At 38.4% G+C, this 144,179-nt stretch overlaps 6 protein-coding genes and 2 non-coding genes across 15 annotated transcripts in view; 5 read left to right on the top strand and 3 right to left on the bottom strand.

Moving 5' to 3' along the window:
* The window catches only part of il1rapl1a (interleukin 1 receptor accessory protein-like 1a), a 126,095-nt gene extending 65,309 nt beyond the window's left edge, over positions 1-60,786 (top strand). For 2 of the 5 annotated variants that reach the window (XM_047815459.1, XM_047815460.1), the window contains 10 exons: positions 10,392-10,677; positions 14,103-14,289; positions 15,010-15,163; positions 25,473-25,547; positions 46,556-46,688; positions 51,208-51,353; positions 51,927-52,073; positions 53,262-53,432; positions 54,440-54,484; positions 58,859-60,786. In XM_047815459.1, the coding sequence (XP_047671415.1) occupies positions 10,392-10,677; positions 14,103-14,289; positions 15,010-15,163; positions 25,473-25,547; positions 46,556-46,688; positions 51,208-51,353; positions 51,927-52,073; positions 53,262-53,432; positions 54,440-54,484; positions 58,859-59,574 (2,060 nt within the window). In that variant the 3' untranslated portion in view covers positions 59,575-60,786. Of the gene's footprint in view, positions 1-10,391; positions 10,678-13,271; positions 13,439-13,499; positions 13,881-14,102; positions 14,290-15,009; positions 15,164-25,472; positions 25,548-46,555; positions 46,689-51,207; positions 51,354-51,926; positions 52,074-53,261; positions 53,433-54,439; positions 54,485-58,858 lie in introns of those variants that run through there. The other 3 variants (XM_047815462.1, XM_047815461.1, XM_027143614.2) reach the window with 3 other exon arrangements.
* A 4,440-nt stretch (positions 60,787-65,226) lies between these two features.
* On the top strand, positions 65,227-68,525 carry si:dkey-18p12.4 (SPRY_PRY_C-I_1 domain-containing protein). Of its 3 annotated transcripts, none has more exons than XM_027143600.2 (8): positions 65,227-65,384; positions 66,070-66,191; positions 66,331-66,372; positions 66,932-67,048; positions 67,178-67,211; positions 67,346-67,369; positions 67,477-67,503; positions 67,636-68,525. In XM_027143600.2, the coding sequence occupies exons 1-8, from the start codon at positions 65,366-65,368 to the stop codon at positions 68,172-68,174; spliced, it is 924 nt and encodes a 307-aa protein (XP_026999401.2). In that variant the 5' UTR covers positions 65,227-65,365; the 3' UTR covers positions 68,175-68,525. The 3 variants fall into 3 exon arrangements, with proteins under 3 accessions (XP_026999401.2, XP_047671041.1, XP_047671042.1); XM_047815085.1 differs by having other exon boundaries at positions 67,175-67,211; XM_047815086.1 differs by lacking the exon at positions 66,070-66,191 and having other exon boundaries at positions 65,274-65,384; positions 67,175-67,211.
* An 8,287-nt stretch (positions 68,526-76,812) lies between these two features.
* On the bottom strand, positions 76,813-76,885 carry trnav-uac. The gene has a single exon. It is a non-coding gene; the product is annotated as a tRNA-Val (tRNA).
* A 512-nt stretch (positions 76,886-77,397) lies between these two features.
* On the bottom strand, positions 77,398-77,470 carry trnav-uac. The gene has a single exon. It is a non-coding gene; the product is annotated as a tRNA-Val (tRNA).
* Positions 77,471-94,474: 17,004 nt separating this feature from the next.
* LOC125141466 (butyrophilin subfamily 3 member A1-like) lies at positions 94,475-101,727 on the top strand. The gene is made up of 7 exons (XM_047815087.1): positions 94,475-94,530; positions 97,658-97,779; positions 98,796-98,927; positions 99,057-99,090; positions 99,200-99,223; positions 99,328-99,354; positions 99,487-101,727. The coding sequence occupies exons 1-7, from the start codon at positions 94,500-94,502 to the stop codon at positions 100,023-100,025; spliced, it is 909 nt and encodes a 302-aa protein (XP_047671043.1). The 5' UTR covers positions 94,475-94,499; the 3' UTR covers positions 100,026-101,727.
* Positions 101,728-107,645: 5,918 nt separating this feature from the next.
* Positions 107,646-111,324, top strand: LOC113641025 (butyrophilin subfamily 3 member A1-like). 2 transcript variants are annotated; one of them, XM_027143602.2, is made up of 7 exons: positions 107,646-107,817; positions 108,484-108,605; positions 108,725-108,766; positions 109,141-109,174; positions 109,304-109,327; positions 109,435-109,461; positions 109,594-111,324. In XM_027143602.2, exons 1-7 carry the CDS (start codon positions 107,799-107,801, stop codon positions 110,130-110,132), a joined length of 807 nt encoding a protein of 268 aa, XP_026999403.2. In that variant the 5' UTR covers positions 107,646-107,798; the 3' UTR covers positions 110,133-111,324. The 2 variants fall into 2 exon arrangements, with proteins under 2 accessions (XP_026999403.2, XP_026999404.2); XM_027143603.2 differs by lacking the exon at positions 108,725-108,766 and having other exon boundaries at positions 107,647-107,817.
* A 5,298-nt stretch (positions 111,325-116,622) lies between these two features.
* gja8a (gap junction protein alpha 8 paralog a) lies at positions 116,623-121,523 on the bottom strand. Its single transcript, XM_027143545.2, has 2 exons — positions 120,963-121,523; positions 116,623-120,760 (listed from the first exon to the last, which is right to left on the bottom strand). Exon 2 carries the CDS (start codon positions 120,743-120,745, stop codon positions 117,593-117,595), a length of 3,153 nt encoding a protein of 1,050 aa, XP_026999346.1. The 5' UTR covers positions 120,746-120,760; positions 120,963-121,523; the 3' UTR covers positions 116,623-117,592.
* Positions 121,524-131,598: 10,075 nt separating this feature from the next.
* gja5a (gap junction protein, alpha 5a) lies at positions 131,599-142,652 on the top strand. The gene is made up of 2 exons (XM_027143661.2): positions 131,599-131,901; positions 139,932-142,652. The coding sequence occupies exon 2, from the start codon at positions 139,973-139,975 to the stop codon at positions 141,200-141,202; it is 1,230 nt and encodes a 409-aa protein (XP_026999462.1). The 5' UTR covers positions 131,599-131,901; positions 139,932-139,972; the 3' UTR covers positions 141,203-142,652.
* The last annotated feature ends 1,527 nt before the right edge of the window (positions 142,653-144,179 follow it).

Raw genomic sequence — 144,179 nt, 5'->3', positions numbered from 1 at the left:
AAAATGAGTGAGCAAGGACATTTATTAGGACGCAGAAAGCAAATGCTTGATTTCTTGACGTTTTGGAGTGTCATGCTTGTTCTAGCTAGTCAGCACACAAACTGAGGTTCAGCAGGTCTCAACGTCAACCTGAAGTTGTGTCTAGTTTTTCTCCTGAGAAAAAAAAACCTCCTGTAGCTATTAATAGTTTATATTCACACTACATTATCCAGTGCTGCAGAAATTAACTATTGTGTTGTTAAGACTAAAGACTAACTAAAGCCGAGTCTTGTTTTTACAACAACTATGCTACCTTGTACATTTATACTGCTTTTAGCACTTTATATTTGTATTTTTCCTATAGACGTTTTTACTATTCAAAAGTTTAGGATCCCCTTTAAATTTGCTTCTTTTTACTGGTGCATCGGGGCCTCGCGCTCCTTTTACTGTTCTGGCTACAAGCAGATTGTGCTGTTCTGTAAAAGGAGTAGTTCACAGCATGGCAATATAAGTTCTTACCATAAAATAAAAAAAAGTCATACAAAGCCAACTAACCTAAAAAAGGTGACTTTAATTGCTCCTTTAATCAGTACCAGGTTTTTTTTTATTATTTGTTTGTATTAAAGTGCTAACATGATTTAAATAGGGTTTTCTAATCATTTCTAATCAAATATTTGGACGCCCTAGGTATTTGGTTCAAGTCCCGTCACCTGGTGTGCACACTGCTGGGGATTGATCTGCCTGGAAATCCAGTGACTCATGGGATTGCTGTTGATGGGGCCGCCAAGAGACGGTCCCGCCTTCTTTGTTGCATCAGTCAACTTTATGGTCGGGTCTTCATCAGCGATCATTGAAGACATCGGTTGGCAGGAATTAGTGTTAAGTCTATAATGAACTCAGAATTGATGCTGACCTGTTAGTTCCTCGGGAGCTCTTAGTTGCTTAATTCCACTCAACTACAAACCTTTGTAGAAAGGACATTATTTACATTTACATTATTTACTATCCAGTGACTCCCAAATGACGATAAGGTTCCCTTTTGAGTCTGGTTCCTCTCAAAGTTCCTTCCTCATATCATCTCAGGGAGTTTTTTTTAAGGGGCAGTAAAGTAATTTTAAGTAATTAAGGGGCAGTCGTGGCCTAATGGTTAGAGAGAGTAACCCAAAAGGTTGTGGATTTGAGTCTCGGGCCGGCCACGACTGAGGTGCCCTTGAGCAAGGCACCGACCCCCCCCAACTGCTCCCCGGGCAGAACAAATTCTGAGTATGGCTCGCCGTATGTCACTTCACTTCACTTCACTTTTTCCTTGCCGCCGTCACCTCCGGCTTCGTTCGTTAGGGATAGATGTTAAAGAGATATGGTAACTTAATTAGAAACTTTTTTATTATATTTGTATATACTTATGCTAAAAAGCTTCTTTGAGACAATGTGAATTGTAAAAAGTGCTATACAAATAAATTGAATTAATAATCAGTTGGCCTGGATAAAATGATGAACTTGGATTAGCAAACATGACATGAGATAGAAACGGAGGACTGCTGGGTGCCGATAAACGGCTTCTGTGCTACAATGTACAGTTGATCTCTCTTTAAAAATCATCTGATTAATTCCATGTTTTTGAAATGGATTAAAACGGGTTTTTCTTTGCAAAGCGAGGAAATTGCCAAGTGATCCTAAACCTTTGAACAATAGTGTAATGAGAATGTAAGAACTTTTTCTTTGTCCTCTAGTGGAGTGTTTTTGAGCCTCTTGCTTGGAAACGACAGTACAAACGGCAATTTAAAATGAAATCTCAAAAACTACAAGGTGTATTTGAAAGATTCTAGTACTTAGAATGTCAGTAGGTCAGATTAAGAGAAGATGGGGTCGAGCAAAAAAAATAAAATTAATTGGTGGGAAATAAAAAAGTGTTTTTTCTTCTGGTTTTGTGAGTTTTGGTCACAGAGTGTCATCCTTATACCCTTTTTAATCTGCAGAATCTTGGTGCCGGAGTTGTGTTTTGTTTAGCTGGAAATTTTCCTTGTACTCTTATAGCTGAGCTTCTACACGTATTTCTGCTATGCTGCATGTGTAAGGATTTATTATTTCTGACCTGGCTCAGGGTGGATGGGGTTAAATACAGACTTCGGTTCCTGGAATTCAAAACCCACAGCAGAAAGTCAGTATCAATTTAATTCATTTAAAATACAGCATTAATTTAAGGTTTTAAAAATGGATAAAAAAAATTATATTGTATTTTTACTGTAATTCCAGGCTTATTATACTGTTTTCACTTAGTCAAATAATAATAATAATAATAATAATAATAATAATAATAATAATAATAATAATAATAATAATAATAAACATTTCTCTTCACCTCCTGCTATGAATGGTTGTGTATGTGACCTTTAGAATTCAAATTCAAATTTCAATTCAAATTTCCCTCCGTTTAATTTGATTTTGATGACAAAATGAAATAAATAGACAAAAAACGATTAGATTTCATTAACTTTCTGCTGTTTTTGTAATAGATCTGTTTGTCAGAAGAGTATACTAATAAGTACAGTATCTTATAACAAACAGCCAGATATCAACATTATACTTTGTAACATGACAAGTAAAAATCATTTCGGCTATTGAGACGGAAAAAAATGGCAAAATGGCAAGGGGAAGTAATAAGAACTTCACAGAATATCACAGAAAAACACAGGCTACTGAATCAATCTGTCATGATTTTATTAGATGTGCAACACAAGCAACCAAAACAGTGAAACAAGAACCATAATCGTAGACAATGCTTATAAAGCAAAAAACAGGCAGACTATGTACTGAATATGTTGGATGTATGACGTGGTCAGGTGATGTGCTGGGGCTGATGGGTAATGCAGGTGCAGGTTTTGGACAAATCATGACATAAACAATGCATATATGCTTAGTATCCCACTCTACTATGCTAGAACAGGTCTATAGACCATAGACTTAGACTATAGACTAGTTCTATAGACCATAGATGTAGACTATAAAACAATACAGAACAGTCCAACAAATGCCTAGAAAGGTCAGAGGCACAACAATGCTCATGTACTCCTCCATGGAGAACATCTTAAGGTCCCTCTATATTCAGATTGCTTCAGGTCAACTTTCTGCTTCAGTTTATACCTCAGTATTTTGTTTATACTGTACATTCACACCAGCATTAGAGCGGGTTCACACACTCACACGCTCTCACACACCTAGAGACAGTTAAGTGTAACCAGTTCACTTACCTGGGAGGTGGGTGGAAAACCAGAGAAGCCAGAAGAAGCCCACACAAGCATGAGGAACTCCACACAGAGAGTAACCCAAGCTCAGGATTACCCTGGAGCAACCCTGGAGATGTGAAGATGCAATCCTACACGTCTTAAATCAGATCTAGAGAAAGCAGTAGTCAATACTCAACATTAATTTTGTTGTTCTGGGTTCTTTCTTTTTTTAGTGCTCTATCTTTGGTCAAGTTTGAACCTCCTGGCAGAGCCAACCAGGTTTTGTGCTGAAATAGTCTGTACAGTATATTAGCAGAATTCATGATGTCCTCAATCTTCACCAAAAACAGCCTCTGGGCTTCACTAATCTTATTATTATTTTTTTTATAGCAGGTACTGTATCAGGTTCTTTTTTCTTTGTGTGCAGCCTTTTCGTATTGGCAGACGTGGTAATGGTGTACTTTTACTAAAAAGTTTGGTGATGCCAAATGTAGAGCTAATGATGCATAGTGAGGCTCAGGTGCCCGGTTTGATGAAACCTTCTTTCTTGCAATGCTTCCAAACAGCTTGTATTTTTGAAAGCTGCATTTAACCATCGAGTTTTAAACCAGCTAAGATTTGCCGTTCTAATACCTTCACTGTCATCTCCACAATGCACTGGTAAATTTTCTGTCTTTTTTATTGTCATGGCCCTTATTTCTGGTTAATGGTATTTTAACCTGTGTATGTTTTGTTTTGTTTATTATAGCTATTACTTGATTTGTGTTAACTGTTCTTTGGCTATTCCAGTGGTAATGGAAGGTTTTACATGTGTGTATTTATATCATGAAGAAAAAGGACTTGGTTAAATGGCAGCTATTTAGATTAGCAAATGGGGAATAATGTGCATTTTAAGAATGGCAATTTAGAATAATAAAAATATTCCTTAGGCCAAACAATAATTTATATCTACATAGTGCTAAAAAAAAAAGGTATTTCTACTTAGAGGATATGAATGCAGTGGAATTAAAAAAAAGAAAAGAAATTATTATAGTAATATTTATATTATGCAATCACTCTTGACCATCAGAATGCCAATAATTCTGGAGGGCAGTATATTTGAGTGACCATCATATTCTGCTTGACCGGTTCCATATGTTGTCATGAAACCATGTTTGTGGAATCTAACAGTACACGCACACACACACACACACACACACACACACACACACACACACACACACACACACACACACACACACACACACACACACACACACACACACAGACTACTAACACTGTGCTGGAAGAAATTCAATCCGAGAAGAAACTAGATGTAAAATGTCACAATATAGATAGGATGGATGGATAAATGGATGGATAGATAGATAGATAGATAGATAGATAGATAGATAGATAGATAGATAGATAGATAGATATATAGATAGATAGATAGATAGATAGATAGATAGATAGATAGATAGATAGATAGATAGATAGATAGATAGATAGATAGATAGATAGATTTGAGACTCTTGTGCTCATTTTATTGGGGATATTATTTTGGATCATTTTGGTAACAGTTTGAAAACAACAAAAGGATTCTTTGAGACATGTTTTGAAAGCGTCTCTCCAAGTAACGAGTAGTCTATAATTAAAAGTAGTCTTTAAAAAATAAAGAAGATAGGACATGGAGAGAGAGAGAGAGAGAGAGAGAGAGAGAGAGAGAGAGAGAGAGAGAGAGAGAGAGAGAGAGAGAGAGAGAGATGGATGGATGGATGGATGGATGGATGGATGGATGGATGGATGGATGGATGGATGGAGCCTCAAAGAGAGATATATAGATTGATAGAAATAGCTTTAGAGAGAGAGAGAGAGAGAGAGAGAGAGAGAGAGAGAGAGAGAGAGAGAGAGAGAAAACCAAGGTTAAAGCAGTGTGATGTGTCTAAATCCCCCATAGATAGATAGATAGATAGATAGATAGATAGATAGATAGATAGATAGATAGATAGATAGATAGATAGATAGATAGATAGACAGACAGACAGACAGACAGACAGACATCTGGGATAAAGGAATTGCCTCCTCACTATTCCCATCTCCACCCTGTCTTCATGGAGTTTGCATGTTGTCTCAGTGCTTTAGGGGTTTCCTTTGGGTACACCAGTTTTCTCCTCCAGTCCAAAGACACACTTTGTGCCCTCATTCCCAGATTGCCCACAGATAGGCTCCAGGCTCCCTGTGACCCTGTGCAGACAGACAGACAGACAGACAGACAGACAGACAGACAGACAGATAAAACTGAACTAATCCCCACCAAAGACTTGCTATTCTTCCTCTAACTGACTGGTCTGTATATCAGTATTGGTTAGTTGACAGAGCAGAGGTTATGGGATCATTTTAATGATGTATTCCAAAGAAATGAATTACACCACCTCCCTGTCACACTACTGGAATAGTCTTCCTGTAAGAGCGCTTTCTGTGTATTGGCCTGTCTTTGTGCACAGAATGCTCTGACAGCGAGTCTGTACTTAGTCAGCATGCCCTACATCAGTCTGCAATAGCAGTGTATTGTCTTAGGATTCATATAGTATTGTGTCTTGTTCTGTGTTCACATCTGAAGTCATATAATTAGTTGAGTCGTGCTGTGCTTGTGTCCAGCTAGTCCTGATTGAAAACTGAGTGAACAGAGAGTTAGGCTCTCTCTCTCTCTCTCTCTCTCTCTCTCTCTCTCTCTCTCTCTCTCTCTCTCTCTCTCTCTCTCTCTCTTCCTCTATTCTGTAAAGGTCATGAATCCCAGTCGATCTGGTTTGCCGTGTAAATTACACCTGACAGCCGAGCTCAAGGCTGCTCTTTGCTCCCAACCTGAAGAACCCCAAGGGAAATGTGCATGTGTGTATGTGTACCTGTTCTTTTCCTGCATATGTGTGTATGTGTGTGTGTCTGTGTAGACTGCAGGTGATAATGCATGGTCATATGAAGCAGTTTACTGGGTCAGTCCCCGGTGAGTAACATGTTTTTGCCGTTCCTTCTTCCTGCGTCTCTGCTTTAGATCCTCTCACCAATGAGCATCATGGACAGCAAATCAGTCTTGCCTCAGCACCACAGGGAGTTTTGTCATATCCTCACACTGGTGTCACATTTTAGACAAAAAAAATTGTAGTTTGTGTACACTGATGCAACTCTGGCGCAAGACAAGACAAAGGAGGAAGGATATGTCTGTGTCGGGATATGGGTGTGTGAGCGAGCGACAAACACAGGAAAGCCATGTAATTAACCACCATCTTAGACATCATTAATTTGACAGTGATGCTGTTGTTGGGAGGAGTGTGCTTTGTGGAAGGGTGAGCACATTACATGGTGTGTGTTTTTGCGAAGGAGCAGAAACATTAACACTTAAAGTAGTTCATGTTTTGCTGTCCCGCTTAAGCCCACTGTAGCCTGTCAATAATGTTTCATCTTTTCTGCGGTGTAGTATTTCCCCTTAAGCAGCAGTCTTTTGGAAGATTTACAGAATGGCTGTAGTGTAGATTAGACAAGCGTGCTCCATAAACCAGGAAAAGCCCACGCAGAGAGAGAGAAAAAAAAAACATATGTGAAAAGAGAGAGAGAAAGAGAAAGAGAGAGAGAGTGACATTTTGTCTTCTGCGGCAGAGGAAGCCGTGCTATAATCGGTTTCGCTTAATTTGAGCTCAATTGGAAAGTTATTAGAGAGCCCGATTTAGCCGTTTGTGAATTTGGTCAAGGGCACTGCAGCGGAGCCGGAGCTCAGAGCGCCGCTTGGAAACAGCGACGTGTGTCTGCTGGAGCAGAACCGCAGTGAGGAGGAGCTGCTGATATACACGATACACCCTGCACGCTCTCACCGAGCCTGATCAGAGCATCCCCACAAGGCGTTCTGCTCACACTGTGGTGAAGAATAAAGCGCTCTGTGTGTGCGTGTGTGTGTGTGTGTGTGTGTGTGTGTGTCTGGGTGGAGAGGTTGTTTGGTTCACATGGTGGTGTGTGTTTGTCTGTTTGCTTTGTGTTTTTTGAATTGCCTTTGGCAGAACTTGTTCTTATCAGCGCACATTTCAGGTGGCTTTGTGTGTTTTGCCAGTAGGTCGCTTTGGCAGACCTCTTCTGTTTGCTTTGGAGGTCATCTAACAAACATTTATTATTTATTTTTTTACAATGCAGGTGAAAGACAGTGAAATGAATCACTGTCATGTGTGTAAATGGCATAAAACTACACAAAGTCCATGCTTTTTCTTTGTGTGTGTGTGTGTGTGAGTGTGTGTGTGTGTGTGTGTGTGTGTGTGTGTGTGTGTGTGTGTGTGTGTGTGTGTGTGTGTTTGTGTGTGTGTGTGTGTGTGTGAGTGTGTGTGTGTGTGTTTTTGATCTCTCGACTGTTGTTCCAGGAAGGGCAAAAATGAATCAAGTAATTACAGGAAATATTTCACCAAATGATCATTAGGATAAAATATGCTCACAAACTAGCATTATTACTTCAGTTTTACTTCAGTTTTACATTCCAAACACATGAAGTTACTTAAAAGATAAAATGTTTTTTATTTAAATCATTAATCTGAGACAAACTCAGAAATACAACTGTTACATTCCAGCACATTAATCATTAATTGAAGTTAATAAGGCAAACCTTTTCAACCTTTTTTTCATTTTTAATGTTCTAACACGTGTAACTAAAAATATAAGCTCCAATTTTATGTGGTTAAACAGCACACGTGGTTCAGTGAACAAATTTCTTTCATTTCTAAAATCAAAACTAGAGCATAATATAAATGACTGTGCAGTAAGCCCCGCCTCCTGGGAATGACCATTGGTTCCTGTTCTCAACCAATCATAACCCAGAGCAAGCGATCTGTACTCGAAGTGAGTTTAGAGACAATTAGCTAAGCAGCAGCTGTGAGGCAATTCCAAATAATCAGAAGTCAATCTAAACAAAATCTTGGTATCAGTGAAAAATAATGCTCTTTTAAGCCCCCCAACACTCAGACTAAGCACTAAGCTGTACTCCAAACATAACACAATGCGTAATTGCGACAGCGCAGCGTAATTAGTTTGAGTTTAATTACCAGAAGGGGTTAACTCTTTTATTACTGGATTCAAAATGCACCGTGACTCATGCTGCCTTAATTTCTCACGATAATTATGATTACCCTTCATATTGATTAATTTCACGCTGTGTGCATTGCGTGCTTAAAGGGGAGGTTTGTCAAAAAATATTAATTAGCATTCTCTGAACTTCTGAGATGAGACATGTTACCGCCTCTGACCCGATAAGTGTTGCGCCTCGTGCAAATGACAGCATGTAAACATTGTGTTTACTTTCCGCCGCCCGCAAAATAGGTCTTCATTTGCTGAAACAACAAGTGAAGGTCAACATCAGATCAGCAGCTATCAGGCAACCGCTTGACATGCTAGTATTTTCTATTAACAGCGTGACCTTTACTTCATTCTGTCTGAGTGGGAGTCCAGTAAAACTGCACTTTTCTTTCTCGAACGTCAGTGCATCTCTCTTCCACCTTTTACATCACAACCTTTCTATCAAAACATGTGTTTTCCAGCATGAGCGGAGTTATTTTACTGAGCTAGTGTAGGGCAAGTATCAGGTACAGTACCTCTAGAGCTCCATCTCTCTCTCTCTCTCTCTCTCTCTCTCTCTCTCTCTCTCTCTCTCTCTCTCTCTCTTTCTGTCTCTCTCTCTCTCTCTCCCTCTCTCTCCCTGGCTCTCATTTCATGACAAATAATGCGTCATTTGTGTTGCTAAGCCTTATGTAACAAATTAGGAGCTGTATTTAGAGCTAAAGTGTGAGCAGTGAGGAGTTAATGGCAGAATTTCTGCTGAATTGTTTAGAAAGTTGTGCTTTTGTGCTCCGCAGTGTTCGCTTAGATGAGAGGCATGTTTCTGTCATCGATTTGCTCTGACTTTAAACTGTATTAGGCTTAGCTTCAGTTCTCCCAAACTCAGACACAGATTTTTTTTGAATGGGACAGTGATGAGACGAGTCTCTATTATTACTGAATCTGCAGTTTACTGATAATGTTATATCAAGGGCATCATAAGGACTATTCATGACCATCCATCTTACTGATATATATATATATATTTCTCTGCCTGTGATCTAATGTGTTGTGTCTTGTGTAAAAATACTGGTTTGGTTACTCTAACTTTAACCTTTTCAATCTTTCCCTTTTTATGCATTGCATTTTATTAGTAGAAACCTTTATGTTGCTTTTCCCTGTTTATTGTACACTATAGATTAAGTGTACCTCAATGTATTTTTATTTATTTATTTATTTATTGTTTTTGAATGAAGGCACTTTCGCTACCTTTAGCTACTCGGACCCCAAGCCAGCAGCAAAAGATTTCAACGTTTATGTTTTTATGGCATTTGGCTGGTGCACTTATCCACCACGACTTACAAAAATGCTTTTAAAGTCTCTGTCAATGAATACACACATCAACACTGTTCAGGATATCAAAACACTATTTGGAATACGAGTAATAAAAACACTACTTAGAATTCTACATGGAGTAGAACGTTCGGCTAAAAACCTTCAGGAGTTAGATATTTAACACAACACAATTTCCACACGTTGCTGTGAATGGTCTCATCTGAATAACCTGAATCTTCCACTTACTGAAGATTCACTGAAGATGTTTTGACCCAGTTCTCATCCACTATCCAGTGGATTTCTTCACTTGTCTGCTATGGATTTAAAGCTAAGAACTCAGACATGACGCTGATGCTCATACTGGAGAGGGTTTTCAACACACTCAGTGCTGTTTGACTTTATAGTGTTAAAGAGTCTCATAGACTCAGAATTTACACTTCCTGATGAGGATTAGATGAGGATGGGTTTTCTTTTCAGTCTGGTTTCTCTCAACGGTTTCTTCAGTATGCCGACTTAGAGAGTTTCACTGTCAACATGGCAGTGGTTGTGCAAGCAGGTAAGACTCTGGGTCGTTGATCTGATGATAAGGGTTCAAGCCCCAGCGCTGCCACTATTGGGCCCTTAAGTAAGACCCTTATCCCTCACTACTCCATGGGTGCTGTATAATGGATAACTCTGCATTCAGACCCTAACTGAAAAATAAACATTTAAAGCTTTCTCCAAGTATATTTTATAGATATTAATATTAACAAATTGCACCAATCGGATATAGCAATCTTTCTTTCTTTGTATTTGTGTGTGTGTGTGTAGTGGATGGCTGTACAGACTGGTCTGTGGACTATCTGAAGTACCGTGTGCTGCACGGAGAACCTGTGCGGATCAAGTGCGCTCTGTTTTACGGCTACATCCGGGCGAACTACTCACAGGCCCAGAGCTCAGGTCTCAGTCTGATGTGGTACCGCAGCTCAGGGCTCGGCCACGGTGACTTCGAGGAGCCCATCTCATTCAACGGCCTGCGCATGAGCAAAGAGGAGGACGCCATCTGGTTCAGACCTGCTGAACTGCAGGATGCCGGCCTCTACTCCTGCGTGCTGAGGTGAGACTGAATCACACACACACACACACACACACATATGTGCTCACATGGCTTTTTGATTATGTGCGTAGCATCTCATGCAACATGCATGTAAGCGCTCGGATGCTATAATGCTGACTGATCAAAGACGCATGGCTGAGAGAAATAATAAAAAAAATATACATGCGTGTGTGTGTGTGTGTGTGTGTGTGTGTGTGTGTGTGTGTGTGTGTGTGCGCGTGTGTTATGTAGTTTATGTATGTGCTATGTGTGTATTATGGCTATAATGTCTTCAAGCATTCATGCAAAAAATACAAATAAAAAATTGTCCATTATTTATTTGCTGCAAATAACGGACAAATGAAAAGAAAGAATGAGTCGTATTACATTGTTTATTATTCATAAACAAATAATGCTTTTTATCAAATAGACATTTTCAAAATCTTTGTCCCATAAGAGGAGAAAAAAGTTAGAATTATGCTTATCGGCGTGAGCATAAATCTGCCGTATATTTGCGTGTGTGAGTGAGTGTGTGTACTGTACTGTATGTTGGTGTTATTTAGTAAAGGAGTGACTGAGTGCGGTGAGACAGCAGAGGACAGAGGGAAGCTCAGTCACCCATCAATCACACGCTGATGCTCTGGCTCGGCTCAGGAGCTCTGAGGCCTCTCGCTGGCTCGGGTGTCCTTCTGCTTAAGCTTAAATCTGATAATCTGCTCATCATGACCACATTAGCATCATGGAATGTCACTTTCAATCTTGCGAGTGTGTGTGTGTGTGTGTGTGCGTGTGCATCTATCTGTCTGTCTGTCTGCATGTGTGTGTATGTGTGTGTCTGTCTGTGTGAATGTGTGTGTGTGTGTGTGTGTGTGTAGTGTGTGTATGTATGTATGTGTGTGTGTATGTGTGTGTGTCTGCATGTGTGTATGTGTGTGTGTCTGTCTATTTATGCAGGTAGGTATGTGAATAGATTTTTTTTTTAAAAACATCACTTTCATCATCATTTTCTTATCACATTAACATTGCAAGGGCAACCAGGAAGATCTACACTAGTTTTTCAGAGGATGACCATGTCAGGGAGCAAATAAAGAAATGGTAGCAAGATGTGGTAGGGAATTACAGCTTCGATCCTTTCAGTAAATACCTCTACCGGCTTGAGGAACGCTATCGATTTCATAATATGTTTCAGATAGCATAGTTACATATAGTATTCTATATAATACAACATATAGTTTTCTATATAATAGCATACTTAGCCAATCGATGTGCAGTTTGCATGCTAATTCATGTACATCCCCTGTGCTAATACATGATAATCTGGACAACATACACATCTATATTTAATAGAATACTTATTGTTTAATAGCCCCTATCCTCTAATGTGTCTATAATCTGTCTGCCTACCACAGAGTATATATACATGCTGTAAGATCACTGGAATTAGCAATATAAGCAATATAAAGAGTCATCAGTTAAACCAAAGCAGCTTTCCCTTTCTTTCACTGCGGGTGTTCATTTCAATCACTTGAGACTCTTGTGCTCATTTTATTGGGGATATTATTTTGACATCTTTTAGGCATTAAAGCACAAGGGATCATTTTGGTAACAGTTTGAAAACAACAAAAGGATTCTTTGAGACATGTTTTGAAAGCGTCTCTCCAAGTAACGAGTAGTCTATAATTAAAAGTAGTCTTTATAAAATAAAGAAGAAGGGACATAGAGAGAGAGAGAGAGAGAGAGAGAGAGAGAGAGAGAGAGAGAGATGGATGGATGGATGGATGGATAGAGCCTCAAAGAGAGATAGATAGATTGATAGAAAGAGCTTTAGAGAGAGAGGGGGATAGATAGATAGATAGATAGATAGATAGATAGATAGATAGATAGATAGATAGATAGATAGATAGATAGATAGATAGAGAGAGATGGATGGATGGATGGATGGATGGATGGATGGATGGATTGATGGATGGATGGATGGATGGATGGATGGATGGATGGAGACTCAAAGAGAGATAGATAGATTGATAGAAAGAGCTTTAGAGAGGGGGGGGATAGATAGATAGATAGATAGATAGATAGATAGATAGATAGATAGATAGATAGATAGATAGATAGATAGATAGATAGATAGATAGATAGATAGATAGAGCTTGCGAGAGAGAGAGATGGATGGATGGATGGAGCCTCAAAGAGAGATAGATAGATTGATAGAGAGAGAGAGAGAGAGAGAGAGAGATACTGTAGATAGATAGATAGATAGATAGATAGATAGATAGATAGATAGATAGATAGATAGATAGATAGATAGATAGATAGAGCCTCAGAGAGAGAGATAGATAGACTGATAGAAAGAGCTTTAAAGAGATAGATAGATAGACAGATAGATAGATAGATAGATAGATAGATAGATAGATAGATAGATAGATAGATAGATAGATAGATAGATAGATAGATAGATCGATCGATTCTCAGAGAGAAATAGAAGCGGTTAAAAGGTTAAAGCAGTGTGCTGTGTCTAAATCCCCCATTTTCAGTGCACAGTGTATTATATACAGTAGAAGTGTGCGTACACTTTTCCGGCCGGTGCTTGTGTGAGCTCTCCGTGGACACAGTAATGAGTGTGAGGTCATATTCATTCATTCATTCATTCATTTGCTACCGCTTATGCAAACTTCTCGGGTCAGGGGGAGCCTGTGTGTGAGGTCATATCTTTATCAAAATGATGTCACAAGCTACAGAAAGGATGAGGGCCTCCAACTGTGTGAAGTCTGCAAGGCAGCAGGTAACCGAATAAAATCATGTCATTTTAGCTTTCTGGAGCCATAGACTTGTTTTTTTTTAGTTACTGGAAATTTAGTTACTGTGAAGATTAAGGCTACATTTAGCTTTAATGGCACTGCAGTATGAATTAGCTGCATTAAAGATGACGTCAGTGGAAGATCCTCACACGGAAAGTAAGTCAAGAGAAGAGAAGAGAAAAGGGAACGAGTGCCAGGTTGCTGTATTAACATATAGAATTGCATTTCCTGTAACTTGAACCATGTGTTTAATGAAAGCAGCAGATTGGTCACATAAAAGCTAATAAACTGGAAGCCACCCGTGAGATGATTTGCATGATTCTTAGCGGGGGTAACTAGCTTTGCCTCGTTGTTAGCCATGCTAGCAAGCACAATTAGCATTTCTTTATTTAAGCACCGGTGCGGATTTTCTGCTCCCCGAGCGAGGTCAGGTTTAATCGGCTGAACTCAGCTGTGAACAAAAGTCCTTCAACGACTGGTTTTTAAATGCTCAATTATTTAATAACTGAGTAGAGTTTAAACTGCAGATTTAAGCCGGTTATCACACCAATTTAAAAAAAAATGTTCATCTATTCATGCAGTGGGAATCCTTATACGTGGAGCAGTGTGTGGTTGAGTGTGAAGTGTGTTTCATTCTGGCTTTAACAGGAACTCGACGTTCTGCATGAAGGTGTCCATGACTCTGCTGGTGGCTGATAATGACACAGCGGTCTGTTATAACTCCAAACTGCGCTACACAGAGAAGGCCGAGCTGGGCAAGAGCAAGGACATTTCCTGCCCTGATATCCAGGACTTCATCCAGCCTGGCCAGGAGCCACAGATAACGTGGTATAAGGTAGAGTAGAGTGTTGAGTGTGTTTGCCTTCTAGCTGTCATTGTTCTCGTTATGCTTGATAGGTTTATTGTATTCTCGTAGACTAGCTAGAGAGAAGAGAGAGAGAAGAGTGAGAGCGAGAGAGAAGAAAGAGAGAGAGAAGAGAGAGAAGAGAGAGAAGGAGAGAGAGAGAAGAGAGAGAGAAGAGAGAGACAGAGAGAGAGAAGAGAGAGCTAGAGAAGGAGAGAGAGAGAAGGAGAAGAGAGAGAGAAAGGAGAGAGGAGAAGAGGGAGAGAAGAGTTAGAGAGAGAGAAGAGAGAGGGGGAGAGAGGGAAGGGAGAGGAGAGAGAGGGAGAGAGAGAGGGAAAAAGAGAGAGAGAAGAGCGAGATGAGAAGGGAGAGGGGGAGAGAGTGAGGGGGAGAGAGGGAAGAGAGTGAGAGAGAGAGAGAGAGGAAAAAGAGAGGAGAGTAGGAGAGAGAGTAGAGAGATAAAAGAGGAGAAAGAGAGAGAGAAGAGAAGATAGAAGGGAGAGATAGATAGACAGAGAGCTGGTAAAAAAAGAGAGAGATACTACTCTATATTTTGTTATCTATCTCTCTCTCTCTCTCTCTCTCTCTCCACTCTCTCTCGTTCTCTCTCTCTCTTCTCTCTCTCTCTACTCTCTCTCTCTCACTCTATTTCTCTTCCCTCTCTCTCTACCCTCTCTCTCTTCTCTCTCTCTCTCTAATTCGGATGAACAGGAGTGCAGTGAGTGGCAGTGGAGGCCGAGTATACTGCAGTCTGGAGACACTCTCTCCATCCAGGAGGTGACGGAGGATGACATTGGGAACTACACCTGCGAGCTGCCCTTCGCCGGTTTCCTCGTGCGCCGAACAACTTACCTGAGTGTGACAGGTAATACTAAAAGTGTGTAATTTCCTGTACAGCACCACACTTTTTTTAGGTGAGTCACCTGATACATTCTGTAGTGGCATGATAGATGTAACAGGATAGTTAGCACTCATGAAGATGGCTACGGTGAGAACGGGGAAGAATGGGCTAGAACAGATTAATGTATGTATTTAATACGCTGTGCTTCTCCCCTCTTGAGGCTGTTTAATAAAGCGATTTCAGGGTGCTGTGTCTTCATAACGTTAACTGCAGTGATAAAGCACTTCATTATAGAGCTGTGACAGCACAGCAGACCCACTTTACTGCACTCGCATGCACACACACTTAACTTCCATTATTTCTGTGACCTTCCAGCTGCTCATGCGCACACACACACACACCCACACTTTTCTGCAGACGCATGCGCATGCTTCGCCTTATCTCTGTCATCCATTAAATCGAAATTCATGCCAGTAAGAACCGCACAATTAATTGGATATTAAATGGTCGGGTGCAATTAGCTAATCATGAAAGGCATTGGCCAGTGTATTCGGTTTGTAGTGTGTTCACTGCATCAGAATTAATCACGCCAGCATTACTCAGCAAATGATCTATAGAACAAACCACAGCCACTATTGATGAGCGTGCGGGGAGTCCAGTGACCAGCAGCAGATGTTCCTGTTGAGTGTTCTGATAAATCACAGCCATTCGCCTGGTCCATATTAGTCTTGTTTTGAGCAGTCTACTCAAATGTGCATAATCTGTTCACTGCAATCGCATTCAGTCAAAAAAAAAAAAAAATCGCACTTGGCAATTTGGGCTTAGCTGAGCAGTCAGTTATGGACTTAATCATTGCTGATATTATTGAAGTGTAATAGAGTTTGTAAAGGTCAAAAAAGTTTTCCATAAACATTGTGAGTTACTCAAAACACTAATCAGTTTCTTTACATACCAGCACTTTACAGGCATGGACCTGATTTTAATACGCTTTAAAAAATAATAAATAAATAAATAAATAAAATAAAATATTATAAAATAAACAAACAAATTAAATAAAAATAAATCAATTGAAATAAAATGAAATAAAATGACATTAAATAAATAAATACAATAAAATAAAAAAATATAAAAATAAAATAAAATGATGAGGACGATGAACTTAATGAAGAACAAATCCTGCTCGAATATTGTATACCTTTAATTGGTACACAGTTTTACGTACATCTCAGTTATCACCCACCTGGTCGGTCAAGGTCGGTTTAAATGGTAATCATGGTCACGTATACCCTTTTGTTTAGTGACGGTCCTTGATGTCCTGCTGCTGCTCCCATACTACCAGTTAATCAAGGTTATTCGTTTAGAGTTCTAAACGTATTGACTTTGATACTTAAGCCTTTTTGGGAATGAGCTCTTTCTGATGTGGAGTGGAATCTAGGTGCAAACAATCTGTTAATTCTTACACTTTTAACCAGATTGATCTCAGTAAGAAATGACGCATATGTTCTGGTTAATTACGGCACAGTTCTAAGCTTAGAGAGATAGAAGTTACTCAGCTGTGCAGTTAATCACCACTGACTTACTGTACAGTGGAAGAGAATTTGAGTTACAGAATGTATAAAGATCACAGCATACAGGTTTTTTATATGATTTAATTTACACAGAGGTGTCAGCATTTGATATTTACAGCATTTAGCAGACACCCTTATATCCAGAGCGACTTATATTATCTCATTTATATACAACTGCGCAATTGAAGGTTAAAGGCATTGCTCAGGGACTCAACAGTGGCAGCTTGGTGGACCTGGGATCGAACTCACAACCTTCTGATGGGTAGCCCAACACCATAATCACTAGGCTACCACAGATATATGTGTCATATAAAGTAAATACAAATACGACTACCCTGGATTCTACAGCTGGTCTAGCAAGCCTTCATTTCATGTCTACTCATTCTGGTTTTGACCCTCGTTTGTTTCCCGACCGTAGTCTCATCCTTGAAATACCTCTTTGTACATCGCCTGATCATTTATTATTTATTTATTATTTATCATCGCCTTATTCTGAATTCTGTCTTTAACATTGTGCTTCGGATTTGTTTGTGTGTGCCAGACTTTACTTTTAATCAAATTAAATTCACAGTAACTGTTATCATCTCTACCACCTGACAAGTAGAAGACAATATATCGGTGTTAAAAGTCTCTGTCTTGACACACACACAAAGACATACTGTATCATGTGATCTTTATGTGCTTTAAGAACCCCATATTCACCCAGTGAGCAGTGTATTAGCAATACTACACAAATACTTCAATTCTTCAAGGCCTGGATCCTACAAGATGTTTGAAAAATCCTTGTTGAGATGATTGTATTACACATTTCCTGTAGATTTTTTTAGGTCCTGTGAGTCTTCTGTTCTACCACATTCCTAATGTGATCTACTGGATTCAGATCCGGTGACTGGGAAGAACAATAAAGTACACTGAACTCATTGTCATGTTCATGAGACCAGTTTTAGATGGCTTTGGCTTTGACATCATCAAGGGGATGTGATAGCTTAGTCGTTAAGGCTTCGGCTAAGCGATCACAAGGTTGTGAGTTCAAATCCCAGTTCTACCAAACTACCACTGAGCAAGATCCTCAAATGATCAGTTGTATAAAATGTCATCATGCAGGAATTACAAGATGGTAAACTGTGGCCACGAAGAGATGTAACTGATCAGCAATAGTACTAAAAAATGCTTAAAGCACCCCTAAGAATTCAAATGTCTTGGCAGTAATTACGCTTGCCATATTTGGAGAAAGAAGGGATGTTAATATGATGGTATAAACATCGGAGCACTGCGATAGGAGCTCATTACTATTGGACTGTTGCTTTGTAGATGGAGTATTATGCTTCAGTGACAGAAACATGACTGGAGCAACATTATAGGACATATTAGAGGAGATTTTTTTTTTTTTTTCATCTGCCAAGAAACTGTATCTGAGGAAAAGATGAATGTTTTAACGAAACAACAAGCCCAAACACAGAGTCAAAATAATTCACTGATTTCAAAAATGAAGGTGAAACCAAACCCCTGCTTTTATTTATGGAGGATTTTGAAACCGCAAGTCCGTTAAAGGGACACTCGTATCCTTGGGGAATGGAAGACAATTTTCAAAGAGGAAAGGAGAAAAATTTTAACCACAATGCTCCATAAACCTAATTACTTCTTACCATAGATATCTTGAAGGCCAAATGCTTTTTTCCTATCAGCTTCTTCTTTTGTTTTTTTTTTTTAAACACACCCCCACTTGCTTACACCTACATACTTTTTTACTCATAATAATAGATTCTAAGTCAAAAGAAATGATGTGTAAGACTAAAGTAGATATATGAACTTGAAGCATATCAGTCTAAACTAACTAAATACCACCAAAACAACTCTGACCCATCACATGCACAAGAAATCAAGACGTTAGCTGCAGATACTTGGATCGAACTTCAGCACATCCCATAGATGCTCTGTCTGATTGAGATCTGGGGAATTTAGCGGCCAAGTCAACGCTTTGTCATGTTCCTCAAATCATACCTGAACATTGTTTGCGGTGTGCTTAGGGAACGCACTGTTGACATGAAGGGGTTTATTTATTCTGCGTCAATGTTTCGGTAGGTGAAACATGTCAAATTAATGCCAGGACCCAAAGTTTCCAAGCAAAACATGACCCTGAGCGTCAAATTGCCTCTGCCTGCTTGCCTTCTTCCCGTAGCGTATCCTGGCGCATTCCCTTCCTCAGAAAAGCGACCGACATGTGCCAAGTGGTGTGTGTGGTGTATAAAGACGGAACTAGAGTTTTAGACATGGGGTGGCCAGGGGGTGGTCAAGGCAACTTTATACAGTAACTAGCACAAATGTCAACGTGATGTATATTATGGCTAAACTGGGGAACGAACCGATCTGTTAATAGCGTCTAACGTCAATTTATATAGCGACGTAACTTTCAAAATATTTTTCTGGAAAACTAAATCCTGATGTTTAATCCCAAAACTTTGTGAAATTTGATGTTTTAGTATTCTTTAGTAGTAACTCTTTCTTGTCATTGATTGATGGATTTGAAATGTTGAGCGGCGCCACGACCAAACGTCAAACGGAGACTTCTTTTGATAGGTGAAATGAGATGTCAATCAGCATCAGACTTCCAATGCTATCAAATAAAAATTTGAAGTGGCACCTGGGGTGGCCAATGAGATGTCAGGGGTGTCTGGTGCCACCCCGGGACACCCCTCTGGCTCCGCCACTGTTCTTATACTCATTGTAGGGCCTTCCTGTAGTCTACAGGGGTCAGCATGGGCAGTCTAACCCGTCTGCGGATACACAGCAAGATGTGATGCACTGTGTGTTCTGACACTTTCTAGATCTGTTGGATCAGAACAGAAAGGCTAGCCTTCCCTCCCCATGCACTTAAACGAGACTTGGGCACTCATGACTCTCTGGTTGTTCTCTCACGAACCACTTTTGGTAGGTGCTAGCTTCTGCATCCAGAATACACACAACATGCTGTATTTAGATGCTCCACCCAGTCATCTAGCCATCACAGTTTGGTCCTTGCCAAAGTCTCACTTTTACGCTTGCCCCCCATTCTTCCTGCTTCTAACGCATCATATATCCCACCCCTTGACAGGTGGAATCGTAATGATATAATCAGGGTTATTTATTATGCATTTCACACATCGGTGGTTTTAATCTTACGGCTAATCAGCGTATTTCCTCTGAAGAAACTAATAGGAAATATTTAGTTTCGAGAGTTCAAAGGGATAAACGGGCTTTTAGACCGAATCGTTAAAGAAAATGAGAAAGAAAATGATCTTGTAATTAATGGTAAAATTCTAGATGTTAAATTCTGCTCTCCATTCCTACCTTGCTCTGCTGGACCCTGTGATGTAAATTTATGACTGTACAAATGTAACTAATAAACTACAGTCATCTGCCTTTCTGTGAGCCATTTACCATACTGATGAATTCTGAACACACTGATGAACACACAAGGGAATTCATCTCTCCACAACCAGAAACTGTGTAAGTTCATGCTCCAATGGTTTCGCTGCTTGTAATCAAACAGATGGTCTGTGATTAACAGCAATAATCAACAGGTCCTGCGATCACGTGATCGGTAATACTAGACCAGGCGGTACATACAGTACCGCCTGTGCTAGGATTGTGCAGTTTGTGCAGCCAGGCAGATTTTGTGGTAAGATCTGGATCACTGCAGCTTTATAAAGAGAGAAATTATGTTAGCATATGGCTGAGATTTGCTGAATTTAGCCTGGGTTTCAAATGAAGTTTATAATGTTCACAACGGAGTTATGTACACGCATCTGTCCGAGTGCTGGATCGTGGCTCACGTCCAGTTATCGGCCACCTTTAACAGCAGGCATGCTTGCAGTAATTGCTCCGGTGGTTGCTCAGTTGTTTTTTTTTTTCGTGTTTTTTTTTCCCTTGTAAAGTCTGATGGCCTTCAGCCTGAGAAAAGTAACAGCTCAGAGACACAAAATGGCTTTCTTGTTTTTGAGCACATGCTGACAATCTATTACTGCAAACATGATTTCAGACCTTCAGGCTTTGTGTGCGGGCGTGTCGGGTGTGTCGGGTGTATATGCAATGCATTACAAGAAATTCTAGAAATTCAAACTCAACATGTACCTACTTAATCTAGATGACAATAAGATATCTGAGTAAAGGGAATATATACACTATCGCACACGTATGCATGCTACACACACTCCACACACTACACACTGGTGGAGAGTGTACCGAAGAAAGTCAATCAGGGAGAAAACTGGATTAACATGTCACAATGAAGACAAAGATATCATGACTGCTTGTGTGTGTGTGTGTGTGTTAGTGTGCGAGTGCGTGTGTGGAGGGCACTGATATTATTAGGAGAGATAAATGTGAACAGAGATGACTGAGTATGATTGACTATCATTTCCAATCAAATTATACACACACACACACACACACACACACACACACACACACACACACACACACACACACACACACAGTCTCCTCACACACTCCTTCACTCACACAAACAACAAATGATCCATAATACTCTGAGGAGATTACAACAAATCATCTCCCATTACATTTGACACTTCTGTGAATCACTCGTTTTTTAATGTGGCATATGGTCCACTTAGGACTGAATTTTATAGAGTTGGTGATTTTTTATTTTTTTTCTAAATGAAAATAATCTAAAAAAAAAATAAATTCTACCCGACAGAAATAGCGAGCGGGACTGAGGACTGAAATACGAAAACTCCGGTACCGGACTCGAGAACATTGATTTGTTACTAATTAAGGGATCTGTAGTCCTACTTATCAACACAACACTGCTTTAGTCTCTGCCACAGTCGGAGTGTTAGGAGTCTAATTGCTTGTCTCTAAGCTTTACATGGGCGAAGATTCATGGAAACGGCACTTGCGAAGACGTGCGCTGATGTACTTACACATTTTTCTGTGTGAAAGCTATTTCAGATTACACAGTTTCCATGGCCACCTGTGTGGTGACCATGCCAACAGCAGATTGGGACTGGATGCTGTGCATGTGTATGGATGTGTGTGTGCACAAGAGGGGCCTGTGGAGGTGTGCCAAGGGTGATGCCAATCCTTTCTCTGATCCGCACACCTCAGCCCGACGGTGCCCACGCTACTGAATCACCATAGAAACAGGAAGCAAAGTGAAGACACTTTCACTCAACTTGGAGCTGTAGAAACTGCTCCGGTAGATATAAGCAGATATTCGAGAGAACGCTGGAGGTAAAGCAACACTAGGAAGAAATTCTCATTCTTTCGAGAGCAATCTTATTTTCATATAGTGCAGCATTAGAAATAACTATTCCTGCTCTGGATTTATAGTTCTGTAGGTCTGACGCTAGAGCACGACGTCCTCTTTCCTCTTCCTGCATGTTTAATGTCCTATTTGTCACGTGTACATATTTTCAGAATGGTGTTTGCTGTGTGCATGTGTGCTGATGAGTCAGGCCACTTTTCCTGATGTTGGTTTGAGCTCAAGCAGGCTTCCCATGGTGCACTGAGGTTGTGATCACACATACTTTACACATGCTCACAACACCTTGCATCTGTTAAGTCTAATCAGGCCAAGGTGTGTGTGTGTGTGTGTGTGTGTGTGTGTGTGTGTGTGTGTGTGTGTGTGTGTGTGTGTGTGTGTGTGTGTGTAAGAGAGATGAGAGAGAGAGAGAGAGAGAGAGAGAGAGAGAGAGAGAGTGTCCTTAATCAGGGTGGAGTGTTATGTAATCATAATTAATTAAGGCTTAATTACAGAAGCTGCTAAATTCTTGCTAAGTGTCTAGGCCCTTGAGCTCACACACACACACACGCACACACACACACACACACACACGCATGCACAGAGTGATGCTTGCACCATCAATTAATTTTTAATGTATCTCACTTGCGTGTCTCTCTTTCATCTTCTGATGTTTTTTTTTTTTCTCCAGTGTGTGTGTGTGTGTATGTGTGTTTGTCAAGAACGCATGCACACGAGTACCTCTGCACATAAAGATCTTGCTGTGACAGTAAAACAGCTCGGCAGGATCAGAACGCTTCTCTAAAGTGGAACATATGCACTTCTGTCGGCCACAGCGTACTCCCCAAATAGCTCCTCATGTCTTTTGAAGCATCAAATGTGCCCTATTTTCTCTAGTATGCAACACGGTTAAAGGAAGTGCACAGCTTGTAGTGTTCTGCTTGGCATCTCAGCAGTGGGCTCACACCTTAGTTAAGCGTACGGCCCGGCTGCTCTGCGGTGTGGATCGGAGTGTGTGATTATGTTTAAGGGGTGTATTTAATCGTGTGGAGGACGGCGGGGCGTGTAGCTGGAATGGGTGTGTATAGATCGGCTGATGGAGAAGCATTGTAACAGCTTCGAGGGTTTGTGGCGACTTAGAGTTCAGATCTATTATTCACGCTGCACAGCACACACACTTCAGGGAAGCGCGCGCAATCCACAGTAGAGACTGCGACTAAGAGACAGTTTATTTCGCCCTGGTGTGTGTGTATGTGTAGGGGAAAAAGAGCTGTGAATCTCACAAGGAGTCTGTACTATAACACTTCTCCTACTCTCAGTCTGTCAGTCACAAACCGTATGAACAGTCTGAGTGTGGGTATGCATGTGTGTGCATGTTATAAGGACAGCTCTCCCTCACTCTCTCTCTCTCTCACACACACACACACACACACACACACACACACACACACACACACACACACACACACACACACACACACACACACACACACACACAGGAGTAGAGGTTAAATAGAGGACCACTTTACTCCCCCCCCTCCCCTCCTTTTTTCTCGGTAGATTCCATCCTGCCGCGTCTAACCGCTCTCCCACAGTGCTGGCTCGCACTCCTCTATCTTCCTCTCCTCTACTTCTGCACGCCATCGCAGGCCCCCCCATCACACCCCTCCCTTGTTCCTGAGCCAGCCCACACTGCTTTTCCAGCTCTCTCACCAGGAATGACTGAGCGGACACATGAAAATCGTCTCGCTGTCCTCTCTCCCTTGGGGGATGGGGTTGTGCATTCATTATTAAGGCATTATGTTGATGAGAACATTTAGCATATGGGCTCCATGCTTTGAGGGAGTGCTTATTAAGGAAATATGGATGTGTTCGCCGTGCTAATGTATTAGTTCTCATTGGGTTGTAGCTACCGTTTCATTCGGAGATGCTCCGTGCTACTTCCTTTCCTTTCTTTTCCTTTCCTTTCCTTTCCTTTCCTTTCCTTTCCTTTCCTTTTCTTGTTACCGTAAAAAATATCCAGTTTCAAGTGTAAATGCAGGAGCGGGAATAAAAGCTTTAATTACGTAGCATAGTTGAAATCGGTGTGCTTTAGAATGCTCATTTTACTTGATCCCAATTTAAATGTAATATTTTCTATTTGACTGCACTACTTTACCCGAATTGTGTCCAATTACGGTTACGTCCCACGGGTGAGCCGCTGTGCATAATAACGATTCTGTATTTTCCAGCCGTCCTCAGATAGACGACGAATCCAAGCTGTTTAATTTAGACTATCCTGAGAGAATTGTCTCGTGTTTGACCTTTAAGACGTGAATATTGTTGCTTAAGTGTTTGTAATTTAACTAACATCATCTCAGGTTGTTTCTTGAAGGAGTGATTGAAGCGGTCGGACTGATTGAGAGAACACCGTCGCTGACGGGCGGCTCGAGGTAGCGTTGTAAATAAAAGCACGCCGATGACGTCTAAACCTGAGCAAGGCATGAGGTGTGTGTGTGTGTGTGAGAGCGTGTGTGTGTGTGTGTGTGTGTGTGTGTGTGTGTGTGTGTGTGTGTGTGTGTGTGTGAGAGCGTGCTGGATTGCGTTCTTCTTCCTGGAAAGTCTGTGCTGTGGGTCAGGGTTGTGATGAGAATATATTCCACCAGAGTAATTCATTAATTTGCTGCTTGCCAGCCGCCACTGGCCCAGACTAATCTGGCGGGAAGGGCCAGTGCGCTTTCTGCCGGCGAAGGAAAATTGGATTTTGGATGAGCGATCACACGGCTTAAAGCTCCACCAGTGCCCCCGTCTGTTAACCACACACCACATCACACACACTCTCAGCTCAGAGGCAGTCTGGAGATACGAACACGACCCATACACCGGTGCCTATAATACACCTGCTCTAATTTCCTCTCTCTTCTCCATCACGTTCGGTTCGTTCACACACGTACGCACACCTGCAATCCTCCGAACTCACACATCCCGTAACCTCCACAGATTTACAACAGGCACACAAGCGAATGCACAAGGAGTTAAGCATTTGGTCATATTTGCATGTGCTCGAATGACTGTAACTGAACAAATAAGACTGGAGACTGGAGTCTCGAGAGAGGGAGAAAGAGCGAGAGCGAGAGAGAGAGAGAGAGAGAGCAGGACACACACACATACACAGAGGAAGAGAGAGAGAGAAAGAGTGCTGAGCTGGGCTGGAGGGAATGACCTGTAATTTGCAGACTGCCTACGCAGCAAGAGAGATTCTAAAGCGATGATAGCGAGTGTGTGTGTGTGTGTGTGTGTGTGTGTGTGTGTGTGTGTGTGTGTGTGTGTGTGTGTGTGTGACAGCGTGTGTTAGAAATGGACAGAGAGAAGCACAGCATAAATATCTGTGGCATATTTACGTGTGATTTAGGTGCACTTGGTTATATAAAGGAGGCAGTACAATGTGATTGTGATGGCCAGTCTAACTCTCTCTGTGTGTGTGTGTGTGTGTGTGTGTGTGTGTGTGTGTGTGTGTGTGTGTGTGTGTGTGTATGTTTTACAGCCCCTCTGACTGAAGAACCTCCGAAGATCCTTTTCCCATCTGAAAACAAACTCATCACCATAGACATGCAGATAGGTAAGAGTGACTTACAGTATCTATCTATCTATCTATCTATCTATCTATCTATCTATCTATCTATCTATCTATCTATCTATCTATCTATCTATCTATCTATCTATCTATCTATCACAAACACTAGCGATGTACTGTAAGTAATTGTTTTTATGTAACAAGGTTAAAGTTAAACATAGGCATAACATTATATAGTGAGAGAGAGAGAGAGAGAGAGAGAGAGAGAGAGAGAGAGAGAGAGAGAGAGAGTATGATGAGCTAACCAAAGGTTAGACAGCTGTATTAATAGCCTAGTGTGGAGTGAGATTTCTGTTTGCCTTCACAGCAGCATTGTGTGTTCATGTGTAGGAGTGGGAATCTCTAGTGACCTCACAATCTGATGCGATTTTGATTCAGTGTCACAGTGTCTTTATAAATAGATTCTTTATGCATCTTAGTGCATCCTGATTTCTCATTTCTGTAGCCTACGTTCGGATTTTCGTTCAGTGTGCTGCATTTTAAACACCCTGCAAAATCGATTCTTCCATGCACACTATTTAGCAATTTTTAAAAGATTGTCCTAAATGATTGAATTGTCCAGGTTAAGAGAGAGAGAGAGAGAGAGAGAGAGAGAGAGAGAGAGAGAGAGAGAGAGAGAGAGAGAGAGAGCGAGCAAGCATTTACATCATTTCAGGTTTAAGGAGGTGTTAGAATATCATTAGATGTACAGTCAGGGGCTGATTGTTGGCAGTGCAGTTTGTAAAATCAGCCGGTTGGTGGATTTTTTTTTTGGCCCTTAACCCTCGCCGCTCCAGGGGTATGTATCATAGCTGCCCCTGTGCTCTGACCCCAACCTCCTAAGTTGAGATATGTGAAGAAAAGGATTCCACTGCGCTGTAATGTATATGTGGCAATAACAAAGGCTTCTAGGCTTCCAATTCATTTTTAGACGATGATGCAATAATTTGCAGTAAAAAAAAAAATAATGAAAATAAATAAATAAATAAAAATGTAAGAGTAAATCATTTAGATAATCCTTTTACAAATCACTTGTCTAAGGCTCAGGGTGGAGATTCTCTGTGTGTTTGGATATGTCCGTGTAACAGGAGAGGAACAACATCGTATTTAATTATTTTATCATCATCATCATCATCATCATCATCATTATCATCAAAGTTATTTGTATGTGGAAAAATTGTCAAATTTGATGTAGAAATTTGACCTGAAATATTACTTGATGTTAACTTCACACTTAGCTAAATCAAAGATTAATCATTTCAAGTCAAGTCAAGATGCTTTTATAGTCATTTCAAGAATATACTGTATATCTGACGCAGTACATAGTGAAATGAGATAACGTTTCTCCAGGACCTTGGTGTTACATAAAACAACACCGAGCTACAAAAAACTAAAAACAACATAGTGCTAAAGACAAAAAGCTAGTGCAAACTATATCAGGTATAAACAGTAAGAAGGTCGTAAATATAACTAGAACGTACATTTCCTGAAGAAAATGTGAATGGTGCTTGCACGTGGCAAATTCTCATCAAAGTGCTGAGTGTTTTGATATGCCACATGTCCATGTTGTGCTAAATTTTGATTTTCACGTGACATCACGTGACGTCACATGTCGTGACCAGAATACACGTGAGGCAGTTCCCTTCATTGTGCTGAATGTTTTGATATTGTTCACATTGTGCAAATTATTTATTTTTTTAACGTGAAATCACGTGGCATCGAGTGACTTCATCAAATTACACGTGAGGAAGTTCCCCTCATTGTTCTGAGTGTTTTGATATGTCACATGTCCATGTTGTAAAAAGTTTTTTGATTTTGCATATTTTGGGGGCGGGGCTGCGGCACAACCAGAAGGCCAGTCACCAATTTAAAAGTTTGTTCAGAGTATCACCCTAAAGGAGCTGGCCAAGTTTGGTGTAGACAGTTCAAAAGCTTGCCGAGTTATAAACTTCCAAAATTTAGAATAGGAGTCTATGGGGAAAAAAGGCCACTTTGAGACCCGGTACCGGAAGTACCGGTACTCAGATCGCTTAGAAAAGTCATAGCACACCTCTCCTCAATGAGCAAATCAATTTGACACCTCATTCATGGGTCTAGGACAAAAGCTGCGGGAGAAGTTACGTGCTGAAATTTATTTTTTGCAAGCACCATTAATTACGTCTGCAAAATACGTCTGTCTTGCGTCGACTTCTTGTGCATGTGTTCGACAGTTTTTCTCAATCACTTTGGCTTAATTTAGCATCTGAAACAATCGTAACTTTCTCTAAACTGTAAGTCTGATCGTCACAACTGTTTTTTTTGTTTGTTTTTTTTTGTCACACACCCAAAACATTTCGTTCACGCTTCAAAACCTAGTTATCGTGTCAGTAAAATGACCAGAGTCACTGGTCAGTACTGTAGTATACAGAAAGTATCCCCATTTGTGTCTGTAGTGTTGTATTGTTGTATCAGTGTGTTGGATTTGAAAGAGAAAATTCCCTCTGGCGTGTCTATTTTAACTACATTTTTGATATGTAGAGTCATATACAAGTGGATTTGCCAAAAACATTCCTCAGTGTGACAGATTTTGATAAGTGAATGGGTCGTTTAGCAAGCGATGGCTCAGACGATGAAAGATTGTTTAGAAGCGTATGACAATTTCACAGAGAGTCGACTCCCGGACGCTTTTGATCGGCGAGCCTTGTGCATTTAGTTATCGTGCAAATTCTAGACAGTTAAACTTACTCTTTTGCACGTTTGCCAAAACCGGTGCAGTTTGCATAAATGTGTGAGTAATTCAAATCTGGTGTGAAAGAAACGAACTGTTCAGAGATTTAAACTTGTTTTGAGAGAATTGAAGAGTCAAGCGATCGATTGAGCGATTGAAAAGCTAGATTGAAATCAAAAGTTCTTTATTTTACCTTCACACAAAAAAAGTGTGACCGAGGTCGGTCTAGAACGTATGGGCGGAGCTTCCAGGTTAATATCAAATATCAAGAGTTTTGATAACTGAGAAAAATATATTAAGATTTTTTCACTTGCTCTAGCAGTTAAGGCTCTGGGTTGTTGATCTGAGGATCAGGGTTCAACCTTCCAATGTTGGGCCCTTGAACAAGGCCATTAACCCTCTCAGCTCCAGGTGTGCTGTATCATGGCTGACCCTGTGCTCTGACCCCAACCTCCAATAGTTAAGATATGTAAAGAAATAATTTCATTGTTAATCCAGTGTTCAACTGTTCAGCGTTTATAATCACTAACATAAATCTATAGATACAGACCTCTTCTTAGCGTTTTGGGCTAAATGTCCCTGTTTTGATTGTGTCCATGTTCAGCATTAAATGTCTTTGTCTTGTCACACTCTACAGTGGTGATTACGGACTTAGACTCTCACGGCTTTCAGAAGATGTGGTGTTTTATAAGTGTTTCTGTTTTTACCTAGCTTACTAAGAGCGATATATACTGTATATTCATTCATTCACTCATTTTCTACCGCTTATCCGAACGGGGGGCCTGTACCTATCTCAGGGGTCATCGGGCATCAAGGCAGGATACACCCTGGACGGAGTGCCAACCCATCACAGGGCACACACACACTCTCATTCACTCACACACTACGGACAATTTTTCCAGAGATACCAATCAACCTACCATGCATGTCTTTGGACCGGGGGAGGAAACTCGGAGTACCCGGAGGAAACCCCCGAGGCACGGGGAGAACATGCAAACTCCACACACACAAGGCGGGAATCGAACCCCCGTCCCTGGAGGTGTGAGGCAAACGTGCTAACCACTAACTCACCGTGCCCCCGCGATATATATTATTATAGAAAATATTATAGAAAAGTTCCAAAAAAAGTTATTTTTTATTTATTTTTTTTCCCCATACAGTCACATTTCTGCTCTCTGAGATGCCCCAAAGTCCTTGATCAACCGCTTCGACCACTAAAACTTTGTGTTAGTTTATCCAACAGAGGGGAAAAACACACATCTCACACTCAAAGCCAACATTTCGAGTCCTGACTCGTTTTATATCAGACTTGCCGAGATAAAATAATGAAGTTACCCGATCAACACTCTGATAAGTCCATTTGTTATATTTATGGCACAAAGGAAACACCAGTGTGCTGATAAAAAGGTTTCGTCCTCAAATTTTAGTCTTGTTAATGTAGTAAAGGAATATGACCTGTGAGTGTCTCATTTCCAATACACGCTTACTGCAGTTCTGTTTTTTTCTTATATTACATGACATTTTACAGGACATACAGTGATCTACATAAATTCTAGTCCACCGTTATGTTAATATTCACTCTATAATGTTTCCCCGGTCTCCATAGGTTAAAAAAAAAATTGGGTTAGAAGTGAGAAATAAATCATTGCTGCATAAACCCCTGTTTGCAAAAAAAAAAAATAAATAATAATAATCTTTTTAATAGAGTATCGTGATCTGATGTTGCATGATTTGTTTTTTGCATTTCGCTATCTTCGTCTCTGTGTTTGTGTGAGCGAGGAGGTTTTATCTTGAGCCGAAATCATCACGTAGGGCCGCATTGTTGTAGCTTTGAAAGGAAGCCACACTTATAAATGCAAATCCTTTACTCTGAGTCCCCCAACAATATTGGCCTCAAACAGTGCCGAAATCTTTAGCAGGCTGATTCAGGATAGAGCATTGTGTGTGTGTCTGCGTGTGTCTGCGTCCATATGCGTGTGTGTGTGCATGTGTGTTGGACTGAGGCGCGTCTGTTTGTTTGGCCAGGAGTCAGCATGTGTGTGTGTTGCCTGTGAGAGCAGATTGGAGCATATTGCGCAGACTCTGGCCATGTTCTGTCTTCAAAGCGAGGGGAGAAAACAGGACAGCACGGAGACTCTGGAGCTATACACACGTGATGCCTCTGGCAATGCCAGCCTTTGGTCTGAATCTGAGCTGTGTGTGTGTGTGTGTGTGTGTGTGTGTGTGTGTGGTTCTGTCTGTCCCACCGTATGCCTGTCCACTTTCTGGCTTGGCTTGCCTCTCTCTCTCTCACACACACACACACACACAAACTCACCCTACCTCAGATAAGAATAGGTGTAAGCTCCCAGTGACATCTAATTACACAGAGCAATGGATTACAGGGAGAAAGAGGTTCGAAGAGACATTGGAGGGAAAAGAAGCACGACAGAATTAGCGAATAATTGGCGTGGCTCTGCGCTGACTCATACACCAGGACATTCAGAGTCTTATGAGAGAAGAGTGCTTCTTGTCAGCTGTATAATGCTGGTAAGAGCTCGCTCTCTCTCTCTCTCTCTCTCTCTCTCTCTCTCTCTCTCTCTCTCTCTCTTTCTCTCTCTTTCTCTCTCTCTCTCTGCCATATAACTCTCTGGTTAAAACCTGAACATTTATTGCTGTGTGGGTAATAGACTGGCATTATATAATAAACTTTGCACTCTGTGCCTTGGTGTTAAGGAATGAAAAATGAACGTTGGAGATAAGTCATTTTTGGAGTTGAATGATGGAGAGAATGAGCTTTGGCTGAACCCATCATAGCATTATTAGTGGCCGCCAGGGAGAGCTTGGTGTTGCGCGTGCATGCTCTCTCTCTCTCTCTCTCTCTCTCTCACACACACACGCACACACAGGTTTGTCAGTCAGTACAAATTATTAGCTACACGTTGTTTATAATAGAGACGTAACCCAAAACAAATACATCATCACGATTGAACAGATGAAGTGTTCTAAACGAATACAAATGCAGACGGGAACCAAAGGCACTATCATTATTTTCTTTTCGTATTTGTTTGTTTGTTTTTTAAAGCTTGGCTGTCTATTAAAGACTAGGTTTCACAGGGACAGGGTTCCTGTTGAGCGCAGCAGAAGGTTTGTGAGACAGAGGTTTTTACTTTTATATCACGTGGGCGCGAGACCGAAGGGTACGAGGGGTTCGGATAGGGCACGGGTTTTACCCTCACACGACGAAGACATTTTTTTAAAAATGAACACGACCCAATTAGCACCATTAGAAAAAATCACAGGCAGGTATAATATAAAATAAATAAGTGTCGCAGGTTTAAACCCACTCCAAACTGACACTGCTGTCGTTTCTCCTATTGTTTTATTTTCCCAGTGTTTCCATGGAGATAGGGTTGATCCAAAATTACTTCTGGCGAAGTCCACTCCCTCTTCAGACGCAGATATTCATCTGGGGCATGGCACAAATACCTATACTACACATAATATATAAATAGAAATATTAGATACAGTTTTAACACCACACACAGATTTAGGAAATGCTGACGGAGACATATAAAGATGGCGTCTCGGTAGAAATAAATCACGATCATAAATAAACAGCAATGTAGGCCAGAACGTTATGAAAAGCGCCACACGTTCCACTGGATAATGCAGAAGCTTTGATTGACAGGATGATTTACTTCTATTACATTTCATTACAATCGGAAAGGAAGAAACACAGACCACAAAAGGATCAGCATAGTTATTAGATCTGCAAAGCGCTATATGTTTAGAACTAAGGTGAATAGAATACAAGTAATAAAGGCACACAGCTGTTTAATGCTCGAATATGTTTGCATTATTCACTGCGCTGCTGGTTTATTTGGTGCTCCTACATCATCCCCAAACTCAATTGCTCTCTTATTAGGTAGACTTTATAGATATACGATCATTATACACCGTTTTATCTTTACCCCGTCCGTTAGTACACAGCAGCCAATACAGACCACCGCTGACCTGATATTATTTGTTTGGTGGATGATGAGGCTCTAATTCTATAGTGTGGTGAAGCAGTATTGTTCTGGAACGACACGGCAATTTAGTGTAAAGTCGTTTCATAAAGAAACCAAAATAACCCACGAAGAAATGCTAAATGTTTGCTTTCTTTAGCCTCCAGCCTGAACGTTTCTCTGCACACACACACACACACACACACACACACACACACACACACACACACACACACACACACACACACACACACATAAAAGTTGCACAAAAAATTTGTTGCCTATCAACACAAGTATATACAGTATGTGTGTATATATACACACACACAGTATACATGGATTGAGATTTTTCAAAATTGCTGCAGATTTCCTGTAGATTCGGGGTGAATGTGTTGTGTGATGTCATGTGTGATGGGGTGCAAAAAAAAAATCCTGTGCTTGTGATCTATTTCACCAATTCAGCTAGTTTTCTATAAACAATGAAAGCACAAAAGACTTTAAAGTTGGGAGCAATGTTAACTTCGTTCATTCATTCATTTTCTACCGCTTATCTGAACTACCTCGGGTCATGTGGGAGCCTGTGCCTATCTCAGGCGTCATCGGGCATCAAGGCAGGATACACCCTGGACGGAGTGCCAACCCATCGCAGGGCACACACACACTCTCATTCACTCACGCACTCACACACTACGGACAATTTTCCAGAGATGCCAATCAACCTACCATGCATATCTTTGGACCGGGGGAGGAAACCGGAGTACCCGGAGGAAACCCCCACCTGGAGGTGTGAGGAGAACATGCAAACTCCACACACACAAAATCGAACCCCCAACCCTACAGGGGTTCGATTCCCGCCTCCGCCTTGTGTGTGTGGAGTTTGCATGTTCTCCCCGTGCCTCGGGGGTTTCCTGTGGGTACTCCGGTTTCCTCCCCCGGTCCAAAGACATGCATGGTAGGTTGATTGGCATCTCTGGAAAATTGTCCATAGTGTGTGAGTGAATGAGTGTGTGTGTGCCCTGTGATGGGTTGGCACTCCGTCCAGGGTGTATCCTGCCTTGATGCCCGATGACACACAGGCACAGGCCCCCCGTGACCCGAGGTAGTTCAGATAAGCGGTAGAAAATGAGTGAGTGAGTGAGTGAGTGTAATGTATATGTGACAAAATAAAGGCGTCGATTAATTATGAAATTCATTAGATGAACCATTAAGTAATACAAACTGGAAAATCTGCCTAGGTTAGTGATTAGTGGTGATGGATAGCACTGTAAAGCTATACACTGCTTACTTGATTGAGAATTTAATTAAGCAAGACTCAACATATTTATGTGTAAAATGACCCAGTAGGCATGTGCCAGTAATTTGTGATATGATATATTGTGATAAACAAAATGCACAAGGTTACATTGGAACGGGAGCTCACTAAGGCCGTGTCTCCTTCAAAACGACTGAGGAAGACCTTTCCGATGTAAAGGTCAAGATAATTGTGAATATATAGTCAGTGATTTAGACAGAGGTCTGCTGAAGAAAACACAAAACACATGTATGTCTCTATTAGTCTCCCTGAAGACTAGTGAAAAAGTAGAGCTTTCTAAATTCAAGATGACTGACAGGCGAATAGAGACATCAGCTTGTCCTAATTGGTTGGACTGTTGTATTATTTTTCTCCTGAAAATAGAGCCTGGTGCTCCAAAGAGCTGCTTCTTACAGCCGATTTGAGAACTTCAGTGGATATATTATTTAAAAAAATGTCCGTAAAAACTTAAATATCCGTCGAATTGCAGTGTGAAACATACAGATTTCAATACAAATCTAAATGTATATAATCAAGGATATTTAAATGCAATATGAAAGACGTAGATTAAACATAATTATATATATATATATATATATGTGTGTGTGTGTGTGTGTGTGTGTGTGTGTGTAATTTTATTAATAATATTGAATGTATAATATTTATTATATTATTATTATTATTATAATATTTCACTAATTATATTTATATATGGAGGACACGGTGGCTTAGTGAATAGCACGTTAGCCTCACAATCCCAGGGTTGGGGGTTCGAATCCCGCCTCCGCCTTGTGTGTGTGGAGTTTGCATGTTCTCCCCATGCCTCGGGGGTTTCCTCCGGGTACTCCGGTTTCCTCCCCCGATCCAAAGACATGCATGGTAAGTTGATTGGCATCTCTGGGAAATTGTCTGTAGTGTGTGAGTGTGTGTGCCATGCGATGGGTTGGCACTCCGTCCAGGGTGTATCCTGCCAGGCTCCCCGTGACCGGAGGTAGTTCAGATGAAAATGAATGAATGAATGAATATTTATATATATTTTTTGTGCTGAATTTAGCTGAATAAAATGTTAGTGTGATTCAGCAGGATGAGATCTAACTCAATTTTTTTTTTTTTTGCTGTTAAGTTAGTTTTTTTTTGTTGACAGCTAGCTCAGAGATTAAAGTACACAATATAAATGTCAACTAACTCTTGGGAGACTTGTTTTTATCAACACCATGGACAGCCAGTGATATGGAACAGTTTAACAACACATAGTGAAGGAAAAAGTGAAAAAGAATTCAGCCAAATTGGAATAAAGTGGTATCTCTGTGGTTAAGGTTCTCTGCTCGATGTAAGTCCAAAATCCTAGTAAATCCAGACAGTCACTATTGGGCACTTGAGCAAGACCCTGAACCTTCAGCTACTGTATATGCTTGGATTGTGTTTGGATAAAAAACATCTGCCAAATGAATAAATGGAAATGTGAACATTTCAGCTCCATGTCAGCGAGTCTGTGGCTGATCTCCAATGCAGCTTCTTCCTGCTATCTTTCACATGTCAAGATCTATTCCACTATGAAACATTTATGATTTAAATGGGTTCTTAAAAGCGTGAGCAAGCTCTCAGTATGTGGAAGAGGATTTTATACATGCAGAATCAACAGAGTGTATCACATACTGCAACATGCCTGCAGCGCTATTCTGCTGAGAGAACCAGCGCTCCAATTCAGAACCGTGCAGAATCTATAGCAGGAAAGAGATAGCACCAAAAGAGAAGGAAAGAAAGACAGAAAGAAAGAAAAGAAGAGACATGCTTGAGGTCCAAAAAAAGAGAGAGAAATAGAAAAGGAACTCAAGCAGGAGCCATTTGCTGGCAGTGAAATGTGAGTCATGGTGAAGACGAGAGAGCAGAAGTAGACGAAATGAAAACAGGAGAGTGGAGGAGGGAGGTCACAGGAAACTCTCACACACCCGCATGTGTCACGTTCGTTTGGTTTGAATCGAATTAGAATTCAATTAAACTAAACAAGTCTCTTCTCTATTACCTCTCTAAGGATGTTAAGAGATGACAACAGACAATCTTATACACACACATATATACACACACACACACACATGTACACACACACACACACATACACACTCACACATGCACACACACATACACACACACTCACACATACACATACACACACACACACACACACACACACACACACACACACACACACACACACAGGCATATGTGCAAAAACACACTCATGCTCACACACATAAACACACATATGTGCAAAAACACACTCATGCTCACACACTCACACACACATACACACACGCTCAAACGCACACACACACACACACACACACACACACACACACACACATACACACACACATGCTCAAACGCACACATACTGTACACACACATGCACACGCATATGTGCAAAAACACACACATGCACAAACACACACATACACACGCATATGTGCAAAAGCACACACATACACGCATATGTGCAAAAACACACTCATGCACACACACACACACACACACATATGTGCAAAAACACACTCATGCACACACACACACATGCTCAAAGACACACACACATACACACACGCACACACACGCTCACACGCACACACACACACATACACACATGCACACACACACATACAAAAACACACAGATGCTCACACACACATGCACACACACTCACACTTTCACACACACACACACACACCCTGAAAGCAAAGAGTGTGTTTGTGTCGCTATTCAAAGGACACTTAATATTAATCACACTCTCCAAAAATAATACTGTTGTTGCTAAGCAACAGCCAGGCCTCCTCAGGCAATGAAGGAATTTCTCTAAATAAATAGTGATCCTGCACAATATTGGCCGCAACATTACAGAAAGCGCCACGCACACATGCCACTAGATAATGCAGAAGTGTGTCTCCGCTGTGATTGACGGTGAAGACCAGGAGAAAGTTGATTCCAGTCGAAACAGTGCGCAGAAAACATATGACATTAGTCCTGCGATATGTTTATTAATAAGAGATAAATATTATAACCGTAATCAAGGCAGCTTTTGTTTTACAGTACACACAGCCATGTTATTAATGCTTTACCTTATGCACCTACACACATTATCTACCGTATCTACTATACCATGCACACATACAGATTTATTTAACAGTCTATAAGACTTTCGATACCCTGAAGTTGTTTTGGTGATGGATAGATAGAGATACAGCAATGCTGCTGAGTGAGTAGAATTTGTCCCGTGCCAATGCTGTGTGATTATTACTGCTCATTTTAATGTGTCATCGTTTTAACGCCTTTTTTTTTTTTTTTACATACACAAATATACCGACATTGTGGTGTAACTCGTGTCAATCGTATCAGCACAAAGAAACACAAAGTCGATATATAGCTGCTAAATGTAATCTGTGTAATACAGGCATTACAAAGGAATGCCGTCCGTTTCCCTTCTTCGACGCCACGAGATCGTCTCCACACAATGGAGCTGTGTTATAGAGAATGGCTGTGTAGCGTCGCTTAAACACTTTTCCTTATCTAGAACAACATTCCTCCTTACATTTGGCCAAGCAAAGCAGCAGGATATAACTGAATACGAATACATCATTTAGGATGAACACATAAACAAATAGGAATACAGGTAGGAATAAGAGACATATCTTTTTTTTTGTTTTTTTTAAGGAAGCTTGCTAGAAAGGTTTACAAAGGCATCTTGTCGAGACTGGAATTGTGCATCAGGACTGGGATCCCAGTTAGACTCCTGACTCCCCCCCTCCCCCTCACTCGCTCTTGTGTCATCCTCATGTCCCTGTCTCATTCTCAGCTTTCAATTTCGCTCTCAGCTTGTTGTCTTGCTGTCTCTTTACTGTCTCACTCTTAATTCCCTGCTCATCTTCACGTCCCTGTCTCACTCTCTATTCCTTACTCATCTTCACGTCCCTGTCTCACTCTCTATTCCTTACTCATCCTCACTTTCCTGTCTCACTCTCTATTCCTTACTCATCCTCACTTTCCTGTCTCACTCTCTATTCCTTACTCATCTTCACTTCCCTGTCTCTCTCTATTCCTTACTCATCCTCACTTTCCTGTCTCTCTCTCTCTCTATTCCGTACTCATCCTCACTCTCTATTCCTTACTCATCTTCACTTTCCTGTCTCACTCTCTATTCCATACTCATCCTCACTTTCCTGTCTCTCACTCTCTATTCCTTACTCATCCTCACTTTCCTGTCTCACTCTCTATTCCTTACTCATCCTCACTTTCCTGTCTCACTCTCTATTCCTTACTCATCTTCACTTTCCTGTCTCACTCTCTATTCCTTACTCATCCTCACTTTCCTGTCTCACTCTCTATTCCTTACTCATCCTCACTTTCCTGTCTCACTCTCTATTCCTTACTCATCTTCACTTTCCTGTCTCACTCTCTATTCCTTACTCATCTTCACTTTACTGTCTCACTCTCTATTCCTTACTCATCCTCACTTTCCTGTCTCTCTCTCTCTATTCCGTACTCATCCTCACTCTATTCCTTACTCATCTTCACTTTCCTGTCTCACTCTCTATTCCTTAATCATCTTCACTTCCCTGTCTCTCTCTCTATTCCTTACTCATCCTCACTTCCCTGTCTCACTCGTTATTCCTTAATCATCTTCACTTCCCTGCCTCACTCTCTATTCCTTACTCATCTTCACTTTCCTGTCTCACTCTCTATTCCTTACTCATCTTCACTTCCCTGCCTCACTCTCTATTCCTTACTCATCTTCACTTTCCTGTCTCACTCTCTATTCCTTACTCATCTTCACTTCCCTGTCTCTCTCTATTCCTTACTCATCCTCACTTTCCTGTCTCTCTCTCTCTCTATTCCGTACTCATCCTCACTCTCTATTCCTTACTCATCTTCACTTTCCTGTCTCACTCTCTATTCCATACTCATCCTCACTTTCCTGTCTCTCACTCTCTATTCCTTACTCATCCTCACTTTCCTGTCTCACTCTCAACTCTCACCCTCACCTTTCCATTCTCCTGTCTCATACTCGATCCTTATTCTTCTCTCTTACTCTATAGCTTCCTGTCTCAGCTATCCTATCTCTATCTAATCCTCAGCCCCCTGTCTCACCTTCCACTCCTCATCTCACCTTTACCCGTCTTATGCTTGAATCCACAGTCAGCTTCACATTTCACGCTCAGATTGCTGTGTCTTTCCCTGTGCCTTAGCACTCTGTCTCAATCAGAGCTATTGCTCAACCTTAGCTTCCTGTCTAACGCTTAGCTCTGTCTCTCACACAAGCACCGTGCTTCATCTCGATGCTTCATGTCTCGGCGTTAGTTCCATGTCTCCTTCTTATCACTTTGTCTCACCTGGAGCTGTTCAACCTCAGCCTTCTATCTCAAAAATGCCTTGTTTCAACCACAAAGTTCCTTTCTTACCCTCAGCTCTCCTCCTCACCCCTGGATTCCTGTCTCACCGTTGACTGTCTCTATGTTCAGGCCCCATGAGACTGTAGCTCTAATCAAGCACATGCTCCTATCAGAGCCAACATGACCTTTCAGGTGCTGGCACTTTCTGGCATGACCTTTTAGAGTGAATGGCTGCGCGGGAAGCTGAGACTAATGTGCACAGTAATGGAGGATAATGTGAACCGCTGCTCAGGGCTGCACATTCTTTACGTGCGAGAGTCCCACTTTTCCATTGCTTCTCTCAGCACCACAGTCACACACTATTGTTCACAAACGCTCTTCTGTTTTCTCTCAATATCCGTCCTTCTCTTTCTTACACTCCCTCATATTATCTGTATGTCTATTCCTCGCTCAACAGACCTCTCGTATACATTTTCTACTAAAATGTTCCTGTGCAGTTTTTTTTTTCTAAAGTTTCGTCCGCTTCTTTTTGTTAGTCTACGATTTCGCATTCTGTATTCTTTTCTTTTTTTGTTTCAATGCATTTTGTTTGCTCATTTCAGCTCCGCAGGGATGTAAATTAGATAAAAGCATTAAAGTGTATTAACTTTATATGTTTTTATTCTGTCCCCTGTATGTTCATTGGTAGTCACATGCACACTCATATACACACACTCATATTCACACACTCATATACACACACAAACTCACCCAAAGTTCAAGTGAGACACAGAGCGCTGCCCAGCCAGTCATCCAGAAAATGGTGAGTGTTACACATGCTCGAGCAAACTACCATTTCTTATTTTTGTACCCTGACTCGGTCTCGCAGAGTAATCCAATCGTATCAGGTCAGAATTGGGCCATCAAAACCTTACATGTAGCTCAGCTACAAGCTTTCATTTTTATAGAGAGTTTGGAATAAGGCTGGAACATAAAGGGGTAAAAAAGTACCATAACGTGTCATAAAGAAAATAAGAGCATCGGTTCCAAACCCGTAGCGATGTTTTTAGATAACAGCATTTGCAAACTGTAGACAGATTAAAGCAGCTGTAGATATACGGTGTGAAAAAAAAAAAAAAAGAATAAATAAATAAATAAAATAGCCATATGTTTCTAATTACAAATGAAAAAAAATCACTAAACTACTTTAAGATATAGTGACTGCCTGCGTTCAACCTGGCAGGTAGAACTTACAATTAAGCACAGCCCATAGTAATTAATGTGTCCTTGTTGTTGCTGCTTCTGTGTGCAAAGCCGCAGTGCAGATGGGACCTCAGCTGGGCCCCCGTTCTTAAGCAAAAGTAAATAACGTGATGCACAAAGAGAGGCTGCAAACAATGAATGCCAGTTCTGTTAAAACCAACACAATCCTGTGTAACATATCTAGAGCACTAGGATGGAGTGGTATGAGACTGATCTCCCGCTGCTCAATTCCCTGCATGAAGCTGGGGTTTGATGACAGGCCCACTGAGAGACGAATGAGAGAGAGAGAACGAGGGGGGGGGGGTATAGGAAAATGAGAGAGTGAGAGAGGGAGCTAAAGAGGCTGTGGGTTGAATGCCTACGGGAAATGGCCCGCCGATGTGCTTATATTACACTGACTTTAGATTCATCTTGGAGATTGAAGCCGATTCCCAAGGGAAATGATGTCTGCCTGTGCGTGGGGCATCTCGTCTTCGATTCCAGCTATGGAGAAGAGCTGCGGGGTACTTAGTGAGAAAAGAGCAGTGGGTGTGTGTTTTAGAATGGGAGCTAAAGTGAGCCTATGTTCCCCATTCACCTGGCCAATATTGAGGTTATTACTCGATATGTTGAGGCTGCGTAAAGCGGGCTGCGACAGGGACTCTATTATGTCATCAGAAAGAGATGGATCAGCGGAGGACAGAGCATGAAAGGAGGAGTGGAAGAGTACCTGCTTGTGCAATAGTGCAATTCTTTACAGCTAATTAAAGCTTCCTATTGAGGGGCAGGGCTGTTGAACAAAGAGAGAGAAAAGAATAGAGAGAGAGAGAGAGAGAGAGAGAGAGAGAGAGAGAGAGAGAGAGAGAGAGAGAATATTATAGCCTTTTGAACCAGTAGAGCAAAAGGGGGACCCCCCACCACCCAACTCTTGCTCTTTGTTTCTCTTGTTTCTTTTTTCCTTCTTTCTCTCTTTCGTTTCTCTTCCTTCCTCGTCTAATGTAATGAGTGCATAATTGTTTTGCACATAAGAGCACTTGTGGGTGTCTGTAGTGTGTGTGTTATACGGTTAAGTGAAAATCCGGAGCTTTTCACTCGAGTTTGCTCAGTCAGTGCACTGGCTGTGCTGTGTGGGTAAATGGAGCGAAGAACAGACAGCAAAGTCTTTAGCACACAGAGAATTACTGGCATGTCACACACAAAACACACACACACACACACACACACACACACACACACACACACACACACACACACACACACACACACACACACACACACACAAAACACACACTCACACACACACACACACAATAGCCACAGTTAACAAGCCTCAGTGAGGACTACAAGCTCCCCCTCATGGCTACATTATGTATTTAAGGGAATATCATGACATGTCTGTGTTATAACAGGGATCTCCAAGCATTCTGTACACTTGAACTAATCTGTGGTTATAATTCTCTTAAATTCTCACACAGGCTCAGGTCATTTTTCTTCTTCTCGTAAGCTATAGTATGCCACATGAGGTTAAAATGAGTTGCGCAATAAAGTAAGAAGAAAAAAAAAAACCCTGCACTTTCCTTTTTACTGTATTCCCTCAGTGATGTGTTTAATCCTTAAAGACTTGTAATTGTTTCAAAATAATTACACACATTAATGTTCAATCACATCGGACCTTTTCTAAATATCACTTTTAGTTGAAAGGTTAATTTTGTTGTTGTTGTTGTTGTTGTAATAAACTTAAAATGTAATTGTACCTAGTTTAGGATTGTTGCATGATGCGTCTGATTTTAGAAAAGAAAAGAAAAAAAACAACACATCTTGTTTCAAATAATCAAAGAGGTTCACTGTAGTCTGGCTCAAAAATATAGTTTTATTTCATTTTGTGTAAAAAAAAGTATGTAGAGATAAATCAGAAGCAATCTGCCTTCAAAGACCATCTGTCCAGTAAGCATAAATTATAAAGATGATCGCATAATTTTCTCTTTTTCTATAACTCTTTTTTTCCTCTCTTTTTCTAACTACCTTAAACTGACTCTAGCTAATCGTGCATGAAAGGGTTAAATGACACCGATGTCATGTGGGAGAACGTGGCAGAAATGGAAGACTTCCCATTCCTCTGACTGAATGAGTTCATGTGCTTTAGGCTACATGCTAGAAATTCAAGATGGCTGTCATTAGCCTCATTATTACGCGCTTTCTCATTATAAGGTGAGCTAAATTGTTTAGTGAAGCCTAGGAGAAAAAGAGAAGTGTTTGCTAAATTGGCAGAATTAACACTTGGAGGTTGATGTAAATGGGTTTTTTTTTTTTTTTACCATGCAGGAACTTTAAATTACAGCAATGCCGGCATGAGGTGAATGTAGCATTGTTGCTGTGTGATTGGAAAGCTGCTGGGATTTGAGTGTGGCTCAGTGTGAGTGTGTGATGACATGAGGAATAGAATAGGAAGGGAGGTATAGAAAATATAAACCACATATGAATAACACTACTACTAAGAAGAAGAAGATGAAGAAGAAGAAGAAGAAAAAGAAGAAGAAGAAGAAGAACAACAACAACAACAACAATTATAATAATAATAATGTTTCTAATGTAAAAATGCATTTGTTTCCAGCTTGACTGGAACACAACAAGGCACCGCAGTATAGAAATAATCTTATTCCCCATTATACCACAGCAGCTGCTGCTCCAGTGTTCCACTCCACAAGCACCCCAAGCTTATAGATTTGGTTTGAATGTTGGGTTTAATTAACTAAGAGTTAATTAAAATGTGTCCTTCATAAAATGCATGTGGAAGCTGTGCTGGTCTAACAGCAGTGCTGGAAAGAAAGTAGATGCTAGTTTCACACATTTAATTACCGTGTTCTCTGGTTACCAAAGTCCTGCCAACTTTGGTGCATATGCTGCGTGTTGTATCTCATAGTTCCATACACGCACACACACACACACACACACACACACACACACACACACACACACACACACATATATGCACGCACATTTAAATCGATATCAATATGCGTGTGGAGGGAAATGTTCAGAAACCCAGCTGAAGAATATGATAGATCTAGCGTATCTGTCTTCTCACTAATAAACATTTCATTGATTTAAGGGATAAAGCACTTCAGGGCAGTAAGTAATGACAGAATGGTGTGATGTGGGCTGAACATTTAATGTTTTCCAATTACAGCATGTACCAATCTGTTTTATTACTTTTATAATATTTGCCAACAATTACACTTGGATTTATTTATCTATCTATCTATCTATCTATCTATCTGTCTGTCTGTCTGTCTGTCTGTCTGTCTGTCTGTCTATCTATCTATCTATCTATCTATCTATCTATCTATCTATCTATCTATCTATCTATCTATCTATCTATCTATTTATTTATTTAAGAACAATGTGTACTTTTTATCCATTTGTAGTTGCATATAATGGTCTACAATGTCTGGAAAAAACTGCTCTTGCTGCTTACATTTTTTCCTATTTTACCCCTTGAACACAGCCTTCATCCGTGACCAAGTGAACCGGTATCAGGATGTGTTCTGGTATTTATAGAAACTTTAAAGCTCTTCCGTAGTTCTCTCTGGATGAGGACGCCTGTTCTAAATATGAAAATGTAAAATGTCTTAGAGACAAGTTAGTTCCTGTTATCGCTTACATTACAGCGGCTGTAAACACGTCTACCCTCACCTCGTTTTTGTTTCTCGCTCTTAAAGATAATAAGACACAAAACCCAGCATGTTGTGTTCCCGATAAACCGCAAATCCTTTCCTTCCTGAAAATGTACTTCCTATTATTCCCTGAGATTGATATGTTAAATAAATATTAATAAATAAATAAATAATAGATAGATAGATAGATAGATAGATAGATAGATAGATAGATAGATAGATAGATAGATAGATAGATAGATAGATAGATAGATTAAAAAATGACAGACAGACAGGCAAATAGATAGATAGATAGATAGATAGATAGATAGATAGATAGATAGATAGATAGATAGATAGATAGATAGATAGATAGATAGATAGATAGATAGATAGATAGATAGATAAATGTGTCCTTAAAGAAATTCACTATATCATTGTTGGTTAAATACAGCCCATTTTTGTAACTGATCATTAGAAATAATAACAAATTCAATTCAGTTCAATTCAATTTTATTTGTTAAGCACTTATAACAACGGCCATTGTCTCAAAGCAGCTTTACGGAACATAAGAAATATACTAAGGAAAGTGTATTATTATACAAAGATTAATATTGTACAAGAGTTCAAGATTAATATTATACTCATATTTAAATGTGTTTGTATTTATCCCTAATGAAAAAGAATGTTATTATGAATAATGTCCTTTCTACAGTCAGATACACTCTGACAATTGTGTATTGATTAGGAGGTCGTTTTCCACAAACACAACATGTAGTTGGTATCTTCTCTTTCTCTTCTCTTCTCTTCTCTTCTCTTCTCTTCTCTTCTCTTCTCTTCTCTCGTTCATTATCTTTGAGAAGGACACAACTGGTGCTGGTACAATCACTGGATATCTCAGGATTTAGCATAGCTGCTGTTCATAATATTAAACAGTACTAGATAATAATGTGTATCTACTGGAGCACACGGTTGTAAGATGTATTATGTGTACAGTATGCCTGGCTAAAGTGATATGTCTTTAGTCTACATTTAAACTGGGAGAGTGTTTGAGCCCCTGTCAGGAAGGATATTCTAAAGTTTAGGAACTAAATAGGAAAACGCTCTACCGAGCAAAACGCTCTAACAAATCAGTGCTCTAATGTATGCTTTAATAAAAACTTGTAATTTTCCTTAAAGCTACTGTAGTCAGCTTATAACTGAGAAATAACTGAGCAATCCAATTCAAGGTTTCACCAGCACTGTGCAACATTAATATAATACTAAGTCAAATTAGAAAACATCCATCAAGATCCATCAAGAACTCTCAGGATCCATCAGCAAATCCTGACTTTTTTTTTCTACACCTTTTTTCTAGTAGATTCAACCGTAATTACTGCATAATAGACCTTGAGTCGAATAGCGTTCCAATATGCTAGGACATTAAGAGGATTAGCCTGCAAGTCGATTATACTGCTTATGTTTTAGTCTGTTTATGTGACCAGTGGTGGTACAACAAAGAGCGCAGGAGCACTTCAAAACTGACAGTGAGTAAAAGTGTGATTGAATACATTAAAAGGCTACAGCATGTCTCACTCGAATGTCTCTTTCAAACATAACATTATATGAAAGTGCCTTGGCAGAAGAAATTAAAGGCATTTGAAATCAATAGTAGTGAATGTGATCTAAAAAAATAAAACGGTGTGTTGCCTGTTTAATGTGGCCTTTAAAATCCATTTAAATCCAAAGTACATCCGGTGTATATACCCAGGCCTGCTCTCCCTGAAGCTGAAGTCAAGCTTTTTCGACCATATAGCAGGAGAGAAGAGTTTTAATGAGTGTCTGCTTGTCACAGAGCTGACTAGAGGTGTAAGTGATGGTGGCAGGTTGGACCCCTGATTGGCCCAGTGAGATCTGATCACTGTTTCTGTACTGTACATCCCGATGCTTTTGACATCACTGCTGACACACAATATCATACCCCAAGAGAGAGGGGAGCGGGAGCTTGGGCGTAGGTTGGGGGATTGAAAAGGCATGTGTGTTAGACAGAACTATCGATAACCTCACTGCGCGTTAAATGAGTTTGGTATCCAGTATCAGCCAACCATTTTTATCGAGTGAAGTTTGATATGGTTGGTATGAAGATCAGCCGTTCATTAAGCACAAAAGAAAACATAAATAGATACTGGGAACTGTGTAATGTATGTGTGTATTGGATATATAGTGTACTCTGAGTACTTCAGTGGCTGCTGATCCTATGGATTTATGTGTTCAAAGATCCTAAAGGAAAGTGAGAATTGGTCCGGACTTGAAAGTTCAAGCTCAGATGCAGGTTTTTGCAGATTAGAATTGAAAGGAAACATCAGATGCCTATAAGACATCTGGGAGAAAAAAAAAAATCTAATTTGCCAGTCTAAAAGAAGCTTTCTACACAGCGTCTCTAATGAGCTGCGGAACTTGACCTCATTAGAGGAGTGTGTAACACCTGAGTGCTTCAGTTCTGAAGTAGACATCTCCACCTCAGCACATTTCAACACAGAATAATCTCAGTGCATTAAGAACAAAATTGGAGATATCAGCCAGAACAACAAGGCGTAAAAAAATGCATTGGTAATTTTAATCATTCGGAGGCACCTTAGTGGGACTGACGGTGCCTTAGAGAATCACTTCCATCATCCATGCCACTGGTCGCATAAGCATGATGTCTTTGATGTTGACTTCACACTGCTCAGGTCTGGTGTGACTCTCAAGTGCATGTGAGTGAATGCTAAACGTGTCTTTGCGTGCCCTCGGCAGGAGCTTCGGTCAATTTGACGTGCCGCGCATTCTTCGGCTACAGCGGCGATGTCAGCCCACTCGTGTACTGGATGAAGGGAGAGAAGTTCATCGAGGACATGGACCAGAGCCGCATCCGGGAGAGCGATATCAGGTGAGAGCACCTCTGACCTTATACCACTCTGACGTATCACGCACTTCACTACAGACGGTTGAACCGTTACTGGGTGGACATCAGTCCACACCTAATAGACCAAATGAGTAATTAATTTAATTAATGAATTGTTTCCCAGCTGATCTAACAACATTTTTAAAAAATCCATTTGAATAATTCACGGTAATATTACACAATGCATAGAATATTAATAAAGCAACTACTCATAGAGTATACGTACTGTATACATGAATACAATGCACCGAATGAATGAAGACTCATGGCAATCCATCTCATGTACAGTAGTCATCTGATGTATCTCGCTTGACGTTTATAACCGAATTCATCGCTTTTGTATGAGAGAAGCAATAAGTTCACCATTATCTAGACCGGGTGCTGCTTCTGTTTGGTTAGATTATGCTCCATACTGAGAGACGCTTTAAAATACAGTCAATTTTAAAATGTGAAATGTACAGAGTTTATCTGTCAGGCAAATGCCTGACTTTTCTTTTCCCACAATGGGCAGGCAGCCTCATCAGGTCACTGGCCTGCTGTGTGCTAACATGCTCAGGGCAGTTAGCAGAAGGGAAAGTGGGTGAGTTCTCAGCTTTGGCAGTGTCGGGCATGACCTTCCCTTCAGCAGCGTATGCCATCTCCACGACAGCCTTGAGCAGCAGGAAAAGAGGACAAGTGGTCTGTCACTGATATGTGACTAAGCTTGTTATATTTTCACATTTCTGATATCATGATGTCATTTTTTTATAATATCTTGACTTCAATTTTTATATCACCTATACTGCTTACATATGACATTTAAGACAAAAAAAAATTGCTATAATGCATTTATCTTAGATCAAGTTTAATACTCGGCTTGTCGAATAGGGTCATTTTAACCAGTGAGCTGATATAACTTACATACAAGATACTGTACCGTACATAAAAGCTTTCCAGGTTGCAGTGTACCGTCTAGCTTTCATTTAATCGAATTAAAAATTATGAATGATTAATTGACAAGCACATGATTATGACTAATCCAAGCAGCAGAAAAAAAAATTGAGACAGGAAGTTAACCTACATTTCTAAAAGTATTTTTATATACAAGTTCGGCAGCATCTCTGTCGAGGATATGTGCGAAGCTGCTTTTAAATGTGGCTAAAATAAGGTCTTTTAGGAGACAGCTGACTCATGCTGCCTTCAGTCTGGGACAGCCTTTATCTCAGAAGCACACAGTTTCTTCCCAATAATGCTGGCTATTTACGGATTTTCCACCCAAGTGGAACTAGCGGTAGTGCCGATATTTTTTTAAGTGTCCCTGATAACAATTCATTCGAGTGTTTGTGTGTCACATAGCCAGGTTAGAAAGTTAAAATGAGTCTTATTGACTTTTGCTCAAGTGATTCTTCAGTTAATACAGTGAAGTCAAATGACTCTATGCCAATTAACAGCTTAAAGAATTCAGTTTTCTTTCTATAACGCATTTAACAACGGACAAAACAGCTTTACAGAAATACAGTATATAAGAAATTTATCCCTAATGAGTAAACCAGAGGCGATGGTGGTGAGCAAAAACCCCTTAAGATGATATCAAGAAGAAACCCTGAGTGGAAACAGAAGGGAAGCCATCCTCATCTGGGTTACAGCGAGTACTGTGATTATACTGATATTGTGTACTATATGGTACAAAAGATGAAATTGTGTAACCAGGAGGTTCTAGTTTTAACACAAAGTCTATTAACAGTTCACTGATGGAGACTCGAGTGCAAAACCGCTCATGACAATTGCAGTCCTGTAGCCGTCATAGTAACTGTAGTCATAAGCCATTGCAGCAATGACTCCAAAGCAATCTTCATGGTTTGTAAGTGGTACAATCATCAGTAATTATGAGTTTTATGCAGTCAGAAAGTTGACAAAAATAGGTCAGTGCTGATGGATTAAGCTAAAGTTGATGACTGTGGTGAATAGTTCCAAATACAAACAAATTAAGCCATCAAATTTTCAAGCATTTTTATTAAAGAGCAAATTAGACTTTCTGAAAGGAAAAAAAAAAAGAAATCTGGCCTACTTACTTACTTTGGCTTATCATACGTTTCCAAAGAATATTCTCTTCAGTACTTAACACCTTCAGTACTTAAAAATAGAAGAGTTGTAGTGCAGGTATTTAGTAAGTTTGGAACATAAAAGGGAAGTGCTGTATAGACCGTTGTTATGTCGGTGAGTCAGCTTGCACTGAGCCAGGTGACTCATCTTATCTCAGAACCACCATTAAAAAGCACAACAAATAAAGATAGCTTCTAAGCACTTCTTCAGTCCTCACAAGGCAACTTACGAGTGCACCAATAAAACTGTCATTTATTTGTAACTGGCTCCTGATTCTCAATTTCTGAAATCGCCATAACACTGGACCAGCTCATCTTACCCTTCTATCCCCGGTGTGATTTTCCTGATATCATTTGACAGAATGTTTCTAACATTGCCAAAGGCTTCTAATAAACAGAACCATCTTCCATTTTAAGATAATGTGGAGAGCATCGAATAGATGTGGTAAAAACTACAACGCTGCTGTCAGGCGTTGACGAGGCAATGGGATCTCATTATAAGTTTGGTATGACTAGTCATAAGTAGAAGAAGTTTTTAGCTACTTGCCATAAATAGAAAGATGCCCGATGTTTTGATTTCGTCATCCTTTGGATTTCTGAATCTTTTCAAATATTAACCCAAATCTGGCTTTTAATATAACTGGGAAATATTCATATTCATTTGTGTTTATTTAGTATGACATTATGCAAATGGAATGCCCCCGTGTGTATTGTAATTGTCCGTGACATTTGTGAATTTCCCTATGCGAAAAAAGTAATATTTCTGTGACATTTGTGGCTTTTTGTGAATGAGTTGCTCATTGCATGTAATGTCATGCGATCTTGGTGAGATCTTGATTTTAATGAGCAACTGTCGAACTATTTAGTCTTCTTCAACCATTCTGAGCATTGGATTATTTTTTCGCCTGACCTAGCGGTGTTTCCGCTTTACCTGACAGAAAACTGGTCCTGCATATTATGGATTAATTAAAGATCTTAAGGAGGACTATACACCGATCAGCCATAACAAGAAACACTGTCAGGTGAAGTGAATAGCATTGATTATCTATTTACATTGGTACCTGTGGAGAGCTGGGATCGATTAGGCAGCTAGTGAACAGTCAGGTCTCAAAGTTGAGGTGTCGGAAGCAGGAAGGATCTGAGAGCTTGTAATGTGTTTCTGGTTTACAATAGTTGGTATATGCCAATAGTTGGTCCAAGGAAAGACAAGCTGTGACCTGGCAACAGGTTTTGAGTACACCTTAAATGGTCTTGTGCATTGACGGGTCACAACTGTTTCAGGAAACCTAATGATATTACCTACTTTTTTAATGTTTTAATGTTAGGGCTTGGGGGGCACGGTGGCTTAGTGGTTAGGACATTTGTCTCAGACCTCCAGGGTTGGGGGTTCGATTCCTTCCTCCGCCTTGTGTGTGGAGTTTCTCTCCGTGCCTTGGGGGTTTCCTCCGGATACTCTGGTTTCCTCCCCCGGTCCAAAGACATGCATGATAGGTTGATTGGCATCTCTGGAAAATCATCTGTAGTGTGTGTGTACCCTGTGATGGGTTGGCACTCCGTCCAGGGTGTATCCTGCCTTGATGCCCGATGACACCTGAGATAGGCACAGGCTCCCCGTGACCCGAGGTAGTTCGGATAAGCGGTAGAAAATGAATGAATGTTAGGGCTGATCGGTGACTACTTAGCATCCTGTTTACTCTCTGAACAGTTTGGATACATCTAATATCTTTGTAACATCCCTTCTCTGATTGCTACTATTTTTACACCAATGCATCTGAAAACTTAAGACATCTGGTATCTTTTCCATATCAGTTATTTATAACGCTCATCCTGCAGCTTGCTGCCGAACTCCCAGTAGATGAAGGAATATTGACTTCTATTGTTTGAGTGAACAATGTTGAAAAAGGACAACAGTATCTGTTTGGCCCCTTGGTGCTCATTATGTTCCAGGAGCTCATCAGTCATCAGACATGAACTGTAAATGTCCTGTTATACCCAATTTACAAAACCATTGGGCTCTATGAGAAAGCTTATACAATCAACCTGGGTGGCAACAACCATAACAAACAGTAATTAATGACTTGCAAAGTGATTTTCCTCAGCAGGAACAGAATCAATTCGCCATTGATTGTCTTTGGTTAATGCAGGGAAATGTGAGTGTAAAATTAGATTAATAACATAAATAAATGTACTTGTCATTAATTATAGGCTGGCAAAATCAGCATTTTCTAAGGTTCTGTGAAGGATTTACCCGAATGCATTGTTAATCTGAGACAAACATAATGTTCAGTAGAGTGTGAATGAAAAGGACTTGAACCCTGAACACCATAACATATCAATCTAAAGCCTCATCCACGTACTTCCAAGAAATATATCCTCCGAGTTTCTGAGTGTCTCTGACATCTTTATTTTTTTTCTGTTGTCAGGACCATCAGAGAACACCTGGGAGAACAGGAAATGTCCATCACTTTGACAATAGATTCGTTAGAAGAGGGAGATCTGGGCAATTACTCTTGTTACGCCGAGAACGGGAACGGAAGACGCCAAGCCAGCATACAGATCAGCAAACGAGGTATTATTTATATATATTAATTTCTCATCACCTTCCTGTGGGTCTCCTTCAGGCAAGCATTAGCATTTAGCGTTCCCTTTTAAGCGGAGCGGCTCTGAAGGCGTCTCATCTCTTTATGTGGCAGTTCAGAAGGAGAAATATGGTGTCAGGAGATCTAAAATATTCTGCTCTCGACTTGAACGCACAAATACAGCTCATTGATGAGCATCACAACACCTTCTTCAAGTCTAAAGGGACTGAAATTTGTAACTCCTTTAGTGAACTCTTAACCCACAAGCTAGGGCTCAGAGCCCATGTTGTCTTTTTTTTTTTTATATTTATAATTATTTCCAGATCAGTTGTGCCATGTGGAAGCTTCGTGGTGTCGTTTTAACTCCTAATACGTGTTCATCAGCATAATCCTTTTCTACAGAATATCTTTATCTGAATAATGTTGCATGGATAAATACTACCCACGTAAAACCTTCACAGCGGTAGCAAACAATATAGGAGCTTAAAAACAGCATGAGTTCAATCATTTGCTTGATTGTAGCAAACGGATGGTATCACTTTTGTCTTCTGCTTCTCTCTCAGTCGAGCTGATGTATACGATGGAGTTGGCTGGAGGATTAGGAGCCATTTTGCTGCTGCTTGTTCTGCTGCTCTCTGTGTATAAATGCTACAGGATCGAGCTGCTGCTCTGCTACAGACATCACTTCGGAGGGGAGGACTCAGATGGAGGTAAATAAATATTGGTCACAGTGGTTCAATAGTGCCCCCTCGTGGACAGATCGGACCATAACATCCTCTACCTTCAGAAGAAAACTACCTTAAAAAAGTGTGTTTTGTGATTATGGATGTAATATGGCTAAACATCAGCTGCAAATAGGGGCATACACTAAGATTTCGAAGAGCTCTGGACCAAGAAAAAAATGTACAAAATGAGGTTTATTTATCTAAAGACCTGCTGCAGCTTTGGTTGAACATGTAGTTCAGTGTACACCTGCCATGAGTATAGTCAAGATAACGTTGCAATATATGCAAACAATTATACTGCAGATACAGATACCGATAAATGAATGCTCTGTGTTTAATCAATGCTTTCTGGATTTTGCGATTGTAGAAATGAAGACACAATCAAGCATCGTCTGCAATATATCCAGGGATTATTGAAGTTTTTCAAAATGACTAAAGTTTTTTTTTTTGCATATTCAGACAAAAACGTCTTCCATTCACATTCATGGAACATGACTACAGTGCTCATAGAAAATCATTACATATGTGTAATCTCTAAAAAAAAAAAAATCTCTGCGACACAAATTTTGAAAAAAAAAACAAACAAACAAAAAAAAACCTGAAGGGACCAAATAAGTAAATAACTGAATAATGTTTTAGCTGCATTGCTTCTGGTGAAAAATTGTCAAGATATCATAACAACTCATTTGTTTTGTTTTGTTACTGGAATTACTGGATTTTTTTTATTTCTTTCTTTTTTTTTTTACAATAAAACAAGCTAATTGCCTGCATAAAGCACAACAGTTTTGTACATTTGCAGTAATTCGGACTTCCCAACTAACTTAATAAGAGCTTCCCAGGAGGACTTGAACATACAGTCAATATCAAGGTGCGGTGTATAACTGTAAGAGCGTACAACAGCGTACAGCGGTGATTTAGAGTGCTAATATTATGTATAATCAAACCAGGACCTGGATATTTCACTGTGTATATCACTCCATTTATCCAAAGGTCAAAAGACATGAAAAACTGAGTGACATTTTTAATTTGGAGTGAAGCTATAAAAAGGGAATGTAAGGCAATCTCAGAAGAATAAGCTTAAGGACAGCATGTGTTTCATACTGTACATTGTAGTCTGTCATGTGGAATTTTTTTATGATATGAGACATCATCTGAGATATGTGTTTACCTCAGGTCATAAGGAGTATGATGCGTACCTGTCCTACAGTAAAGTGGAGATGGATCAATGGGGGCAGGAGCTTCAGGATGAGGAGCGATTCGCTCTGGAAATCCTTCCTGACGTTCTGGAGAAACACTACGGCTACAAACTCTTCATCCCAGACAGAGATCTCATCCCCACTAGCAGTATGTGCAGCCTTTGTGTGTGTGTGTATGTGTGTGTGTGTGTGTGTGTGTGTGTGTGTGTGTGTGTGTGTGTGTGTGTGTGTGTGCGCATGTCTTTCTACCAGACAGTCTACCTGTCTGTATTTGTGAGTGCTTCAGTACTGTGCCATCCGATTGCTCGGGACTATAAGGAGGTTGAAATTGTAATACATCGGAGAGCAGTAGATAAAATAAAAAAAAGTAAACCAAAGCTACTTTTGTACAGGCCTCAGTGGTAAAGATCAAATAAAGGCTTTCAGGTGATAAAGTCTCTGAAAGTGCTCTATGGAGACCTGACACAGAATAACAAGACAATCACTGTGTGCTGATTGGTTTGCTTGAGACAGTTGTCCAAGCCTGGCTTTAAAGAATGAAGAATGCCTCCCTAGGAAGCTAGTGTCTCCATTGTAGAGGTACTTTATCTCCTTCGTCCTCTGACTTTGCACCCAGTCTTCCCCGGATAGCTCCGGATTCGCCATGACCCCGACCATGATAAAGAGGTTTATGACTCAGTATGACTTAATGAATACTATTTCACACCTCTCTAAACCTGCACACTTGGCAGAGGCTTTAGAATACTATTAGCAATTACTGACAGTGTGCATAATATAGTATTTGGAGGCAGTGCATAGTGCATATTATATTATACTACACCGTTTTTATTTTATGGCAGTCATGAAAGCCTGTGAACCTTACTCTGTTTGACAGGGTGAAGAAGAAAAGCCAAGTTCCAACGACATGAGATTTACCACATGATTGACTTCTTATTGTTGTTGTTGCACTTTACATTTCTTTGGAGCTAACTAACTAAACACTCGGTTAACTTTCCATACTGGAAAGATATGATACCTGCTTGAATGTGTGTCCCCTACATCGGTTTGTGTTATATGTGTAGTGTCTGTGTGTATTGTGTACCGTCTGTGTCCGATAAATGCTTTGTGCGTATGTGTTTGTTCATGTTGTATGAAAAGCTGAATGTTTATGTTTAGGTCTCAGCAGTGAACATTACCAGGATGAGACACAGCTTGTTAGAGGTAGAGTTTAATCCTAACACACACACACACACACCCACACACACACACACACACACACACACACACACACACAAATGGCTCTTTGCTCATGCACCATTCCTGTGTCTTAATTGTGGTTGTGAATTGTGTCTTTAGTGTTATTTGTTGTTTGTCTTGCTCCATATTTTATGTCATGTTTTAATAAGACATGCGACACACACACACGCACACAATTACTCTACACTCACCAACCACTGTATGAGGAACATCTGCGCCTTCATGCAGTTATTTAATCAGCCACTAATGAGGCAGATACGGGTCAAGAGCTTTGGGTAATTTTCACATCCATCATCAGAATGAAGAAAAAGTCTGATCTCTGTGACATTAATCGTGGTGTGGCTTTTGGTGCCAGATGGGCCGGTTTAAGTATTTCAGAAACTTCTGATCTCTGGGGACATTCACACACAACAGTCCCTGAAGTTTGTTCAGAAAAGAAAAAAAAAACTTTTAGTGAGTGACGCTTTTGTAATTGGAAACACCTTGTTGATTTTGGAGGTCAGAGATTTATGGCCAGATTGGTTTGATCCCTGTCAGGAAGGCATAACTATACCATAACTATTCCATATCACATCCTATCATATCATATACATACCATATCACAATTCACGACTGTGTTGAGCTGAAAAGCATCTCAGAACGCACAAACTTTGAAGAAGTTACAGCAGAAGATAACATCAGGCTCCACTCCTTATTGCCAAGAACGGGAACCTAAGGCTTTCAGAATTAGCACAGAATCAACCAAACTGGACAGCTAAAGATTAAAAAAAAAAAATCACCTGTTTTCAGCTGTCCAGTTTCAGTGATTCTCTGCTCACCACAATTGCTAATTTAAGTTACAATAGACTTCCTGTCAGCTCAGACCAGTCTGCTCATTGTCCGCTGATCTCTTTCATCAATCAGGTGTTTCATCCTGCAGACCTGCTGCTCACAGAATGCTTTTTTATTTTTGTGCATCATTCTGAATAAACTCTACAGACTATTGTGTGGGAATATTTCACATCAATAACGTATGAAAAAAACAACAAAAAAACATCTGGTACCAAGAACGACGCCATGATTAAAGTCCTGACCTGTATCTGCATGATTCAATGCATCGTGCAGCTGCTACACGATCGACTGGTTAGATATTCGCATAACTGTACAGGTGAAAAGGTGTTCCTATTAAAGTGGACAGTGAGTGTTTTTTTTTTTTAATGAATTAATCAGCAGAATGGGTTCAGTATGGATGCAATAGTTAACATAAACAAGAAAAGATCAGGGACAGGTCAGGACTGGACAATAGTTAGGACAGGAACTGGGCCAGGATTAGATCTTAATAACAGATGAGAATGGAGAATAAGCAAAGGTTCAGGAAGACTGGGAATGATCCAGGAACAGGGTTTAGGATTTAAACAGCTCAGAGACTGACAAATTGCTCACAGACCCCAATAAGGTGACATAAGGAATATAGACCATTTTCAAGTGACAGCAGAGGTTCACTGGCCAAAGCTACTAGTGTAAGGACTATAGCAGATGCTATCGGAGATGAGAGAGCCGCTCAGTGGGCAGTGAAGGATCATGGGATTTGGAAGCTGAAGCAAAGAGCTATAGTATCCGAATCCGATCTCTTGAGAAATTCCTTTTTCTATATATCTTGATTTTGTTTGTAAAATTAACGCCAAATTTTTGTACGCTGCTCTTACCAGATTTGATATTTGGTCACGACTAATACGTACAGATTTGTATTTAAGCCCAACCGTTGTCCACCTCTGTGCAGATTATTTCTGCAAAAGGGTTTTTACGTAAATAAATAAATAAAACTGAGCAGTAACATTCATACACTGTTCGATCGAACAATAGCGAAGACTACCGCTGCTGCTCTTGTGGAGGTTACACGCTAACACGATGTTTGCTCAGCCGACAGACGAGAACTAACAGACGAATGAAATGTAATCAATAAGTGCTTACAGAATTAGTTTCCAGAATAATAATGTCAATAGTGTCTGCTCATTCCGTAGAGAAGTTTGCTGTTTATAAACTTGTTAAAAACTTTTATTTCTCGTCTTTAAATAAATACTGTGGACTAATCTGATCCTACGGTGATCTTAGAAAATTATTCTGTGTAAAAATCTGCTATATTTATACAGTTCCTGAAATATGAGATAATGAGGTAAGTAGCACCACATATCAGGTCTCTAAAGCATCCGTGATATCATTTTACTGTAGATGTCTGAATGTATTGTTCAAAATGAAACAGGACATTTACATCTTACGTCTAAAGAACTCCACCAGGGAAACTAATTAAATAACACCCTAGGGAAGAAATGGAGGAAAAGTGCCTCTAAAAGTGATTTTAAATTTAGACGTTAAGGTGAACGCACTGATTTCTCAGAAATAAAAGAAAAAGCTGCCCAGAGACTAGAAGACAAAAAAGCTTTAACTAGGATTGGTTTTGAAGAGCTCTGAACAAAAAAAGACAGCAGTTTCTTATTTATGTACAGTATAGCTCTGCTTCAGCACTGGTTGAATATAAGGTAATATGGCAATATGGCATATTTTAGTTTGCCATAATGTCAAATTTTGTGTAAGTGATAACTGATACAGAGTATAGATGCGAAAACCATATGCTATATATATTCAGTTTACAGACACATTTACTTACACTCATTCATTTTCTACCGCTTATCCGAACTTCTCGGGTCACGGGGAGCTCAGGCGTCAGGCATCATCTGGCATTGAGGCAGGATACACCCTGGGTGGAGTGCCAAACCATCACAGGGCACACACACTCTCATTCACTCACACAATCACACACTACGGACAATTTTCCAGAGATGCCAATCAACCATGCATGTCTTTGGACCGGGGGAGGAAACCGGAGTACCCGGAGGAAACCCCCGAGGCACGGGGAGAACATGCAAACTCCACACACACAAGGAGGAGGCGGGAATCGAACCCCCAACCCTGGAGGTGTGAGGCGAACGTGCTAACCACTAAGCCACCGTGCTCCCGCATTTACTTAGAGCAGAGCAGAGATTAATGATCAATGTTTAATCAGAGAATCATAGAAATGATCAAACTCTGCAATATACAAAGGAGCTTGCAGTTTTTCGAAATGACCACAGATTCCCTGCGGATTTGGGTCGAGACGTGTCTCTTGGCATCACAACACGAATTCCTCTTCCATTCACATGTGTTGAACATGAGAACAGTTACCATAGAAATTTATTACATCTGTTTACATCTTCATTGCTAGGAGTTTAAAACAAGGATCTCGTGCTCCAAAGGAATCCGATTCAAGCGGTTCTAGCCGCATGCGAAAAGCTCAGGTTATAAACAGACAGGTTTACAGATACATTTAATAATAGTGAGGAAGCAGAGAATTAAAAGCTCAACCAAATCCTGATGTTATAATGGAAATGTTTAACTGCAGTGCACAAGGAGTTTCCTGACATTTTTTTTGCTGCATTGCTTCTGGAGTAAAATTGCCTCAGCTTTCCAAGTTATTATAGAAAAGACCTTAGCTTTGTTACTGGAGTTAGACAACTTATTTAACTAAATTTTGAAGTGCTGTGAGCAAGAGATGCCTGCAGTTCCATACTGTATATAGAAAAGTGCTATCATTAAAAATCATTGCTTCACTAGCTACTGGTGTAAGGAACAGTATAACATAATAGATATTACACACAAGACACTGTTTTTTTTTTTTTTTGTATTTTTTTAGAAAGTGATGGTGGAGTTCCAGTAAATGTGTTAAGATAATGTTTTATTTGTACTGATGAAAAAGTGGAAGGAGACTCTGAGGGATCAAATAAGTCCACCGTATTGATTTCTAAACAATAAATAAAAGAATAAAAGAAAAAAAACTGTTCGGATGAAGCAAAGTGATTGACATAAATATTCTGTAAACAAATTCCGTAAGCATTTATCGATTTGACAAGTTATGCGTCTAAGAGAACTGCTTTTGTTTATTTCTCAGTTTTGGCTTTTGAACGTTTGATTACTTTGGCACGATCTTGATTTTGCTTTATGCTCAGCCTGACATAAGCTTGACTAGACTTGCTTTGACAACAACAATGGACCGGGTGAGACCTCAGGGACTGGTGAAGCTGAGACTGTAGGATCAATAAGCATCAGTAAGCACCTCAGTAGTGTCCTTTTCCTGATCGGTCAAACCTGCTGCGAGGCAAAGCGTAAACATTGCTTAGAACTGCTGTGATAACACACAAAGGACTTTTCAAATAGAAACCAAGGCTGACTCGATCTACGCAAATACAGGAGCTGGAAAGAGCCGAAACAGTGACAAATATTAAATGTTCCGTATCAGTAATATGTTTCTTTCTGTATGTTTTGTAGCATATATTGAAGATGTGGCCCGCTGTGTGGAGATGAGCAAACGTCTGATCATCGTGTTGACCCCTGGCTACGTGCTACGTCGCGGTTGGAGCATATTTGAGATGGAGTCACGCCTTCGCAGCTCTCTAGTGTCAGGTGAGATCAAGGTGATTCTGATCGAATGCGCCGAGCTACGTGGCGTCATCAACTACCAAGAAGTAGAGGAGCTGAAGCAGTCTATCAAGTCCCTGACAGTGGTGCGCTGGAGTGGCCCACGAAGCAACAAGCCCGGCTCACGGTTCTGGAAGCAGCTGCGTTATGCCATGCCGTGCCGCCGACCACAGCCCAGTCTCAGGACCCCCGCCGTAGACGCAGGAGAGCCGAACCCCTTCGCTCACCTCCACACCGTTTCAGCAATCTCAGTGGCCACTGCAGCATCGACAGCAGCAGCTCCAGCTCGTCCAGAGCTCCGGGCCGCACTGCGCAGCTCGTACCGAGCGCACTCACTGGCAAGGCAGAAACACGCTCACTTCCGCAGCTATGAATACGAGCTGCCACTGGCAGCAGGAGCCACTCTGCCAGCACAACCCACCTACTGCAACCTGCCGCTTACGCTGCTTAATGGCCAGTGGCCCACCGCTAAGCGCCAACACAGCCTGGATGAGCCGCACGCCAACAATAACGCCATGCTGCCGCTGCTGCCCCGTGAAACCAGCATCTCCAGTGTCATCTGGTGATGGAGAGGCAGCAAGGATTATATGACTCCTGTAGACGGGCTAGGCTGGGACAAAAACCTCTTATACTCCTAGAGATGTAGGGAAGTCTGGCCAAACATAGATTATATATATAAATATACATACGGAACAGCCTTTGCTCTGATCAAGCACCATGGTCTTTATGTGTCCAGTTTTTGGTTTACTGGATTTGCTGATCTCATACTTCGGCTACTCTGGAAGTAAAGCGCCGCAGTAAGGGATTAATAAAATAGTGCCATATCAACTTAGTGGGAAATCTATGAGAGAACTGAGACACGGAGCCACACAACACGAACGGAAACAGGGTCCTGCACAGACGTCTGCAGTTTACGCATAGCATCACCATCTCCCGATCTCTGTACACTTTGTGTCATCACACTGCCTTTCTTTTCTTTTTTCTTTTTTTCCAAAAGATATATCAATACTTTCACTTTGTTTAGCTGATGATCTTTTTTTACCGTACTACTAGACTTGCAGTTGATTTTACTTACTTTCAGTTTGAAAGAGTGTAAGCCATTTTGAAATTAGGGCTTGGCTATAAATGAAACGTTTACCCTTTTGTTTTCACCGAGCGTTTGCTCTACATGTCGACCCGAGCGTCCAGTTTCTGTTAGCTTATGTATGATGTGTATTTATGATTTGAATTGGACAATTTGTAAGAAGAAAAAAAAATCACAGAGAATTATGCAAGGAGTGGAGCCCATCCTCAAATAATAAAGGGTATTTTAAGAAACAAGAAATCTATTTTTATAAATGGAAAGCTGTTTCTCTATATATAACAGCGTCACCAGGACAACGGGGACAAAGACTTGTGCATTTGGGGTATTTTATAAATTTTGCTACATCTTTTGTTTGTACAACCTACAATAAAATAACTTGATGTCCTCAAATTAATTTAGGAAACAATAGTATACTGCATTTCCTATAGTTGGGTAAAAACCTAATGAAATAAAAGTTTGTTTGTTTTGTTTTTTTTTCTTTTCTGAATAACTCTTAAAGTCAAGTTTTAAAGGACTTAGAATCCTGTGTAAAATCCATATGCATAGAGGATTGATATGTATTATGATTTGGATATTTATATTACTATGTATTATAAAACACTACAGCCACTGAAATGAAGTGTTTATATTTCTAAAGGCACAATCATTCTGGTTTCCATTTTGTTTGTCACTGTGCATTAAAATCACCAACCTCTGTCAGTTTATGTGTAGTAAATGATAACGTACACTGTGTGTGTGCGTGTGAGTGTGTGTGTGTGTGAGTGCAGCTCACTGTATGCAGACTTCAGTTTCAGTAATCGACTTTCCTTCTGTTCACATAGAAGAAGAAGACGACGACGAGTCGGCTAGAAGAAGTCGGGTCCATGTCACATTTGAAATATGAATTTGTTTCATTATGCTGCTGTTCTTTAAAAAAATTACATTCTTGATGTTACAAATGGATTCCCTGTCATTCTGTTTTTGTGTAGTTTTGTTTATCTCTCCTGTGTAAAAGTACTGTAAGAAGTAGGAAGATGAGCTCAGCTCAATGTGTAGTAAATTACAATTTACATTTTAGTAAATAATATTTTGCTTCAGCTGTTTGACATTTGAGTTAGCATACATTTATCTAATAGTTTCTATAATAAAAGTATAGAACATTGGCGGTATAGTGTGATGTACAGTAGTGACGCGAATAGTGACTGTGACTAACTTCAGATCTCCCTCAGAATGTCCCTTCATTTTTGACGCGCCACAGAGTACAGAGACTCCTCATGCTGATGACCTAGCTGTGATACTACGCTATTTAGGATATAGGTGAATTGTGTGTGTGTGTGTGCGTGTGTGTGCGTGTGTAAAACTGCCTATGAATCTGGTTTGCTTATACAGTAATTGTTCTTGTAAAAAATAGTAGACTAATGATTTTCTTTTTCCCATCAATTCTTATCTAAAAAACAAATGATAGCAGCAGATCCACTTATGTGCACATACACATGCACGCACACACACACACACACACACACACACACACACACACACACACACACACACACACACACACACACACACACACACACACTTTTAGTTATACAGGGCTTTGATGATATTGTCCTTAATTTCACAAACTCTAATAAACTGTATAAAGTGCAATATACATGATATAAACAGTATAATAACAACCTGCTACTACGAATAATTTTGCTGCTATTCAAAGTTGGTGACATGGAACAAGGAACATATTAAAACAAGGAACGTTAGCACAGCGACGCTACTTTATATTGCAGGGATAAAAATAGACATGGGAGAAAAGTCTTCAGTCCTTTTTTTTGTATAACAGCATGCACACATATCCATACATTTCCTAACAAAACCTCATGCTCCTTCTGAAATGATCTCAACAATTTCATCAAGGCTGAAAGGTTTGGTTTGTTTTGATGTTTGAGATTTAAAATATGTTAAACACCCAGTATATGACCTGAATTACATTTTGGTTATTCTTATTTTATTCGGTACTTAGAAAAGATGGTACATTTTTTATACATCCCAGTTCCATACAACACAGACAATCCTTTGTGCAAAGATATAAAGATTGTAAGTTATAAATAGAAAATTCATTGCTGCCAAAAGCTTTTTTTTTTTTCTGTAATGCATTCGAGTTGCTGAATGTTTTTTGGCATTCTCAGTTTGGAAGACCATATGATGAGTGTTGAGTACAGCATTAGCAGGAAAAAAGATGGTGGATTTTAATAAGCCACAGATATTTCAAATATGTTTTCACATTTCAAATATGTTGGATATAATTCATTTCCACTGTATTGTGGACATGTTCATGGTAGTACTGCTGTGGAGCCACCAGAGGACCACCACCTTGTTGCTTAGATCTTTTAACAGTAATATGAAGCATTTGGTTTGGATGTCATAAATCGGGGAGTCTTCATGCACTGTGCTATCCAGCATAACAGATAACTGACTAGTTTCTTTAGCTTTACCCTGTCCAAGTCCCCTCAAGCATATAATGATCAAAATATCATTCCCATGCCAAAGTAGTCTGCCATGACAAATGTAAATGTGTAGGTTATGGATAGTAAGTGGTACAGGTACAGGTGGTACTTACAACCATTATCAACTCATTTCACTGGAAGAATAGATCAACTTTTTTTTTGTTGGCCCATGTAGAACATCAAAACTGATCCATAATGCAGTCATAGAGCTTCAGAAACAATCCCTTTGTGTATCCACCTTTAATTGGATCTTGGACCTTTCATGACTACATCCCCAAACACTTCTCCAATTCCATCAATAACCTCACAGGCAACACTGTTGTGGAAACACTAATTATGTGTCTGCTAACAGAAAGGTAGTGCAGTGGCAACGATCTGACACCCAAGAATAAAAAACAAAACACTGACCTGACTATAGATTTAAGAAGGGCCAGGGCCTGGTAATAATACAGGAGACATTTCTCAGCATTCATTTCACTAAGTAAGCTCATTTGGTGAGCCACACTAAAGAGTCAGATTGCCTTTAATTATTCAATGACTGAGCATTTCATCAGTGACATTAAGGAGGTGTAAACTTGTAGGCGGGAAACAGTGGTACTTGCAACTTTTTTTAGTTGATCGAAGCATGTCTTCTTCTGCATTGTTGCAAGTTTGAATGTGGGTGAGAAGATGGTGTTTCAAAATGACGAAGAAGCGAAAAACGAGGAAAAAAAAAGGTTTAGCTGCAAAACAGAGTTGTGAAAGGAAATGGAACCGGTGTTTATATGAACGGACTGTGATGCAGCGAGGGTGACATCAGTGAATCTGTTTAACAATTTCGGATGCTTATCTCTACCTCATATTCTTCTTTCTTTCACCTTTCTTTTTTGAGTATACCCTGGTATTTTCTGAGTATTCCCTGGTATTTTTTTAGTATTCCTGGCACACTTGACTTCATCCACGCACCGCAGTATTGGCATTGCACTGTAGAAGCAAATCAGAAAAAAATCATCTTAGGGAGGAGATTTCTTAAACTAATAATATTTTGTTGAGAAAAGAAAGGGTGCAAATATTGATTTATCTTTCATTTTCGATGAGAGTTGACGATAGTTAGACGTTAGGTGAAGTTATAGTCTTAATGTAGTTACTGTTACTGGTAGCTGTACTGTAGTAATAACGTTTATCAGTGGGTGGTGCAACCAACATTCAAAATCTCTTGCTGTTAAAATGAGACATTTTGGTGGGGTTAAAATGACTGTTGAATCTAGGACACATACTGTAGGAGATGAAGGAGGTGCAATGTGTGCTCTTTACCACGGATCATATACACTGTGTAATGCAACAAGTTTTTTTACAGAAACATTCTCAACCGTAATTTCTGTCGCTCTCATTAAAAATGAATTGAAAAGTAAAAGGACAATTAGCTGCTCAGCTGTTCCATGTCTATTATTCCATTTGCAAGGAAACAGATTAAATGAGTAGACTTGATCGTGAAGACTAAAGAGATTGGTACTTGTAAAGCGAGAAATCACTAGGCTGGAATTTTTTTTACAAACCCATCTGAGAGATAGCAAAATCATTTGACCAAATCATTATTTAAAAGAAACAATGCACACAGGTAAACTTAACACCTAAAGGCCAAGAAGTTCACAGAAACAATGGATGGAAGACAATGGATGGAAAAAATTCTTCACAACAGTTGGCAAGGACAATAACATGCTTCTGGTGTTAGGTACTGTATACAGTCTGTGTGACAACAGTCTCTGTGTCAACGTCAACAATCAAGTACTACAATGATTGAAAGAGTAGATATTGGAAGGGAATGGAACTGCTGCTTTGTGCATGTATCTTGGGCTACCAAAATAACTGGTTCCTGTGTAGTTATTGATGTGAAACAACCCAAGACTTTTCTATCTATGGAAGATTAGTGGAATGTTTACCTATGGCAAAATTATTCACCTGTGATTACACTACACTTGCTAAAGGTACAACACTGCAAGAACAAGCAAAAACTGAAGGCAGCTGCAGTAAAAAAACAAAAAAACAAACAAAAAAAAAACTGGCAGAACATCACCAGGGAAGAAACCCAGCATCTGGAGATGTTGTGTTCCAGACTTCAGACTGTCATTAGCTGCAAAGAATTTGCAATCAAGTATTAAAAATGACAGTTTAATTTATGATTATGTTAGTATGATTTTAGGGCCCATAAAAACCGGACAAAATAAATCCCATGGTCATTTTTTAGTCTTTAACTGTCCAGTTTCTGTGGGTCGTTGTCCATTATAGCCTCAGTTGGCTGAAGGAAGTGAAACATGTGGCCTTCTCCGTTTGGCTCAAGGTTTGATGTGTTATGTTTCTGAAAGGCTTGTCTGCTGAAGATAAGAGGCTTTCAAAACATTGCCCTTCTTTCACTTTTGCTCTTGGCAAGTATAATTCTATGTTATATTCTATATCTAATGTTATATTCTATATCAAATAAGTTATATACTTTTCATACAAAGGGCTGCATCTAAGAATTGTCATATAGGTAGCATTTTCAAACACTACAAATAGCAATATATTCTATCCCATTAAATGTGCACTACTGCAGAGTATTTGAAAGAGCTGTTTCATAAAAGTCGGAGGCTTGCCAAAAAAAAGGAGGAAGAAGACCAGAAAAACAAGCTGTTTAACCACGCCTGCACACAAAGTGAAAAACAAGTCTGTTTTGAACTGCCTTCAGTTTCCTCTGCCTACCAACGCATATGGAACGTATCAACAGCTTAAACAAGCTTTATTTTTGGAAAAATTCTGATATTTTTATATCAGACAAACATGACCTTGTCAGAAACAGGTAAAAAAGAAACAAATTTCTTTAGATTATTTCTCTTGTAAGATCAAAGTTTGATGTAAGACTTGTAGATATGGATTAAAAATAGATTATGCTGTTTGTACTTGTGCACTTGGGAAGCATTAAAATTGCAAACACACTTTGAATGTTCTGCAGCTTTCTTTTTTTCTGAGTGAGAGACTGCATTAGATAATATAAGATTTGAAGAGAAACTGTTTTGCTGCAGCAGTTTAGGGTAAATGAAGTGTGTGAATGTGCACATAGTTAAGCCACTTCCTCCTTTCGATGCTGAACATGTAAACAATGTTATATAAAAAAGAAGAAACTGTGCAGAACTGAGTGTACATACTATATGCACACACTCTATGCACACTGTGTGTTAACATTGTTTATGTTATGTTAATCCTGTCAATCCTGGGAGATGCTACAAGTTCTTATTTTCTAGTTTGTCTTGGTGTGTTTACTTCAGCATACTGAGAAATTCTTGCATACAGAGGAACATTGCACAAGCCAAGTACATTTTATGAGCAGCTACAGTATCTATCAGTAGTGTGCTTAGACAGCCCTTGTTCATGTTCCTTATTGAATTTGTCTTCAATAATGCTAAATGTCAGTTTTATGCCTCTTCTGATAACCTGATAAGAGGTTGAGATTTTTTTGACTCATGGTTTTTCTCTCATTCCTACAGGAGAATACAACACTGGGGCTTCCCACAGTCTTGTCAATTTGGGAAATCCACACAAAGAGAGGGAAAATCAAAGAACCTGCAAATCAGAGCCATTTCTTAAACCAAAAATGTCCCTAAGCAGGGTAATAAACAATACCAATCTAATAATAATTAGTTTAAAACAGCAAGCCAAAAAAATAAATAAAATGCACACAATACAAACATACAGTATTTATCCTAATTTTGCACTGTAACTGAAAATTTAATATAATCTTTTTTTAGGTGATTATGCAGAAGGTTTTGACATGTATACACAAATCTAAGGTAAGTTTAGTATGGGAAGCAAAGCCACCATTAGGGCTGGAATTCCGGGCAGATTTAGATTTTGCTTGTGTTATCTTTATTTTTGTCTTGAAGTGCTAATTAACAGGAATTCCTTACTCCAATAAACTCAAGCAGTTTTTGTTCGAGTTCATATTTTGTTGTCTCATAGCACTACATTGTGAGCAACACTGACAAATTGAAAGGTCATTTAACAGCCTTAAAATAATGTAACTAACAAATCTCTATTTTTGAACAAGTTTATTAGTTGTACATTGTGTTTTTTTACTGTACAGCAATTATTCATGAAATATTTAAGTACAAGTTACAATAAAATGAACATGACTGCTTTTCATTATTACACATTCTTTTATAAAGAACTACTGTAAGTTGTCTTTCAAATAAAACTGAAAGCAAGAAAAAATGATTTCATAATGATTTGTAAATGTGTCATGGGGCAAAGTATGGAAGGTCCCATGAGCTTTAAGGGGTTTTAGGTCTTTTCACTATTTACTGTTTATACCACAGGGTAAATGTGTGACTGATATTTTTCTTTATCTAGATCCAAAAATCTCCCAAAGAGGAGAAAACTCTTGTGCTAAAGGATTCAAACAAACTGGGGATCATCACAGACAACAACAAACAAAACCTACCACAGAAAAACCAAAACAAATCTGAGGTATATGCAGTCATGTGTTATGAGGATGATCTTATGAAGTACTTGATATGGTCAAGTGTAATACTACAGGTTGTATTTATGTGGTCATGTGTATTCTCTTCATCATTTCTGTTGACACTCCTTTAGCAGTGTGTTAGAAGTCAACAGGAGTCTGTAAATGCAGGTGAGTTTAAAAGTCTCTGTGGATAAACCACAAACATTTTTGATTGCCTTCATTTAGGCTTTTGAGTGATTATTATTTTTGTTATTTTTGGGTATATTTGTGTAATGCCATTTTTCATTATTATTTATCATCAGGTGGTTTGCGTATTCCCAGGAAAGGTCAGTTCTAGTCTTATAATTTAGCTTAAGACTTATGTAATAGATGTTTAATACAGCTGATTTAATTATTGCATTAATGCTCATGGTGAATATGTTTCTTGTTTTAGTGTGGGAAAACCTCACAAGACCATCAGGTATTGCATTTAGATCTTCAACCCTGAGGAACACATGAATATCTGCATGATGTTGGATTTAGACTCAAAATAATTCTAGTCTAACAATGTTGCATCATCATGTATCCAACACATCATTTCTTTCTTTTAAAGCCAAAGTGATTCTGGATCCAAACACTGCAAATCCCACTCTCAAGCTGTCTGAGGATGGGCGCTCTGTAAGAACAAAGACCCACAAAGAGTTTCATTCCAGCCAGAGCATCTATGAATATCACAGAAAAAGTGCACAACAGTATAATGGTTGGATGTGTGTCCAAGCTAAAGAGGGCTACAGCACAGGCAGGCATTACTGGGAAGTAGATTTAAAAGGTAAATGTGATTGGAGAGTAGGAGTAGTGAAAGAGTCAGCTCCACGTTCTGGCTTTATTAATCTAAACACAGCAACAGGGTATTGGACTCTGCGTCTGCAGTTAGGTTCTCTCATAGCTCTGACTGAACCAATCACCAAACTCAATCAGGCACCACCTGCTAAGTTAGGTGTGCATCTAGATGTGGAAAAAGGTCAGGTTTCATTCTATGATGCGATGAGAAGGAAAAATATTTACACATTTAATACAGAATTCAGGAATTGTGGGAAGATTTACCCTGTGTTTGGAACCGTGGAGACAGATAAACCCCTAAAGATTATCTAAACATGACATTTAATTGGTCTTTATGTTGATTAAATGATATCATAGCGATAATAAGCACAGAGTTTAAATTTCCTGTTTTTAATTGAATTTTGCCCGTAATATTCACATTTCCATGATGTAGTGTAATGTTATGTTTATGGCCATAGTTGGCTTTTTACAACAAACCGGTGATTTTAAACTTCTTTTGGATGAGTTTTATGTAGCATTAAGCAGACTAAGAAAGGAACAAATCAAATCTTTATTTTTGTACATTTATTTTTTAGTCGTGGAAAATTTTTGTATGTACTTTATGTTTCTGTTTTTTGTATGTATTTCTATTTCCATTAAATTCTATACTTGTGTGATAAAGTGTAGAGTTGTTTTCAGGGCTATACTTTGGCTTTATCTAGCATTTGATGAAATTTATCAAACCTTTAATGCACTTAACCCTAAAACATACACAACTTTAATACATTATATACTGAATGTCTCTTTATGCCAATATATTGTCTAACTTATTTTCTATGAATTATCACTCAGAAATTGCCCTTTGTAAAATCTACATATTCATAAACATTGTAAGATTTATTATTTCAGATGATTTATGGTGAAATGTAAAAATAATACACTGAATACATATATTCTGTAAGTTTTTTCTTTACTAACACAAAGAAACTGCACTTTGAAAATTATTTTCATTTTTTTATATATTTTTATTCTTTTTATTTTTGTTTACCTTTGTAATTATGGTCCATCAGTGTACATTAAACCTAATTAAAGATACACAATTGATACATTTCCAGGCAAATGATGTATCATATGTGTAAAAATATCTGGACACCTGATTGGCACAACTGTCACATTCAGCCATTAATATTTCTAATTAGAATTTCTAATGAATTTGGACTTATTTCTATAAGATTTCTATAAGAAATGGCTTATAGGCCAAGACATAAATAATCTGTAGGATCACTTAAATAGGATTATTTATAGGATCTGTTGGTTTACTTTTCAGTTCTATATGGAACTGTTTAAATTTTTGTCAATTTATTTAAAAGTTATTGAATATTATGTCTTCTCCTGCAATATAATTTCTTATATGAATCTTATATGAATGTTTCCAACATATACATTTTTAATTAGTATCCTGTACAACTTAAATATTGAAATCCTTTACAATCTTTTGGCAAAGAAAAACGGAAATAAAGTTCATACTACTAAAAAATTAATTTTTATTCTCTCTTTATCACTATGGTATACTGTGAAATCTTCTTGTATAAAAGTCGCACAGAAGTGAAAGTGAAAGTGCTTAAAGTGTTTTTTTTTTGGGTTGTTTGTTTTTTTTTTTTTGCGGTATTTTTTTTTTTGCCTGGGTTGACATTGTAAAGTGATGACGTTATTTCCTTTAGAAAAATTAAAAAATGCTGCAAATATGTCAAAGCTTTTATGCAGTTACTTTTCATGAAAAGTCATAAAAAAATCATTGCTTTTGGATGTTATTATTAAAAGTACTTTATTTATTTGTAGAGCAGTTACAGGATTTGAAAAAAAAACTTGTGCTTGCAAAGTGAAAGTAAAGTCTTGTCTGTGCATGGTTTAGAAGGTGGAAGTATTTTCAGATAAACCACACGCAGGAAGATATAAACACGTTCTGGCTTTATTAATCTAAACACAGCAGCAGGGTAGTTGAGTCTGCATCTGCAGTTAGGTCCTCTCATAGCTCTGACTGAACCAAACACCAAACTCAATCATACACCACCTGCTAATTTAGGTGTGCATCTAGATGTGGAGGAAAGTCAGGTTTTATTCTATGATGTGATGACAAGGAAAAAGATTTACACATTTTACACAGAATTCAGGAATTGTCATATAGAGAAAATTGAGAAAATTTACCCTGTGTTTGGAACTGTGGAGACAGATAAACCCCTAAAGATTATCTAAACATGACATTTAATTGGTATTTATGTTGATTAAAATATATAGAATTATTGAAACAATAGAGTTTAAATTTCCAGTTTTTAATTGGAATCTTTATATATTAATATCTTTAATATTCACTCAATCATTTTCATGATGCAGCGTAATGTTATGTTTATAGCTGATGATTTTAAACTTCTTTAAGATGAGATTTATGTTGCATTAAGTACACTAAGAAAGAAACTGCACTTTAAACTGAACATTAAATCCTATTATAGATACACAATAGATACATTTCCAGGCAAATGATGCATCATATGGCTAAAAATATCTGGACACCTGATTGGCACAACTGTCACATTCAGCCATTAAGATTTCTAATTAGAATTTCTAATGACTTTGAACTTATTTCTACAAGATTTCTATAAGAATTTGCTTATAGGCCAAGACATAAATAATCTATAGGATCACTTAAACAGGATTATTTATGGGATCTGTTGGTTTACGTTTCAGTTCTATATGGAACTGTTTATATTTTTGTCAATTTATTTAAAAGTTATTGAATATTATGTCTTCTCCTACAATATTATGTCCTTCTCTGAACCAAACACCAAACTCAATCATACACCACCTGCTAAGTTAGGTGTGCATCTAGATGTGGAGGAAGGTCAGGTTTCATTCTATGATGCGATGACAAGGAAAAATATTTACACATTTTACACAAAAGTCAGGAACTGTGAGAAAATTTACCCCGTGTTTGGAACCATGGAGACAGATAAACCCCTAAAGATTATTTAAACATGACATTTTATTGGTCTGTATGATGATTATGTCTATTGTTTCTATAATTCTATATCTTTTAGAGTTTAAATTTCCAGGTTTTAATTGAATCTTTATATATTAATATCTTTAATATTCACTCAATCATTTTCATGATGCAGTGTAATGTTATGTTTATAGCAACTGATGATTTTAAACATCTCATCTTTTTTCCCCTCCCAGCCTCATACGCACCCATCCTAGAGCGACACCCCATAGGCACCACCACACTCACTAATGCATAAAATATGCATCTACATGTAATTTAGAGCATTATAAAAGACTGCTTATGTGTTATCAACAATCCAATTTATTATAAGCAACAAAAGAGAGTCAGTTGATAAAACCTGTGCTCCATGTCCCATATTCATATAACATTTAAGGCTAAATGTAATCAGACAGTTGGCAGCACCCATTGACTTTCACAGTAGGAAAAAATATAGACTATGAAAGTCAGTGGGTGCTGCCAACTGTCTGATTACCAACATTTTTCAAAATATCATCTTTTGTGTTAACTGCGCAATTTTGCGTAAAATCCCTGGACCTCACACCTACCAGCACCCCTACAGCTCCATTGTTCTCCTCCTTTTGTTGTGCAAACGGCCCCATCACCTGTGAGGCCTGGCTCATTTGCATTTGTTCACACAGAGTAGCTCAGATCCAAGGCAGGCCAAACCTCTGTCTGTGAAGGAAACCTTCACAGCCTATCTATACAAAATAGTCTGTTTAATTTATATAAAAAAAATTGTGTGCTAAGGTTTGTCATTGCTATGGTACATATCATATTTATACAACCCTTGTGCAGACCTGGGGTCTATTTGACTCATCTGGAAAGTTTAATGTGTCATAACTTGGGTTTCCTTCCACATATTTGCCTGAAATTTACCAGGATTGTTCCAAATTATGAACTTTGAAGGTAAAATTAATCATGTCCTCCCGGGTCAATTTGACCCGGCCACATTTAGTGTGGCAAGTGGTCACACTTTTGCCCTTTTCAGCGCAATGAACATACATACAGACACAAAAATGCACACATAAAATGTCCACTAACACACGCACCCAAAACACACTCACACACCACACACACACACACACACACACACATACACACAAATTGGGCATTGCATCTCATTAGGTCTCCAAAAAAAAAAGCTACACATTTGTAAATATTTCACACTTTTGAAATGCCTTTGCCAAGCAGAGGGCAAAATATGATCTGCCGAAACACACACACACACACACACACACACACACACACACACACACACACACACACACACACACACACACAGATGTTGTGTTATAATTCATATTCAAGTCATATTTGTTTTCTCTCTTTTATTCATGAATTTAGTTGCTTCAGTCAGCTTTGACCTGGGGATGTTTGACATACACCAGCCAGTGGTTAGCCAAAATAATATTTAATAATTTCGGCTTATTTTACTTAAAATCATGGCATAATATCATGAGGTTTATTGTTTATAACTTAAATATAATAAAAAGCATAAGAGGTGTAAAGGAAGTTTTATTCACCATAAACTATGCCAAGTTTTTGAGTGGTGTGTGTGTGTGTGTGTGTGTGTGTGTGTGTGTGTGTGTGTGTGTGTGTGTGTGTGTGTGTGTGTGTGTGTGTAGCTCGTTTTTGGGTGATCAGATGGCATCTGGTAGGCAAAATAGACATAACAAGTGTAAAATGTTCAAAATGTAAGCTGATCACACAGAATGGTGATCATTGTAGAATCTTTACTTTATAAGCATTCAAGTCAATTTGACCTGGAAAAAACAGGTTTTATTATTTACTGACATTATAAATGGGCAAAATGGTTTCAAAACAATCTCCTGGCTTTCAAAGAGACAATGCCAAGAGATAGATTCATTTCAATTATGCAACACCTTCTAACAGACAAATTTGCTGCGGTCTCCGACATCTGGACATGCTTCAACAAGAACTGTGCTGAGAGTTTCACTCCAGGAAAACACATGACCATAGATGAACAGCTGTTCCCTACCATGGTTTGTTGTCCATTCACACAGTATATCGCAACCAAGCCAGACAAATTTGGGATCAAGTTCTGGATGGCCACGGATTTGGAGACCAAATATGTCTGCAATGCATCTCCTTACTTTGGAAAGTACCCCTGTCGCCCAGGGTCCAGCTTGCGCAGTGAAGCACAAGCGATTTGCTACTGCACTGGGCATTCCAATGTCCTCCTCTACCCACACAGTGCCGCCTTTTGTCGTCTGGCTCAGACAGGGCTTCCCAGTACTACGGTGCATCTTCTGTGGAGGCATGTTGGGTTCTTGTTCCGTCTCAAAATTCACTTTTGGTGTTATAATTCATTGATGGCCAATGAAAATGAAATTACATCATTTTATTCTGTATGTGTAAGAACATGTCAAAAGCCATGGACCATAACTTCACTCAGCTTATGACATTTGTCTACAAACATACGTTGGAGACTGAAGTGTTAGCAAGAACTTTTCATTCTTTCCCAAGTAATTGATGTCTCATACACACTCCTCTTCATGTCTCATACACACTCTTACTGTTCCAAACACACTCCTCATGTCTCATACACACTCCTCTGCTAGGCAAAGGCATATCAAAAGTGTATCAAAAGGCATAATGAAATGCAATGCCCAATTTGTGTGTGTGTGTTTGTGTGTGCATGTGTGTGTCTGTGGTGTGTGAGTGTTTTGGGTGCGTGTGTTAGTGGACATTTTATGTGTGCATTTTTGTGTCTGTATGTATGTTCATTGCGCTGAAAAGGGCAAAAGTGTGACCTATTGCCCCACTAAATGTGCCCGGGTCAAATTGACCCGGGAGGACACGATTGATTTTACTTGCAAAGTTCATAATTTGGAACAATCCTGGTAAATTTCAGGCAAATATGTGGAAGGAAACCCAAGTTATGACACATTAAACTTTCCAGATGAGTCAAATAGACCCCAGGTCTGCACAAGGGTTGTATAAATATGATATGTACTATGGCAATGACAAACCTTAGCACACAATTTTTTTTATATAAATTAAACAGACTATTTTGTATAGATAGGCCGTGAAGGTTTCCTTTACAGACAGAGGTTTGGCCTGCCTTGGATCTGAGCTACTCTGAGTGAACAAATGCAAATGAGCCAGGCCTCACCTAAAGCCGCACCAATCTTTTATTTGCGCACAATATCATGATATCGGGCCGGGTTTAGGTGACGTCTGGAGCTGAGCAGCTGCAAGTGGCAGTGGTGTTGTATCTTTGGTGGAGAGAAGGTGTGTATCGCTCTTCTCTCTGTTCACCGGTACTTTGTCATGTTTAACAGTGCTTGGTGTACGTGTATATTGTGTTTGCTCAAATTTAACCCACAAATTAGCAAAAATGAGTACGAAACAGACGTCGTTAGAATGTTTGCCGGTGTTCTGGAGTAAAGTCATGGCGGAATACCCTGAGTTTGTCACCACAGCACTTAAATCCCTATTGCCATTTCCGACATGCTATCTGTGTGAAGCGGGGTTTTCTGCAGTGACGGCAACCAAACAAAAAAAAAAAAACGGAATAAACTGGACATAAGCAACACACTTCGGTTGTCATTGTCTCCTATTACCCCAGATGGAACCATCTCGTTGCAAAGAAACAAGCTCAGGGTTCTCATTGATTTAGCATTGTAGTGAGTTAAAAAGGCATGTTTAAATACAGTTAAATTAAAAAAAAATATTTTAATTTAATTGTATAGCCCCCACCCCCCACCCCCAGCGGGCCACAGTAAAATTATCAAACATTGACCGGTCCGCGGCGAAAAAAATGTTGGGGACCACTGACGTAGACTACACCACTGATCATATGGCTAAAAGTATTTATGAAAGCAAGGACCTTCCACATGTGATAGCATGGACAGAAAGCTCTCACATTCAGGATCCTTTGATGCAGGGCCAGACACAGCCCTCCAGAAACCTTCACACTGCTTGATATGCCGCAGGATATGTTTGATGACATTAGTTCCAATTATGAGTTCGTCATGTTGGCCAGGAACCACTAGAGTAGGTACAATCATTTTCAAACCGTAAACTTCCATGGTTAGATTGTAAACAGATGTAGGCTTGACACGCAATCCGCCACAGCCCACAAGGACCACGTCAGTGCTCAACTCACTGTTCCCATGAACTGCTCCTTCCTGTCTCAGCTTCATCTCCGCTGTGTCATTTATAGTGCATGCCATTGAGCCACTATCCATCATGGCTCCCAACGACACTTTACCTCCAATTTTCACAGGTGTATAAAAGAGGCTATCAAGTCCCCCCACAACATGTGTGTTCTGATGCACAATATGTAGTCCTTCAACACTGTTCTCAATCAGATGGCTTAGCTCTTCACACTCAGTAACAACTTGGGAGTTGCAAATATGACCCGTACTGCCTCCCTCCAAATACGAGTCCATATCAGACCGCTGCTTCCCTTGTCTATGAAGGCCATCGTTTGCCAGATCAGCAGCCTTGTTGATTCGAATCCAATAGTCTACTGGGTTATCACCGGCTCTGGGAAGAGTAGCATAGAAATCAGCAAGGGATAGGCTTGATGAGGTCTCAGTGAAATACTGCAGCAGAATATCATAAATCAGTTCAGAACTCGGCTTTACATCAAGTGTATAATCACTTCGCAGACTGAGTTTAACAATATCTTTAGCTTTTCCTGCAAGTCTGCTCATAATCTCCTCAGCTTGTTCTGATACGGGACTCTTCTGCTTTCTTATACAAGCTTTGTTTCGATCAACCCACTCTCTAACACCATACTTGTCAGATCTGTCACCACGAAATACGTCATATTCAGAAACTACATGTACTGACACATGTGGTACTACCATTGACATAGACTGTTCTGGTCTCATCTGTGAATGAGTGTGGTGGTCTATCGAATCCCTCTGGGAGTTATTGCTGGAAACAATTGACTCTCCAATCTGTGTACCTAACTCACCCACCATATCAGTGAGATGGCTGAGAGCATCCCGCTCGGCATTAGGTGTAGAATTGCAAGGGAGCTAAACTGTAGCACTGTAATTATCTGTAGTTAAATTTAAACCACAACCCCCACTGTGGTCATTGTGAGACCTTGACTGACCTACCCCCCTTCTGCCACCCCCACTGAGAACATCATTCCCAGAAGTCCCAACAAGCCAACCACCCCTCCCTCTGGGAAAACCACTGACTTCGATAAATGTCCTGTCCAAGTCAGTATCACAATCATTTACTTCAGTCATATTTCGATCACTGACACTAAAAATCAATTACGGAAAATCAATCAAAAATCAGAAGTATATTATAGACTTAGAGAACTATTAGACACCTAAGGTGATTGACATTCACCCAGTTGCAATTGTGTATTTTGTATGTGTTAACTGCCCTTGTCCATAACATCAAAGATCCAGACGTGGTTCAAATACAGCTGAGTAGCAGCAACCATGGTCGATCTGCGTCAAGCTGATCAGGGCTATCCAAAGAGTCACGGCACCAGTGTAATGATTGTTGTCCGTTGTGTGACACACAACCGTCACGAATTTTAGATAGACGATGTACACAAGATTCTGGTTGCCTGTTCTTTATTTTATTCTCCGCAGCAATGTGATCGTATCTGAGAAATACATCAAAATGTAAAACACTGGTTGAAAACACTGCAGACATAAACCACCACAGCAGTGTCAGCCATTTTCTGCTGAACTACGGTAGGCGTGCAAGGACAAAATAATAAATGTCTGCAATGCGTCAACCACTAGGGGCACCAAAAATATCATTTGACTTAATTTATCCTCTAATTTCATGTAATTCAACACCATGAATATAATTAGTATCAAATGTTCTTTTTAACTCTACACTAGCTTTACTTTCCACCATTGGTGAAGACAAACACACAACCATTCTTTCTTGTTCTTTTCAAACAAATGGTTCTGCTGGGGATTGAATCCAGGACCTTCTGCGTGTAAAGCAGACGTGATAACCACTACACTACAGAACCAGACATACATGGTGATTTTTTTTGGGTACTGTTAGATTTTACTGCTTAATTGTCACTTTTTTTTTCTTACCAAATTCCGTTTTTGCCTAAATTTCACACCATTTATGAAAGCAAGAACCTTCCACATGTGATACAGACGTGATGTCCACTACACTACAGAACCAAACACAAAGCTATAAACCCCAGCACTCTGAGATATTCTGAGGTAGGTCATGTGGTTCATTTGTTACCTAGCTTTACTTTCCACCATTGATGAAGACAAACACACAACCATTCTTTCTTGTTCTTTTCAAACAAATGCTTTGTCTGGGGATTGAAACCAGGACCTTCTGTGTTCAAATCATAAGCAATCATTTCTATACTACAGAAACTGACCCCTTAAGTAATGTTCTGTTAGGTCTAATGTTTTTTATTGTATATGTAAACATTGGACCCAGTTTCAGCAGTGTTGCTTATGGTGGTAGAAGGGTGAAGGTCCTTAGCAATTGCTTTTGTTTTGCTCCTCAAACAAATGGTTCTGCTGGGGATTGAACCCAGGACCTTCTGCGTGTAAAGCAGACATGATAACCACTACACTACAGAACCAGACATGAATGCTGCTGCACTTTTTTTTTCATAAAACCATAAAAATGATACAAAAAGACATTTCTCCCAATTAAGTGTTGTAGTATAACTATCAGTGATGTGTGAGCTGAATTTGGTGACAGTACAGTGTATTAAAGTGAAGTTTTTTAGTATTTTTTGTATTCGCTTTTCGGGTTTTGCACTTTGCAGACGGTCCCTTGGAATCTGTCTCTCAGTTGTCCGCACATAGAGACTTATGTATTTTGTCCACCAGGGACGAAAGCTGATTTTGAGGAAAATTGGGTTGTAGCTGCCTCCCTACATTACTACGATAGAAAAGAGGTGTTATTTGTGTAGAAACAGTGTTTAGCTCAGGAGTTATTGACTCGGGAAACTCCAATCTGTGAATATGCGTCCAACTTTACTTAAGTCTGCTTCAGTATGACACCAGCTTCTGTGGATGAAGTAAACTCTCTTCTTTGTAAACGCTTGGTGAAGTTGGTACACGACAGCTGTCAGGGGAGGAATTAGAATAAAAATGAACCAATTACAACAAAGTTTTGTGAGTTAAAAAATGCGATGCAGTTAAAGGGGAAGAAAAGATGAGGGTAAATTCTGGACATTTTAAGCAGCAAAACAAGTGGGTATACCGAGGGTATACACTAATATTAAGCCTTAGAAGTCGTTATACGCAAACAGACCTGGGGAAAAAGTAAGCACACTGCGTATACTTGTGTATGGCCCCAACTACACCACCGATTAACAGGCAAATTATGCATCATACAGTATGTGTAAAAGTATCTGGACACCTGATTGGCACATTCAGCCATTAAGATTTCTAATTAAAATTTCTAATGATTTTGGACTTATTTCTACAAGATTCCTATAAGAATTGGCTTATAGGCCAAGACATAAATAATCCGTTGGATAACATAAACAGGATTATTTATGGTATCTGTTGGTTTATTATTCAATTCTGTATGGAACTGTTTAAATTTTTGTCTATTAATCTAAAAGTAATTGAATATTATCTCTTGTCCTAGAATACAATTTTTTTATATGAATCTTATAGGAATGTTTCTAATATACAGTATGATAGAAATTAGTATATTGTACAAGTTAAATATTGGAATCCTTTTGGAAAAGAAAAACAGAAATAAAGTTCATACTATTAAAAGTTTCATTTTTATTCTGACTATATAAATATGATATACTGTGAAACCTTGTGTAAAATGGTTAAACATTGAAGTTGACGTGAAAGTGCTTAAAGGGTTTTTTTGTGTGTTTTTTTGTTTGTTTGTTTGAGTGATGAAAGAAGTCTCTAGAAAAATAAAAAATGCTGCAAATATTTTAAAGCGTATATGCAATTATCTTTCATGAAATGTCATAAAAAATCCATTGCTTTTTAATATTATTATTAAAAGCATTTCATTTACTTGCAGAGCACTTACAGGATTTGAAAAAAACTCGTGCTTGGCAAGTGCAAAGTGAAACTCTTCTGTACATGGTTTAGAAGGCGTTTGGTTTGTATGGTATAGCAACACCCTACAGGAAGTTATAAGCAAGTTGCCACGCTTCCTCTGATTTCCCTCTGATATCTGACACCCAGGGGTTCTTTCATTGCCTTCATCTAACATTACATTACAATGAATTTCCACATACAGATCAGATAACAATATGCGTCCATTAAAACATTTAATGATGAAGACATTTTGTAAGACAAAATTCTGGATGTTGATATGCAATTTAAATCTTTATGAGTTGTATCTAATGTCCATAATTGTTCTTTAGTCAATTTCACCAGTATCTATCTAAAAGCTGTCAACATCATATTCTGCTTATAATGCTACTAATATTCACAAGCCATAATATCAGTATGAACAACATTAGCAGAGGCTGTTAGTGATTCATCATCTCACTTTCAAATGTGTTCTTGTTAAAGCAACCTCATGTTTTGGAGGCAAAACCATGCTGCTATTTTGGTTGAGTTGAAGTGTGAAAAAATATCTACAGGACTTTTTCTCAAAAATGCTAAATCCCTGGACCAACAAACTCATTTTTGTATTTTTGTATTTTTTTTTCTTAAATGAGATAAATATAAGTTGCTCTGGATAAGTGTGTCAGCCAAATGCTGTAAATGTGTTGACTAATTTAAATGAGATGAGGTTCACCATACTCTACATTTACTTTACTTTCATATATACAGTGTTGTATAAAGTAGTAGAACGCAATACTTGAGTAAAAGTATCGTACTAGAAAAAGACTTTGGTAGAAGTGAAAGTCATCTTTTACAATATTAAAAGTAATTTTCTGATATTTAATGTACTTAAGTATTTGAAGTAAAAGTAAAAAGTACAATTTCAGTGATTTTCGGTAGGCATAAGAGTAGGGGCGGTTCTAGGATTTCATCTTTAGTGGTTTTTATCCCTCAGTGAGAATTTAAAACAAGAAGAGTTTGATATACTGTATATTATATGAATGCATAGTAAGCCAAAAGTTATGGTTTTATTAAATGGCAAAAGTGGACACCAAAATTGTATGCATGATGTAATGAGGCCAGTCTTGAATCAGATCAGTTAATGTATGTGTGCATTCTCTACAAACAGTGTGTCCAATGAATGCAGTCACTAATAAACTAATATTCACAAGACAAAGACCAAATCAGTAAATGTTATTTTTATTTAGTATTGATATTGCATTAATATTTTGTTTGTGCTATCAATTCTGGTAATAAGAATAGTGACATTTCACTGCTTTTGGTTGCCGCCGTTATAGATAAATGCCTCCAGCTCTGACTGCACGTGCACAATGCGCGTGCCTGTGCGTAATGTAATCTAGAAGCAGTAAATCGCCAAACCTCCCTTATTGCAGTCACACACATTTCTTCTGATTTTAATTTGTAGTCACGAGTAACGAAGATGCTTATTGGAAATATAACAGAGTAAAATTATACATTTTATCTAGGAAATGTAGTGGAGTAAAAGTGAAAGTTTACATAAATTTAGCGAAGTAAAGTACAGATACGTGAAATTTCTACTTAAGTACAGTAACAAAGTATTTTTACTTCGTAACATTACAACACTGTATATATGTGTATATATATTTTTTGTAAATATAGAAGGTTTGCCGAAAGCAAAAAACAAAAGAAGGTTGGAAATAAAAAATATTATTCACACACCTCAGAGTCTGAAAAACTTCATGTTTCGGAATCGAACCCCCAACCCACGAGGTTTGAGGCAAACATGCTAACCACTAAGCCACCGTGCCCCACTCAGGAAAAAAAGGACTTCTCAAAATCAGGTAAAATAAAACAAATTTCTATTGAAGATTTGTGGATATGGATTAAAAATAGATTATGCTGTTTGTACTTGTGCACTTGGGAATCATTAAAATTGCAAACACATGTTGTACAGCTTTATTTTTTCTAATTGAGAGAATGCATTATATAATATAAGATTTGAAGAGAAACTGTTTGACTGCAGCAGTTCAGGGTAAATGAAGGGTGTGAATGTTCACATAGTTAACCACTTGTATGGTCACCGCCACTTCCTCCTTTCAATGCTGAAAATGTCAACAGTGTGATATAAGACACAACAAACTGTGCCGAACTGAGTGTACATATGCACACACTCTATGCACACTGTGCATTAACATTGTTTATGTTATGTTAATCCTGCAAATCCTGGGAGAGGCTATAAGTTCTTTTCTAGTTTGTCTTGGTGTGTTTACTTAAACATACTGAGAAATTCTTGCATACAGAGGAACATTGCACAAGCCAAGTACATTTTATGAGCAGCTACAGTATCTATGAGTAGTGCTCTTAGACTGCTCTTGTTCCTTGTTCCTTACTGAATTTGTCTTCAATAATGCTAAATGTCAGTTTTATGCCTCTTCTGATAACCTGATAAGAGGTTGAGATTTTTTTGGTTTTTCTCTCATTCCTACAGGAGAATACAACACTGGGGCTTTCTACAGTCTTGTCAGTTTGGGAAATCCACACAAAGAAAGGGAAATTCAAAGAACCTGCAAATCAGAGCCATTTCTTAAACCAAAAATGTCCCTAAGATTGGTAATAAACAATAACAATCTAATAATAATTAGTTTAAAACAGCAAGCCAAAATAACAGTATTTATCCTAATTTATCTTAAAGTGCTAACAAATAATAATTCCTTACTCCAATAAATTCCAAAAAGGCAGCAGTTTTTGTTCAAGAGTTCATGTTTTGTTGTCTCATAGCACTACATTGTGAGCAACACTGACAAACTGAAAGTCATTTAACAGCCTTTCTGTTGAAATATAAAATAATGTAAACGTGTGACTGATATTTTCATTTATCTAGACCTAGAAATCTCCCAAAGAGGAGAAAACGTATGTGCTGGAGGATTCAAACAAACTGGGGAAAAACATGCAGATGACCATCACAGACAACAACAAACAAAACCTACCACAGAAAAACCAAAACAAATATGAGGTAAATGCAGTCATGTGTGATGAGGATGATCTTTGGAAGTAGTTGATATGGTCATGTGTCTTACTACAGTGTGTATTTATGTGGTCATGTGTATTCTCTTCGTCATCTCTGTCGCCACTCCTTTAACAGTGTGTTAGATGTGAACAGAAGTCTGTAAATGCAGGTGAGTTTAAAAGTCTCTGTGGATAAACTGCAAACCTATGATTGCCTTCATTTAGGATTTTCAGTGATTATTATTTTTGTTATTTTTGGTTACAATTGTGTAATGCCATTTTTATTATTATTTGTTTTGCAGATTCCCAAGAAAGGTCTGCTCTAGTCTTATAATTTAAAAAGGGGTCTAAGGGGCTTTTCAAACCTGGTCACGTTTTCTGTGATCGGATAGCTATCCGATCGTAAAAAGACCAGGTCTAAATGCCCTCTGAAACGGATATATATCCTATCATTCAAACCACTTCAGGAGGTGGTCTGGGACGATGAAACTGAACAGGTGTAAATGAATGTGGTTGTTTAAGACACATACTGTACGTCAGCACTATATTCCTCCCAAATGGAAGTACATCACTCTCAAGTGATCTTTCACCCAGGTGTCTCGTTGGGTCTTAAAATGCACTGCTGCTGCCAGAAAAAATATAGCAAACTGTAAATGCTGTTTTTTGTAGCCGTCGTAACAAGTTTTTTCGTCTTCTTTTTGAGTGCATTCTGAAAACCACATACACCAAAGCATGTTCCATCTCAATTACCCCGAAATGAGGCAAAATATATTTGCATTTTGGGTGGGAGTAGAAAGATCTGATTGATATCCGATTCGCCAAGACGCATTTATGTGGCCTAATGTAAATGGAACAGTTTTAACAAATCGGCCCTGATTCCCAGGAAAGGTCAGTTTTAGTCTTATAATTTAGCTTAACTTTTGTAATAGATGTATAATACAGCTGATTTAATTATTGCATTAATGCTCATGGTGAACATGTTTCTTGTTTTAGTGTGGGAAAACCTCACAAGACCATCAGCTATTGCATTTAGATCGTCATCCCTGTAGAACACATGAATATCTGCATGATGTTGGATTTAGACTCAAAATGATTCTGAGTTTAACAATGTTGCATCATCATGTATCCAACAGATCATTTCTTTCTTTTTACAGCTAAAGTCATTCTGGATCCAAACACTGCAAATCCCTCTCTCAAGCAGTCTGAGGATGGGCGCTCTGTAAGAACAAAGACCCACAAAGGGTTTCATTCTAGCCAGAGCGTCTATGAATATGACAGAAAAAGTGCACAACAGTATAATGGTTGGATGTGTGTCCAAGCTAAAGAGGGCTACAGCACAGGCAGGCATTACTGGGAAGTAGATGTAAAAGGTAAATGTGATTGGAGTGTAGGAGTAGTGAAAGGATCAGCTCCACGTTCTGGCTTTATAAATCTAAACACAGCAGCAGGGTATTGGACTCTGCGTCTGAAGTTAGGTTCTCTCATAGCTCTGACTGAACCAATCACCAAACTCAATCAGGCACCACCTGCTAAGTTAGGTGTGCATCTAGACATAGAGGAAGGTCAGGTTTCATTCTATGATGTGATAACAAGGAAAAATATTTACACATTTAACACAGAATTCAGGAATTGTGGGAAGATTTACCCTGTGTTTGGAACCGTGGAGACAGATAAACCCCTAAGGATTATCTAAACATGACTTTTAATTGGTCTTTATGTTGATTAAATGATATCATAGCGATAATAAGCATAAAGTTTAAATTTCCTGTTTTTAATTTAATTTCTCCTGTAATATTGGAGTTTCATGTAGCAATATGAGTTTTATGTAGCATTAAGCACACTAAGAATGAAACTGCACAAATGCTTCAAATTTTTACTTTTCTACTTTTATGTCTAATCATAAATATTTCAGATGATTAGTGTGAAAAGGTTTTGTATGTACTTTGTTTCAAATTAAACTTTATCACACAAGTATAGAATTTAATGGAAGTAGAAATCAGTTCAAAAAGCCTTGAGTTATTTTCAGGGCTATACTTTGGCTTTATCTAGCATTTGATGAAATTCATCAAACCTTTAATGCACTTAACCCTAAAACATTACATAATATAACATAAACTTTAATACATTATATATTGAATGCCTATTTATGCCAATATATTGTCTAACTTTTATTTTGTATGAATGAGAACTCAGAAATTGCCGTTTTGTTTAAAAAAAAAGTGTATTTTCTATATATTCATTTTTTCATAATTTAGATGATCGCAGACCTTTTATTAATAAACTCCAGAAACTTTACTCAAAAACTAATTATGGTCCATCAGTGTACATTAAACCTAATTAAAGATACACAATAGATACATTTCCAGGCAAATGATGCATCATACAGTATGTGTAAAAATATCTGGACACCTGATTGGCACAACTGTCACATTCAGCCATTAAGATTTATATTAGAATTTCTAATGATTTTGTACTTATTTCTATAAGATTCCTATTAGAATTGGCGTATAGGCCAAGACATAAATAATCTGTAGGATCACTTAAACAGGATCATTTATGGAATCTGTTGGTTTACTATTCAGTTCTATATGGAACTGTTTAAATTATCAATTCATCTAAATTATATTAATATTATTATATATTGTCTTCTAGGAATGTTTCCAACATATAAATTTTTAATTAGAATCCTTTACAACTTAAATATTGAAACCTGCTAAGTTAGGTGTGCATCTAGACATGGAGGAAGGTCAGGTTTCATTCTATGATGTGATGACAAGGAAAAAGATTTACACATTTTACACAGAATTCAGGAATTGTGAGAAAATTTACCCTGTGTTTGGAACCGTGGAGACAGATAAACCCCTAAAGATTATCTAAACATGACATTTAATTGGCCTTTATGTTGCACTTTAAACTGCACTTTAAACTGAACATCAAATCATATTATAGACACACAATAGATACATTTCCAGGCAAATGATGCATCATATGGCTAAAAGTATGCGGACACCTGATTGGCACAACTGTCACATTCAGTCATTAAGATTTATATTAGAATTTTTAATGATTTTGGTTGTATTTCTATAAGATTCCTATAAGAATTGGCATATAGACCAAGACATAAAAAGTTTGTGATCACTTACTGTAAACAGAAATATTTTTGAGACCTGTTAATATTAAACTGTTTAAATTTTTGTCTTTTTAACTAAAAGTTATTGAATATTATTTCTTGTCCTAAAATACAATTTCTTGTGTGAATCTTATGGGAATGTTTCCAACATATACATTTTAATTAGAATCCTGTACAACTTAAATATTGGAATACTTTATGATCTTCTGGCAAAGAAAAACAAAAAATAAAGTTCCAACCTCTAAAAGATTCATTTTTATTCTGTCTATATTATTATGATATACTGTGAAATCTTCTTGTATAAAAGTGGCACAGAAGTCGAAGTGCTTAAGTAATGTTCTGTTAGGTCTAATGTTTTGCTTTTTTTTTTTTGTATTTGTAAACACTGGACTGGAGAACAATTGCTTTTATTTTGCTCCTCAAACAAATGGTTCTGCTGGGGATTGAACCCAGGACCTGCTGCGTGTAAAGCAGACATGATAACTACTGCATTACAGAACCAGACATGAATGGTAATTTTTTTCAGGAACTGTTAGCTGTTACTGCTTAATTGACACTTTTATTTTTATTTTTATTTTTTTTTTTACCACCTTCTGTTTTTGCCTAATTTATGAAAGCAAGGACCTTCCTCATGTGATAAGACGTGATGTCCACTACACTACAGAACCAAACACAAAGCTATAAACCCCAGCACTCTGAGATATTTTGAGGTAGGTCATGGGGTTTATTTGTTACCTACTGTAGCTTTACTTTCCACCATTGATGAAGACAAACTCTCAACCATTCTTTCTTGTTCTTTTCAAACTGGGGATTGAAACCAGGACCTTCTGTGTTCAAAGCATAAGCAATAATTTCTACACTACAGAAACTGACCCCTTAAGTACCGTATTTTCCGCACTATAAGGCGCACCTAAGAGCCTTAAATTTTCTCAAAAATCGTCCGTGCGCCTAATAATCCGGTGTGCCTTATGTGTGCACTGAGTTCCATAATCTGTAAAAATGTTGTACAACTTTGGTAGGCACTCCGCTTGATTGACTGTTGGACCATTTCCCACTGACACAGGGATGTAATACATTCTCTACTACGTAGAGAACATTACGTAATACTTACTGTACGTACGCTTACCTTAACCATGCCTCCAGTAGGTATACTACCGGTATGTTGCAAAACAACATTTGTTTGTCTAAGGACCCCCAAAAATGGCACCAGTGAAGAGACATGCTTACGAGGCACAGCCGCTCCAACCGCTGGACATATGTGTAAACAGGGCGTTCAAAGTGAAGTTGCGAGCGGTGTGGTAGTGATGGATCACAGACGGCGAACACACCTTTACTAAGACTGGGAGGCAGCACCGGGCGAGTTACGCCACCATATGTGAATGGATTGTGGATGCCTGGGCTAAGGTATCTGCTTTAACTGTTGTCCGAGCTTTCGCGAAAGCCGGCATGATTGCTGAACAGCCACCTGGCAACGAGAGTGACTCTAACAATGATGAGAGGGAACCTGGCATGTTTGATGGCGAAATTGCTCAGCTGTTCAATTCAGACACAGAAGATGAGGACTTTGATGGATTTGTGGGAGAAGATTGATTAAAAAATAATGTGTGTGTATTGTTAAATAAAATTCAACTAAACTCACTGTTTTGCTTCCGTTACCTTTTTTTGTAGACCGTATGTTTTAGCATGAGCCTTATAATCCGGTGCGCCTTATGGTGCGGAAAATACGGTAATTTTCTGTTAGGTCTAATGTTTTGCATTTTTTTGCATTTGTAAACACTTGACCCAGTTTCAGCAGTGTTGCTTATAGCTGGTAGAAGTGTGAAGGTCCTTAACAATTGCTTTTATTTTGCTCCTCAAACAAAGGTTCTGCTAAGGATTGAACCCAGGACCTTCTGCATGCAAAGCAAACGTGAATATGTCAAAGATTATATGCAATTATATTCATGAAACTTTATGAAAAAAACATTGCTTTTTGGGTGTTATCATTAAAAGTAATTCATTTATTTGTAGAGCAGTTACAGGATTAGAAAAAGCTTGTGCTTGCCGAGTGCAAAGTGAAAGTAAAGTCTTGTCTGTGCATGGTATAGAAGGCAGAAGTATTATCAGATAGTCCACACCCAGGAAGATATAAACAAGTTCTGACTTTTTGTCTCCCTCTGATTTCCCTCTGACTGCTGACACCTAGGGGACTCTTTAATCGCCTTCAATTGGCATTAAATCTGAATTAATTTCTATGTACAGAGCAGATAACAACATGCACCCACTGATCAAACGTATGTAAAAAAAAAATTAATGCTGAAGACATTTTGTAAGAAAAAAATTTTGGATGTTGAAATGGACCTTAAATCTTCATGAGTTATATCTAATGTCCATAATTGTTCTTTAGTTAATTTTTTACCAGTATCTAATCCAGTATCTAAAAGCCGTTAACATCATATTCTGCCTATAATGCTAGTAATATTCACAAGCCATAATATCAGTATGACCAACATTAGCGGACACTGTTAGTGATTCATCATCTCACTTTAAAATGTGTTTTTGTTAAATATATCAACTTATTTGTAGACCAGGTTGCATTTTTTGGGGTGGGGGTGGTAGCCTAGTGGTTAAGTTGTTGGACTACTAATTGGAAGGTTGTGAGTTCAATTCCCATGTCCACCAGGCTGCCACTGCTGGGCCCCGATAGGGTTTTTCCTGGGTCAAAAATTGGGCTTTGGAGGTGGCTGACCGACATGGTCATCCACACACAGCAAAGAGTACCCTAGTACCCACATGATCTGCAAGCACAATATTGACAATAAATGTTAAATAAATACAAAGAAACTGTTTGTGATTTTTTTCTTATCCTATTTATTCATGAAAAAATGTGTTCATGTAAACATCATCGATACCAAAGTATATTTGAAATGTCAAAAGTATCACAATTTATCTATTTACAAATATCACAGCCTGTAGATGAACATTTACTCGTCTCTTTTTATTAACACTGTAGAACCTTTTTACAAGATCTCTGTAGTCGATTTCACCCTGATGGGGCCCATCCACAGCCACCTTGCAGCATACGTCTAAATGTTGGTCCTTTTTCATTTTATAATAGTATAATCATATCAATTAAAAAGTAGCATTAAAAACATAGTGTTAAAAGGTGTAATAGTGTATTTTTTTACCATCTAAAATTTAATAAAATTAGCAGCTAGCTAGCAAAGCTTGCTTTGTGCTTTGATCTAGTTTCATCTCACTCCAGTCTAACTTTAAACTAAATTTTACTAAACACTCTTGCTAAATGGGGTAAGCACACTTACTTTTTCATTTCAGATGTGTATGTTCTCCTAAGAAGTAATGATCTGTTATCAGTGGTGTAGTCCTCAAAAAATAAAGTGGGTCCTAACCCTGCCCACCTCTTAAACCACCTATTCCCTGCCATGCTGCCAAACAAGAAAAGCAAAAACAACACACAGAAGTCAATGTTTTCATTTACATAACATTAACGTTCATGCCTTTAGCAGACACCTTTATCCAAAGAAACTCACAGTACATTTGAGTTACATACATTTTATCAGTATCTGTGTTCCCTGGGAATCGAACCCACAACCTCTGCGATGCTAACGTAATGCTCTACCATAATGCACTCATACACTTATATAAAAACAATTTAGCATTCAATTATGCATTGTTTGTTCAGTTACAGTATGTTCCAAACATTTTTTCATGGACTGTGGGAAAGTGGCGTAAGGTTGATTTTTCTGATGAATCATCCATTGAACTGCATCCCAATCATCGCAAATACTGCAGAAGACCTATTGGAACCCACATGGACCCAAGATTCACACAGAAAACAGTCAAGTTCGGTGGATCTGCAGAGTGGATGGCAACATTAACAGCCTGAGGTATCAAGACATTCTTGCTGCCCATTACATACCACAGGAGAGGGCAAATTCTTCAGCAGGACAGTGCTCCTTCTCATACTTCAGCCTCCACATTTCTGTCCTAATTAAATCATTAAAAATCAAGGCATGATAAGATTTTATTTTGGTAAAATAAGCATAATCTAGAGGCCTTTCCAAATCATCAACTAGAAGTCAAGTTATTACCTGTTGTTCCTACAACTTGGATAGGACAAGACTTTTGTCAGGGAGTGTATGGATGAATTTAAAGTAATTAAATAGTTCAATATGTTTATGCATTACAGGATTCCTAGAGCAAATATTTTATAGATATAATTTACATATTCCCCCCCCCCTTATAGATTCAGTGTGGAACCTGCACAAAATGGTTCCACACGAAATGCCTTAGAATGACAGAAGCGGACATATCCCTTGGTATTGTGCATTGAATTTGGTGACATTACAGTGTATTACAGTGAAGTTATTGAATATAATTTCCATAATAGTGAAGTTGTGGAATTATATATATATATATATATATATATATATATATATATATATATATATATATATATATATAATGATACAAAAAGATATTTCTCCCAAGTAAGTTTTGTAGTATAACTATCAGTGATGTGTGAGCTGAATTTGGTGACAGTACAGGGTATTACAGTGAAGTTTTTTTAGTATTCGCTTTTCGGTTTTGCACTTTGCAAACGGTCCCTTAGAATCTATCTCTCAGCCGTCCGCACATAGAGACTTGTGTATTTTGTCCACCGCAGAGGAAAGCTGATTTTGAGGAAAATTGGGTTGTAACTGATCTCTACATTACTATGATAGAAATGAGGTGTTAATTGTGTAATAAGAGCATTTAGCTCAGAAGTTATTGACTCGGAAAACTCCAGTCTGTGAATATATGGCCAACTTTACTTAAGTCTGCTTCACACCAGCTTCTGTTGATGAAGTAAACTCTCCTCCCTGTAAACGCTTGGTGAAGTTGGTACACGACAGCTGTCAGGGGAGGAATTCAAATAAAAATGAACCAATAAATGCAATGCAGTTAAAGGGGAAGAAAAGATGAGGGTAAATTATGGACATTTAAGCAGTAAAACAAGTGGGTATACCGATGGTATACACTAATATTAAGCCTTAGAAGTCGTTATACGCAAACAGCCCTGGGGAAAAGTAAGCACAATGCGTATACGTGTGTATGGCCCCGACTACACCACTGATTAACAGGCAAATTATGCATCATACAGTATGTGTAAAAGTATCTGGACACCTGATTGGCACATTCAGCCATTAATATTTCTAATTAAAATTTCTAATGATTTTGGACTTATTTCTACAAGATTCCTATAAGAATTGTCGTATAGGCCAAGACATAAATAATCTGTTGGATCACTTAAACAGGATTATTTATGGCATCCGTTGGTTTACTATTCAATTATATATGGAACTGTTTACATTTTTGTCTATTAATCTAAAAGTAATTGAATATTATCTCTTGTCCTAGAATACAATTTTTTATATGAATCTTATAGGGATGTTTCTAATATAAAGTATGATAGAAATTAGTATCTTGTAGAAGTTAAATATTGGAATCCTTTTGGAAAATAAAGTTCATATTACTAATAGTTTCATTTTTATTCTGACTATATACATATGATATACTGTGAAATCTTGTGTAAAATGGTTAAACATTGAAGTGAAAGTGCTTAAAGGGTTTTTTTTACGTGTTTGTGTTTTTGTTTTTGGGTTTACATTGTAGAGCGATGAAAGAAATCCCTTTAGAAAAATAAAAAATGCTGCAAATATGTTAACGCGTATATGCAATTATCTTTCATGAAAAGTCATGAAAAATCCATTGCTTTTTAATATTATTATTAAAAGCATTTAATTTATTTGCAGAGCACTTACAGGATTTGAAAAAAAAAAAAAAAAAAGTGTGCTTCCCAAGTTTCCCATGCTGAGATCCGGTCAGAAGCTGTGGCATCTGAGGGTGGGAAAGAGAAGATAAGTTGTGTATCATCAGCATAGCAGTGGTAAGAGAACCCATGTGATGAAATAACTTCACCAAGAGAGTGAGTATACAAGGAGAAAAGAAGAGGACCAAGTACTGAGCCCTGTGGGACGCCAGTGGAGAGTCTGCGTGGAGCAGATGTCACTCCCCTCCATGTTACTTGATATGAGCGTCCTTCCAGGTAGGAGGCAAACCATTCCCAAGCTGATCCGCAAATCCCAAGACTCTTGAGGGAGAATAAGATAGTCTTGTGGTTGACCGTATCAAACGCTGCTGAAAGGTCAAGGAGGATAAGGACGGATGATAGTTTGGCTGATCTAGCAGTATGTAGCTTCTCAGAGACATCCAAAAGGGCTGTCTCTGTAGAGTGAGCTGCTTTAAAGCCAGACTGTTTGGGATCTTGGAGGTTGTTCTGTGAGAGATAGACAGACAGTTGATTATAGACAATGTGTTCAAGAATTTTTGAAAGAAATGAGAGAAGTGATACCGGTCTGTAGTTACTGATGTCTGATGGATCCAGAGCAGGTTTCTTTAGGATGGGAATAACCCTTGCTCTCTTGAAAGTAGTTGGTACCTGACCAGATGCCATGGATCTATTGACGATAGTGGAAATGAAGGGCAAGAGGTCTTGTGAGATGGTCTGGAGCATAGTGGTAGGGAGTGGATCCAGTGGGCAGGTGGTAGGATTGCAGGACTGGATGAGTTGTAAAATCTCTTCTGCTGCCACAGTTGAAAAATGTGACAACGAAGGTGTAGGGGAATCCATACTCTGAGATTTAAGTGCAGTCGGGGCTGAAGTGAAGGTCCGGCAAATTTCCTCAATCTTCTCCTGGTAGAAAGAAGCAAAGTCTTCTGCAGTCAGGGAGGATGAAGAAGGTGGAGCCGGGGGGTTGAGCAGAGAAGAGATGATGTTGTGGAATTTCAGAGGGTCATGTGAGGAAGCTTCAAGCTTTTCCTTGTAGAAGGAAGTCTTGGCAGAAGTCACATCTGAGGAGAACTTGACAAGAAGTGTTCTGTAAAAATCAAGATCTGCATCAAGTTGTGATTTCTTCCACTTTCTCTCTGATGATCTTAGCTCTCTTCGATTGTTGCGCAGCACATCTGAAAGCCAAGGAGCAGAAGAAGAAGTTTTCTTGGGTTTAGTGAACATAGGGCAGAGGGAGTCCATAGTTGAGGAAAGAGATGAGAGGAAAGTATCTGTGGCTGAGTCTAAGGGTAGTGAGGAAAAAGACTTAGCATCAGGAAGGGAAGAAAGAGTGCCAGAAGCTACAGATGAAGGTGAGACAGAGTGAAGGTTGCGGCGAGTAAGAGCAAGGGGGTGAGAGGTAGTTTTAGGTAAGATAGGTAGAGTGATGGTGAAGGATACCAGGTGATGATCAGAGACATGGAGTGGGGTAGCAGTCACATCTGTAGCTGGAGAAGGACGGGTGAAAACCAGGTCCAGGACATTGCCTCTTTTGTGTGTGGGGATGTAGCTGTTGAGTGTGAGGGAGAAAGAGTCGAGAAGAGACAGGAGGGAAGAAGAATGTAGCTTGTCAGAGGGGAGGTTGAAGTCACCAAGCACTGTCAGGGGGGAGCTATCGGAAGGGAAAGCACTAAGCAGTGAGTCCATTTCTTCCAGGAAGTTTCCTAGGGGACCAGGAGGGCGGTAGACAACAATGATAACAAGGTTGATAGGAGAGGTAACTGAAATGGCATGAAATTCAAAAGAAGAGATGGTTAAATTAGAGAAGAGTAGAGGTTTAAAGCACCATTTCTTTGACAACAATAAACCTGTACCCCCACCCCTGCCTGTTTCTCGTGGTGAGTGAGAGAAAGCATAGGCAGAGGATAAAGCAGCTGGTGTAGCAGTGTTCTGTGGAGATATCCAGGTTTCTGTTAGAGCAAGAAAATCAAAGGAGTAATGGGAAGTTAAAGCAGAGATAAAATCAGCTTTCTTTACCGCAGACTGACAATTCCAGAGCCCACCTACTACTACTGTTTGAGACTTACACAACAGAGGAGGGTAGATGAGGTTATTGGGATTGTGACCTCTGCTTTGTGGATGAGAGCGTCTGCGAGAATAGGCCTTGAGTACAGAGATGGGTTTAAGGCACATATTTGTAGTCTAGTACTAGACACTAATGTGAGAGAGAGAGAGCTACTAACAAACCTTCAATTTAAATAGGTAAACACTGCCCCCAATTCACACCTTAAGGGAGACTGAAACTACTCCTGATTAATCAGCTGAGAGAACAACAAAAACCAACACTATAAAAATCAACAATGCTATAGAATATAACACGATTCAAATCACACTACTCTAGAACAAAGTGAGTTAAGCAGATAGTATACAAAAGACAGGAACCTACTTTACCAGAAGACAATATAATCAAATGTATAGAGTTAAAGCACACTGAAGAGTAGGCTGGTTCACCTTCAATTTAAATAGGTAAGCCCTGCCCCCAATTCACACCTTAAGGGAGACTGAAATTACTCCTGATTAATCAGCTGAGAGAACAACAAAAACCAACACTGTAAAAATCAACAATGCTATAGAATATAACACGATTCAAATCACACTACTCTAGAACAAAGTGAGTTAAGCAGATAGTATACAAAAGACAGGAACCTACTTTACCAGAAGACAATATAATCAAATGTAGAGAGTTAAAGCACACATTCTAATGCAATGTTATATTCTATGCCAAATAATTTCTAAACTTTTCATGCAAAGGGCTGCATCTAAGAATTGACATATAGGTAGCATTTTCAAATACTACAAATAACAATATATTCTATCCCATTAAATGTGCACTACTGCAGTGTATTTTTAAAGAACTGATTCATAAAAAGTCAGAGGGTTGCCAAAAAAAGAACAAAGAAGACCAGAAAAAAACTGTTTAACCACACCTCCACACTTAAAGTGAAAAGTCTGTGTTCTGATCTGCCTTCAGTTTCCTCTGCCTACCAACACTTATGGAACTTATCAACAGCTTAAACAAGCTTTACTTTCAGAAAAATTCTGATATTTTTACATCAGGCAAACATGAACTTCTCAAAAACAGGTAAAAAAAGAAACAAATTTCTATTGAAGATTTGTGGATATGGATTAAAAATACATTATGCTGTTTGTACTTGTGCACTTGGGAAGCAGTAACATTGCAAACACATGTTGTACAGCTTTCTTTTTACTGAGTGAGAGAATGCATTAGATAATATAAGATTTGAAGAGAAACTGTTTTACTGCAGCAGTTCAGGGTAAATTAAGAGTGTGAATGTTCACATAGTTATGCCACTTTCTCCTTTCAATGCTGAAAATGTCAACAGTGTGATATAAAACACAACAAACTGTGCAGAACTGAGTGTACATATGCAAACACTCTATGCACACTGTACGTTAATATTGTTTATGTTATGTTAATCCTGCAAGTCCTGGGAGATGCTATAAGTTCTTATTTTCTAGTTTGTCTTATTTTCTAGGGACCGGTGCAATGTGGATTGGGTGGCAGTCGAAGGCGGGGGCCTCGGCGACCCAATCCCCAGACACGGAATCTGGCACTAGGGACATGGAATGTCACCTCGCTGGGGAGGATGGAGGTGAGCCCAACTATATATAGTCGGTATTTCTCAACCTCCCGCACCAGCTCAGGCTCCTTCAGGCTCCAACACCTTGAGAGAGGCTGGACTCTCTAATACTCTCTACTACTCTGGAGTTGCCCAAGGTGAGAGGCGGCGGGCTGGTGTGGGCTTGCTCATAGACCCCCAGCTCAGAAACCATGTGTTAGAGTTCACCCCGGTGAACGAGAGGGTCGTTTCCCTGCGCCTTCGGGTCGGGGATAGGTCTCTCACGGTTATTTGTGCTTATGGGCCAAATGGCAGTGTAGAGTACCCGACTTTCTTGCCGTGTCTGGAAGGGGTGCTGGAAAGTGCTCCGACCGGGGACTCCGTCGTTCTACTGGGGGACTTCAACGCTCACGTGGGTAGTGACAGTGACACCTGGAGGGGCGTGATTGGGAGGAACGGCCCCCCCAACCTGAACCCGAGTGGTGTTCTGTTATTGGACTTCTGTGCTAGTCACAGTTTGTCCATAACGAACACCATGTTCAAGCATAAGGGTGTCCATCAGTACACATGGCACCAGGACACCCTAGGTCGGAAGTCGATGATCGACTTTGTGGTGATTTCATCTGACCTCCGGCCGTATGTCTTGGACACTCGGGTAAAGAGAGGGGCGGAGCTGTCAACTGATCACCACCTGGTGGTGAGTTGGATCCGATGGCGGGGGAGGAAGTTGGACAGACTTGGCAGACCCAAACGTACTGTGAGGGTCTGCTGGGAACGTTTGACAGAGTCTCCGGTCAGAGAGATCTTCAACTCCCACCTCCGGCAGAGCTTCAACCAGATCCCAAGGGAGGTTGGAGACATTGAGTCCGAGCGGACCATGTTCTCCACCTCCATTGTCGATGCAGCCGCACGGAGCTGTGGCCGTAAGGTCTCCGGTGCCTGTCGTGGTGGCAATCCCCGAACCCGGTGGTGGACCCCGGAAGTAAGGGATGCCGTCAAGCTGAAGAAGGAGTCCTATCGAGCCTGGTTGGCTCAGAGGACTCCAGAGGCAGCTGATAGGTACCGAAGGGCCAAGCGAGCTTCAGCCCGGGTGGTTACGGAGGCAAAAACTCGGGTCTGGGAGGAGTTCGGTGAGGCCATGGAGAAGGACTATCGGTTGGCCTCGAAGAAATTCTGGCAAACCGTCCAGCGCCTCAGGAGGGGGAAGCAGTGCCCTGCTCACACTGTTTACAGTGGGAGTGGGAATCTGCTGACTTTGACTGGGGACATCCTCGGAAGGTGGAAGGAATACTTCGAGGTTCTCCTCAACCCCACCTACATGTCTTCCACTGAGGAAGCAGAGGGCGGGGGCTCAGTTGTGGACTCATCGATTCCCCAAGCTGAGGTCACTGAGGTAGTTGAGAAGCTCCTTGGTGGCAAGGCACCGGGGGTGGATGAGATCCGCCCTGAGTACCTCAAGTCTCTGGATGTTGTGGGGCTGTCTTGGTTGACACGCCTCTGCAACATCGCGTGGAGGTTGGGGACAGTGCCTCTGGACTGGCAGACTGGGGTGGTGGTCCCTCTGTTTAAGAAGGGGGACCGGAGGGTGTGTTCCAACTATAGGGGGATCACACTCCTCAGCCTCCCCGGAAAAGTCTATGGCAGGGTACTGGAGAGGAGAATTCGGCCGATAGTCGAACCTCGGATTCAGGAGGAACAATGCGGGTTTCGTCCCAGTCGTGGAACACTGGACCATCTCTATACCCTAGCCAGGTTGCTGGAGGGTTCATGGGAGTTTGCCCAACCAGTTCAAATGTGTTTTGTGGATCTGGAGAAGGCTTTCGACTGTGTCCCTCGTGGTGACCTGTGGGGGTGCTCTGGGAGTATGGGGTCCGGGGCCCTCTGTTAAGGGCTGTCCGGTCCCTATATGACCGGAGCAGGAGTTTGGTTCGCATTGCCGGCAGTAAGTCTTTTTCCCGGTGCATGTTGGACTCCGGCAGGGCTGCCCTTTGTCACCGGTCCTGTTCATTACTTATATGGACAGGATTTCTAGGCGCAGTATGTGGCCGGAGGGAGTCCGGTTTGGGGACCTCAGGATTTCGTCTCTGCTTTTTGCAGATGATGTTGTCCTGTTGGCTTCCTCAAACCAGGACCTTCAGCGTGCACTGGGACGGTTTGCAGCCGAGTGTGAAGCGGCGGGGATGAGAATCAGCACCTCCAAGTCCGAGGCCATGGTTCTCATTCGGAAAAGGGTGGCTTGCCCCCTTCAGGTTGGTGGAGAGCTCCTGCCTCAAGTGGAGGAGTTTAAGTATCTTGGGGTCTCGTTTACGAGTGAGGGAAGGATGGAGCGGAAGATCGACAGGCGGATTGGTGTATCTTCTGCAGTGATGCGGTCGATATAACGATCTGTTGTGGTGAAGAAAGAGCTGAGCCACAAGGCAAAGCTCTCTATTTACCGGTCGATCTACGTTCCTACCCTCACCTATGGTCATGAGCTTTGGGTCATGACCGAAAGGATGAGATCCCGGATACAGACGGCCAAAATGAGTTTCCTCCGCAGGGTGGCTGGGCACTCCCTTAGAGATAGGGTGAGGAGCTCGGTCACTCGGGAGGAGCTCAGAGTAGAGCCGCTGCTCCTCCACATCGAGAGGAGTCAGCTGAGGTGGCTCGGGCATCTGTTTCGGATGCCTCCTGGACGCCTCCCTGGGGAGGTGTTCCGGGCATGTCCAACCGGGAGGAGGCCCCGGGAAGACCTAGGACACGCTGGAGGGACTATGTCTCTCGGCTGGCCTGGGAACGCCTCGGTATTCCCCCGGAAGAGCTGGAGGAAGTGTCTGGGGAGAGGGAAGTCTGGGCTTCCCTACTTAGACTGCTGCCCCCGCTACCCGGCCCCGGATAAGCGGTAGAAGATGGATGGATGGATGGATGGATGGATGGATGGATAGATGGTCTTATTTTCTAGTTTGTGTTTACTTCAGCATACTGAGAAATTCTTGCATACAGAGGAACACTGCGCAAGCCTTTTATGAGCAGCTACAGTATCTATCAGTAGTGCTCTTACACTGCTCTTGTTCCTTGTTCCTTACTGAATTTGTCTTCAATAATGCTAAATGTCAGTTTTATGCCTCTTCTGATAACCTGATAAGACCTGATTTTTTTGGTTTTTCTCTCATTCCTACAGGAGAATACAACACTGGGGCTTTCTACAGTCTTGTCAGTTTGGGAAATCCACACAAAGAGAGGGAAAATCAAAGAACCTGTAAATCAGAGCCATTTCTTAAACCAACAATGTCCCTAAGCAGGGTAATAAACAATAACAATCTAATAATAATTAGTTTAAAACAGCAAGCCAAAAAAACACAATACAAATATACAGTAATTATCCTAATTTTGTACAAAAACTGATGATTCAATATAATCTTTTTTTTTTCTAAGCAATTTTTGTTCAGATGATTTTGTCATGTTTCAAATCTAAGGTAAGTTTAGTATGGGAAGCAAATTCATCACTAGGGCTGGAATTTTTTGTTTGTGTTATCTTTATTTTTGTCTTGAAGTGTTAACAAACAATAATTCCTTACTCCATTAAACTCCAAAAAGGCAGCAGTTTTTGTTCAAGAGTTCATGCTTTGTTGACACATAGCACTACATTGTGAGCAACACTAACAAACTGAAAGGTCATTTAACAGCCTTAAAATAACTAACAAACCTCTATTTCTGAACAAATTATTAGTTGTACATTTTGTTTTATTACTGTACAGCATTTATTCATGAAATATTTAAGTACAAGTTACAGTAAAATGAACATTACACATTCTTTTATAAAGAATTAAGCCATCTTTCAAATGAAACTGAGGTCATGTCCACACTAATCAGGATATATTTGAAAATGGAGTTTACGTCTAAAACTGCTCCGCGTCCACATTATCATTTTCAAACGTTTTCTAAAAGTTGCTAATCCACACTGAAATATATGAAAATGCTTACATCTCCTTACTGCGCATGAGTAAAACTTCGACCTGCGTCATTTCCGCTAGGTGTTTATTTGCTTTCGACTGCATCACATGACTAATAATGCGTCATTGTATTCAAAAGCCTTCGTCTTCACAGTCCACACTTAAGACGCAAAGACGGCGTTTTCAAATTTATCCGCTTTGGAGAGCGTCTTCCAACAGCTACGTTTTCGTTGACTTAAAATGAAAACGTATTAGTGTGGACATGGCCTGAAAGCAAGTGAAAATGATTCCATAATGACTTGTAAATGTGTCACTATTTGTTTATACCACAGGGTAAATGTGTAGCTGATATTTTTCTTTATCTAGATCCAAAAATTTCCCAAAAAGAAGAAAACTCTTGTGCTAGAGGATTCAAACAAACTGGGGAAGAGCATGCAGATGGCCATCACAGACAACAACAAACAAAACCTACCACAGAAACACCAAAACAAAAAAAAGGTAAATGCAGTCATGTGTGATGAGGATGATCTTATGAAGTAGTTGATATGATCATGTATCTTACTACAGTGTGTATTTATGTGGTCGTGTGTATTCTCTTCATCATCTCTGTTGCCACTCCTTTAACAGTGTGCTAGATGTGAACAGAAGTCTGTAAATGCAGGTGAGTTTAAAAGTCTCTGTGGATAAACCACAAACCTATGAGTGCCTTCATTTAGGATTTTGATTGATAAATATTTTTGTTATTTTTTGGGTACATTATGATTTATCAGGTGGTTTGCAGATTCCCAAGAAAGGTCAGTTCTAGTCTTATAATTTAGCTTAAGACTTATGTAACAGATGTTTACAGCTGATTTAATTATTGTATTAATGCTCATGGTGAATATGTTTCTTGTTTTAGTGTGGAAAAACCTCACAAGACCATCAGGTATTGCATTTAGACCTTCAACCCTAAAGAACACTTGAATATTTGCATGATGTTGGATTTCGACTCAAAATGATTGAGTCTAACAATGTTGCATCATCATGTATCCAACACATCATTTCTTTCTTTTTACAGCTAAAGTCATTCTGGATCCAAACACTGCAAATCCCACTCTCAAGCTGTCTGAGGATGGACGCTCTGTAAGAACAAAGACCCACAAAGAGTTTCATTCCAGCCAGAGCATCTATGAATATCACAGAAAAAGTGCACAACAGTATAATGGTTGGATGTGTGTCCAAGCTAAAGAGGGCTACAGCACAGGCAGGCATTACTGGGAAGTAGATGTAAAAGGTAAATGTGATTGGAGAGTAGGAGTAGTGAAAGAGTCAGCTCCACGTTCTGGCTTTATAAATCTAAACACAGCAGCAGGGTATTGGACTCTGCGTCTGCAGTTAGGTTCTCTCATAGCTCTGACTGAACCAATCACCAAACTGGATCAGGCACCACCTGCTAAGTTAGGTGTGCATCTAGATGTGGAGGAAGGTCAGTTTTCATTCTATGATGTAATGACAAGGAAAAAGATTTACACATTTAACACAGAATTCAGGAATTGTGAGAAGATTTACCCTGTGTTTGGAACCGTGGAGACAGATAAACCCCTAAGGATTATCTAAACATGACTTTTAATTGGTCTTTATGTTGATTAAATGATATCATAGTGATAATAAGCATAAAGTTTAAATTTCCTGTTTTTAATTTAATTTCTACTGTAATATTGGAGTTTCATGTAGCAATATGAGTTTTATGTAGCATTAAGCACACTAAGAAAGAAACTGCACAAATGCTTCAAATTTTTACTTTTCTACTTTTATGTCTAATCATAAATATTTCAGATGATTAGTGGTGAAAAGGTTTTGTATGTACTTTGTTTCAAATTAAACTTTATCACACAAGTATAGAATTTAATGGAAGTAGAAAAAGTTCAAGTTCAAAAAGCCTTGAGTTGTTTTCAGGGCTATACTTTGGCTTTATCTAGCATTTGATGAAATTCATCAAACCTTTAATGCACTTAACCCTAAAACATTACATAACATAACATAAACTTTAATACATTATATATTGAATGCAGACCTTTTATTAATAAACTCCAGAAACTTTACTCAAAAACTAATTATGGTCCATCAGTGTACATTAAACCTAATTAAAGATACACAATAGATACATTTCCAGGCAAATGATGCATCATATGTGTAAAAATATCTGGACACCTGATTGGCACAACTGTCACATTCAGCCATTAAGATTTCTAATTAGAATTTCTAATGATTTTGGACTTATTTCTATAAGATTCCTATAAGAATTGGCGTATAGGCCAAGACATAAATAATCTGTAGGATCACTTACAGTACACAGGATCACTTATGGAATCTGTTGGTTTACTATTCAGTTCTATATGGAACTGTTTAAATTATCAATTCATCTAAATTATATTAATATTATTGAATATTATGTCTTCTCCTACAATATAATTTATTATATGAATCTTATAGGAATGTTTCCAACATATAAATTTTTAATTAGAATCCTTTACAACTTAAATATTGAAACCTGCTAAGTTAGGTGTGCATCTAGATGTGGAGGAAGGTCAGGTTTCATTCTATGATGTGATGACAAGGAAAAAGATTTACACATTTTACACAGAATTCAGGAATTGTGAGAAAATTTACCCTGTGTTTGGAACCGTGGAGACAGACAAACCCATAAAGATTATCTAAACATGACATTTATTTGGCCTTTATGTTGATCAAAAGATATAGAATAATAGAAACAATAGTCATAGAGTTTAAATTTCCAGTTTTTAATTGAATCTTTATATATTAATATCTTTAATATTCACTCAATCATTTTCATGATTCAGCGTAATGCTATGTTTATAGCAACTGATGATTTTAAACTTCTTTAAGATGAGATTTATGTAGCATTAAGTACACTAAGAAAGAAACTGCACTTTAAACTGAACATCAAATAATATTATAGACACACAATAGATACATTTCCAGGCAAATGATGCATCATATGGCTAAAAGTATGCGGACACCTGATTGGCACAACTGTCACATTCAGTCATTAAGATTTATATTAGAATTTTTAATGATTTTGGTTGTATTTCTATAAGATTCCTATAAGAATTGGCATATAGGCCAAGACATAAAAAGTCTGTGATCACTTAAACAGAACTATTCAACTGTTTAAATTTTTGGCTTTTTAACTAAAAGTTATTGAATATTATTTCTTGTCCTAAAATACAATTTCTTGTGTGAATCTTATGGGAATGTTTCCAACATATACATTTTAATTAGAATCCTGTACAACTTAAATATTGGAATCCTTTATGATCTTCTGGCAAAGAAAAACAAGAAATAAAGTTCCTACCTCTAAAAGATTCATTTTTATTCTGTCTATATTAATATGCTATACTGTGAAATCGTCTTGTATAAAAGTGGCACAGAATTCGAAGTGCTTAAGTAATGTTCTGTTAGGTCTAATGTTTCACATTTTTTTGTATTTGTAAACACTGGATTGGAGAAGGGTGAAGGTTCTTAACAATTGCTTTTATTTTGCTCCTCAAACAAATGTTTCTGCTGGGGATTGAACCCAGGACCTGCTGAGTGTAAAGCAAACATAATAACCACTGCACTACAGAACCAGACATGAATGGTAATTATTTTTTCAGGTACTGTTAGACGTTACTGCTTAATTGAAACTTTTTTTACCAACTTCCATTTTTGCCTAAATTTCACACCATTTATAAAAGTAAGAACCTTCCACATGTGATGTCCACTACACTACAGAACCAAACACAAAGCTATAAACTCCAGCACTCTGAGATATTCTGATAGTCATGTGGTTAATTTGTTACCTAGCTTTACTTTCCACCATTGATGAAGACAAACACTCAACAATTCTTTCTTGTTCTTTTCAAACAAATGGTTTGACTGGGGATTGAAACCAGGACATTCTGTGTTCAAAGCATAAGCAATAATTTCTATAGAAACTGACCCCTTGAGTAATGTTCTGTTAGGTCTAATGTTTTGCATTTTTTTGTATTTGTAAACACTGGAGCCAGTTTCACCAGTGTTGCTTATAGCTGGTAGAAGGGTGAAGGTCCTTAACAATTGCTTTTATTTTGCTCCTCAAACAAACGTTCTGCTAAGGATTGAACCCAGGACCTTCTGGATGCAAAGCAAACATGAATATGTCAAAGAGTACCCTAGTACCCACATGATCTGCAAGCCCAATATTGACAATAAATGTTAAATAAATACAAAGAAACTGTTTGTGATTTCTTTCTTATCCTATTTATTCATGAAAAGACGTGTTTATGTAAACATCATCGATACCAAAGTATATTTGAAATGTCAAAAGTATCACAATTTATCTATTTACAAATATCACAGCCTGTTGATGAACATTTAACTCATCTCTTTTTATTAACACTGTAGAACCTTTTTACAAGATCTCTGTGGTCGATTTCATCCTCATGGGGTCCATCCACAGCCACCTTGCAGCATACAGTACATCTAAATGTTCATCCGTTTTCATTTTAGTATAATCATTTCAATTAAAAAGTTAAAAACGTAGCGTTAAATGGTGTAATAGTGTAATTTTTTACCATGTAAAATTTAATAAAATTAGCAACTAGCTAGCAAAGCTTGCTTGGTGCTTTGATCTAGTTTCATTTCACTCAAGTCTAACTTTAAACTAAATGATTTTATAGGTAATTTACTACACATTGTCATAGGCCTATACATACTGTGGATTATTAAGGCTAAATTTTAATAAACACTCTTGCTAAATGGGGTAAGCACACTTACTTTTTCATTTCAGATGAGTATGTTCTTCTAAGAAGTAATGATTAAGTTATCAGTGGTGTAGTCCTCAAAAAATAAAGTGGCCCCTCCCCCTGCCCACCTCTTAAACCATTATTCCCTGCCATGCTGCCAAACAAGAAAAGCAAAAACAACACACAGAAGTCAATGTTTTCATTTACATGACATTAACGTTCATGCCTTTAGCAGACACCTTTATCCAAAGAAACTCACAGTACATTTGAATTACATACATTTTATCAGTATCTGTGTTCCCTAGGAATCGAACCCACAACCTTTGCGATGCTAACGTAATGCTCTACCATAATGCACTCATACACTTATATAAAAACTATTTATCATTCAGTTATGCATTGTTTGTTCAGTTACAGTATGTTCCAAACATTTTTTCATGGACTGTGGAAAAGTGGCATAAGGTTGATTTTTCTGATGAATCATCCATTGAACTGCATCCCAATCATCGCAAATACTGCAGAAGACCTATTGGAACCCACATGGACCCAAGATTCACACAGAAAACAGTCAAGTTCGGTGGATCTGCAGAGTGGATGGCAACATTAACAGCCTGAGGTATCAAGACATTCTTGCTGCCCATTACATACCACAGGAGAGGGCAAATTCTTCAGCAGGACAGTGCTCCTTCTCATACTTCAGCCTCCACCTTTCTGTCCTAATTAAATCATTAAAAATCAAGGCATGATAAGATTGTACATTGTATTAAAATGAAGTTATTTAGTATTTTTAGTATTTGCTTTTCGGGGTTTGCACTTTGCAGACGGTCCCTTGGAATCTGTCTCTCAGCCGTCTGCACATAGAGACTTGTGTATTTTGTCCACCGCGGAGGAAAGCTTTGAGGAAAGACATTGAAGAAAATTGGGTTGTAGCTGATCTCTACATTACTAGTGTTGTATAAAGTACTAGAAAGCAATACTTGAGTAAAAGTACAAGTATCGTACTAGAAAAAGACTTTGGTAGAAGTGAAAGTTGCCTTTTAGAATATTACTCAAGTAAAAGTCTTAAAGTATCTGATATATACTGTACATAAGGATCAAAAGTAAATTTCTGATATTTAATGTACTTAAGTATTTGAAGTAAAAGGAAAAAGTAAAATTTCAGTGATTTTCGGTAGGCATAAGAGACACTTCATCCGGTAGGAAGAATCTTTCATTCCAATGTACAGAGACATTTCTTGCAAATACGGCCACGGGTGTATAACCTTATCTTCTTGCGCCTGTTCACCACTATTGTTGGGGTGGTCGTCTACGACAGGGGAGGCCAACCCGCGGCTCCTGAGCCGCATGCGGCTCTTTGCCCGGTTTCATGCGGCTCTTACATCCATATCGAAGTTTGTATTTGTGTCTTTTTGTGTCAAGTTTGCTCTCAAAATGGCAGGGAAAAAAGGTGATGTTCATGTGTGCCCATGTGTATGATGCGGCTCTTTGCGGTACCAAAGTAAAAAATGTGGTTGGCCACCCCAGGTCTACGATAACGGGAGGTCCTCCAGTAGCTGCTTCCATGGCGGTTTCAGTTGTGCTTTCGCCTCCTTTGGCAACATTACGCTGAAATAGAGCGTGCGGAGCGTAATACAATCTAGGAGCAGTGATTCGCCAAACCTCCCTTATTGCAGTCGCACACATTTCTTCTGATTTTATTTTGTAGTAACGAGTAACGAAGATGCTTAGTGGAAATATAGCGGAGTAAAAGTATACATTTTGTCTAGGAAATGTAGTGGAGTAAAAGTGAAAGTTGACATAAATTTAAATAGCGAAGTAAAGTACACATACGTGAAATTTCTACTTAAGTACGGTAATGAAGTATTTGTACTTTGTTACATTACAACACTGATTACTATGATAGAAAAGAGGTGTTATTTGTGTAATAAGAGTGTTTAGCTCAGGAGTTATTGACTCGGGAAACTCAAATCTGTGAATATGCGGCCAACTTTACTTAAGTCTGCTTCACACCAGCTTCTGTTGATGAAGTAAACTCTCCTCCCTGTAAACGCTTGGTGAAGTTGGTACACGTCAGCTGTTGGGGGAGGAATTCAAATAAAAATGAACAAATAAATGTGATGAAGTTAAAGGGGAAGAAAAGATGGTAAATTATGGACATTTTAAGCAGCAAAACAAGTGGGTATACCGAGGGTATACGCTAATATTAAGCCTTAGAAGTCGTTATACGCAAACAGCCCTGGGGAAAAGTAAGCACAATGCGTATACGTGCGTATGGCCCCCACTACACCACTGATTAACAGGCAAATTATGCATCATAGAGTAGTATGTTTAAAAGTATCTGGACACCTGATTGGCACATTCAGCCATTAATATTTCTAATTAAAATTTCTAATGATTTTGGACTTATTTCTACAAGATTCCTATAAGAATTGGCTTATAGGCCAAGACATAAATAATCTGTTGGATAACGTAAACAGGATTATTTATAGTATCCGTTGGTTTACTATTCAATTCTATATGGAACTGTTTAAATTTTTGTCTATTAATCTAAAAGTAATTGAATATTATCTCTTGTCCTAGAATACAATTTTTTATATGAATCTTATAGGAATGTTTCTAATGTACAGTATGATAGAAATTAGTATCTTGTACAAGTTAAATATTGGAATCCTTTTGGCAAAGAAAAACAAAATTATTACTAATAGTTTCATTCTGACTATATAAATATGATATACTGTGAAATCTTGTGTAAAATGGTTAAACATTGAAGTTGACGTGAAAGTGCTTAGAGGGTTTTTTTTGTGTGTGTTTTTTTTTTTTGTTTGTTTGAGTGATGAAAGAAGTCTCTAGAAAAATAAAAAATGCTGCAGATATTTTAAAGCGTATATGCAATTATCTTTCATGAAAAGTCATAAAAAATCCATTGCTTTTTAATATTATTATTAAAAGCATTTCATTTATTTGCAGAGCACTTACAGGATTTGAAAAAAACTTGTGCTTGGCAAGTGCAAAGTGAAACTCTTCTGTACATGTTTTAGAAATCATTTGGTTTGTATGGTATAGCAACACCCTACAGGAAGTTATAAGCAAGTTGCCACGCTTCCTCTGATTTCCCTCTGATATCTGACACCCAGGGGCTCTTTCATTGCCTTCATCTAACATTACATTACAATGAATTTCCACATACAGATCAGATAACAATATGCGTCCATTAAAACATTTCATGGTGAAGACATTTTGTAAGACAAAATTCTGGATGTTGAAATACAATTTAAATCTTTATGAGTTGTATCTAATGTCCATAATTGTTCTTTAGTCAATTTCACCAGTATCTAATCCAGTATCTAAAAGCTGCCAATATCATATTCTGCTTATAATCCTACTAATATTCACAAGCCATAATATCAGTATGACCAACATTAGCAGAGGCTGTTAGTGATTAATCATCTCACTTTAAAATGTGTTCTTGTTAAAGAAGCCTCATGTTTTGGAGGCAAAACCATGCTGCTATTTTGGTTGAGTTGAAGTGTGAAAAAATATCTACAGGACTTTTTCTCAAAAATGCCAAATCCCTGGACCAACAAACTCAATTGTATGTTTTTTTTTAAATGAGATAAATATAAGTTGCTCTGGATAAGTGTGTCAGCCAAATGCTGTAAATGTGTTGACTAATTTAAATGAAATGAGGTTCACTATACTCTACATTTACTTTACTTTTATATATGTGTATATATATCAACGTATTTGGTAGACCAGGTTGCATTATTTGTAAACGATGAAGGTTTGCCAAAAGCAAAAACAAAAGAAGGTTGGAAATAAAAAAGATTAGCTTCATGTTTTGATCCTCCTTTAGTTTTCTCTGTCTGTCAACACTTATGGAACTTTTCAATAAGTTACACAGGCTTTACTTTTGGATAAATTCTGATATTTTACATCAGACCATGTCATTTTCAGTAACAGGTAAAAAAAGAACAAAGAAACAAAATGCTATTTTCTAATTCTCCAGTAAAATCATACTCTAGTGTAAGCGCTATAGATAATGATTAAATGTAGATTATGCTGTTTGTTTCTTCATTCTGAGTGTGAGAATCCTGTGGTCATCCTGTGTAAATAATAAATCCCATGGTCATTTTCCAGTCTTTTGCTGTCCAGTTTCTGTGGGTATATTTGTCCATTATAGTCTCAGTAGGCTGACAGAAGTGGAACATGATGTGTCTTCTCCTACTGGCTCAAGGTTTGATGTGTTGTGTTTTCTGAAAGGCTTGTCTTGTTAAAACATTCTAAGAATTAAGATATACAGTAGGTAGCATTTTCAAGCACTACAAATAGCAATATATTCTATCCCATTAAATGTGCAGAGTATTTGAAAGAGCTGTTTCATAATAGTTGGAGGCTTCCCAAAACAAGGAGGAAGAAGAAGACCAGAAAAAACCGCTGTGTAACCATGCCTGTGCACTGAGAAAACCACACCTGTGCAGTGAAAAACAAGTCTGTGTTCTGATCTGCCTTCAGTTTCCTCTGCTTACCAACGCTTATGGAACTATCAACAGCTTAAACAAGCTTTACTTTCGGATAAATTCTGATATTTTTACATCAGACAAACATGATCTCGTCAGAAACAGGTAAAAGAGAAACAAATTTCTATTGATTATTTCTCTTGTAAAATCAAAGTTTGACATAAGATTTGTAAAAATAGAAAAAATAGATTATGCTGTTTGTACTTGTGCACATGGGAAGCATTAAACTTGCAAACACACTTTGAATGTTCTGCAGCTTTCTTTTTTTCTGAGTGAGAGACTGCATTAGATAATATAAGATTTAAAGAGAAACTGTTTTACTGCAGAAGTTCAAGTAAAGGAAAGTTGTGAATCTTCATATAGTTAAGCAACTGCTTTCGAAGCTCAAAATGTAAGCTGTGTGATATAAAAAAAGAAGAAACTGTGCAGAACTGAGTGTATACATATGCATATACTTTATGCACACTTTGTGTTAACATTGTTCACGTTATGTTAATCCTGTCAACCCTGGGAGATGGTATAAGTTCTTATTTTCTAGTTTGTCTTGGGGTGTTTGCTGAAACATACTGAGAAATTCTTGCATACAGAGGAACATTGCACAAGCCAAGTACATTTTACAGTATGAGCAGCTATCAGTAGTGCTTTTAGACTGCCCTTGTTCCTTACTGAATTTGCCTTCAATAATGCTAAATGTCAGTTTTATGCCTCTTCTGATAACCTGCTAAGAACTTGAGATTTTTTTGCCTCTGAGTATTTTTCTTATTCCTACAGGAGAACGCAGCACTGGGGCTTTCCACAGTCTTGTCAGTTTAAGAAATCCACACAAAAAGAGGGAAAATAAAAGAACCTGCAAATCAGAGTCATTTCATAGACCCAGAATGTCCCTAAGCATGGTAATAAACAATAACAATAGAATAATAATTAGTTTAAAACAACAATTCAAAAACACACAATACAAACATACATAATTTATCCTAATTTTCAGTTTCACTATAATCTTATTTTTTTCAAGGTGAAGTTTGTCCAGATGCTTTTGTCTAATTTCATATTTAAGGTAAGTTTGGGGAGATAAACCATTACTTTATTTTAGGTTATTTCGCATTTCTAAATGTTATCAGTTCTCCAGTAATAACAGGAAAATGATTGTTTCATTTAAGCTGATGCTCTTTGATCTGTCTCTATATTCTGTTTGTGTTATAGCCTGCTTATTTAGTGAAATAATAATAGTTTCCATTCTACATTTATTCATGTTTTTATAGAAAGGTTCAGAAAGCAATTTAATTTAAGATACAAAGAGATGAATTTGGGCTGAAATCCACCTTTATTTTTTTTTTTAGATATGGTGATATGGTCATGTGTATTACTACAGTGTCTATTTATGTTGTCGTGTATTCTCTTCATATATTTCTGTTGCCACTTATTTAACAGTGTGTTAGAAGTGAACAGAAGTCTGTAAATGCAGGTGAGTTTAAAAGTCTATGTGGATAAACCACAAACCTTTGATTGCCTTCATTTAGGCTTTTGAGTGATTATTATTTTTGTTATTTTTGGGTATATTTGTGTAATGACATTTTTCATTATTACTTTTCAGGTGGTTTGCGGATTCCCAAGAAAGGTCAGTTCTAGTCTTATAATTTAGCTTAAGACTTATGTAATAGATGTTTAATACAGCTGATTTAATTATTGTATTAATGCTCATGGTGGATATGTTTCTTGTTTTAGTGTGGGAAAACCTCACAAGACCATCAGGTATTGCATTTAGACCTTCAACCCTAAAGAACACATGAATATCTGCATGATGTTGAATTTAGACTCAAAATAATTCTAGTCTAACAATGTTGCATCATCATGTATCCAACACATCATTTCTTTCTTTTAAAGCCAAAGTGATTCTGGATCCAAACACTGCAGATCCCACTCTCAAGCTGTCTGAGGATGGGCGCTCTGTAAGAACAAAGACCCACAAAGAGTTTCATTCCAGCCAGAGCATCTATGAATATCACAGAAAAAGTGCACAACAGTATAATGGTTGGATGTGTGTCCAAGCTAAAGAGGGCTACAGCACAGACAGGCATTACTGGGAAGTAGATGTAAAAGGTAAATGTGATTGGAGTGTAGGAGTAGTGAAAGAGTCAGCTCCACATTCTGGATTTATTAATCTAAACACAGCAACAGGGTATTGGACTCTGCGTCTGCAGTTAGGTTCTCTTATAGCTCTGACTGAACCAATCACCAAACTCAATCAGGCACCACCTGCTAAGTTAGGTGTGCATCTAGATGTGGAAAAAGGTCAGGTTTCATTCTATGATGCGATGAGAAGGAAAAATATTTACACATTTAACACAGAATTCAGGAATTGTGAGAAGATTTACCCTGTGTTTGGAACTGTGGAGACAGATAAACCCCTAAAGATTATCTAAACATGACATTTAATTGGTCTTTATGTTGATTAAAATATATAGAATTATAGAAACCATTTCCAGTTTTTAATTGAATTTTTCCAGTAATATTCACATTTCCATGATGCAGTGTAATCCATATGGCCATAGTAGAAAAAACTGGTGATTTTAAACATCTTTCTGATCAGTTTCATGTAGAATTAAGCAAAGAAAGAAAATGCACAAATACAATTTTTATTTTTCTACATTTATGTCTAATCATAAATATTTCAGATGATTGGTGTAAGTTTTTAGTAATATTGTATAAGTTTTTCTATACTAACACAAGGAAACTGCTATTTGTAAATTATTTTCATTTTTTTATATCTTTGTTTGTCTTTGTAGATGTAAAAGGTAAATGTGATTGGAGAGTAGGAGTAGTGAAAGAGTCAGCTCCACGTTCTGGCTTTATTAATCTAAACACAGCACCATGTATGTGCTGTATGTTTCAAATAAGTCTTTTTGAACTGATTTCTGTTTCATTAAATTCTGTACTTGTGTGATGAAGTTATTTTCAGGGCTATACTTTGTCTTTATCTAGCATTTAATAAAATTGATCAAACTTTTAATGCACTTAACCCTAAAACATGCACAACTTTAATACATTATGTATTGAATGTCTCTTTATGCCAATATATTGTCTAACTTTTATTTTGTATGAATGAACACTCAAAAATTGCCCTTTTGTGTAAATTCTATATATTCATTTTTTCTGCATGTATGTTTTATTATTTCAGATGATTTATGAAATGTAAAAATAATGCATTGAATACATATAATGTGTAAGTTTTTTCTATATTAACACAAAGAAACTTTGTAAATTATTTTCATTTTTTATATCTTTAGTACATGGTTTAGAAGGCATTTGGTTTGTATGGTATAGCAACACCCTACAGGGAGTTACTGTGTAATCAAGTGCTTCCTCTGTTTTCCCTCAGACGTCTGACACCCAGGGGCTCTTTCATGACCTTCAACTGACATTTCAATGAATTTCCGCATACAGAGCAGATATGTATCCATTAAAACATTTAATGGTGAAGACATTTTGTAAGACAAAATTCTGGATGTTGAAATGCACTTTAAATCTTGAGTTGTATCTAATGTCCATCATTGATACTGTATCTAATGTCCATAATTGATAATAAAGCAGCCTCATGTTTTGGAGGCAAAACCATTTGCTATTTTTGTTTGTGAGTTGAAGTGTGAAAAAAAATCTAGGGGGCTTTTTCTCAAAACTGCCAAATCCCTGTACCAACAAACTAATTGTATTTTTTTTTTTAAAATGAGATGAATATATTCATTCATTCGTTCATTCGTTCATTCATTCATTCATTCATTCATTCATTCATTCATTAATTCATTCATTCATTCATTCATTTTCCACCGCTTATCCGAACTACCTCGGGTCACGGGGAGCCTGTGGCATCAAGGCAGGATCCACCCTGGACGGAATGCTATAAAATCGCAGGGCACACACACACACTCATTCACTCACACACTACAGACAATTTTCCAGAGATGCCAATCAACCTACCATGCATGTCTTTGGACCGGGGGAGGAAACCGGAGTACCCGGAGGAAACCCCGAGGCACAGGGAGAACATGCAAACTCCACACACAGAAGGGGGAGGTGGGAATCAAACCCCGAACAATGGAGGTGTGAGGCAAACATGCTAACCCCTAAGCCACCGTGCCCCCCTGAATATATACATGTGTGACCTAATTTGAATGAGAGGAAGTGATCCGGTTGCATCTTTTGTAAAGTAGACGCAAAAGAAGGTTGGAAAAAAAACAACAAAACAGATTATTCACATACCTCAGAGTCTGAAAAGCTTCATGTTTTGATGTTTTACACAGGCTTTGGATAGATTCTATTTTACATCAGACCATACTTTTTCTCTTGTAAAATCTAATTCTAAATGAAGTATAGATAATGATTAAAAGTAGATTATGCTTCTTGTACTTGAATGTTGTGCAGCATTCTTTATTCTGAGTGTGAGAATGCATTAGATAACAGTTTCACAGTTATGTGAGAAGGAAAGGTGAGAATGTTAAATTAGTTAAACCACTTTCTATTTCTTGAAAAGTTTAGCCACACCCCTCAGAGTCTAAAGAGCAACTAAATCCTCCTTTAGTTTTCTGTGTCTACCAATGCTTTTAAAACTTTTCGACAACTTACACAGATTTTTATATCCGACCAACATAACCTAGTCAGAAACCGAATCCAGGAAGTGGGAAAAGATTTACAATGTGTTTGGAACCGTGGAGACAGATAGAGCCAAAAAGATTATCTAAACATGATTTTTAATTGGTCTTTACATTGGTAGAAAGAGACCATATAGACTAGATAGAGTTTAAAATTTTGATTTCCATTAATATTATTATTATTTGCATAATGCAGTGCAATGTTATATTCATAGTCATACATTGCCTTCATCTACCATTTGGTCATTTCACACTTAATCTTTAAGATTTTCAGGGCTATTCATTAGCTTTATCTAGTATTTGATAAAATTCATCTAACATCTGATGCACTTTCCTCTAACACAATCACAACTTAATACACTGAAAGCATCTATTTTGTATATATTATACTAAACTTAATATCCTGAATGCCCGTGTCGTCATTTTTGTAGCACAAATGACATTTTCTCAAAGCAGCTATATAGAATAATAGAAACAGAAAAAGAATTGTAAAGTTTAAAATTAAATGGCTATTTATCTCTAAATTTATCTCTAACATTTATCCCTAATAAGCAAGCCTGAGGTGATGGTGGCAAGGAAAACTATACCCGGTTACGTATGTAACCCAGTTCCCTGAGAATGGAAGGAGATGCTGCGTCAAGGCGTCTTTGAGGAAGTTGTGTCTGAAGCTCTGTGTGCACACACCAATTTAACAGCTCAGAAAGGACGAAGGGAATACTCCCCAGCAAGTCCATATAAGGGCATTTATGTCACATTACTTTAGCTACTAGTTGTCTGAAGGAAGTGCAAATAGACATCTGGGCTGTGGCAAGTGATGCTGGGAACCAGGTTACATGTGCTGGCAATTAACAGTTCCTGCAGATCTCCCACTCTTTTGAAGGAAGCCAAAGCTACTGTAAGAGCAAAGCCATCTTCATGGGAAAAAACTTCTCAGAGGTTGACACCATGGGCTCAAATGCCCCTTTTCTGCCGAAGCAATTTGTGTGCTGGTTCGGAGCCAGAGCCTAATTTAGAACCAGTTCTATCTTTTTTGACAACCAAAGCATCGACTCTAAACCAGGAAAAGTGGTTCTTAATTAGCACCAAAACGTTGCTGGTCTAGACTTAAGAACTGCTTGTGTCAGGGACTGGGGGTGGGGCTACTGTTAGCGCATTTTATAATGTACCTAGTAATGTATACTAATGTTTAATACACTTTTACTTTACCGTAAAATTCTAAAGCTAATTTTTTTCTGTGTTAATGATAAAATAATGTTATGTACTTTCTTGATTACAACCTCCGTTTATACAAAATACATGGAGCTGCACGTACACGATGGATTCGCCGCATTTGGATGCCAATGTAGGTTTGCAAAGCCATGAGCATTAAAAGTAAAGTGCTAACCTTGCTGGGAAATGTGACACGTATACAGTGACGTCAGACTCGGCTCTGTGATGGTTCTCTAGCTGATGGAAAGGCAAACCTGTTCTTATAAGGTTTGCCAGTGGAACCAACTTTGAACCAGCACCAGCACTAGCTCTGAACCAGCCCTCGGTTCTTTTGGTGGAAAACGCCATGACACCAAGAACTCTCTGTGTCTCACGATTATCTACCTGGCACCCTGAAACATCATGCTGGCAGCTGCTGAGTATAGATCTGTGAAAGGAACGGGAGCGAGGGCAGACTCCACTCACCCTCAAAACGGCAGAGAAGGAAGTAGGGAAAGCTGCCCTGGGCAGAGTGCTCCTAGGAACTCTAGCCCTTATGTGTCAGGATTCCTTCTTAGCCTTCCTGGCAGAGATGACAGACCTAAGGTCCTCTTTCACGTGATTGGTCAAGTCAAGTCAAGACATACAGTGCAACGTGTGCAACCTAGTGCAAACAGTACAAGACGAGAGACAGTGCAGACAGACTGAGACAAAAACAAAACATGAAGGGAACCCATCCTCATTTGGGTGACTATGTCCATTGTACAACAGTTTTTAGTTGAGTGAAATTATGCAATAGCTCCTGGGGAACTTATAGGTCAATGTCATTTCTGAGTTCATTACAGACAACACTAATCCCTTCTGGCCAAAGTCTTTAAATGTTCACTGATGAAGACCTGAGCAAAAAGTTGACAGATGCAGGTCAAAGACGATGCGATAGACTTCAAGTGGTTTTATCCACAGCAATCCCAACAGTATCCAATACAGAATCTAAACGCTGTGAACATACAGTATATTTTGATTAGAATGCTATTAATATTCACAAGCTATAATATGACCAACATTAACAGGCTGATAGTGATTAATCATCTCACTTTCATATGTGTTCTTGTTAAAGCAGCCTAATGTTTTGGAGGCAAAACACACTGCTATTTTGGTTGGGTTTAAGTGCCAAGAAATATCTAGAGGGCTTTTTCTCAAAAATGCTTTTGTTTTCACACCATACATTAAAAAGGGAAGCACTGTTTTTTCTTAGACAGAGAAGTTAAGCTTGAAAATTTCAGTGTGGTTCAGTGGTTAATAAGTTGGATTATTGATTGGAAGGTTATTGTCAGAAACAGGTGTCACCACAGAGAGGAATTAGACCCAAATGCAGGGATAGCCTAAAAAAATACAAACACATGGAAAAAAACTGGGAAAGACAAAGGGTAAAGGTAATGAAACAGAAAACCAGGAGAGATAACAACAAACACAAAAGCTCAAAAACAACACACACAAAACACAAACACAGAACTCAGAGACACAAGGACAAGGACAACTGGTATAAATAGGGAAGGCAATTATTGAAAACAAGGGACAGGGGAAGGGATAAAGGATAGGGTAAGGCTAACACATGTGAACAAAAACAAAAGCACATGGCACAAAACAAAATGTCTCTAGTGTTTAGACAGGGAAAAAGTCCAAGCTATACCTGACTGTTCAAATCCCAGAACCTCTAATCTGCCACTGCTTGATTCTTGTGCAAGGCACTTAACCCTCAACTGCTCAGCTATTTCTGATATTTCTATTTCTTATTTCTGTATAAAGTTGCAGTCACTAACTTATGGCTATACATAGACTCTGAAAGGAACTAGAAAGGAATGAGATGAACGAAAAGCTGGAAACACAAATACACACACTATGTAAAAATACACATTTCACAAGCTATGCTGATTTGCATTTGATATTAAACCAATAAAAGAAAACAGGACAAAACACTTTATTCAAATTTATATTATAAGAGTATAATACGAGTGAATAATACATAAATTATCAATAAATAATGCATAGAAAGTCTTCTTCTTTTTCTATGTTAGTACCATCAATAAGCTTTCTGACTATATTTAGAGCAATTAGATGGTGTTAATTTTATTTACATCAAAACATAACAACCTATTCAAATTACCAGAAACATCCCATACACATCCTTAGTGCACGAGATTGTACAGCAACACAAAAAAATTCCAGAGTTAACAAGTGATAGTATGTTAGGTATGTTATGGATATTTTGTATAATGGCTATTAGAGATCTACTTAGCAGCTGTAATAAACTTGTTCATTAAGATCTTCAATGCCCTCATTATTTAATTTTCTTACATAATCATGCTTGGGACATTGAGAAAATTGGCATTTTATGGAATAATCAATAAAAGCTTTATATTACTGTAAAGCTGCTTTGAGACTATTTTCCTTATTAAAAGCGCTATACAAAGAGAATTTAATTAAATTCCTTTGCAAATGAAATGCTAATTTTTCTGGAAAGACAAAAAAGCATTTTACAATCTCTTTAGTTAGCAGCAAATCCGCAACTACTTTGTGAACTACTGTAGCTTAGTAACTTCAAAACTTGTCAAAAAAAAAAAAAAAACACTGGACAGGAATGACTGTACATCCTGTACTGACTCTTAGAACCCTTACATGTGCAACAACAACCAAACATCAATGGCGGCATGGACATTATCCCTCTTTACAGAACCTTGGGGTTAATTCCTTTCTATACAAACATTTAGCCCCCTCTAGCGGCTGCTAGAAATAACACATTTTTTTTTCATTTACTTTACTTTTTTAATCAACAACAGCTAGCTAACCAGCTAACTATGTATTCAGCTTTAAAAGGTTTTTCTTAAGCATTTCATAAGGTTTGCTAACCTACCTTACAGAATGTATACCCATAAAGTAAATGCCATTTATAAAAATGAGTATAAAAATGTTTAGTTGGCATTTGCTAGTTGTTACTAATCATTCAGATGCTGAAAACATAACATCTGAAAGATGAAAACATCTTTTTCAAAATTTCTTTCAGGTATCATTGTATTCAAGTACTGTCTAAAAAATTATTCTGTCTGTACACTTACTGTAATAAAAACCTCACATTACAGTAAGTGTGTTCAGTTACCAGAGAAGGTTTTCAGTTTCTGCAGGAGTGCAGTACTGAGTGCTGATTTGTTAGCAGTGTTTTTGCTAAGGGGATTTGCCCATGAATGAAATGCCAGCATAACTTCTGGCCTAACAAAACAAGTTAATGAGTAAGTACATTTCATTGAGGAAACAAGTGTTTAGACAGTAAGCTATATGTTCTGTAAGAGGTGCATCATGTTGCCTGTTTTTCAAGAACGTAGCAGTGAAGAAGTTATTTAAAGAGAGGCACAGATTTTATTGCACAGACAAAAATGAAGATCTGGTGTCTCTGTTATGCTGCTTAAGTAACCTCAAATCTGTACAAAGTACACATCTGATGATGAAACGTTTTGGCCTGACCAGTGTTCCCATCAACAAGGCGAAGTTTCAAGGCATGAATGGTGGTTTGAAAGGTATGAAAATGATGTAAGTCATATACTATACTGTAAATTTCACACTAATCAGATCGTAACCCAATTTATTGAGGAACATTGGAATAGAGGAACATTTTTTTGAACCAGCAGTTCCTGAGTTTTGCATAGTCAATGTTCAGGCACTGAATCTGTTCTAGCAGCTCATGGCTAATGTTGCTTTTTTTCATGCAATTTTTCTCATTTCTTTTTTAAATCAGGTTTTTACCTAGATGGCATATAAATAGACTAAAATCACTCAATCCAATATGTACATAAAAGTTAAACATGATCTAATAATAACTCCTAATTGAAGTTGGACCTCAGTTAGCATAAAAAGAACAAAAATATCACAAATCTGTTTTCAAAAACCTAGTGAAATGAAATAATAAATGAGGAAGAAAACACAAAATACTCGTTATTGTTTCTTTGCTTTTTTAGTGTTAAAATATCTATGCTCCAGCTCATGTATAAATCAATCATTTATATTGTAAGATCATCTGACCTCGCTCTGCTACTCCCTGTTCTAAGACCGCTCACTGCACTTGCGTCTTCCACTGTCCCCGTTGCTCCCAATTCCAGAGGTATAAGACTAGGGACTGAAATTGTGTCTTTAAGCATCTGCATTTCTGGCAATCTAACCTCCAATTCTAAACTCTCCACTATTCCAGTATCGCCAGTGTTCTCTCCAATGTCTTGGACTTCTGGGCTTTTAACCTCCTCTGGATTGCCCATCTTGAATAAATTGCCTGTGTCCACAGCATCAGCGAAATCTACTACTTCCTTTGTACTGACTCCATCCTCTATTGACTCCACCTTAGATGAATTTTCTATTTTGGGTCCCTCTGCACTTAACTCTAAATTGAGTGTCTCTTCTGCACCCTCGGGTATGTCTGACCTCTTGATTTCCCTAGATACATCCTCCTCCCATACAGATAGAATCACCTCTAAAGGTTTCTCCTTCCTTGAGTGATCTACAGATTTCTCTTCTTCTAAAGAGAAGCTCTGAGAATCATCTGTAAGCTCATCTGTGTTTGTCAGCTCTTTACTTACTAGATATTCCGTTTGTAATTCCACAAACTCCACAGACATTTCTGTATTTTCAGGATCTTCTACAAGCTTTATAATGTTTTCATGAATATTAACAAGGTCCTCAATCTTTTCTGGAACATCTACAAACTTTTCAGGATTTTCAAGATCTTCTACAAGCTTCTTAATGTTTTCTTGAACATGAACAAACTCATAAACATTTTCTGGAATTTCTGAACCCAGGTCATTATTTTCTGGTGTTTTTACAACCTTCTTGAATTTTTTTGTTACAACCTCTTCAACTTTTTTTGGGAGTTCCGGTTCAAAATTTTCTACTACTTTGACAACATCTTCAGCATTTTTGGGGAGTTCTACAACCTCCTCAATATTTTCTGGTACTTCCACAACCTCCTCAACATTTTCTGGTATTTCCACAACCTCCTCAATATTTTGTGGTATATCTACATTGTCCTCAAAATTTTCTGGTTCTTCTACAACTTCATCAAAATTTTTTGGTACTCCCACAACCTTCTCAACTTTTTCTGGTACTTCTACAACCTCCTTAACATATTCTGGTACTCCCACAACCTTCTCAACTTTTTCTGGTACTTCTACAACCTCCTCAACATATTCTGGTACTTCCACAACCTTCTCAATATGTTGTGGTACAAATACATTCTCCTCAATATTTTCTGGTTCTTTAACAACTGTTTCAACATTTTCTGGTGCTTCCACATACTCCTCAATATTTTCTGGAACATCTACATTCTCCTCAATATTTTCTGGTTCTTTTACAACTGTTTCAACATTTTCTGGTTCTTCCACATACTCCTCAATATTTTCTGGAACATCTACATTCTCCTCAACATTTTCTGGTTCTTTTACAACTGTTTCAACATTTTCTGGTACTCCCACAACCTTATCAATATTTTCTAATATATCTACGTTGTCCTCAAAAATTTCTGGTACTTCTACCACTGCTTCAAAATTTTCTGGTACTCGAACAACCTCTTTAACTTTTTCTGATATATCTAAACTCTCCCCAACATTTTCTGGAACTTCTACAACTGTTTCAGTATTTTCTGGTAGTTCTCCAATATCCTCAACATTATCTCTTACTTGCCCAAGTACTCCCAATCCATTAGCCTTTTCTGGATCTTCCACAACTACCTCAAAATCTTCTAGAACATTTTCTGGAACTTCTACAACTGTTTCAGCATTTTCTGGTAGTTCTCCAACATCCTCAACATTTTCTCTTACTTGCCCAAGTACTCCCAATCCATTAGCCTTTTCTGGATCTTCCACAATTACTTCAAAATCTTCTGATCCACTCTGTCCTGTCTTAATCTCGACATCCATTTGGTGTTCTGTCACTTTGTCATTTCTAACTAGGTCTCCTATAGTTTGCTGTACATCTCTTTGTTTCATATCACCAATTGGCTGTGTCTCCTCAATGCATTCTTTTTTTGACCGCTTTCCCTGTCCCACATGCAAGGGAATCATAAGTATAGAAGCGTCCACCTCATCCTCTTTTCTAAACTTCTCCTCTTCGGTTGTTGGTAGCTCAAGAAAAGTCTTGGTGACTTCAGTAAAAGCTGGGATTTTCTTATCATAAATCACTGACTCCTCCACAGGGGGCGCTGTAGGGACGACTACCTCCTTTTTGGTCTTCTGCTCCACCTGCTGAGATAGAGAATAAATCTGCTCTTCCTCTACCCCTGCTTCAGCTAGTGGGTAGATGTGTGCAACTTCCCCCTCTTTTCTATCCTCTTCAAGTTGCCTGTAACCTTTTGGCTTATGAAAGGCAGGACTAAGGAGGAATGGTAAGCTTCTTTCATTAAAGGCAAGAGTCTCAACCTGGGCTGAAGCTGTCTGACAGCAGACATATGAAATCTTTTTCACACATAGGTGGATAATCTCCACAATGTTCAGGAGGAGTGAGACACAAGCAACAACTAGCATAAAGATGATGAAGATGGTTTTCTCAGTTGGTCGCGAGACAAAACAGTCCACCGTGTTAGGGCAGGGCCAGCGGCTACACTTGTACAGTGGAAGGATGTTGAAGCCATATAGAAAATACTGACCCACAATAAATCCCACCTCAAACAGAATTTTGAAGATGATATGGCATATATAAGTGCAGAGTAGAGTGCCTTCCAGACGAAAGTTTTTACTTCCATCAGTGCTAGTGTCTTTAGTCATTTGAACAGTTTCTCGACCTGCCGTGACAGCAAACTGTTTGCTGTTTATTTCTTGCTGGTGTTGAATCTCTACATTCTCCATCTCTTTCCGTTTTTCTTCCATGTGGACATGGTGAACCGCATGACCTATGTAAACCAATGAGGGCGTAGATACAAATATAATCTGCAGCACCCATAGGCGAATATGGGAGATAGGGAACGCCTCATCATAACATACATTCTCGCATCCAGGCTGTTTTGTGTTACACACATAATCGGACTGCTCATCACCCCATACAAACTCTGCTGCCGTTCCGAGGATAAGTATGCGGAATATGAACAGCACCGTGAGCCAAATACGGCCAATTACAGTTGAATGTTCATTCACTTCTTCCAAAATATTTCCTAACAAGCTCCAGTCTCCCATGATGGATTCTTAACTCTGCATAGGGAATACAGGAAGGTTACGATTATAAGCTGTGGCAACAAGTAGGATAAGCAGAATAAGCTAAGTTAAAATTGTGCATCAATTATACATACAGTATACATCATAATATCAGGTTTACACAGCGATTTAATTACCCCAAAACTGCCCAGAAGTGTAAGAGGTCAACACTGAGGTGAATAGATACCAAAATGGAAACCTTGGTAAAGTGATGGCTCCAGTGGTGTACTGGTCAGTCGGTGGGTTTCTCCTCCCTACGGCAGAGACAAAGTGAACTGCTCCTGTCCTGTCCATCCAGCCTCTGTATGAGACCTTGTCGCCTCATTGAGCAGATGTGAAGGGATGGACTGTGATGGCTGCTTTTCAAGTTTAAGCTTCCAGCCAGACGCCCTTTATGCAGTGGACCACGTGTGAAACCGCAGGAGACAATAGGATTGACAGAGCTGCGCCCAGAGGGACAGGACCCCTTACTGTGGAATCATAAAAAAATGCTGTATGAGTTCAACACCGAACCCTTTGTACGTGCTAATCAGAAAAATCCAGCTGTACTGTAACATTAATAGTGAATGTACAGTGAATTACAAGCTATATATAATAATATGTAACAAAAACGGGTGTTGAAATGTTAACTCAGTTAATCATATTGAAGCCATTGTCCACATCTGAGAGCAAAGGTCTTTTGATAAAAAATAAAAAAAATAAAAAAATGGAGGAAATAATAATAATTAAAATAAGCACTCACCCACAGGAAGTCAGGGTGTTGAATGGACTGGTGATAAAGCAGAATTTATTATATTCGAGAGGAAGTTCACGCATATCAATATACACACATGCAGAGAGAGAGAGAGAGAGAGAGAGAGAGAGAGAGAGAGAGAGAGAGAGAGAGAGAGAGAGAGAGAGAGAGAGTTCCAACAGTAGACTGCAGAAAAACCTTTAACAAAACGTTTACAACAACAAAAGCATTTACAGCAAACCATCTCCTAAGTACTACACACAAAATAAAGGACATATGCACATACCGTATCTCACTTTTGTTTAATGTGACATACTGTAATAAGTGAGGGGTGTATTCTTACATGGGTTGCCAAATGTTAGAGCAACCCAATGTACTTAAAGATGACACTAATTTCACTTTTCGTTATCTTAGAGCTCACAAACTCACAGAATCTGCTTTGTTTTAAAGGACAGTGAAGACTCCAAACAAAAAAGCTTGAATAATTAAGCTCTCTTGGTATTACCAAAGTTCACCAAATCAAATAGTGCTCCTTAGAAACAAATAAATCTACATTGACAAATCCCTAATATGGAATTTACACCTAGAGTGTTGATTTAACTCTTTTAGAGTTTATTTGTTACTACTTGGATGTACACTCACTGTTAACTTTAATAGGAATTTGTGTACACATGCTCATTTACTTTATCCTGTGCCTACTGTAACCTCACGTTCCTGTTCTTGTCTGACAGGAGTGGAGCCCAATGTGCCAACGAGATGCTTTTCTGCTCACCTCATTAGTAGAGAGTGGTTATATGACTTACTTACCATACTGACTTTCTTGCAGCTCAATTCAGTCTGGCTATTGTCTCTGAACTGTCTTATCAGCAAGGTGTTTCCACCCACAGAATTCTCATTTGAGAACTTTAGAGACTGTCCTAGGAGATCAGCAGTTTTAAAAATTTTCAAGCCAGCCCAACTGGCACCAACATCCATGCTATGATTAAAGTCACAGCTGACCTTTATCTGCATGTCTTTATGTATTGTGCAGCTGCCTCATGATTGTCTGATTGGATAACTGCATAAATAAGCAAGACAGGTGTTCTTACTGAAGTGGACAGAAAGTTTATATAAACATTAGATGTTAATTCAGCACTGGGGATTTTGCTCATTTTTTGTGATTTGTAAAAGACTTTATTTGTATTATCATATGAGAAAAAATGAACAAACGAAATGTTCATGCAAATGGGACATCTACATTTAGGAAACACTTCTATGTAACCTATATAACATTGTTTAAAAATACGTTATTTAAGATTAGAATTAAGATATATTTTAAAAAAAATCAACACAAACATTTATACTTGATGATGATGTGATTCTTCCAAAATTTGTTTTTTTTCTCTTGGTATGCCAAGGTAGATCAAGGAGCTCTTCTCCAGCAAAGCCAGTACTCTCTGTTACTGCTGCTGGCATCTAACACTCAGACATGGGGTTTATTTGAAGTAAGGCATTGTTTAGCTATTATCTAAACTCAAGTGACTAAACTACTTGTGAAATATCATTGTTTGGAAAAACAGTTTGCACCCTGATTTTATAAAATCAAAGCCAAGCCACAGTGTTTTGCATTACAGACACAAAGTTTACACAAGTTTATATAAGTTATATTTATACATTTCATCCCCCATCCAAATACAAATTTAGAGCCCACACTACAGTATGTGTCAAGTCCAAATGCACCACAGACAAAACCCATCTCAGTACGATGCGGCACAGGCGAGCGTATGAAAATCTTTTGCTAAGATCATAACCTTTTTCAATACAGTGACAGATTCATAATCATTTAGTGTGCAAACTTGAATCAGCAGCCGTAACCACAGGTTTAATCTTTTCTATGACTCATATTCACAATCTAGAAGTAAAATAAAATAAAGTAAAATTAAGATTCTCCACAGAATTCTTAAAAATATAACATAATAATGATCTGGCTATTGAGATTTTCATACTTTTAATTATCTGTATAATGCACTGGAGTATTAAAATACGATTTACACAGTTTTTTTCACTGGAATGGGTCATTACACATCCTTGCCAGTAGAAGTCTTCATTGCCTGAGTTCTAAGTCACAGCTAACTTCCTGTTTAGGTATGTATGACTAAACACTGCAGTACTCCTTTCTGATGTCTTGCCAGGCTTTTACTTCTTTAGGTGTTGTTTGTTTGAGGTGAAATGCTGCACATGGGATTAAGGTCTGGTGATTGAGATGGCAAGTCTCAAACCTAATGAAGTTTCTGGATGTGTCAGCAGGATTTTGGGTCTTTGTACTGCTCCATGATGACATTTCTCCGAGTTAGATTGGATACATTCTCTGTAGAGGTTCTAGACTGATTTTTTTTCTTTGCTCACCTTACAAATGTCTTTTAATCTTCCATAAACAGCTCTCTGGTCTTCATGTGTATTTATCATTTTTAACATCAAATGCAATCTTCACATGTAGAAACCAGGGTTTTCAAACCAAGAGTAGGTTATAAATGCTATTATTTGTCTAATCGATCGATCTAATGTGTTTCTGTAATGTTTACGAAAAACAATAGAATTGTTTTTTTCTGTTCCAATACTTTTGAAAGTATTTGTAAACTGTATATGTGAGGAACCTTGCGGGTCATGACATAAAAACAAAAAGCTGGGCATTGATAAAGAGGATACTAGCTCACTAAGCTACATAGAGCTGTAACTGAATAGTGGTGAGATACCACACAAAAACATTATGTCATTCTCGAGTGTGGTGACCCTATTGAGAGTGTGCACTGTTCCATAAGATCTGGTTTTGTCAATGAAGCATGATCCTAACTCATTCTTGCTGCAAGCATACACAATTATCACAAGTTAAGCTAGGACACCTCCACGTCCTTCTCCTACCATTATAAATGGAGTAGCTATTATGTATATTATGTATGACATATTTCTTTTTTCATATATTTTTTAGAACTACGTGAAGCATTGGAGTGTTTTGCTGTAACATAGTAAGTCTAGAGATTTTACAGTTCAGATTTTCAATGGTTATTGAAATAAAACAGTCAGCCTGTACACACTTCACAGATTTTGAGCCTTGCCAGATCTTTAAGAATTCATCAAAGAGCTTAGTTAGGATATTTCGGCATAATTAATAAGTCCTCTAAATCTCACTTGGTTTCTGCTATCATCAGAAATTCTATCCACATAAAATAAGTCTGTGGGTTTGAAGACTTCTAAACTGCAATCTCTGCCAGAGTATTTGTGTAGAAGATTAAAAATAGTCAGTCAGTTTAAAGAACATTTTTATCTCAGTCAGATAAATGATAAGGGATGAGGAGAGAAATATTAATAAGAAAGCAGTCGTAGTCACAATATTGGCATATTTAGATGTAGTATATCAATGATGGTATAGGGATGCATTTGCATAGAATTGTCAAATGTGAAAAACTCCCCATACACCACTTAGCAAATCTGCACTTTTATATAGATCCTTATCTTGTCTTTTTTGTACACAGGCTTATGTGTCATACAGAAACAAAGTTGACAGCTGAACCTCACAAGGTTTCCTGAGGTGACCTTTAAGTGTTAATTGTGTTGTGATGAACAAGGACACAAGGGGACAAATCTCAATTTCTTGACTTTTCACAGTTTCCCCAAGTGTAATATAAAATGTGAACCTTTTTATTATTTTCTTTTTCCCTGTTCACACCTATGTCTGATATAATTATTCAGTCTCCTGCCAAAATGTTTCTCACTTCCTCTGGGAACACAAATTTCAACCCCTTTCCAATGATTGTTTAATGATTTAAACAGAATATACAAAAGAATTCTGTCTACTTCCCAACACGCACATGCACAATTCACAGTGACCAAACAGATGTCGGATGTTTATACGCATACACATTTTCAGGCTCTGAGAGTGACCAGCCAACCTAAACTTCAGTTTCTTTGATCATAGAGGACATTGAGTCCTTGAAGGGCAGGGAGTTGGTAGCCATGCCCTCCGTCGTTGTGCCAACTAGTCTTGGAGCACGTCTTGATCAATTTGAAGCCTGAAACATCCCACTTGCATTGTGTATAAGTGGAAGAAAAATATTGATTTTGGATGATGGTGAAAGTCCTGGCCTTCTACAGCTTCCTGTGACCTTCAGACAGACCTAACCCTCCCTCGGTCCTGACCTGCCTTGACTGTCTTATAAAAGGCATTGTGTCCATTTCTTGGACAGGAAACAAATAAGTTATCACACTTTAAACAGGGTTTCTAATCCAGGCACCTGTTTAATTCACAGACTGCCAGAGTCAGATTTTTTAAATAAAGTAATTCCATTATTCAAATATAAATAATGTAATAATAAACTTTTAATTCCTGAAATTTCCACTAAAACACTAGGTCAATATTTACATTATCTCTAGAACGCATTTAAGCATTTAAATTAAACCCACTAAATTGAAGTAATGAGTACAACAGACTAATAACTATAAGAACTGAATAGTAAATTCAAATAATTGAATTTTGTAGGTTTTGTTTTCTACCACTGTAATAAAAAAATATTCCTGAAGTATAAAGACCCCCGAGGGTCCCAACTGTGAGAAGCACCAAATTAAAGTAAATTACTGTCTAATGCCAGATGTTTGTACCATTCTTCTGATATACTTGTTTCTTTAAGAACTGTAGGAATTCAAAAGTGTTGCGGGCAAAGTTAATAAAGTGAAACATGTACTGTGTACTGCATTGCGGTATAAAAGTGTATGTATGAGAACAAGGGCAGTCAGCAGATTCCACCAAAAATGTAAGACTACTCTGTGCTACTATTAAGAAGCAGATTGAAAACAACGAAACAATGCAGACATCGAGATTCTTCACGAGGGCAGAAATCTGATCAGAGTCAGCCTGATAGACTCACCATATGCAAGCTTTCCTTTCCACCTTTTCCTCGTATTGAACTCTGAAATGTCTAATGGTCATTCCAACTTCTTATGGCAGACAGTGACACAAAGGCATTAATACAACCCACAGGATGTAACTGAGCTTCTATTGAATGAGTCATTACAATTTTATACCATTAACAAGTAACTGAAGTAAATGAGTCAGTATTACAAATATGCCCATGGGAAGCTTTCTTTGTGAAAGTGCTGGTTCACTTTGCTGCCTTGAAATGATGTCACACGACCAAAAGTCACACAGTATATGCATTCAAATAAATGCAGCCAGAGTAAAAGGTACATTTTTGGTGCTTGAAGCTAGAAACTTACACAACCAGTAAGTTGTGCTAATAACATGACATGATACAATAAAACTCAAACAGAAATTCTCTCAATATTCAGTGTTGCACACTGCCACCAAGAGTTTAAGAATAAAGAACATTGCCAATTCATGATACAAAAGCTATGAATGCAGAAAGGCAAGTGGCAAGGAAGTAATACCACAGAAGGGCCCAACTCCAAAAAGTTTTTATTTATCAGGACCTAAAAACTAGAACAAAGGAATAACATTCCAAAATTACATGTAGGGAAAGGTAACCCTATACTTTGGCATAGACACTTATCCAGAGCAACTTACTGTACATTGTACTGAGGGCCTCAGTAATAGCACCTTGCTGGCCAGAGGATTTGATCTCTCAACCTTCTGTTTATTAGTCCAACACCTTAACCACTAGGCTACCACATTCCTTGTATCTCCTATACTATCCTGTACTAAATATCCGAGTAATAAGTAGCCATGTGTTACTAATGAATTGCACAAGGTTAGGACTTAAGACTTAAGCCTATGACATATATTTCATTGGTGTTCTGTAGCTCTCATGTGTGTGTCTATATATCATGAGATATGCGTGTCTCTATATCATTCGAGTTCATCAATCTGGGAAAGGTTATGAGGCCATCTCTAAAGGGAAATGAAATTCACAATTCTACAGTGAGAACAATTGTTTACAAATAAAAAGCATTCAAGATAGTTGCCAATCTTTCCAGCATTAGGCTTCCCAGCAAATACAGTACATGGTCAGACTGTTTAATTAGATATAAATAAAACCCATGAGCTACACCATGTGACCTACAGGTCTCTAATTTTAAGTTACAAGATACATAGCCTTTTAATTGAATAGCCTTTTAAATAATAAATCTAGAATTAGTTGTAATACTTACTGTAACTCACACATGTGTAAATAGCCAAAGCTGAATTTTATTTTAATCTCTGTCTCTAAACTCCAAAGTTCTGAGCAGCAGGCATTAATTATGAAAAATCCCAACACAATTTAATGAGCAAAACTGTTTCATTAAATAACATTTCAAGACAATGTTAAGCTTTTCAAAGCAATAAATATGTTGTGGATACAAATGTAGGCCAGAAGGCAATTTTGTTTTACACTGCCAGAATGTTTGCTCTACAATCTGTGCTCTATAATAGATTACAGACATACATATATGTATGTATACATTTAAACAGCTTCAGCAATTCCAAAAATGGAGGCATAAATAATTCATGAAACATAACTGGAAGTGAATTGGCTTATATATGAAAAGCAGAGAATTGTGGAGCTATGTTTGTGAAGCATAACATACTACTGTATGATGTTTACTGCAAAAGATGTCAATGCACAGTCAAACAAATAAAGACAAGTAAAGCTTTAACCAAAGAAGGTCTTCTTCCATCCCAAGCTATTTTTTACTGACAAATGAAATGTGTCCTTAGGTCTTGTTATAAAATAGCCCAGTGCAACACACAACAGAGACACACAGAAGCACACTCTTTGTGGCGCCCACACACCTCTTCCTGTGTTTGTCTGTATGGCCATGTCTGCTCATAGAGACTCTAAGTGCAGGAGAAGCCAGCATCTACCTTTGATTTCTACTGTTCTCTATAAAAAACAGGATACTGACTTTTTCATTGTTTTAGCAGTGCTGATTAATGCATTTTGTAGTGTTAGCAATGCACTTTTTTAACTGGAGTCTGATTGTGTGCCTGTTTGGGATTTACTATGCATCCATATCCCTTACCACTGGTCCCCATTGCACTTAAGTAATTCAGTTCGGATATTCACATAAGCTAGACCCGCACAGTGCATATAATCTAGTACTGTGGACCAAGCAAACATGATTGCCTAGGCTTTGCCAATTTCTATACTCACTTTATTTGAGGTTTTTAGCTCCATAACACCTCTGGGCTTATCTTAAGAGTGATTTAGGACCTCAGAACAACTCTGAGTAAGGAAAATACAAGTTTTATCTTAGAGAGGAGGCGGGGCTAACATCCTTACTAGGTATGACACATTCTTTTGAAGACTGTGATTGGTTGTCCAATAAAAATATATAGGAACGTTTTTAAAATCTGGTCTGTTATAAGCCCTCACTTTGTCTCTATGTTAAGATATTTGGGTCTATATTGTGTAGGGATTATTCGTTCATGACTGATCATATTAGAGATGCGCTAACATCTGTATGTTATAAATGTAATTTAAATGTAAACATCTCCAACACAGTGCAGAAATGTCATAGAGACAAATTATATAATTTCTGATGCTTTGGTTTTTCAGCAATGTTTCTAAGATGTTAGTGTTAGTGTAGATCTCTTAATGCCATAGCAGCACAATATATTTCTGCCATTTCTGCAATGTTTGAGATGTTACCTCTAATATGATTGGTCACAGAAATAATCCCTAAACAAATCTGTATCATCTTATTAATTCACTATCATTATTAAATATTGTTTACAATACACTTCTCCCTCTTCACATTCTGCCCATTTTCTCCTCTGCTAAAGAAACTCATAAGCCTTAAAGGTCCTCCTTAGTATTCCTAGCACTTTTTGACGATAAGGGCTCTTTTATGGGATAAGATGCTTTATGAAAAACTTTTATCTTTACTTGGATCTTCTGTTTAATTTTAAAGGGAATCGCCCACATTTATAACAATTTTCATAGAATTTTGTAACTAGGAGCACAGACCTAACGCGTCACAAAGCAATTAGTTAGCCCTTTGTTTTCATTATTTTTATATACTATGCTGCCACAACAGGATTTAAACTGTTTGTACTCTTATTCTCTGATGTAGTGGACTAGCATAAGGAACTTTGCCAAAAGGCTAACTGAATAAAGGCACCTAATAAATTTTGTAAACTTTAATATTCACTTTTTAATATTGTGTTAGAAATATACAAGTGATATTTTCTTCACATGTAGGTTAAAAAAACATTTCATATGAGCTCATTGTCATTTGTTTTCAAACAACATGATTTCATCTGTGATTTGTTTCTATGACAAACATTAACAGAGAAGGCGGTGCTCTGTCGTTTTACTTAAATCAAGTACTCATTAATGGTGGCTTGTAATGAGACTTTAATAGAAGGGAGAGAAGAGAGGGAGGAAAACAGTGAGCTCAAATTGCTTCTAATCGTTAAGTGAGTGGTTATTCTTTTCTGCTTTCTTAATGTGTGCAGCAGGCAAGGGAGGATTAGTGAGTTTATTTATGTGGCAAAACTGTGAAGTGATTTTGGAAAGGATGGATGACATTTCTACAATTCGACCTATAGTCTGTTTGCACAGTTAAACACTGGCCTTGGTGTCTGCTAGTGTGTATTATATCATGTCTTAAGGTGTTAGAGCCTGCCTAAGAGACACAGATGCACAAAGACGAACACATACACAAATATAAATGTATAGGGAAAAAAAATACTATAAGAGCTTATAAACAGCAGAAATAAAAGCAACCAATAAATTAGCTTAATACAAACGTATAGAATGCACAATATGGCAATTTCTATAAGAGGTCCCACTGAGAGGTGAAAGTTTTTCTGATCACTTTTAGAAGTTTTACACAGCATATTAAGTGAGCAAGGATAATAATGACATGTTACCACCACTGTCCTCATGTACTTATGGTTTTCTGTAAACTAAATTAAGCCTTAGGACTAAGCTTTTGTGAAACACACACACACACACACACACACACACACACACACACACACACACACACACACACACACACACACACACACACACATGCACTTGTAAGGATTGGCATAATAATTAATGCAGCTAATTAATGCTATGCCTACAAGTAAAAGGAATTATTTTGCCTATTTTAGATTTTAAAATACAAGAAAAAAAGGTTTTTCTACCAAGATATAAAAACATAGCCAAACACAAACACACAAACCCTACAGAAAGGAGGGCTTAAATGCAAAAAGGTCCAATCTCACACCCATATGCACACACAGCAGACACCCTACAGCAAGGTGGAATCAAAACAAAAATGTGAACATTACAAATATAAATGCATGTCATCACACACCGACACACACACACACATACACCCACACACACTCTCTGTCTCTCCCTCTTTTATAGCATACATGCTCTCACCCTACAGCAAGGTGGAAATGAACGAAAATAATTTCTATTATATAAGACCTGCAGATATCAGCTGCATGCCACCGAAGGGAATGAAGAATAGTGAAAATAAGAGAAACAGAAAATGGGGTGTAGATCGATGAGACACACTGAAGTTATTGGTAACAGATAACTTCATACAGAATACAATGAAAGAACATAATGTTCATGAAAGGTTTAAAAAACATTTCATACTTCAAATTTAAGCTATACTAGACATTGCATTCATTCTATACTCTCAATAAATAAATTAATAAATCAATAAATAATGTATACATTTTTAAATATTTCACACACAATTATACATTTGTTGGTATGCATATTTAAGTAAGTACGTAATAGGAGGTAATGATTGAATAACAGATTACATATATACACTTTTAATCACACACAGAAACACACACACACACACACACACACACACACACACACACACACACACACACACACACACACACACACACACACACAAACACACGTAATCCCACTAAGGCACATGTACAAGAGTGCAAACCAGAAGCACTAAAACTTTACAAGTAGACTGAGTCGAACACCCATTGTGTTCTAATACAATCTCACTTCCTTTTCTTACACTCTGGTATTCTTCTCACCAAAATAATGTGCCAGCAAGTGAAGAGCAGGGCAAGTGAGGGAGGAAGAGAAGAGGGAGGAGGACGTGTGTGTGCTTGTGTATGTCCTGGAGGGGGTGGTGGTTGGGGGCGATAGGAAACACTCCCAGAGATGGCCCAGTATTTCTCTGTTTGCCCCACTCATGCCCTCATTTTCATAACTCTTACAGAGCGTGTCACCAGCTTCAGTGCAGCAGAAGCAGCTTATCATCATCATACATATCTGCAGATCTTTACAGAGTGCATCATTGTCCATCGTCGCACCATCAGGGCTAGAACCCCAAGTACCCTGGAGCAACAGTATAAGGACTTTCCTTCTCATGCGCGGGAATCAAGAGCAAGAACGCTGAGCTGCTCTCACACTCACTCGTCTGTTTTATAGAGACTGTGGTACAGGTAATGATGAACTCCTCTTTGTTAAGTCTTTGAAGTTGTGAATATCAAATGCTCACTGCTTTTTCCTGAACACACATTAAAGTGAATAGAGCAGATAGGAAAAGTCAGAGTCACTGGATAAAGATCAGAGATTAAAACCTTATCCTCTAAAAGCTAAATAAAATCCTATGTGTTTACTAATATGTCACTGCTGTGTGGAAAATAAAACTTGGAAAAGTCAGTTTAAAAATCAAATTAAGATTAACTTTGTAAACAAACCATATCTCAAGAATAAGCCGAAAATAATAAAGGGTTGTATGTTAAGCGTTTTTTACTTTTATACTATACATGGCTGTGTGTTTTTGCCATTTCCGTGACATCCTGGACTGGTTTATGACACCGGTATAAACCTGCACTACATAAATGTGATTTATCTAAGCATGACTTGAACATACTGTATATAACAACCTAAAATTAGCACCAGAGAATGATAATGACATATGATGAAGATAAATGGTGCAAATTTGGTTAATAACATTGACAGTAATAAAATTGTCTACACTAACAAGCTGAAGTGAAAAGTTAAGTTTGTAATAAATACTACAAGCTGTTATACTACAAGTTACAATTTTGCGGCGTTAGAAAATTTGCTTTATATATATATATATATATATATATATATATATATATATATATATATATATATATATATATATATATATATACATGACCCAGGAGAACAGCTGCAACTGAAGATTACTTGAGTCAGTCGGCACACGTCTCCTGTCTCTATTTTTCTTGTCAAAGGCAATCCATCATAAGAGTGTACACAGTGGATTACCAAAGTTTGCTTTTTGTGTACAAAGAGCATAAACCACTTCGTATCATACTCTAGTGCTAATATTCACAGTCTGTCCTCTTAGTTTATGCAGCTTTAATCCATTAATTTTTTTTAATTGCTCTAATGGCAACACCACAGGGGGCCCGGGCATGGTCAGTTATTGTGGTAGACACTGAGACAATTGAGATTAAAGACTCTCTTTTAAAAGCAGTCTAAAATCTGTGTGTGTAAATGTGTTTACTTAGAGAAGCTGAATATGTGCTAAAGTCCTCCATAATTGAATAATGTTTAAATGGTTGTAGAAAACATACATGTGTGGGGCTATTACTGAGTAATATTAGTGTCTGGTATTATATTTATTATAGGAAGATCACAGAAATGTAGGATTCTGTCTTTCACTGCTGCAAAACTAAGTTAAATATTAAATAGATTAAATGTTAAAGATATGCTATACATGTGAAAATGCTGAAAAATAGCAATCAATAAATAAAATATACATTTTTTTTTCATCTCAAGACATATACATATACAGATGAACTGATTTAAATGGCAGAGTATAAGCAATATACTACTCTGTAAAAGCAATGTCTCTGTGCAATGATTGGGAATGCTGTACATGTTCACAAATATATCATAGTTTGAGGGAGTCTCTTTAACTGTAGCGTAGATCTGTGTTCAGTGTAAGCTGAGAGCATGGCTGAACCGCCTTTTAAGGTAACACATTATTCACTTAGTAACCTCACAAGCACAACTGTCTTGTCCCTTAACTGTTGTGAGGACAGCTACCAGGCTATCTATTTGTCAAGCAACGATGGCGTCTGTTTATTTATTATGATTTTTTTTTACATGTGTGGGTTGATGATGGTCTAGATCCCTCTCAGATCTTAGCAGTCTTAGCTTTTCATCCTCGTCCGAGACACTGACAAAAAATATAGAGAACAGAATGAATCCTTCTGACTTAACCGAATGAATCATTCTGACTGCTGTCTTTTTTTCAGTCTATATCACCACCATGTGCAGGTTCAAGTTTGAAACCATCTTTACTCACAGGTTTATGCTCCAGCTGGAAGTCGTGATGGTGTGTGGTATCCAGTAACAGAGAGTTATTTATGGATATAGAATAAGCTCAGTGCCTTCCTACAGCTGTCAAAGTTCACGTTACTGATTCTCTCTTACTCAATGCTGTTTGAAATAATCCCCAAGCAGTGCAGCAAGGCTGATAGTGCTATTGAATACTGTATGTTGCTTAAGGAATAGATGTGGTTTATACAGATGCATGCTCAGCCCAGATCAGTACCTTCGGCATCAGACCTTCACCTTGAAACAATTCAAACATTATCATGCTAAGTGTAATGTCAGTCGATGGTGCGACACTGGTCGTCACTGGTCTCTGGTTTGACGGATTGGGCTTTTGTAAATATTTATCCTTAACTGGTTGAGGTAGAGGCCATGTGTGGACGCTACAGAACCTCTTATGGCTTCAGCATCAGCGTGCCCACGGCAACATCAGTGCTTTGAGGAAAACCAGCAAGGCAGCACATGCCAACGCAGCCTGGCACCTTCACAGAGCGTTACCAGAACTTTCGCAGTTCACTTAACTGGGGGAGGGTATAGGGTGGTATGTTATTCTTAAGTTTATTTTTGTTATTACTAAGACTTGACAGTGATATATTCATAGAGAACAGAGTATGTTCAAAGATTCATCCAGGTTAAGACTGAGACTCAGTCATAAGTGTCACTTTTTGAGATATTGAGCAATTCAGTATTGCATAAGTCTACTTGTGTCTCTTTCAAATATATAACAAGACCTGGCATCCTGGATATGATGAAAATATTTGATAGACACAGCTTTTCTTTCACAAACATATTCTTAAATCCTTATAAAGCTTAAAAACATTGTGCAGTTAACTAGAAAACCATATACAGTGCAATTTTTAATATACATCAGATAAAATCTTGTCTTCTGTGGTGGGCTGAAGATTTCCAAAGTCAAGAGGCAATGATTTAAAATATGGCTTTACAAATGTTTCCAGCACAGCTTCTTTATACGTCACATACCGTGCATTACCATTGTATTATCCTGCATCACATGCGCATATACAGGGCATTACACATCTAATTTTAGTACCTACATTACATCCATAAAAGGCTTAATATACTGTCATCATCATTTACCCTCAGGCTAAGCCTAACTACGTGACTTACAGTTATAAACAAAAACACATACACTCAATCAGTCACTCATTAAGATAACAAAGTTCTTCGTTTTATCATGAGTATAAATAGAAGCACTTGTTTCCATTTTTACATCCTGATGAGTAAAAAAACAATCTGGAGAATGCGTTACTGATCAAAAAAAAAAAAAAATCAGAAGACAGGATCTATTCAGTCATTATCTAATGGATAATGTCATTATCCACACAAACGGTCCTGATTATCTCTCTTCCTTTTAAGCTTAATATTCTACAAACAGAGCCTGATTTTATCAAATGATCATTAAAGCATCTAATTAGACGATGTAAACAGTCTCCCCTTCCCCTTAGGTCACTGTACAAAAATGTGTGTGTTTGCTGTTTTCATTGTTCAACTAGCAGTGTGTGTGTGTGTGTGTGTGTGTGTGTGTGTGTGTGTGTGTGTGTGTGTGTGTGTGTGTGTGTGTGTGTGTGTGTGTGTGTGTGTGTGTGTGTGTGTGTGTGTGTGTCTTGCCCTCTTATTGTTCATGTTTTGAAGAAACCAGCATGTTTGGTCACCCTTGCCTACAAGATCTCATAAATGTCTGGTGATAAGGTTCAGCTGTCTGGTGGAATGTCAGGTGCATTGTCTAGGCATGTAAAAAAATGGCTTGATCAAGTGACCCTCTATATCCTCTCAATAACTTCTCTCTCTCTTTTTTTCACTCACTCACTTACTAACTCACTCACTCACCCACTCACTCACCCATACATACACTTTATGGGAAACAAGGAAAGAGAGCCGGTTATCCTTTCACACTGTGACTCCTGTGAGAGCTAGTCTAGAGGAAATCATATTGTTTAAAATTGCTTCCTAAGAAAAGAAGAAAAGGAAGATGTGAAAAAAAACGAGAGAGAAGGGGGATAAAGGAGAGGGAAAGACGGAGACTGAAATGGCAATGAATCAGATGGATATTTCCGTCGCATTGCTGTTTTCTAAGTGTCTAACATTCTGTTCCCACCAAGGCCACTGGCAGCACATACACACAATCATGCAAACAAACAAACACACACACAGACAGCAAAGTATTTAGCACACAGAGAATTACTGGCATGTCAGACACAAAACACACACACACACACACACACACACACACACACACACACACACACACACACACACACACACACACACACACACACACACTTGACTTTGTTAGATTCATTCAGTTGAATGCTTTAAAAGGAAGTTCACTAGTTTGTTGTTAGAGAGTCCTGGGTAAACACTCAAAGTTTTTCCAACTGCATTTCAAATAGATCGTTTTACTGAGGAATCAGTATAAAAAACAGAACATCTTAAAATGGATAAAAATCAATGCAAACATTCACCAGGATATTGTATACATAGTTTTGCGATGGATCAGTACACTGTCTGTTATTTCAAAAACTTTACACCCCACACACCCTATAGAAATATTGGGAATTATTTCGAATATTATCCAAATGCTGAACCACTTGTCATGATGGAGATGTTGCACTGTAAGTTAGAGATTATGTTCCATCATATCCGTTTAACTTAGTGTTCCAGACCATCTAGAATGTCTGTGGGTGAAACTGTGACCCTTGAAAATTCCCACAGTGCATATCTGCTATTGCTGCGTATGGTTTATTCACCGTCTCAGTCACCACATTAAGATGAACTCATATGTCCTGCAACATACTAAGTACCCAGGCACTGGACTTGTAATCCAGAGTCCATGACATCTGCTTAGATAGTTTAATTTAAAAAAGTTGAAAAAGTCTGTAGTTGTAAGAAAAAAGTAAAAATCAAATCTAGAATATATTACAATACAAATGACTTCTAACCCACCTTTAACCCATGGAAAACTTTGGGCCTGCCAGATTTTGTTGGCAAAGAATGCTCTGAGAAAAAATGCATGATTTTGCAAATGGCTACTACTGTTTTTAGCTCTGCTGTGAACTTTTGTTCATTTTTATAGATAGCAATGTATCATACAGTCAGAAATTAATATCCAAAGTGTATTTAAGATTTTAAAAAGTTCTAGTGCAATGGCTTAACAAAGAAAAGAAAAGAAAAGAAAAGAAAAGAAAAGAAAAGAAAAGAAAAGAAAAGAAAAGTTGTAACAATAAATGTACAGTATCATGGCTGTTCTCTGAGGTAAATTAGAAATTGTCATCAGCAGAGCTATAACTTTAATGACTTTAATAAACAATACGGACAAGTAATGAATGAGTAAGTAATGAAAACCTTAAACACCAAAATCTTAAACATGTTTAGTTTTCTTTGTCCCTCTACTGAAATAACATGATTAACAGTCATTTTAAAACTCCCTGTCTTTGTTTTTCAGTATTAATGATAAGAACACCAAGCTTAAGATTAATAAACCCTGTATAAGTAATAAAGACCTTTTTTCACATAAAGTTTCAATCGTTAAACCTGACTTTCAATAAAGTGGTGCATTTTAGAACATAGTGTGCTTTTAGTTGCTTTCAGGCAATTTTAATGCCATCTGCCATTCTTTTACTGCTGGGCCCTGTGCCATAAAGCTTGTAAAGTACATCAGCATTGGACATTAATTCTGATATTAAGGAAATTCCTTCTGTCATAAATTGGTGCTGTATGTCAGAGATATATCAGATAGCATTGTTCTGCAGATCCTTGTGGTTTACTCCTACTGTTTTATATGGCATTGATACAATGCCTTAATTAAAGCTGAAGGATTGATGCAGGGGCGCCACTAAGGGGGGGAAAGTTAGGATGATTCTAAGGGCCCATGCACCTCTGCAGCCTTCAGAGATCATTTTAATTGGTAGTAACAGTAGTAGTTTAATTTTCTTTCATAGGGCCCAAAATTGCTAGTGACACCCCTGGATTGATGTCTTGGAGTAGCTGCATGAGTGCATGTGGTAAATTTTACTCCCAATTTCTGTATACTGCCCTATTACAGAGGTAGTATACAGAAATTGCACATACAGTTGTAAATCCTTATTAAGTAAGTAAACTTAATTTGTGACTTAGGAAACTTTCATTTCAACTTAGCATTCATCAGATACTCTGAAACACCTTCCACCACACTTCTACGGTCTTCTTAGCTCATTATTATCAGGTTCAGGATAAGACGTCTTGCATATGTGCAAACAACATACTTGTAAGATTACTCAGCTGCACTTTGTGTTGGTCATTGATCAGGTTAAGTGTCTTAATGATCCAGACTGTTTTGACATGTCACTGCAGTACGAATATATGAAAGAGCCTCTATAAGTTGACTCCATATTTGGTCTTAGCTAAAGCAAGGTAAAGTTCTAGTGCCGGATGGAACCAAAGTGACAGATTAAAGTATGCACATATGAATCACACATATGAACATAGGAACGCATATACACATGGTACGCAGCTTAAGTGCTCGTATTTCCAAATGGGAATAATAATCATAGATTTTCAAAGATCCCACAGACAAACAATAAAATGCAGTATTCGGTTGATTCAATGGATCTTACTTATACATCTATTTCAGTTAACATTTTTCTGGCTAGGAAATGAGCTCTGCCCAAAAGAAAAACGGAGTTGTGCAACTTTACCCTTTTATCTTAAAAGTCAACTCAAAATGAATGTCATTTCAAGGGTCAGGTTAGTTTAAGGAGAAAAAAATTGGCTTGCCATTGTTTTCATTGGAACTATGATTTGTGTCACAGATAGGAGAGAAAATATTTTAGATTATTACATAATTATGTGGTTTTTTTTTTTTTTTTTTTACCTAAGCCCAGTTGAGATAATTGGAGGCAGAATGCATATCCAGCAGATTAGGTCCCAAAAATGAAGTTTGGCAGAACTTTTACAGAAAGTTCTATTACATTAATCTTAATGATAATTGTTGTGTAATGTCTTTAATGATGAGTCTTTATTTAATAGCTTTCACTATTTTTTTTTTTAAATAAGAAACACCGACAACATCCAAGAACACTAGACATTGGACTTTTTCCTTATTTTTATTCGATTTCTCACAAAATGTAATTACAAGATTTGCTCTACACAGCTGTCTCAGCATATAAATTCTGTCTCAACAGATATGTGACTCACCCAGTTGTCGTGTGACTCACAGACAAAAAGATTTTGTTATCATGGAGTCATTCATAAAACATGAACATTTCCACTAGACCATGGAATGGAACGCATGTTTAATTTTTTGTGGTAAGCTAATAATTATAGATTTGGTCTGTGCAAACTCAAATGAATCTCAAATTAAAAATAAAAACACAATAGGTCAGGTGGTACAGGATAGCTGCAGTGTTGTCTAAAATGGTCATTCTCTCTAGGTTTTAGATCAGTCATGCAGAGGGCCAATTCCTATGCCCCCGGCATCATCGTACCGTGCCCGGTCAAGCCAAGGCCACAGAAGCCAGCCGTTATCCAAACTGGCCATAAAACTAAGGAGAAGCATGCCAGGATTAGAAACATTTATCCCTCTGTGCCTGTACTGTGGGCTGTCCACTCTCTTAATAACACACTTAACATACATGCACAACATATCTACATGACGGGCTTACTGGGGACTGACAGATGGCAGCAGCTGAAGTTATACAAATGTGCTATATGTAAAAAAAAAAAAAAAAAGTCGGGTAAAGATTATTGGCCATACTGATTAGATTTAGTGATAGATACATTTATTAATATTTATATGTACACAACAAACTCCCATAATAAGGTGTTAAATGTCCAATGTTAAATGAACTTAAATGTTCAATAACCTTTGAGCAAGTATCGGTTTCCATTATCTGTACCTTGCAAAACAAAAAAAAAAGGTATCTGTACATTTTTTTCTGACAGAGTACAGAATCCAAAGATAAATGGTAAAACAATGGAGTATTAGTGCCACCTGCAGAACGAATTAAATATAAAAGAAGAATTACAAATAATACATGCCAGTTCAAATCTTGCTCTAGTTCTGCTTCCCTGACTCCATACAGTAAATGCTCATTAAAGATACTAAACAGAGCTGCATTTTTTTATTTTCTCCCAGAGGCTGTCAGAAGGGAGCAGAAGTGTTGACTCTGAGGAACCATGGGGGACTGGAGTCTCCTTGGTAACTTCCTGGAAGAGGTGCAGGAGCACTCCACCTCTGTCGGGAAAGTGTGGCTCACCATCCTTTTTATTTTCCGTATCCTGGTCCTGGGTACAGCAGCCGAGTCTTCTTGGGGTGATGAGCAGTCTGACTTCATGTGTGACACCCAGCAGCCCGGTTGCACAAACGTCTGTTATGATCGTGCCTTCCCCATTGCCCACATCCGTTATTGGGTGCTCCAGATCGTCTTTGTCTCCACACCTTCACTTATCTATGTTGGCCATGCCATGCATATTGTACGTAGGGAAGAGAAACGCCGGCGGCAAGAGCAAGAGGAGCGTGAGGCAGTTGATGGAGGAGCGGAACCAGGAAGTGGTGAAAAGGAGTACCTGGAGCACAAGGATAGGCCTTCTGAAGCACCAAACAAGATTCATCTGAAAGGTGCTCTGCTGCAGACTTATGTATTGAGCATCCTGATTCGATCGGTCATGGAAGTGACCTTCATTGTGGTCCAATATATGATATATGGTATCTTTTTGGAGTCGTTGTACCACTGTAACACTTTACCATGTCCTAACACAGTCAACTGCTACATGTCTCGTCCTACGGAGAAGAACGTATTCATTGTGTTCATGCTGGTCGTGGCAGCCGTCTCTCTATTCCTCAGCGTTTTGGAGCTTTATTACCTTGGCTGGAAGCAGTGCAATAGCTGCTTCCGTAAATATGTTGAAAGACGTGCCAATAACAGCAACATAGAAACCAACAGCAAAAGCAGCAAAGCTGTTAATGCAACTATGACACCCAACTTTCCAAGCAGCTCCCAGTCACATCTTGCCAAGAACTGCACTCCACCTCCAGATTTTGATCAGTGCTTAGCATCAGGAAGAGGATCACCATCACCTGGAAATGTACATCACCATGTTCATTCCATCCATTCTGGCTACCAACCATTCACCAACCGCTTGGCCCACCAGCAGAACTCAGCCAACCTGGCCACTGAGCAGCACTGCCAGCGCAGTCATGATGACCTGGTGGCAGGGGAGGATTTCTTAAGAATGAACTATGACCATCGGCCTACCATTGTATCTTGCGGAAACAGGCCTGCTGAAGTGCTACCCAGTGCTCCTTCCACACCAATGTCCAATAGTAGCTTTTTCAGAGACAAACGTAGCTTTAGTAAGACCAGTGGTTCCAGTAGCAGCAAAACGCGGCCTGACCTAGCAGTGTGATTGGGGTGTAATCATATTTGAGATTATGGATTAAGTATATGGACATCTGATTATCATACCCATATGTAGACTGTTTTCATATTATTGCCATTCATGTGGAAGCACACGTTCATTTAGAATGCCTTTATATACTGTACTATAACATTATGAAGACAAATCACCACATGAGTGAAGGTTATTTTAACGATATTGAGAGAAACTACATCTGGAACCAACAAGCACATACAGGTGTGACTATCAGGTGTCCATGTAACAATTTTGACCATGTCGTTTAATGTCATGTGTATATTCTAAAAAAGTCTGGGCAAAAATAAACCAACTTGAGACCGAATGCAATATGGACTAACAAACAAGTGCTACAGAAGATATGATTTAATTCATCCTGGTGGGAAATTGGGGTAAAATAACTACATTGCCGGTCTATAAATACCAAATTATGAACATTGAAACCAGAATTCTGGAACATTTTAAGACTTTACAGTTTGAGTAAACTGTTATTTCAACTGAATTTAATTCTCAAATGAATAACATTATCTCATCCATGAAAATTTAGAAATCGTGAGTGGTGGACATCTGTGAACAAACACTTACATTTCTTTCAGCTGCAACTGATTTTTTTTTTTTTTTACTTCAATCCTTTTCTGGTTGCTGCTCTCAACGAGCGCACTTTAAAATTCTATCAAACGAATCTTCAGGCACTTCGCTCTTCATCATCAATCTACTAGACCTTGATTGCTTATCATCAACCAATTCTCATCCCAGCCGCCAGACACCAAAAAATTGGAAAAAATAACCAAGTATTTTTAGATTTTTTTTGTATGTGTTGAAATTCTTTGTTATTAGTATTAGCAAAGAAATGAGTTATGATTTTTAGACTTTAGGGTTTTTTTTGTTTGTTTTTTTTACACAGGGGTCCCTTAAAAGGCCATTTGATGTAGACAATAATAAGAAAGATAGAGATCAGGAAAAAGAGAGAATCTGTATCAGAGCACTTTATTTGGTTTCACTGAAACTTCTGTATAGTATTAGAAGTGGGAATACTGTATGACAGAGTAATTTAAGTTGTACTGAGATTGTATGGGAAAGTAAAATAAACGAGGAATGGATTGGTAATTTGCATGTGTGAAATAACACTGAGACCATTCATGAAATTATTTCAAAATACAAAATATAATTTTTTTTCGCAGAATACATCACTGTCTGTGAAAAATGTTAACCCGAGAGAATAACCGCTTCATCGTTCTGAACACATTAAAAAAAAACATTACCGAAACATCACTGCTTAATATTGCACATAAGTCAAGCAATGTGAGAGTTTATAAGCCAAAATAACACTTCAACCAGGTCAAGACTGTGAAAAAGGACCTCAATCCCTTGTGTACGAGTGTCAAACACTTATTTAGAAGAATTGAGTGTTGTGTTACTGTGAATGCCAAAGAGAACTCATCATTAAAGACTCACTGTTCAAGGTGTTGACGTTTGCCTCGCTCAGGTGGGGACGTCATGCAGACAGTGTGTGTAGCATGACAGACTTGGGCAAGCTGACAGGTGAAACTTAGACCAAATCAAGGATTCACGCTTGGTCATAGTTTTTGCTTCTTCAACTATCAAAACCTGGAAGATTATTTGTGCCTTGACTGAATAGTACAATCAAACATTTAATAATCTAGTGCACATATTACATATTAGATAAGAAATGTGCATTATTCAAGATGATCATGAAAGCACATTTGAATCAAGCCTCATACAGTATGCATCACGAAAGGTTTAACAGACAAAAAAACTGTACTGATGCCTGTCTTAATATATAGCTTTCTTTGTGAATTACAGATAGAAAATAATAACATGTTTGTCAGTCTGACAAATAGTTAATCAATTTCAACACTGTACATTAATCCTGCAGTTATTACATACTGCAAAGGCCAACTGAAACATCTTCTCTTTGTATTTTAAATAAGATAGAAATGCTATCGGAAAGCAGGGTTTATCATTTTAAACATATTAAGTGCATGTGTAATATACCAAAGTCCTAAGAGGCCATGTAATATTATTTTTTTTTTCTTTCTTATTTTATCGTGATCACGGCTCAAGTTTCTTGCGATCTTGACGTAACAAAAGTCGTATTTCTGGTTTTCATGGATGATCGCATTTGCTTTTATTTTGATTAGAGGCTGAAACTGAAACAGCTCTCTGTCTGTTCGTGATTGACAATTTCCACATAAGAATTAGGCTGTCAGGTCATCAAAGACAATATAGCGTCCCTGAGGTCAGTTTCATTGCCAGCCAGCTTGCGAGAGATGGAAGTCTTTATTGCTGCAAAATGATGTTTGAAAAATTCTGTTTAAATGACATCATAAACCAAAAACTTTGGCAAGTCTCAAGATTTTTCTCACAATATGATTACGTCATGAAAAAACGTTTAGATCGTGACAGAAAACAGCTCATGTCAACATTACGAAAAAATTAAATCGTGGTCACGAAAAAATAGCTTGTTGTGTCGAGATCAGGATAAAAGGACTTATATAAATCATGATAATGAGGCAAAAACCTTGTTATGTCGAGATTGCGAGAACATTAAGTTGTGGTCGCGGGAAAACAGCTTGTTATGACAAGATCACGAGAAAACAAATGTGATTGTGTGTAGAATCTGAGAGGATTTCTACAACTGTATGTAAACCCAGATTGGGAATGACCATGTACTATCACAGTGAACACTTTTGCAGTGTAATCCAGAAGATAATGTTTTATGTTGATTTATTTGACACATGGTGTGAGTGACAGTTCATTAGTCTATTATGTACATAAATCAATATCTTCATTACTTTGATTGCTTTTCAGATGACACAACATTTCAAATTATTTAGTCATTCATCACTCATCGAAACCTCACTGTGACCTTTTACTCTCTTTAAATAAAAAGCCTATTTAAATAAAGGTTGTGGCGTTTAAATGTACAATATTATAATTCTCTTATTTG

Source organism: Tachysurus fulvidraco, chromosome 6 (genome assembly GCF_022655615.1).
Source record: "Tachysurus fulvidraco isolate hzauxx_2018 chromosome 6, HZAU_PFXX_2.0, whole genome shotgun sequence".
Classification (NCBI taxonomy): Eukaryota; Metazoa; Chordata; class Actinopteri; order Siluriformes; family Bagridae; genus Tachysurus; species Tachysurus fulvidraco.
This window is presented reverse-complemented; position numbering and strand designations above follow the sequence as displayed.

Excerpts from the sequence above, each read along its gene's own strand:
- si:dkey-18p12.4 (XM_047815085.1), top strand. Across the intron at positions 67,212-67,345 it reads ACAGGAGTCTGTAAATGCAG|GTGGTTTGCGTATTCCCAGG; the intron begins GTGAGTTTAAAA and ends ATTTATCATCAG. Across the intron at positions 67,370-67,476 it reads TTTGCGTATTCCCAGGAAAG|TGTGGGAAAACCTCACAAGA; the intron begins GTCAGTTCTAGT and ends TTCTTGTTTTAG.
- LOC125141466 (XM_047815087.1), top strand. The coding sequence starts at position 94,500 with ATGGAATGTCACCTCGCTGGGGAGGATGGAG. Across the intron at positions 94,531-97,657 it reads CCTCGCTGGGGAGGATGGAG|GAGAATACAACACTGGGGCT; the intron begins GTGAGCCCAACT and ends TCATTCCTACAG. Across the intron at positions 99,224-99,327 it reads TTTGCAGATTCCCAAGAAAG|TGTGGAAAAACCTCACAAGA; the intron begins GTCAGTTCTAGT and ends TTCTTGTTTTAG.
- LOC113641025 (XM_027143602.2), top strand. Across the intron at positions 108,767-109,140 it reads TGTCTAATTTCATATTTAAG|TGTGTTAGAAGTGAACAGAA; the intron begins GTAAGTTTGGGG and ends CTTATTTAACAG. Across the intron at positions 109,328-109,434 it reads TTTGCGGATTCCCAAGAAAG|TGTGGGAAAACCTCACAAGA; the intron begins GTCAGTTCTAGT and ends TTCTTGTTTTAG.
- gja8a (XM_027143545.2), bottom strand. The coding sequence starts at position 120,745 with ATGGGAGACTGGAGCTTGTTAGGAAATATTTTGGAAGAAGTGAATGAA.
- gja5a (XM_027143661.2), top strand. The coding sequence starts at position 139,973 with ATGGGGGACTGGAGTCTCCTTGGTAACTTCCTGGAAGAGGTGCAGGAG.